This window comes from Neovison vison, chromosome 4, assembly GCF_020171115.1.
Source record: "Neovison vison isolate M4711 chromosome 4, ASM_NN_V1, whole genome shotgun sequence".
NCBI classification, from domain to species: Eukaryota; Metazoa; Chordata; class Mammalia; order Carnivora; family Mustelidae; genus Neogale; species Neogale vison.
This window is the reverse complement of record NC_058094.1, coordinates 204,663,934-204,808,112: the sequence shown is the minus strand read 5'-3', so window position 1 is coordinate 204,808,112 and position 144,179 is coordinate 204,663,934. Positions and strand designations below refer to the sequence as shown.

General features: G+C 36.3%; 1 long non-coding RNA gene across 1 annotated transcript; it reads right to left on the bottom strand.

Annotated features, from left to right (window-relative positions):
• Positions 1-32,570: 32,570 nt before the first annotated feature.
• On the bottom strand, positions 32,571-128,229 carry LOC122904115. Its single transcript, XR_006384156.1, has 4 exons — positions 127,676-128,229; positions 126,809-126,882; positions 40,847-40,993; positions 32,571-32,859 (listed from the first exon to the last, which is right to left on the bottom strand). It is a non-coding gene; the product is annotated as an uncharacterized LOC122904115 (long non-coding RNA).
• Between the last annotated feature and the right edge of the window lie 15,950 nt (positions 128,230-144,179).

Here is a 144,179-nt window from a genome sequence, read left to right as displayed (position 1 = left end):
CTAATAAACACATGAAAAGCTGCTCAACATCACTCATCATGAGGGAAATGCAAATCAGAACTGCAGTGAGATATGTTAGAATGGCTAAAATCAACAACACAAGAAAAAACAGGTAAAGGGAACCTTCCTGCACTGTTGGTGAGAATATGAACTCATGCAGCCACTGTAGAAAGCAGTATGGAGATGCCCCAAGAAGTTAAAAATAGAGCTACCCTACAACGCAGCAATTGCTACTAGGTATTTACCCAAAGAATACAAAGTACTAATTGGAAGGGATACATTCACCCTGGTGTTTATCAGGGTGATAAACACTGCGGCATTATCTACAATAGCCAAATTGTGGGAACAGTTCATAAAGAAGATGTGATATATATATCGCATCTTCTTTAACTTTTTAATATATATAAATATATAAAATATATATATATATATATTTACTCAGCCATAAAAAAGAGTGAAATCTTGCTATTTACAATGATTTGAAGGGAGCTAAAGAGTATTATGCTAAGCAAAATGTCAGTCAGAGAAAGACAAACCACATCATCTCACTCATATGTTTAATTTAAGAAACAAAACAAATGAATTTAGGGGACAACAACAACAACAAAAAAGAGGCAAAGCAAGAAACAGACTCTTAACTAGAGAGGACAAACTGATGGTTACTGGAGGGGTGGTGGATGGGGGAATGGGTTAAATAGATGGTGGGTATTAAGGAGAACACTTGTGATGAGCACTGGATGTTATGTGTAAGTGATGAATCACTAAATTCTACACCTGAAACTAATATTACACTGTATGTTAACTAACTGGAATTTAAATAAAAGGTTGGAGAAATAAAGAAATAAATGAGGTGACATCACTATAGATCCCATGACATTAAAAGAATAATAAAAAATACTATGAGCAAGTCTATAACCATAAGTTTGATAATTTAGGTGAAATGAACACATTCCTTGAAAGACACAATCTGGCAAAACTCACACAAAAAGAAACAGATAATCTGAATAGGCCTATATCTAGGAAAGAAATTGAATCAGTAATTAATAACTTTTTAAAACAGAAAATACCATACCCAAATAGATTCACTTGTGAATTCTAACAGACACTGTAGAAGGAAATTACACCAATTTTCTATAATCTATTTTAGAAGATAGAAACTGAGGGAATGAATACTTCCTAACTCAGATTGGCAGTTTCTTACAAAACTAAGCATAGTTTTACCATGTGATCCAGCAGTCATGCTCCTTGGTATTTACCCAAATAAACGGAAAACTCATGTCCACACAAAAACTTGCACACACGATAGCAGTTTTATTCATATTTGCCAAAACTTAAATGCAGCCAAGATGTCCTTTAGTACGTGAATGGATAAGTAAGCTTGGTACCTCCAGACTTTGGAATATTATTTAGTGCCAAAAAGAAATGAGCTATTAAACTATGAAAAGACATGGAGGAAACAAATACATATTACTAAGTGACAGAAGCCTCTCTGAAAAGCCTACATACTGTTTGATTCTAATACATGACATCCTAGGAAAGGCAAAACTGGGAGAAGTAAAATGATCAGTGGTTACTAAAGGTTAGTAGGAAGGAGGGATGAATAGGTGGAGCATATAGGCTTATTAAGGCACTGAAACTTGTCTGTATGATACCATCACAGTGGATAGATGGGATAATTTTTTAAAAGATTTTATTTATTTATTTGAAAGAGAGAGTGAGTGAGAGACAGAGAGCATGAGCAAGGGGAGCAGGGGCTCCATCCCAGAACCCTGTGATCATGACATGAGCCCAAGGCATTCGCTTAACCAACTGAGCCACCCAGGAGCCCTGTACATGGGGTAATTTAATAAGATTGTGCATACACCATAGAGTGTACAACATCAACAATGACCCCTGGTATAACTTATGGAATAGAAAACCTGTGGGCTTCCTAAGTGACCTTGGACAATTTATTAACTCTCTGTGCCTTAATTTCCTCATCTATTAAATAAATGTATCTGTTTTTTGAGGGGGAATGATAATGATGTGTCAGTGTAGGTTTATTAATTCTAACAAATGTACACTCTGATGAGGCATGTTGATAATGGCTATGCATGTGTGGGGGAAGGGGAGGTATGGGAAATCTCTGTACCTTTCAGTTTTGCTATGATCCTAAAACTGTGCTAAAATATAAAGTCTATTTCATTTTATTTTTTTTAAAAAATATTTTATTTATTTATTTGACAGACAGAGATTACAAGTAGGCAGAGAGGCAGTCAGAGAGAGGAGGAAGCAGGCTCCCTGCTGAGCAGAGAGCCCGATGCAGGGCTCGATCCCAGGACCCTGAGATCATGACCCGAGCCGAAGGCAGAGGCTTTAACCCACTGAGCCACCCAGGCGCCCCTATAAAGTCTATTTTAAAGGATTTAAATTTTCTAGTTATAGATTTGCATTTTCTAATTATAAATGACATTAATATAGAAGTTGTTTTAGAACATGTTTTATATGGGCATGTATATTTTATACTACTCTCAAATTAATTTATGAGGTGAGTTCAAAATTCTTCATAAGAGGAAGATACTGAAATAGTTCCAATTTGTGATATTTAATATGGGCACCTGATATTTTTTAGCTTTCTGAACCTAAGTGCACATAAAAATATAAAAATATTTTATAATCTTCCCAACTAAAACCACTCATGTGAAATACTTTAAATGCAAATTGTCATTTTTAAAATTATTTTAGTACTTATTGGTTGCTTAATATTATATTGAATTTTGACCTATTCCAAAAAAGCAAAGCATGGATAGGCAAAATATGGAGTTCAGAGAGGAAGAAATGCACAGGTCTTAATGGTTTGAGAGCTTAGAGATCTAATTTGCTAGAGAAGAATTCAGAGTATTTTCCTTCATTGTTGCTCATTTCTCTTTATATCGAATGACACATAATGGCTTTATAACAGAAGTATTCACCTTGAAATGAAAAAGATAAGGTAGTTGCTTACCAGTTTTTGGTGTTACTTATTTTTTCAAAACTGTCTTACTTTTTAAACACAGCCTTTATGAGTTTACAAAGAAGCAGAGTTTTGTAATCAAAAGACTTGTTCAACCATACAATTATACATTCAATTCCTCATACATACATATATGTGTTCATTGATTCAACATATACTTATTGAACACCTCCTCCGTGTCTGACACAATACGAGGCGTCAAGAACTTAAAAATGAATTACTCATAGCTACTGTTCATAAGGATCTAATAGAATAATAGATAAGAACGTCTTATAAACAGGGAATCATTGAACATTGTAGCAAGTGCAATGAGAGTGATATACATTTTCGCACCAAGAAAGCTGTACCTAATTTGGGTGGGAAAGATTCCTCAATTAAACATCAAAACTCTATATCCTATTCTCAGATTTTCCACCGAGGAAACCTGTGGGTTTCCTAAGTGACTTGGATAATATATTAACTCACTCTTAAACTTAGTTCCCTCCTCTGCTAAATATCTATACACAAAGTCAAAGAATCACTTTCTAAAGACATTCTTTTACATTTTCCTTTAATTCTAGCATAATTAACATACAGTGTTATATTATTTTCATGTGTCCAATCAGAGTCACTTAAAAAAAAATATATATATATATATATATTTATTTATTTATTTTAGAGAGAGAGTGAGAGAGCACGAGTGGGGGGGGCAGAGGGAGAGGAGAAAGAATCTCAAGCAGACTTAGGTCTGAGCATGTAGCCCAACTTGGGGCTCCATCTCACGACCCCAAGATCACAACCTTTACTGAAACCAAGAGTTGGAAGCTTAACTGACTGAGCTATCTGGGCGGCCTCAAAGTCACTTTTGAGAATAAAATGAAAAAGTCGATGTCCTTGTGCTTCAGTGTTCCTCAGAACACTAGTTTTAATTAAAAAAAACAAAAAACAAATAACTTACCTCCTTGATCAAATAAAATGTGGGTTTTCCTCCTCTTATAGGGCCACAAGGTGCCTTTACATAATCTGATTAATTCTACAGAATTGATTATTTCTTTAACCTAATTTAATCCAGAGTTTCCCTAATTTGTTTAGTCTCTGACTTTGCTTATAAATATATTGGTAAACATATCTTGGGTATTCTACTCTCTGTGGTAACATTATTAAAATTTAAAGTACTTTATGGACTGCAAGCATTTAAATATATAATATCTTTTACATTATTATTTCTCCTACATTTTAATATATGTAATAATGTGAAATTATTTATGCATATGTCTTTACTCTTTTAAATTATAAACTCCCTCAGTTGGCACATTGTTTTCTATTTATATTCTTTAGAGTGTGATTTTAATATTTACTGAATAAATGTGTGAATAAGACTATTGAAGGATTTATATTTTTCACTTACTTAAATTATAAGTAAAACTGAGTGGTGTAGGTGAATGTATGATTTTTGGCAGTTTTCTTAATATTTTTTCTTAATGTCTAATGCTCTTTTAACAAACATTTATTAAGCACCTCCTATGTGCCAGGTATTATTCTGGAGACTATAGATATACCAGAAAATAAAACATCCCAAACACCAGTCCACATGGAGCTTCCACATTTGTGGGCAGAGAAAGACAATTTAAAAATAAGCAAGTAAATTGAATAATGTGTTAGGAATTAGTTATGAAGAATATAAGTGAGGAAATGGAACGAAGAGGGTCAGGAATTGAGGTTTTCAATTTAAAATAGTTGAGCCAGGGAAAGGCGCACTTGGAAGGAAACATTTGAACAAAGACTATAAGAGAGTGAGAGAGTGAGCATTCTAGACTTAGGGAAAAAGAAGTACAAAGGCCCTGAGGTAGGCGTGTGCCTGGAATCTTCCCAGAACAAGGGAGAAGCTGTAGAAGGAGTGAGTCAGTGATTTTGAGTAACAGATGAAGTCAGAGAGATAATAAGGATTTGGATCATGTAAGCCTTTGTAGGAATTTTGACTTTTACTGTGAGATGGGAAGCATCGGAGGGTTTGAACAAAGAAATGACATAATCTGAGCTACATCTTACACAGGATCACTTTGCTAATAATATTAGTAAAGATTGTGATGGGGCAAGGTGGGAGCAGAGATAGAGTTAAGCAGGAGATGATAGTGACCTCAATTAGGTAGCAGTCTTGGTCATGAGAGGTGGTCAGTATATGGATCTACTTTGAGTTAAAGCCAGTATTTGGTTTACTTATAGAAAGTGGGCCAAAAAAAGGAATCAAGGGTAATAAAGTTTTTTAAATTGAGCACATGAAAGGATTGAGTTGTCACTGAGAAGGAAAGGCTGATATGTAGAGTAGGACCTTCTTACCTATTGAATTTTAATCCATGTCAGCAATATTTCAGAGTTTGGTCATTGGTCAGATGATGTCCAGGTGAGGGGATAGGAATAAATCAGCATAAACACAGCACTACAATAGCGAAATAGGTCAAAGGTGGGACCCATTGTTGCTTTGGTAGTAACTCTTTGCCATATACAGAGATAAACATTTTTTATCCTTCTAAAATGTTTTCTAAAACAAAACTCAGTAGAGTAGTGCCGAAAAGCCTTATTTCTTGGAGATGGAGTAAGACCAAGAGTGATTGGATATTATTTTATTAGTTAATTTTTTAAACAAATTTAATGGGCCCCTTTTGTACACTACTTAAGGGGTATCAGTATGCAAAACTTTTTTTAAAAAAATCCTCCATGGGGCGCCTGGGTGGCTCAGTGGGTTAAGCTGCTGCCTTCGGCTCGGGTCATGATCTCAGGGTCCTGGGATCGAGTCCCGCATTGGGCTCTCTGCTCAGCAGGGAGCCTGCTTCCCTTCCTCTCTCTCTGCCTGCCTCTCTGCCTACTTGTGATCTCTCTCTGTCAAGTAAACAAATAAAATCTTTAAAAATAAATAAATAAATAAATAAATAATCCTCCACTTTTGTGGAGGTTATATGATCTAGTAAAGACAGATAGACAATGAGTAATAAGGATAACTGGCAAGTAAATGATACAGTATTTTGCAAGGAAATTAGTGCTATGGGAAAAAAAATACTTCGGGGTAAGGGGAATTGAAAATGGGGGGAATTATATTAGTTATAAGTCTTCTCTTTGATGTTACCGGTTTTAATAAGGACATGATTATGCTCAAAGTGGAGAATGACTCCAAACAGCAAAGTTTTCTTATGTCTTATGTTTAATGTTTCCTGCTTGTAGTCTGAAGACAGTAGTACTGAATTCTGATGGCACAGCAGTTATATGGGAATCGGATGAACTTAACTGTCACCCTTTGAAATCCCTGTTTCTGACAGGTCAGATATTTCAAAATCTCTTGTTAAGAACATTTTGAGCATGTTCCTTTCTTGGGGACATTTTCATCTTTAATAACAACCAGCTTAATGAAAGTAGGACAGAGCAACCAGGATATTTCGAAAACAACAAAGAAATAGATGCTTCATTGATAATTGCTTGGCACTCTGTAAGTCTAAGTTTTTTAAAAAGCATCAGTTGTATTTCTAAAATTTGAGTAAGGTCACAGGCTAACAATACCATTCTATAAAACTCTGATCATAAAACCAATGAAACTGGAAACTGGTGATATTTTATAGGGCAGTAAAAGGCAGAAAGAAGATCAGATAATTATTTTCTTATTTCCCTATACTCCATACTTGTCAGTGAGAACTCCAGGGGAAAGAGTATCTTCGAATATTTCTGCATGCCTAGAGTGAAGCACAGGACCTAACATAGAATGCATTTGTTATCAGATACTAAAGTTCTAAAAAGTTACCCAGCATACTTAATAAAAAATATGTAATATTAAGTTCCATAGTATGGAATATACTTATACTAACAAAATATGTCATTTATGAAATTCAGATTAAGTCTGGCAAACCTTAGACATGATTAAAATTAAAAATGAGTGTCCTATATGTCCAAGGACAGATTTTGCAGCTATCCGATAAGCATGTAAGTAGAGAGGGTCTGTGAATTAAGTTTTCTATAGTTCTAAACAGACTAAATTCCCTTCTTGGCCCAGATGTAGTTTTGTTTATTACCTTCTGTTTTCAAGGTAGAAATTAACACTGGTTTCTCAGTTTGGAGATAACTGTGATTAGTCATACAGTGGGACTAGGTAGGTGAGTGTGACTACATAAACAAAACCTGTTACCATTATTAAGAAACCTCATAAATTAGATATCCTGATGACCTTATTGCAGCTTCATTTTTCATAAAGGAAGATTGTGTTATGAGGAAGGAATGGACAATTTAATTATTTCAGCTTGGGTGTGATGATGTTTCAACAGAAGATGCCAATTATTAACCTATTTGAGTGGAGATCAAGGGTCCAACCACTCTGGTCCTAAACAATTCTCATATTGAAATGATCATAAAGGGGGCACTTGGGTAGCTCAGCTGGTTAAGAATCAGACTCTTAATTCAGCTCAGGTCATGATCTCTATGTTATGAGATCGAGCACCATGTCGGGCTCTGTACTGGGTATGGAGTCTGGTTAAGATTCTCTCTCTGCCTCTGCCCTGCCCTCCCTCTTTTAAGAAAAATGAAATGATCATAAAGTGTTCTGCAGACTGGCTGATTATTTTTATTCCTCAGATATGCTTATCTTTGTTTCATTTTTCTCACAATCCAATTGATTTTCATTGGTTGCTGCTCCACCATCAGGAATTCCAAACAAAGCAGTCTTAGAAAGTTGTCCTTATTGTGTTAGGGAAAGGAAATGGCTAGTTTAAGATCCCCATAGAATTAGAGAGATTGTATTAGTTTTCTACTGCTGTGTAACAAATCGGTGCAAATATATCAGCTTAAAACCATATCTCTTGGGGTGCCCTGAGTGGCTCAGTGGGTTAAAGCCTCTGACTTTGGCTCAGGTCATGATCCCGGGGTCCTGAGATGGAGCCCTGCGTCAAGCTCTCTGATCATCAGGGAGCCTGCTTCCCCCCTCTCTCTGCCTGCCTCTCTGCCTACTTGTTCTCTCTCTCTCTGTCAAATAAATAAATAAATAATCTTAAAAAAAACATATCTCTTTATTATCTCATACTCTCTGTGGTCAGGACTACAGACAGATGCAGCAGCCTTAAGAAATCTTGTGCTTGGGGGCTCACAGGCCTCAGTGAAGGTGTTCACAGAGCCTGGGACCTAGCGTGAGGCTCAGTGTCCTCTTCTAAACTCACATACTTGTTGACAGAATTTATTTATTTGAATCTGTAAAATTCAAGGTGGTTTGCTTCTCTAGGTCCAGAAAACAGTCTCTGATCTAGACCCTCTTTTATAGGGCTTACTTGATTAAGTGAGGCTCACCCAGGATAATTTCCTTTTTTATTAACTTTAAGTTCATTAATTGAGGACATTAATTACTTCTGCAAAACCACTTTATCTTTGCCATAAAATGTACCATTATCCCAGGAGTGACATCCCATCACCACATCCTAATGGTTGGAAGCAAGTGTCTCCATTACACAAACTAGAGGAGATTATACAAGGGCTTGGATCATTGAGAATTCTTAGAAATCTGCCTACAATTTTGCTTATAAAATCAGATCTCAGCAGTTTGGGAAAGAAGTGATATAAAAAGAGAATTATTTATTTGGGTCCTTTCTCTTTTCTTTTGGATAAGTCTGGCCAGGGTTTTATCAATTTTATTAATTCTTTCAAAGAACCAGCTCCTAGTTTGGTTGATTTGTACTATTGCTTTTTGGTTTCTATTTCATTGATTTCTGCTCTGATCTTTATGATTTCTCTTCTCCTGCTGGGCTTAGGGTTTCTTTCTTGTTCTTTCTCCAGCTCCTTTAGGTGTAGGGTTAGGTAGAAGATGTGGTATATATACACAATGGAATACTATGCAGCCATCAAAAGAAATGAAATCTTGCCATTTGTGACAACATGGATGGAACTAGAGCGTATCATTCTTAGTGAAATAAGTCAAGCGGAGAAAGACAACTATCATATGATCTCCCTGATATGAGGAAGTGGTGATGCAACATGGGGGCTTAAGTGGGTAGGAGAAGAATCCATGAAACAAAACGGGATAGGGAGGGAGACAAACCATAAGTGACTCTTAATCTCACGAAACAAACTGTGGGTTGCTGGGGAGAGGGGAGTTGGGAGAAGGGGGGTAGGGTTATGGACATTGGGGAGGGTATGTGCTTTTGGGTAAATTGGAAGGGGAGGCGAACCATGAGAGACTATGGACTCTGAAAAACAATCTGAGGGGTTTGAAGTGGCGGGGGGGTGGGAGGTTGGGGTACCAGGTGGTGGGTATTATAGAGGGCACGGCTTGCATGGAGCACTGGGTATGGTAAAAAAATAATGAATACTGTTTTTCTGAAAATAAATAAGTTGGAAAAAAAATCAAAAAAAAAAAAAGAAAAAGAGAATTAAACTTCCCTCTATGAGATATAAATACATAATTGGAGTACTAGTTAGCAAAAGAGAAGAGGAGGTCAAGAGAGAAAGAAAAAGGAGTTGCAACATTATGGTTTCAATAAAAAAGGTTATCAGTGAAAATTCAGAGCTCAGGGTGTTTAACAAATTTTACGATAAGTACCTCTAAAATTCAGTGTAAAATTATTTGCTCATTTATGTGGAATGATCTGTTCATTTATATGTAGAATCTAAGAATCAAACAAAGCAAGCTCATTGATACAGAGAACAGACTGGTGGTTGCCAGAGGCAGGAGCTTGGGGGTAGACAAAATGGATGAAGGGGTTCAAAAAGCACAAACTTCCAGCTATAAAATAAATAAATCATGAACATAAATTGTATAGTATGGTGCCTGTAGTTAACAATATTGCATTGCATACTTGAAACTTGCTAACGGAGCAGATTTTAAAAGTTTTCATCAGAAGGAAAAAAAATTTGTGTAACTGTGTGGTGACAGATGTTAACTACACTCACTATGGCAGTCACCTGGCAATAGAGACAAATATCAAATCATTATGTTGTATTCATGAAACTAATGTTATATGTCAACTATACTCCAATAAGAAAAAAATTCTTGCCATAATGTTTTATAATATAAACCCCCACAGTGTCCCAGAATCTCAGAAAAGTTCACTGCACTAGGTTACAGATAGAGGCTGAAAATTAGTGTAAACATAAACTTGAAGCTATAAAAAATTATGACTCCCTGGGCATATCATGAATGCTCTGGGTTTTCTGCCATTTGTGTGGTTAGAATTTGAATTCATTTTTCTTCAGTATTAGAGAGCAAGTTGATTCCAGCAAAGTGGAAGTCTTGGGAACTTTTAAAAAGTTTATGGGTTACATAAATTGTTATGAGAGGAGAACAGTATTTCGAAATTATCTTAAGATGCATAGCCAAACTTATGTTGAGATAGACTAGGAGAATATGGTTCATTTTGAAAAGAGGGCAAGCAACTAAACTTCAGGTTTATAAAACAAATGCTTAAACCTTTGGAAAGAACTTAGGGATGTTTTCACTGTATTTGCAAAGTGGCCTTTACAACCTGGTAGCACAATTCTAGATATTACTTCCATCAGGAAAATGCTGTTGGTCACACAGGTGTTAATTTAGATTTCTTAAAATTGTACTTTTTGAGACAAAATCACCTCAGGGATCAAATACAAAAGAAATGATACTTGTATGTATGAGTTTGACTCATAGATTAGAGGATGTAAAATATTAATGCTGCTTACAACAGTCAACACCAACTGAATATGAATTTACATGAAGTCTGAGTAAGATTCTTTCTCTCAGTGAGAGGATTGGAATCATACAATAAGAGTTCAATCTATTAAAATTAGGAAAATTTTTGGTGTTTAACTTGGATTTCAGGTTGGTTGACTACCAGGGATATGAGAAGCAGTATGTGGAAAGAACCAAAGGTTCTGGATTTGGAGCCAAAAGTTCTTCCTTCTAATCCTGTTGGTGTGACTTATGTATCATTGGAAGAATTATTTAATATTTTAGACCTTTTGTTTTCTCTTCAGTAAAATGGGGACAGCCTCACAGGGTGAATACTGAATGTTTAAGGGGGTTTCAAGTTATCAATTACCATAATAATATTATTTTCCAGTGGTGCCAACATACCATCCAAGTATTTACTTCACAGGGAAGAGGCAGGTTGAAATGGCTCCAACATTCAAATCACAGTATAGGATGTGGTAATAGATTGCAGCAAAAAAAAAAAAAAAAGTATTTATCAAATGCAGTCTGGGGTCTCTGAATCTCCATGAGATTCTGAATTTGTATCTATTCTCACTTTAGCCAAACTCATTCACAGGAGGTATCTGTCTGTGGGGAATCACTTAATCAGCTTAAAATCTTTGTTCTACATGAAAAAAGTATAAAATGAGCAGGCTAAAGTCTGGGTAATGATCTTTATTTACTACTTTTGTATACCAATGTTTTACATTGAATAGTACTTTAAAGGTTGACAAGGTAGATGTTACCCCAATTATACTGAAGGAGCTGAGCTGTCTTACAGAAGCTTTGCTGGCAAGATATTTTTCTAATGCACAAGATGAAAGGCCAGGAAGAGAGGCAGAGCTTGTTACTAGAATTTAGGCTTCATTGCATCACTTCATAATCCTCTCATTTTTTTTCTTCTTTCATACCATTCCCCCTCTTTCCTCTCTCATCTTTAATTTATATATAGAAAAGTTAAGTAAAAGAAAGTGTTTTGGCTAGATAAAATGATACTAAGAAACATTGCATACTGGGGCACCTGGTGGCTCAGTGGGTTAAAGCCTCTACCTTCAGCTCAGGTCATGATCTCAGGGTCCTGGAATCGAGCCCCGCTACGGGCTCTCTGCTCAGCAGGGAGCCTGCTTTCCTTCCTCTCTCTGCCTACCTCTCTGCCTGCTTGTGATCTCTGTCTGTCAAATGAATAAATAAAATCTTTTAAAAAGATAAAGAAACATTGCATATAAAACAGAAAGAGGACTAAAAATATGCTTTTTTGGGTTTCTCTCAGGATCTTTAAGAAAATTAGAGTCACTGTAAAAACAAAGAACTCCTTTTGGGAGAAACCTGTTTACTTAGTGGCATCAAAACACACATTAATGGGGGCACCTAGGTGGCTCAGTGGGTTAAGCCTCTGTCTTTGGCTCAGGTCATGATCTCAGGGTCCTGGGATCAAGTCCCACATCAGGCTCTCTGCTCAGCAGGGAGCCTGTTTCCCCCTTAAAAAACAAAAACAAAAACAAACAAACAAAAAAAAACACATTAATGACAAGACAGTGAGGTAAGCATTGTGCTTTGGTCAGTTGTAGTCTCTATTAATAGATTTTAGAGGGTGATTTTATCAGTCATTTTCATGATTTATTTATCCAAATCCATAAATGATCTATAAATAGCATTATAGAAAAATTTCATTATAGAAAAATTTATTGGGATCCCTGCAAACATTTCTTTTCCTGAGGTCCTTCACTTTTCATTCTGCTTTCTCCACTGGTGCTGGAACTCTTGTTTCTTAAATTTAATCATGTGATTTACTTTTGTTTAAGTATCTCTGTGAACTCCAGATAGCTTTTAGTGTGACCCCAAAACCTCTGGTTTGGCATTCAATGCCCCTTCTAATGTGGCTAGAAATTACCTCTTTGACCTTATTTTTACACATGCACCTCAACTCCAGACACCCACACATATGAGTCTATTCTGGTCCATTCATGTCCCACCCTTGAATAATATTCCATACCATTTCACAAGACTAAGTTGTTGCAAATGCTGTCTTTGGCTAGAATATGATACCTCCTTTTATGCCTCTAAACTCTTCTTGGGATTCAAAATCAAGTGCAGCTTTATTTATGTGTAAACTCTCTTGAATCCTATGGGTAGGCAGTTCTTGTTTCCTCTGAGTTTCAGGAGATAATCTTATCTTTTATTGAACAGGTGATACATTGCATCGCAATTTATCTGTTTCCATTTCTGACTCCTCTGTGGACTATAAGTTCATCTGGTACCAGGACTGTCTAACTTATTGCTAATGGCATGAGACATGATATAGTGCCTGTGACCAGCAGATAATCAATATTAGTTTGCCAAAGTAAATCAAGGCTCTAGGAGCTCTATACTTTGCATTGCAAAAATTACTTGGACTGATTCCTTTTTTAAAAAAAAAATTCTTTACTTATTTTTACCAATATTTTAAGAGTCTTGATTTAATGTTCTAAGCAGGATGTAGTAGGTCATAACAGGCTAGTATTCCGTGGGAGCAATGTGGAAAAAATGGATAAATTACAAAAATCATACCGTTTAAGTTTTGAGAAATCTGTGGAATCAATAAGGACTAGGTGGGGTAAAATTACAGAGAGGGAAACTGTACAAATGAGCTTTTGAATCACCAGTTATTTTTTCTTGCAGAGTAATTTCTAATTCTGGTTTGACCTGAGGGTCAGGCTGGGTCCATGTGTAGCACCTCTGCTGGGGAGAGGAAAATCCTTTTGCCATTGCATAGGTCTGGAGCAACAAATTGGAATCTTGAGAAACTTGAAACATAAGCAGTGAGCAATAACAATTTAAGTTCTCATAGAATATTTACTAAAATCAACCTTCTGATGAGCCATGAAGAATCTCCAGAAATTTCAAAAGGCTGGGATAGCTTAGACTTTATTCTCTGATTACAATGCAATTAACTAAAAAGTCAGTAATAAGATAACAAGAAAAACCCCACTGTCTGGAAATTTAGTAACACATCTCTAAGTCATACATGAATAATTAAGAAATCAAAATGAGGAATGCCTGGCTGGCTCAGTTGGTAGAGCATGACTTCATGAGAGGATCTTGAGTTCAAGCCCCACTTTGGACATAGAGTTTACTTAAAAAAAAAATTTAAAATTAAATTAATAAACAAATAAATCAAAATAAAGAAATCAAAATGAGAATTAGTTCAAACTGATTCATAATGAAGATACAACAGATTTAACCTTGTGTCATGCAAATAAAGTATAGTGAAATCAGTGTTTTCGGGGACATGTATACTGTAAATATATATATTAGAAAAAGGGGTTACAAATTAATAATTTAAAATTCCATCTCCAGAAACTAGAGCAGGAAAAGCATAACAATTTTATGAAAAAGAAAAGAAAAAGAAGGTAATAAGAGTAGAAACTGATGTAATAGAATGAGAAAAGCACTAAGATAAAGCCTTTTTAGAAAAAAATTACTGAAATTAATAAAGCTTTGGCAGAATGTCAAAGGAAAATAAGGGAAAAAATAAATTACTATTGCCAGAAATTTGAAATCCATTTTTAAAAACCTTCCCACAAAGAAAGCGCTTTACCAGGGAAGTGTTCCAGATATTTAAGGATGAAATTAATATCAGTTTATGCAGTCTCTCCCAGATAATAAAAACAGAGGAAACATTCACCAGCTTTCTTATTTTAATGATGGCCACATACCCAAAACCTGACAAGGAAATTATGGAAAAAGAAATTAGAGATCAATATCTCTCATAAACATGGGTATAAAAATTATTAGCATAACACTGTAATTAAATCAAGTGATACTCAAAAAGAAAAATGCTCCACAACAAAGCAGAAGTAATTCCAAGAAAGATTGATTTCGTATTTCAAAATCAATGTAATTCATCTTATCATCTCAGAAAAGGAGATAAAACATGATTTTTTCAATAGGTGGAGTATAAGCTTTTGATTCAACATCCATTCTTGATAAAATTGTTAGAACTAGTTATAAAGAGGAACATCTTTAATCTGGTAAGGAGTATTTATGAAACCACCATAGCAAGCATTATACTCACCGGTAAAATGTTAAAAACTTTCCCCTTAAGATCAGGGGATAAAAATGTATGCCTACCCTCACCATTTTTATTCATTGGTGTATTGGGGGTTCTATACAATGCAGTAAGATTAGAAAAATAAGTAAAATATGTCTGACAAAAACCCATATCCAGAACATGTAAAGGTATTTTAAAATATTAATAAGAAAAAGATCATACACTGAAAAATAACTGAACAAAAGATCATATGCTAAAAAGCAAATGAGCAAAAAGTTGAACAGATCTTTAACAATAAGAAAAAATCCAAATAAACATATAAAGATGGGCTCAAGTTTATTATTCATTAGGGAAATGCATATTGAAACCATAGTGCTTTAATTGTACATATACACCGGAAAGGCTGAAATCTGAATGAGAGAAAATGTTTAGTGTTGGTGATGGTGTGGATCAACTGGAATCCTCATATGATATGGTTGGGAGAGTAAACTGGTACACTCACTTTGGAAATGTGTTTGGCAGTACTTTCTAAAGCTGATCATATGTGTACCCTTTGACCCAGCAATTATGCTTATGTTCATTTAAAGACATGTACTAAAGTGTTCACAGATACACTATTCATGTTAACCAAGATTGGAAAACTGAAATCCTTATCAGTAGTGGAGTGGATTAATGTTAGTATGAACCATATGCAAATTGTTGGTTTTACATGTCAAATAGTTCAAATATTGACAACATTATATTTTTTTCAATTGATATATTGTATATATAAACACTGACTATATACAGCCATGTAGATAAAGATTCATAACCACACACAACACCATAGATGAAACTTATAAACCTGAGGTTTAGTTAAAAAAAAAAAGAAAAAGCCAGACATGAAAGAGTAAATACTGAATGTTCCCATTTAAATAAAAAAAAAACTTTTGAGTTAATACTAAACTACACCGTTAGAAGTTAAGATAGTAACTCTGTTATCCATGCTGAGAGACAGTAATGGAAAGAGATATGAATGAGGCTTTTGGGATTATAGGGTTCTGGTAATGTGTTGATTCTTCATCTGAATGCTGATTGCACAGATGTCAATTTGTAAAGATTTATTGAATGATACAATTATGATTTATACTTTTCTATATATGTATTTTACTTCAATAAAAAGTTTTAAAATTAAATCAAGAGGCAGATGCAAAAAATGTACAAAAATTATTAATGTATTGTTCTGTATATAACATTAGAAAGTGATGTCATGAATGTATTATGTCCTGTGACCTCACAATAACTATGTGAGGTATGTATGATTATTTCCTGTCCACCTTTTATAGATGTGGAAACTGAAGGTCAGAGAGGGCCCATGTCAGGCATTAGTCCTTGAAAATGGTCACATGATCTCTTCTCTCACTAGGCCTATTGGCTCATTAGACGTGCCAGGACTACTCTGAACCTAGAGCAAGCTCTGCTTAGGCTCAGGTTGGGGCCCTCATCCCCATGGGTTTACAGAAAGTGCCAATTAGTGGGAAAGGGGACAGGAATCAGTCAACACATTTCCAAGGTTGGGGGTAGAGTGGAGAGGGGAACAATGGGCTTTGTTTCTGTAGATCCTCAACAAGTGAAAGATGAGGGTTGAACAGAGCAGAAAGTCACATCAGACAGAAAGAAAAGGAAGAGGAAGTTTGGAGATTGGGATGTAGAGCCTGTTTCCTGGGGAGTAGAGTGGGTAGGGGGTGTTCTGGCTAGAGAGCTGGGGAGTACAGAATTAGAGTGAACCTTGAGTGCCACTATGAGAGTGAGCTTGAGGGGGAGAAGAGTGCGTGGAAGACAGCCCACCCCCCACAAAGCCCTGCTCAGGTTGCCCAGAAAGTGTGGCCATTGGATCCCAAACACTATGGAAATTGCTGGTATGGGGCTTGCCTATTTGAACTCTCAGGGAGCAGGTGCTGAATGTATAGGAATCATGAGTGAACCTATCAGAAACACCAGGCTGAGCCACTGGGAGGCTTTTGTCTTCATTCTCTGCATATTGTAGCAGGCTAGAGCAGTGTGTCAGTCCATCGGTGGTAAGTGACAGAAAATCCAGCTCAAACCCACATAAGGGAGGTTTATGAACTCGGGGAAGTGACTGTGCAGACATAGAATTAACTTCAGGTCTGTCTCAAATAATGTGGGGTCTTGTCTTTCTCAGTCTCCCCAGGTAAAAAAAAATCATGTCAGTCACTGAAAGGCATTGATTCTAAGATGAACACGCAATGCGCTTGAGACCTTTTCAGAACTTTTTCAAAAGATTTTCAATGTTTCCATTTCCATTAAGTCAGACTTATCTTCCAAGGTCTATCTTCCAAGGTCTATCTTTGAAATCAGTGAAATGTTGTGCTCAAGAGAAACAAAATGGACTCTAGGATCTGATTAAATGTTCAACTGCTGAGTGAACTTGTCTGAATGACAGATGAGAAGTGAACATTCCAAGTCTGGTTTTGTAAGTTCAGAGTCTCTCTAAACCACTGACCCAGAATGTGATATTCTCTCCTGCTCCAAGACACTCTTCACTGTTTATCTATAGGAACCTGGAGAGTGATACTATTAGAGAGCTCCCAAGGAATGCTACTGACTCCAGAAACTTTGGTACAGTCAGTTCTGCTCTAACACTTGCTTTGAAACAGATTTATTCCAGTGCTGTTGATATACTGGGGGCAGATTTGAGCATAATGCAAATTTCAGATTTTATATTGGCTTTTGTGGAATTTCATCTGGGATGCACACTAGGTAAGAACAGAAAACTAAATGCAGCTGAAGTAAGTTGTGTACAAATCCAGAAAACTCACATATGCACACACATCATTTCTCCGTTCTCTCTGTGCTATGGCGCACAGGCCCCCACATCTGGTACTGGATTTTCTTTCCAATTTCAGATAATGCCTATACAACTTTATAAAAACTCACAACCTGGGACCCCTCCAGTTTCCACAGCAAGCTTCAGATAACTTTCAAAGTTAAGTGTCATATTTATTATGCCAATTCATGAATTTCCTATCATTTAATTTATATAAAGCTGTTAGACTCCTATTTTTTCATATATGCGTCATAGATGAAGTTTGTGATTATTGTACTCTAAACTACCTCCTTAGAAGTCCTGTTATTTTTACTGTGAGATTTTCCCCATAATATAAGAATTTTCAGGAATATGTATACTGTATTATAGCAAAACTGTACATAAAATTCACTAAAAGTCAGTCAGGGCTTTGTGTGTAAAATTTATTTCAAGCCATTTGAGACGATGGCTGCACTTCATTTAGAAATAAAATAAGAATCTAGAAGTTACTAGATATGTGGCTTTGAACTTATATTCACATGTATTTAGGGATTCTTTTACTCTCAGAATATGCTTTTGCCATGTGTAGCACTGCTCTTTGCATAAAACATATTACAGAGCTTAAAGCAATTATTGGCTTTCTGTGCATCTTTCTGGCAAACAGAAAATTGTGTTAAGTGTATTGAACTTAAATTAGTCAAGTCATGTCACTTCTAACAAGAACTCCCCCTTCTTTTTGGTGATGACACAACGTGGCAGCCTGTACTGAAGTGTGGTGACATGGATGTTAGTAAGAGGGATTTAGAACTGCCTATAATACAGTAATACAGATAAAGAATATACTACTCTCCTAGGAGCAAAATGGTAGTTTTAAGGCAGTGGTGCAAAACTTGACTGCTTTGGGATGGGTAGATAAATGTTTTTAATTAGGTATTTGAGAAATATTCTTTTATGAAGAATGAGTTCTCTATGCTACAAGCTCTTTTATGTCATCTGATGGGAACATGGTGATTAAGAACAGCATTTTTTTAGAACAGCCTTTATATAACAGTGATTGCCACAAAGGCTTGTCTTGTTAAAAAAACATAATGTCTGCACCCCACCTCTGTTAGCACAACACTAACATCAGTAATGACTGGACACAGAATTGAAAGGAGCTTGGGGAGCCCTAGTGTCTTTTGCATCTAATTACTGAGATGTCACCAGAAATCTGATTGTGTTGGAAGGAGGGAAGTGGGGAGTACTAATGAGATGGCAGTGCCTAAAACAAAGGATAACATTGTCTCTTTGTATCTGGATCACTGTTCAGGGAATCTGCGATGCACATTAACCCTTTGCCATGTTGGTACAAGAGGCAAAGTGGGACACTATATTAGGCCTCATGATTTGATGCTTGAGATGAATAAGACAAATGATTTTTGTCTTCTTTGGGTTCAGGTTTTAGTGTTCATGAAAATGTATTTTATTTTATTTATTTATTTATTTTTATTTTTTTAAAGATTTTATTTATTTATTTGACAGAAATCACAAGTAGATGGAGAGGCAGGCAGAGAGAGAGAGAGGGAAGCAGGCTCCCTGCTGAGCAGAGAGCCCGATGCGGGACTCGATCCCAGGACCCTGAGATCATGACCTGAGCCGAAGACAGCGGCTTAACCCACTGAGCCACCCAGGTGCCTCATGAAAATGTATTTTAAATGTCAAACCATTTGATTCAACATGATGAAATTTCTACCGGCTCTTTCTGTGTACAAATGGGAATGGTAGGACTAAGTTTTGTTTTCTGACTCATCTCTTGACCAATACAAGCATGGAGCTGTACATCTGTGGGGAACACAGCCAGCCTCCCTTCATGCAATGTGGCAGGTTCTAGGACTCCAGAGGATCCCACTGAGGTTCTCAGACTCAGCTTTGTGAGCCTTAGGTAGGCTGTCTTTTGGTTCCAAGGAAAAAGAATCAATTAAATGAGTTCTGGAAAAAAAAAAAATCAGCTTATATTCAAGAGACCCAGACATGCTAAAGATTGCTTTGGTCAACTTCTGTGGACACAAAAGAAGAGGGTTCTGCAGTGTCTCCTCCTGCTGCACTGTTCACTTTTGAATTGGCTGCTCAGGGTGCTAGAAGAAGGACAGGTCTGATTTTCCTCTGTGCCTCTGATGAACCAGTGTACTTGAAAAGGTCAGAAGTGAGATTAATACGGATAGACATAAAAAGAGTTTCCAAATTACCTCTTTACTCATATATCATTCATACATTATTTATCAATGCTTCTGTGTGCTGAGAGCTGGTATAAGCATGGGGAAACAAAAGCAAGAGTGATGTGGATCCTGTTCTAGTGGAGGATGACAGGCAGGAAAAGAAGGAAGGGCCATCAAGTGTTATGGGGACTCTGAAGAAGTCAGTGATGGAGAAAGAGTAGTCATGTCTGTATAGAACATGGGTCATTAAATTTTTTTGCCCTATGGACACATTTGGCCATGAGCAAGATTTAATTCCTCATGCTTCCAATTTCAAGCAAATGCTCAACACAATAGCTATTGAATCTGACAGTATTTAGACCACAAGCTAAATTACAGAGCTACCGTTACTGGTAGTCTGTGAGTATATGAAAAGGAAATTAATGGACAGTCCAAGTTCTAAGTTACTCTGAAAATATAAAGGAGCAAGGGAAAAGTCCCAGAACACCAGTTATTGCCTTGGCTATGCAGCTAACTAATTGTATAATCTGCCAAATCACTTATTTTTGGCCTCAGTTTCCTTACACATAAAATGCGAAAGTCCCCCATTCTAGATCGTAATGATTACAGAAAAACTCAAAGACAAAACTAAAAAGAGAAAACCAAGAGTGCAAATTCTTAATAGTATTTTTCTGTGTATAAACAGACTTTAAAGAGCAACTGAATGATTTTGGACCTCTCTTGAAATTCAAAACAAATTGGAAGCCAGACGGTGGTTACCCATAATCCCCACATGAGATGAAAATCAGGAAGCCCATCTGCTTGAATTACCCATTTCCACATGGAAGTTAGGATCTCCAGCTATTCATAATCTGGTGAGTCATTTCATCTTTTTTCTTTTCTTATGTGTGCCAAAGAAAATTTCTGCTGAGGAATATAGGGTTCTAAATTCTGCCTGGTGTCCCTGGAGTATATAGTAAATGTCCTTTTTGTGAATATCTACAGAAAACCCAGGAGAGTACAGGGTAACATTGTGCATTTTATAGATTAAATTCTATTCTCTACTACAGCTAGGACTTCTAACCCTGATTGTTAAAATCAAGTTCCCATTTCTAGTTTTCTCCCCTGTCTGATCCATTTGTAATGCACTACCAGATTAATCTTTCAAAGCAGCTCTGTCCAGTAGAATGAACTGTGATGATGGAAATGTTCTATATCTTTTCTATCCAATATGGAAGTTACTAGGTATTGGGCACTGTTGAGCATTTGAAATATGGCTAATGCAATTGAGAGCTGAATTTTTCATTTTCTTTAATTTTGATTAATTTAAATTTAAACTTAGGTAATTACATATGTTGCTGGTATCAGCATTGAATATTACAGTTCTCAAGCACAACCTTGACGGTGTCCCTCCTCTGCTCAAAACTTTAAATAGGTTTGCTCTGCCTAAAATTTACCATTAAAATACCTTAACTGGTATTCAAGAAATTCTATAAACTGTTCTCAAACTTTGCCTTTCATGCAAAATAAATATTTCATCCAAAGTGAAATATTTGCTGTTCTCAAATTTATCTCCTATTTTCCAGCAACCTCATTTTTTCTTAAGATTTTTTTAAATGAGAATGACATTTCATTCATTTACTTAGTTATGTCTGATATCAAAATATCTCAAATACTCCCCCCTCTATAAAGTCTTAACTGCATTCATAGAAATTGATGCCCCTTGTGCTCATGAAATCTCATAATCCTTTTTATGACATTTGGTACATTTTACTGTACATCTTCATTATTTATGTACATTAAGTCCACTACCTGATTGTAATCTTTCTGAGACTGCTGTTCATGTCTGATTTAACTTTTTTTTTTTAAGATTTTGTTTATTTATTTGACAGACAGAGGTCACAAGTAGGCAGAGAGGCAGGCAGAGAGAGAAAGAGAGAGAGAGAGAGAGGCGGAAACAGGCCCCCTGCAGAGCAAAGAGCCCAATGTGGGGCTCGATCCCAGAACCCTGGGATCATGACCCGAGCTGAAGGCAGAGACTTTAACTCACTGAGCCACCCAGATGCCCCTGACTGGGCACCACCCAGGTGCCCCTATACTTCCTGGCTCTTCTCACAATGAAGAAATATAAATTATTAGGCAGACAATCAACAGCATTGGGTTTAAATCCTAGCCACTTGAATTACTACCTAGGTAATTGATTAGCACAATGCCAGGTACATAGCAAGTGCCCAGCAAATGCTAGCTATTTGTAAGCGCTAATGAGAGAAGGTCAGGGTTTTCTTAGGCAGATTTTCATAATCGTTTTTGATACACAAGCAAAAGACCATACTGTTTTATTGAAAGAATAAGATCAACAAATATTCTCCAAGACTGTCATAGAAAGAAGCTTGTTCTTTCTCAGGGCAGGAATTCTTTATCTATATTCACCTCTCTCTCCATCAATGAAAAATGGAGTTTGGGGCAGAATGTCAAAAAAAGGACTTGAAACTTAGTCGCAGGCAGGACCAACAGCAGGTCATCCTGAAAGCTCTTCCTTGGTAAAGATAACCCCACATCCTCAAAGCATGTGGTTTCCTGCCCTCCTGTCATCTACTGTGTTCCCATGCCAGAACCCACTGTTTGCAGCACTAGGCTTGAATGGCTGATATTTCTTTGGTCCTGGGCTTGAAGGGAATTATAAAGATATGTCGGTCAAAATGGAAGAGCACAGATTTAAAGAGAAGCTGCCCTTTTCAGCCTTTGAGAGAATTCTTTGTTCTCTGCTTTTGGACACTAATCTTCAAGTTGATTATTTAGGGTGATTTTTTTCACAGTGTTTGAAATCAAATGCTTTTGAAACGATACAGTAGAGAATTTTAAAGATTTTGCTCAAAGACATAAAATTCTGCTAAAATACTGGTAATTATGTTTAAATTACCAATTTCCTGAGTTGTAAGAAAATAACATTTTTATTTGCAAAAGCCACATGAACTAACTTCTAACCTACTTTTAGCTGGTAATAGTAGCTGATCTTTAATGAACCAATAATATATAAATATAAATCATCTCAGTTTGAATCCTAGTTTGCTATTTATATAAATCATCATCTTACTGGTTATAGTTAGCTCCTTCTAGGTTTGAATCCAGGCTGGTCCACTTAAAAACTTTACAGTTTCCCACAAGTTACTTAACTTCTCTAGCCTAAGTTTCCTTACTTAGGAAATCAGCTATGAATTGATGGTAATTCTCACTTCATAAGAATGTGGTTAAATTTGAATCGAATAGCATAATACAGCATTTTATACAATACGTGGCACATAAAAGACAGTATATTTAACTATCTTCACTATGTGGTTTGTACTAAAATAAATGCTTTAAATTATTAAAGAACAGTTCCTTCACTTACTAGGCTATTTGTAACCCCTCCATATAACTTTGAGTATTATTAGTTAATCTTTTATTTGGAAAGGAAATAAAAATCTCTAGCTTACCAAGAAGTTGCAATGTTAGTACAAAGGATTTCCACATGCCATTTACCCAGAATCACCAACTTTTAAAAAATACTTTGCTTCATTTGCTTTATTACATGTGCTCTCTCCCTATAATATATGCCTATATGTGTGTCATGTGTAGGTATGATATGCATGTAGTATGATATTGAACCATTAGAGTAAAAGTTATATACATTATGCCTCTTCATCCTTGGATATTTCAGTGTATACTTCCAAAGAACAAGGACATTTTCTAAGATAAGTAACTACAGAACAGTTACTAATGTCAGAAAATTTGATACTGTTACAGTTTACCTAATCTACAATCCATAATCCAGATTTGTCAACTGACCTAATTTTATCTTTATAGTACTTCTTTCCATTTAGTGCAGGATTTAATCCAACCTCACATACTGCATTTAGTCATCAAATTTCATTAGTCTCCTCTACTCTGAATACCTTCTTCAGTCTTCTGCCATTTTTTTGTAACATAATGTAGGTGAAAAATCTTTTATGATGGAGGTATAATATTCCATTGTATATCTTCTTTATCCATCCTTCTGTTGAAGGGCATCTTGGCTCTTTCCACAGTTTGGCGATTGTGGCCATTGCTGCTATGAACACTGGGGTACATATGGCCCTGGTACATATGGTATCTTTGAGATAACTACCCAGTAGTGCAATTGCAGGATCATAGGATAACCCTGTTTTTTAAATTTCTTTGTATCAACATGGATGGGACTGGAGGAGATTATGCTGAGTGAAATAAGTCAAGCAGAGAAATTATATGGTTTCACTTACTTGTGGAGCATAAGGAATAACATGGAGGACATTAGGAGAGGGAAAGTAAAAGTGAATTGGGGGAAATCGGAATGGGGATGAACCATGAAGAGATTGTGGACTCTGAGAAACAAACTGAGGGTTTTGGAGGAGAGGGAAGGTGGGGGGCTAGGTGAGCCTGGTGGTGGGTATTAAGGAGGGCATGTATTGCATGGAGCACTGAGTGTGGTGCATAAACAATAAATCTTGGAACACTGAAAAAATTAAATTTAAAAAAATGTAGGTTAAAAATCTTAACGATCATTTGAACCTAGACTCAAACTCTGTGGGAGGTAGGTTCTGAGATGGTTCTCAATGATCCCTAGTATTTGTGACCTGTTGTGGCATGTATGTGGATTTTGTGACTTGCTTTTGACAAACAGAATATGACTACAGTAATGAGCTGTCACTCTTAAGATTAGGTTACAAAAAGATTAAGTTACTCACCTCACACCTTTGCAAACATGCAGCTGGCCAAATCAATATTCCAGTTCTCCGTATAAAGAAACTAGAGATTTACTTTTGTCCTCCAAAAATACCTAAGGTACAAATATCAGTAGAACATTTTCTGAAAATTTCCAAAAGCTTTACATCAACTTATTTGATCTTATTTTTAGAATCATGCTAGGTCTTTTCTGCTTTACCATTGTATGTGGCCTGTTTTCATCTCAGGTCCTGACTATTAAGTAGTGTATTTTTAATAAATCTGGTATTTTGTAATGAAACTTTCAGAGTTTATACACACACACATATATATATATATACACACACACATACATATCTATCTATCTATATATATACATATACATACCATGTAAACTTATATGTATGTCTTATATATATAAAGCCTATAGTATCTATATAAATTTTATAAAGCCTATAAATTTATGTAAAGCCTATAATTTATATTATATATAAATATATATGTATAAAGCTGATGTCAATCCAATCTATCTTATTAGTCCAAGTAGCTCACTAAATTATCTACTCCTACCCTTTTGAATGAATATCCCATTTTCAATTAGAATTTCTGCCAAATTGAAACTCACGATTATAAGACAGTCCTTCCTTACAAGCTATTTGTAAGTAGTATTAAAGGTTTTTCCAAGATTTCATCTTTTTGCCCATATCTAGCCAATTCTCAATTCCTGCTAACATGCTATCAAAAATCTTTTTTTGTTTTTTTTTCAGAATTCTTTTAAAAATGTCTCTATAGTGATCCTTTTTTCTTTTTGCTGGGCTCCCAGTCTGGGTGTTTATAACCACATGTCCAGCTGTCTGTAACAGCAGAGTTTTTTCTGTTTTTGTTATTTATTATCAGTCAAGACATATGGGTTTCTTTTATTATACTGAACTTAAAAACTTTTGTAGAAACTCCATATTTCCAGATATTCCATAATCTGTTTATCCAATGCCCCACCTCCATTTTAAACTCCTCAGACCACCTGGAGTGAAGTTTACCCCTCTAGAAAGTGATGGGAAGCTTTAGAGCAGCAATTTTTTTAAAAAGATTTACTTATTTATTTGAGAGAGTAAGAGAAAGAGAGAGCATGCCCACAAGCCCATGGGGTGGGTAGAGGGAGAGAGAATCTCAAGCAGACTGTGGTAAGTACAGAGCCCAGTATGGGTCTCAATCTCATGACCCTGAGATCATGATCTGAGCCAAAACCAAGAGTTGGGTGCTTAACTAACTGTGCCACCCAGGTGCCCCTAGAGTAGCAACTCTTAAGCTTTTTAGTTTTAGGGTCCCATTACCCTCTTACAAATTACTATCTCAAAGAGCTTATGTTTAGGTTTGTTGTAGCTATCAATATTTACTATACTATACTATTTACTATACTAGAAATTAAACTGAGAAAATTAATTAATTTATTTTAATTAAACTAATAATATTAAACCCATTATTCTATAATATATCTATAATATATATTAATTATATTATATATTATATAATATTATATATTAATATAATTAATGTACTTTTAGTGAAAAATAACTTTTCCAAGAATAAAGTTATTGGTAGGGAGAATTGTGTTGTTTTACTTTTTAATTTTATTAATGTTTGGCTTATTAGATGACAGCTAGATTCTTATATCTGGTCTGCAGCCAATCCATTACAATATGCTGTTTTGTTCAAAGTACAAAAAAGAATTCCAGGACATGAAATTGGGAAGAGAAGTATATGAACTGCCTTTTCAGATAATCCCTCTTTAAAACTATACTAAAACCCGGTGATAGTTTCTTAAAGATTAATTGCAATGTGGATGTGAAGCCATATTTTTTTTAATTTTTTCAATTTATTTATTTTCAGAAAAACGGCATTCATTATTTTTTCACCACACCCAGTGCTCCATGCAATCTGTGCCCTCTATAATACCCACCACCTGGTACCCCAACCTCCCACACCCCCACCACTTCAAACCCCTCAGATTGTTTTTCAGAGTCCATAGTCTCTTATGATTCATCTCCCCTTCCAATTTACCCCAACTTCCTTCTCCTCTCTAACACCCCTTGTCCTCCATGATATTTGTTATGCTCCACAAATAAGTGAAACCATATGATAATTGACTCTCTCTGCTTGACTTATTTCACTCAGCATAATCTCTTCCAGTCCCGTCCATGTTGCTACAAAAGTTGGGTATTCATCCTTTCTGATGGAGGCATGATACTCCATAGTGTATATGGACCACATCTTCCTTATCCATTCATCCACTGAAGGGCATCTTGGTTCTTTCCATAGTTTGGTGACCGGGGCCATTGCTGCTATAAACATTGGAGTACAGATGGCCCTTCTTTTCACGACATCTGTATCTTTGGGGTAAATACCCAGGAGTGTAATTGCAGGGTCATAGGGAAGTTCTATTTTTAATTTCTTGAGGAATCTCCACATTGTTCTCCAAAGCGGCTGTACCAACTTGCATTCCCACCAACAGTGTAAGAGGGTTCCCCTTTCTCCACATCCTCTCCAACACATGTTGTTTCCTGTTTTGTTAATTTTGGCCATTCTAACTGGTGTAAGGTGATATCTCAATGTGGTTTTCATTTGAATCTCCCTGAGGGCTAATGATGATGAACATTTTTTCATGTGTCTGATAGCCATTTGTATGTCTTGATTGGAGAAGTGTCTGTTCATATCTTCTTCCCATTTTTTGATATGTTTGCCTGTTTCGTGTGTGTTGAGTTTGAGGAGTTCATTATAGATCCTGGATATCAACCTTTTGTCTGTACTGTCATTTGCAAATATCTTCTCCTATTCCGTGGGTTGCCTCTTTGTTTTCTTGACTGTTTCCTTTGCTGTGCAGAAGCTTTTGATTTTGATGAAGTCCCAAAAGTTTATTTTCACTTTCGTTTCCTTTGCCTTTGGAGACATATCTTGAAAGAAGTTGCTGTGGCTGATATTGAAGAGATTACTGCCTATGTTCTCCTCCAGGATTCTGATGGATTCCTGTCTCATGTTGAGGTCTTTTATCCATTTTGAGTTTATCTTTGTGTATGGTGTAAGAGAATGGTCGAGTTTCATTCTTCTACATATAGCTGTCCAGTTTTCCCAGCACCATTTATTGAAGAGACTGTCTTTTTTTCCACTGTATATTTTTTCCTGTTTTGTCGAAGATTAATTGACCGTAGAGTTGAGGGTCCATATCTGGCTCTCTACTCTGTTCCACTGGTCTATGTGTCTGCTTTTATGCCAATACCATGCTGTCTTGGTGATCACAGCTTTGTAATAAAGCTTGAAATCAGGTAACGTGATGCCCCAGATTTATTTTTGTTTTTCAACATTTCCTTAGTGATTCGGGGTCTCTTCTGATTCCATACAAATTTTAGGATTATTTGCTCCAGTTCTTTGAAGAATACCGGTGGAATATTCAGCAACGTGGCAGGATACAAAGTCAATGTGCAGAAATCAGTGGCTTTCTTATACACTAACAATGAAAATACAGAAAGGGAAATTAGAGAATCGATTCCATTTACTATATCACCAAGAACCATAAGATACCTGGGAATAAACCTAACCAAAGAGGTAAAGGATCTGTACTCGAGGAACTACAGAACACTAATGAAAGAAATTGAAGAAGACACAAAAAGATGGAAGACCATTCCATGCTCTTGGATCGGAAGAATAAACATTGTTAAAATGTCCATACTGCCTAGAGCAATATATACTTTTAATGCCATTCCGATCAAAATTCCACCAGTATTCTTCAAAGAGGTGAAGCCATATCTTTTAATCAGCTTTTTATACTCTGTCAGTAAACTTTTCTTACTCTATAACTTTTAAGTCCAATGAATTCTTTTGCACTTTAAATGAAACTTTTATCCATGCATGCATGACTTTGTAACCTCATTCATTGGCCATTTGAAAAATATTGGCTCATTGTGCAGACCTTCTAAGTATTAACACATTTAAAAAATATTGAAAACCTCATTTGCTAATATCCCCCTTAATCTAACACCAGGAAACTGTTCAGCACTTGGTGGCAATAAAAGTTTAATTTAAAATTTTCTTGAAAGTTTTAATTATATCACTGGCAACAAATACAGTCAGTTGTTTTCCTTAAAGTGACAGAGTCACTTCATTCGTTTTTGAAAAGTGCCAAATACTTTTTTTCCAAGCAGTTTTATTGAGATATAATTCACCTATGATAAAAGTTACTACTTAAATTTTAAAATTCAGTGGTTTGCAATACATTCACAGTGAGCAACCACTACAGTAAATTTTCGAACACTTCATCACCCCAGAGAGAAACCTCACATCCATTAGCAGTCCTCCACATTTCAGCACAATACCCAAATCCTATATAACCACTGATCTACTTTCTGTCTCTATGAATTTGTCTATTCTGAATATGTCATATAAATGGAGTCATATAATACATTGTCTTTTGTGGCTGGCTTCTTTATGTAGTACAGTGTTTAAAAGATTCATCCATGTTGTAGCACGTATCTAGTACATCATTTTTTTACGACTGAATAATATTTCATCTTATGAGTATTCCACATTTTGTTTATATGTCAGCTGATGGACATTTGGTTGTTTCCACTTTGGGCTATTATGCATAATGCTGCTTTGAACATTTGTCTATATTTTTTTGTGTGTGGGCAGACATTTTCAATTTTCTTGGGCACACAGAAGTGGAATGGAATGGAATGGATTGGAATGGAATGCTGGATCTTACAGGAATTCTATATTTAAAATTTTGAGAAACTTCCTAGATGTTTTCCACCATGTCTGTGCCATTTTATATTCCATTCCCAGAAGCAACACGAGAGGGTTCAATTTCTCTATCTCTTTGCCAACAGTTGTTATTGCCTATCTTTTATTGTAGCTATTCTAGTATGTATGAAGTGACCATTGTGGTTTGGGTCTGCATTTCCCTAATGGACATTATTGGCATTTACATATCTTCCTTTGAGATATGTCTAATCAGAAGCTTTACCCCTTTTTAAACTGGGATATTTGTCTTTTTGTTGTTTAGTTTAGAGTTCTTTATATATTCTGGATACTATACCCTTATTAGATATATGATTTTCAAATATTTACTCCCCTTCTATGAGTTGTCTTTTCACTTTTTATATGATATCGTCTAAAGCACGAAGTTTTTTTATTGTAATGAAGCCTGATGTATCTGGTTTTTTCTTATGTCAATTGTGGTTTTGGTGTCATAGCTAAGAAACCTTTCCTAACCTGTGTTCACAAAGATTTACTGCTATATTTTATTCCAGGTATATCAGTTCTAGCTTTTACATTCAAGTGTGTGAGCTATTTCAAGCAAATTTTTGTGTGTGATAGGAGACACAGTTTCAGATTCATTCTTGTATCTGGATACCCAGTTCTCCTAACCCCATTTGTGGAAAAGATTCTTCTTCCTCCTTGGCACCCTTATCAAAATCAAATGACTGTACTTGGGTGGATTATCTCTGGCTTCTCAGTTGTTTCATTGAAACTATTGCCTATACTTATACCAGCACCACACTGCCATGACAACTATAAATTTGCTGTAAGTTTTGAAATCAAGGAGGTGAATCCTCCAACTTTGTTCCTTTTCAAAACTGTTTTGGTTCTTCAAATATCTACCTGTGAGTAACTATGGTTTGTTTGTTGGTTGTTTTGGGGGAAAAATTATGTTCTATGTTAAAAGTGTCTTGTTCTGCTCTCAGCTCAATCACACAAGTACCTTTCTCAAGACAACCATTGTACTTTATAGCATATAGCAGAAATGCTTTATGCATGCTTCTCAGTTTATCATGCAAAATATTAAAGGATGTGTACTCAAGGGTCAAGATTTATTTTTTTAAAAAAATTTTATTTATTCATTTGAGAGAGAGAGAGCAAAAGCGGGGTAAAGGCAGAGAGACGGGGGGAGAAGCAGACTCCCTGCTGAGCTGGAGCCAGACAAGAGGCTTGATTCCAGGACCTAGGAATCATGACCTGACCTGAAGGCAGATCTTAACCATTTGAGCCACCTAGGTGCCTCAAGGGTCATGATTTAATAAATTTAGTAAATTTTGCTGCTTTATTAGGACATTCTTTAGAGATACTGGCTTTTTAGTTGTTGTTGTTAAGTGTAGGAGTCAGTGAAGAACACAACTACTGCTGGTACATTTCAGGAGCACTGCCTTGATTCCAAAGACACCAGTAGTTTTGTCCATCACTGATTTTACATAATTGCTGCCAATGTAAAAATACTAAAAAACTAAAAATTTTTTGCATATATTTGGTAATATTAATCTGCTTAAAAGAAAATCTGTGATGAGTAAACTTTCAAAATGCCAATTTACTGGCCTCATATCTTCAGAAAAAAAATCAGCAAAGTTTTAATTCATCTTCTATCACATATATTTTTAAACCATGTACATAAAAAATAATTGTCCAAGTAATCTTATCATTGTTATGAATATTTACTTCTGATAGAGAATGTAGTTGTTTTTACTAGTGCTATTATCACTTGGATAAGGATATTTTTATGTCTTTTAAAATAATTCCTTGACCCAGAATAGTCTGATTGTATAATAAAATATTTCCTATAAACAATGTAGTTTGTGGCCTTTGCGTTTGAGATAGCACAAAATATTTTGGACAAAATGTTCTTTCAGTGAACTTTATAATTTTTCTACTACTAATTACCAAATGTCAGAATTAATTTTTCTCAGATGATTATTCCTCTAACATAGTTGACAATCCCAGGCATTTAACTCATTCATTAAAATGCAATATGATTTCTCCAAAGGTTTTCATGACTAGTAATGACATGCATTATCATGCATCACTAATTTCCATGAAGAACAATGAGATACTATTTTATTATCTACATTTATAGGACTTTACTAACTGCATACTTGTGAAGAAAAGGACAAAAGAACCCAGGGCAAATCAACCTCAGTTTTTTGTGTTTACTTTTTTTTCTTATGATTAAACAACGTGCTATATTAGTATTTGATGTTAGAGTTGCTACTGGGTATTTTTATTATTGTGTAATTTTCATTAATAGATGGAATAAACATATGGCTAAGAAGAACAATAATTAAATTATCAAAAATAAATATATGATAATTATAAGTAAATTTTGAACTAAAACATTTCAAATATTTCAAACTCCAATTTTAAAGAAAATATTTGGATGAAATGTTCCAAAACCTTTCCTTTGAAGTTTTGCATTTACATTTGTTTTCATTACTTTCTCCAGTTGTGAGCATTTATTAATTTGAAAACAAGTCAGTTAACTTACTGAACTATCTATAGTCATATTTCCTTCTAATGAATTTTCACTTTGTTGCACTTCATAGATTTTTTTTTTTACAAATTGACAGCTTGAAGCAACCCTGTGTCAAGCAAGTCTATCAGCACCGTTTTTCCAACATTTGCTCACTTTGTGTCTTTGTGTCATATTTTGGTAATTCTTGCAATATTTCAGACTTTTTCATTATCATTGTGTTTCTTCTGGTGGTCTGTGATCAATGATCTTTGATGTTACTGTTGTTAATTGTTTGGGAGCTCCACAAACCATGCCCGCATGAGAGTGTGAATTTAATTGATAAATGTTATGTGTGCTCCGACTGCTCTGTTGACCAGCCATTCCCTCTTTACCTCTTTTTGGACCTCCCTATTCCCTGAGACACAACAATATTGAAATTAGGTAATTAATTACCCTATAATGGCCTCTAAGTGCTCAAATGAAAGGAAGAGTCACATGTCTCAAAATCTAGAAGTGAGTAAGCTTAGTGTAGAAGATGGGTCCAAAGCTGAGTCAAACTGAAAGGTATACCTCTTGAGCTAGATGATTAGCCAAGGTGTGAATGCAAAGGAAAAAATTTTGAAGGAAATTAAAAGTGCTACTCCAGTGAATACACACATCATAAGAAAGCACAACAGCTTTGTTGCTGATATGGAGAAAATTTTAGTGGTCTGGATAAAAGACCAAATGAGCCACAACATTCCCTTAAGCTAAAGCCTAATCCTGAGCAAGAGCCTGACTCTTTTTTTTCTTTTTTAAGATTTTATTTATTTATTTATTTGAGAGAGACGGAGACAGAGGGAACACATACAGAGGGAAGGGCAGAGGGAGAGCAAGAAGCAGGCTTCCGCTGAGCAGGGAGCCCCATGTGGGACCGGATCTCAGGACCCTGGGATCATGACAGGAGCCCAAGGCAGCCGCCCAACCGACTGAGCCACCCACATGCCCCAAGAGCCTGACTCTTCAATTCTGTTAAGACTGAGAGAGGTGAGGAAGCTGCAGAAGAAAAGTTTGAAGCTGGCAGAGGTGGGTTCCTGAGGTGTAAGGAAAGGCGTTGTCTCCGTAACAATCCAAGTGCTGGTGTGGAAGCTGCAGTGTTAATCCAGAAGATCTAGCTGAGATAGTCATGGATGACTTGGAGGGGTTCAGAGCTTTGCTGGAGGACGTAACTGCAAATATGTGGAAAGAGCAAGAGAACTAGAATCAGAAGTGAAGCCTGACGATGCGACTGAACAACTATCCCCTAGATAACAACAGCTGCCTTCTCACGGTGACACTCTGAAAGGTGAGGAGGTGCTTCTCACGGAGGAGCAAATGTGTCTTGGGATGGAATCTACTGCTCCTGGTGAATATGCTGTGAAGACTTTTGAAATGATAATAAAGGACTTATAATATACAGACTTGGTTGACAAAGCAGTGGCAGAGTCTCAGAGGATTGACTCCACTTGAAAGTTGTTCTGCTGCAGGTAAAATGCTATCAAACATGGACGGGACTGGAAGAGATTATGCTGAGTGAAATAAGTCAAGCAGAGAGAGTCAATTATCATATGGTTTCACTTATTTGTGGAGCATAACAAATAGCATGGAGGACAAGGGGCGTTAGAGAGGAGTAGGGAATTTGGGTAAATTGGAAGGGGAGGTGAACCATGAGAGACTATGGACTCTGAAAAACAGTCTGAGGGGTTTGAAGTGGCGGGGGGGGGTGGGAGGTTGGGGTACCAGGTGGTGGGTATTATAGAGGGCACGGCTTGCATGGAGCACTGGGTGTGGTGAAAAAATAATGAATACTGTTTTTCTGAAAATAAATAAATTGGAAAAAACAACAACAACAAAAAAACAACATTTGAATGCTACAGAGAAATCATTAGTGAAAGGAAGAGGCAGCTGATGTGGCAAGATTCTTTGTTGTCTTATTTTAAGAAATTGCCACAGTCACCCCAACTCAGCAACCACCATCCTGATCAGTCAGCAGCCCTCAGTATAGGACTCCCTGAAAGCTCAGATGATGGTTAACATTTCTTAGCAACAAATTATCTTTAAATTAAGGTATATATATTCTTTTAGACATAATGTTACTATACACTTAGTAGGCTATAGTATAGTGTAAACATAGCTTTTATATGCTCTGGGAAACCAACATTTGACTTGCTTTGTTGAGGTGATTTGGAACCAAACCTGCGGTGTCTCCAAGGTATGCCTGAGCTATAGATGCTTTATTGTAGTAAAGATTAAATGTTTTATGGTGCTACTATTTCAGTGCTTACCTTAGCATTCACTAAAATAGCAATTACTTTTTGATAAAGATTAATTGCTGATTTGAGTCACTAAAACAAAAGAATTCAAGCTTTCCTCAGGTTTGCCTAGAAAAAATCATCTTCAAGGGCACCAGAGTGGCTCAGTTAAGTGTCTGACTGTTGTTTTACCTCAGGTCATGATCCTTGGGTCATGGGATTGAGCTCCAACCTCCGTGCACTGTCTGCTTGGCATTCTCTCTCTTACCCTGTCCTTCCTGCTCTGCCCCTCTCCCCAGCCCTGTGCACTCTCTCACTAAAGTAAATAAATAAAATCTTTTTAAAAAGCCATCTTCAGTTTTATAAAATAAAAATGTAGAATACAGTAATCAGACTTCACATCTAATGAACAATATATTAAAATGTCCCCATATACTCATTGACTAAAACACTTTCAGTTGGAAAATTATTCATTGATATGTACATATTTTATCAATTAAGGTGGGTTTTACTCAAAATGATATGACTTCTCTTTACAATGACAGCTTCTCATTGTAAGACACATTGTTTTCACTGTTTGTATGAAGCAACAGTGACACGCAGGGACTGATTAGCTTAAATCACAGATGGGTTTGCCTTAGGGAAGTACCAGTAGCCTAGTTTTTCCCATAAAGCTGATAGCCAGAATTCACATAATTTCCAGTCCAAAGCCACAACTGTCCCAATTCCAGTATTTCATTAATTAAATTGGAACATAGTAAAGAGGAAAGGAAGATTGAGCCTGCAAATATTTAATGTCTATATGCTTTTATCTAAGGCTAAAAATATGATTCTGTATATTACTAGGGATTTGTTCTCACTAGGCTAACATCAGTTAAGCAACTCATTTGTATAGCACTTGAAAAATTCATTTGCATCAGTCATCAACACATGGATGCATAATGAGAGTGGGTATTTTTCAGGAAGAGAACACACATTTGATTTGACATTTTCTTGTTGAACTTGCGGCAGCCAGCTTCCCTGGCTTTCTTCCATCTTTTCATCCCACCAAACTTTTCCTCCTACTCATCAAATAATCACAGCATTCTTCACCATAAAACATAGGCAGATGGGTTCCTGTGTCATTATTTGTAATCCGATTGAAAAGATCTGTTTTTGCTTCTCCTGGCCCTCATTCCATAGTTCTCTAAAATCAACATTCAGCTTCTTAAATTCACAATCTTTCTTTTTCTTAGCAAAGAAATGAAACTTACCAATAGCATTTTTTTGCAACTTTTTCATGTACTTTCTAGTCATGCATAATCTGAGAGTTATTCATATAAAATGTTGGAAACTTTTTTCTGAATACAGTAACAATAGCACACTTTTAAAATGCAATGTAGCAAATAAGTATTATCTAATAACAATTTTGTTGAAGTCATCCACCTTTTCCTATAAATGTAAATGTTTCATTATTTAAGCATTCATTTAAAGATTATCATGGGTCCTATTTATTCATTATCATTTATTCTGCATTACCTCATAATTAGATTATTTCTCATTTTCTTTTAATAATTCCTTGAAGCACCATCTAAAAAACACTATGTGTTGAGAGGTCATTCCTCTAGAGTAGCTGTTGGAATTTCTTGGAATGGTTGTCCTGCGGTTCCAGGTTACATTTTTCTTTCCCTATTAGAATGCCCCAAATTGGGGTGCCTGGGTGTCTCAGTAGGTTAAAGCCTCTGCCTTCAGCTCAGGTCATGATCTCAGGGTCCTGGAATTGAGCCCTCGACAGGCTCTGTGCTCAGCAGGGAGCCTGCTTCCCTTCCTCTTTCTCTGCCTGCCTCTCTGCCTACTTGTGATCTCTGTCTGTCAAATGAATAAATAAAAAATCTTAAAAAAAAAAGAATGCCCCAAATTCTCTGTAAAACAAGGGAGGGATATATGATATTATTTTTTATACTGTCCAATCAATACTTTATACCCATATCCTTGAATTTTTTTAACCTATAAAGAACTATATAAATCTAATGTGTGAAAAAACAAAAAGAGCAAACCCCACCAATGACATATGAAATATGGAAAAGTATAGTGAGAATAAGTGTCAGTTTACATACTGAGGTCTGAAACAAAATTTTGCAAAAAGGCATTTTTCCGTTCTACAAATTCATATCCCGGAGAAAGTGAGGATGTTCTCAAAATTCATGGCAGTTGATTAGACACAGTTAAATCTTTGCATAAGGAGTATGAGCCTCTGAATTTTTAGCTTTATTAAAGTGAAGTTTCATATTCTGTATTTAGTAAACACTCCAACCTGATATAATCACAAATTACAGAAATATCTCAGCAGGGGAAGGGGAAGGAAGGGTGGCAGTTACATGAGAGAACCGGTTTCCCAGCCCTTTCACTTGTCCTCTTCATCCTCAATCCATCATCATCTTGTTCCTATCTTGCCAACCCATTCATAAACATACTTTGAAAAGAGTACCCTACAGGAGATTTCAAATTTTCTAGAGACAGGCAACAAAAAGACTGAAATTTATCGGTATATGATTTTTCAACAAAGGACAAATACCCATTTCCTCTCTTTCAGCACATAAACAAAATGCTTATTATTATATTTGAAGCTGCCTACTACATACAGAGCACATTGTTCATTATCAGGAAATATCAATTCTAGAAAGGTAGAAAAATCTCTGCTTCAGAGAGTTTATGTTCTAAAAATAACTTGACACAAGCTATTTCTGATAAGTGATTTAAAAAAATGAGGCGCGAGTGTTGTAAAGATTTCTACTTAACTGATAGATTCTTCTTTAAAAGGATTATTATCTAGCATCGTGTAGTAAAAAATTCATCCATAGTGGGGATTAGGAAATTGTACTGATTTGGGTTCTAGCTTGATTGGGTGTGACCTTGTTTATGTTATTGAACATCTCTGGGCCTCAAATTTACTGTCTGAAGAAAACAAAATTGATTGAACAATCTCTAATTCACATTATTCTGTGTTAGTTCATAGGAAGAAAATGCCATTTTTTTTTCTTTAAGAAAAATTTCCTTTTTGGTGACCAGTGTTTTCAGTTTACCCTGTTAATGAATTTACTGTCTCATTTTCTATCATATCTTTTGAATGTCTGTATGGTGCTTAAGATCTTCTTATATATGTCTGTGTATCTCCCAATACATATATACATATGTTTCTTTGTTTACAAAATAAACAACATTGATATTTTTTAACATGAAAAAGCATTTTTCATGGATATCTAATTCCCATAGCACTCTCTGAGGTATTATATAATTATGTTCACTTTCCAGGTAAAGACTTGGAGACACAGTGAGATTCAGTAGCTAACCCATAGTCAGTAGACAGTAGACAGGAATTGGGGAACTGAGATCCAAGCCCAGACTGTCCAACTCTAGGGCCACTCTACCATATCACCTTCCTATGTTACTGGCTTCATACTACAACCCTACAGTTTTTAAAGTGCTTCTTTTTCTAGGCAGATTGATTTCTTTGTTTTCAAACAGAATTTTATGTGCTTGTTGTTGGCTGTGTCATTCCATCTTGTCTGCCATCTTGATTGACATAGTTTCAGGCAGCCATTGTATCAATGGAGCAGAGTTGCTATCTGAGATTAATCCTATGCATCATCATATGTATATAACAATGGCTCCCAAATTTAAAGCCTTAACTGTTCTTTTGAGCACCTGTACTGCACCATAGATTCCTCAGTTAACATCTTATTTCCCCCAAATTTGTAATGCCCTTGTATTATCTTACAGGTAAATATACCACCAAGTGTCTCCAAGGAGGAGGAATTCTAGATTACTTCCTCTCCCTCATCACCTGTACCCAGTCTTTACAACCTGATATTTTTGCTTTCTTCATGTCTCTCAAATCCCATTCTTCTCCATTTTCATCATTATCACTTCTTGTCTGGATTATCACAATAGCTTTCTTATATTCTCCCTACATCTCCTGCCATGCTCTGTTCCAGTTTATCCAGCATAGATCTGGCACAGTAATCTTAAAAAAAAATTATTCCTTTGGTTTTTCCCAAATCCTTCAAATTTTCAGTAAAAACTCAAAACTCTGTATCATAACTTCTAAGGTTTTTCTTGACTTCCTTCTCTACCTCTCTCATCTCTTCTCCTGATATCCTTCACCTCAGATGAGTTTCAGCCACTCTTCCCATATCTCCCAGCTCTGCTATGTGTTCCTCCACTAAAACTACCAAGTGGGATCATATTCCCTCATGCTTAGAGCTTTGAAGTTATACAGACCTGGTTTGAATTGCTCACCTACCACTTACCAGCGTATTTAGGCCAAGTTGGATAAGTAATGTGACCTCCCTGAGTCTTAGTTTCTTCATCTGTGAAATGGGCATATTAAAGGGCTTATCCCACAGAACTGTTAGAATTAAATGAAATAATTAATGTAAAGCCCTTATTATGATGCTTGGAATATAGTAATTGCTTAATGAATGTTGATACTACAACTAATGTAATGCATAAAATCAAATGAATAAAAATTAATGAATAAATGAACACAGTAATGGAATTAAATCTATGGAGGAGAGATAAATGCGCCGGTTCAGTGATGGAGAGGTTCAGGATGAGGTCAAGTAAATAAACATTTCATATTTGTCAATTTCCTGCCTTGAAATTTGTTTCATAGTTGATATTATTTTAATAAAAGAAAAAAACAATCAAAAGATTGTTGGTCAAGGCTTTCATTTTATATGTCTACTGCCATGTTCTTCTTGTCACTTGAGAGGTACTTTTTTACTACTTCCAAAATTGTAGTCTTTGTACATCTTTAATGAATCAGAATCAGCACAATGCACTTTCTATTGAGAGAGCCATCTGAGGTTCCTGGCCTGAGGGGCACGGATGAAGGAAAGCTGGTGTCAGCACATTTAGCGCACATCAGAGAACAATTGAGCAGTGTGCAGAGTCTGTGCAATCACTCGCTCTCATTAGATACTTCTTAAATGTTTGCATGCTTGCCAGTGGCGAAGATGGCAAACTTCAAGTAACTGGGAACAAAATTTTTATTGTCCCCCACAGTTCTATAAAAACTGTATTTAAGATTTTTGGGGTGTTTTTGTTTTTGTTTTCGCTTTTTTCCTGAATGACTTTCCACTTTAAACCCTTGGTCAAGAGTCAATGTCTGTAGTTAGTACCTGGAGTCCTTAGCAGATGGAGTGACAGGGATTAACAGGCATTTCTGTAGGTGGGAAAGTGTACACAGCAAGGTAATAGTAGCTAACATATTCAAAATCTTTATAATTTAACTTGTGATTCCCATACGTGATCTCTCTTGGGCTGTTTTCTCATATATGATCTCATATGGGCAGGGGAAGCATTTTTATTAACTTTCCTTTATACTTGAGGAAGAATTTAGGGTAATAGAGTATCTGTCAGTTGCTCAAATTCACTTGTTAGTAAGTGGTATAGTTAGGGTCGTTTACAGTGAGTCATATACCCTTCCCCACTCATATCCAAATCATTTCAGAGGCTGATTTTATAATGGATCTCTAAATTGAAGAGGCAAGAAATATTTACTACCATTGGGAGAACAGATATATGGCAGATGTGCTTCACTGTAGGCAGTTAAGACATTTAGGGAAGTATGTCCCGTGGGGTGATGGCATCCATCAAAATCGTTACTACTTGGCGAAGGTAGGAGGCAAGCAAATTAGGTGGAGAAAAAGTAACTACTTTCTCTTGCTTTATCCACCATTTCAACCAGTCACAACCAGTGTTAACTGACTTAGTGAGATTTTTGAACTTGACTGTGATCCGTTTTACATGCTCTAGTTCCCCTCTAGAAAAGAAAAGTCTCCCAGAGCAAACAATCTTCACTTCAAAATCATGTATGTAACTACTAATGCCTTAAAATACTTACCATTATTCCTAACTTTTTAACCTATGTCTTCTACCATTATTTTAAAATCTTTATTGGGACAATTTCAGAGTCTCTCCTATATTTGAGTGTCATTATTTTCTGAAGTCTGGGCATGAGTGGTTGTGGTTCTCTGAATTCTCCATGTCTTCTTTTTCACTTCAATGATGTATTCAGGGTGCCTGGGTGGCTCAGTGGGTTAAGCCACTGCCTTCGGCTCAGGTCATGATCCCAGGGTCCTGGGATCGAGTCCCGCATTGGGCTCTCTGCTCAGCAGGGATCCTGCTTCCCTCTCTCTCTCTGCCTGCTGCCTCTCTGTCTACTTGTGATCTCTGTCTGTCAAATAAATAAATAAAATCTTTTAAAAAAATGATGTATTCAATAAATACTTTTGAGCATTTACAAAGCATGAGAGGCACAAAGATAAATGCATTATATTCCCTGACCTCACCTTTGGTTGAGAGAAGTTATCAGTATCATTTCTAAAATAGGGAGGTAAGTATGTTAATAGTTGTGTCAATCCAGATCATTGCTGACTCTAAGGAAACTTGAATGTCTTTATCTGCTAGAAGCAGGGATTTCCTCTGGCAAGCAAGATCACAGCTGATGTTGGAAAAGCCTTGGTACTCCCTATGCCTATATTCCACCTACCAAAAGGCTGCAGCAATCAATTCACTTGGAAACCCTATGGTAAATATAATCCATTAGGGTTCACGCTATTGTTATCTCTGGTCATCACCTCATATACAAGCCCCTCCAATCATCTGCTGTTTTCTGCATTCTCACCTTTAGAATATTTTAGGCTTCCTGCCTACGATCTATCCTTAAGGTATTCCTCTCTGCATGGTTTCCCAGACCTGATCTCTATATTCTACTCTGAAACTCTCTGAACGTAGTTAAAAAGTTTTCCTATCTTCTTCCAACTAATGGCCTTAACTGAAACTGAGACTTCACTTATGAAAACCCTTCTCCTATTTAAGTGGGGAAATCTATGATCAGGAGGGAGGTGTTCACAAGAGTTTGTGTGGATTTATGGCTTACCTACAAGAATTCTCAATAATAGTTGTTTGTTATAGTGTTGCTTTTGGAAGCCATGACGTGATAGTTCCCCAGAGCTGTTCCCACAGTCCTGAAGTCTGTCAGTAGGAAGGACCTGACATTTGGTTCGATCTTCAAATATCAGAGTACCTGAGAAAATAAGAACATAAGAATAAACCACTTAGTCATGTCCAGACTGTTTTATGCAATCAAGTTTTATTTCTCTGACCAAGGATGTGTCCATTCTGCCTTACAAGCAATCACCTCAATTAAAAAAAAATGTATTTCAAATAGACTTGTCTCATACCATAATGTATTTTTTTTGTCTATGAACTTTTCTGTAATTTTTAAGCTTATTTAAGCTTTTTATTTTTTCCCTTTTAATCTGCTTTTCACTTCTATCTCTTAAAGTAGAGTTTGGTTATATTTGCTTGCTGTTGGGTAAAGTACTACAAGCAATTCTGTGTTATTTTGTATAAATGAGTAATGGTTACAGAAGAAATCAAGCACACACACATTCAAGAAATAAGGACATGATTTAGCTAGCAATAATACTGTTCTAAGCCTAATCCATACTTTTTAGGGATGACTCAGAAGGCAATTCAAGACCATGCAAAAGCCTGAGGAATAACACAGCTTGTTATGATAAATATGTGGAAGTGTTAACAGAGTTTTCAGATTCTCTGAGAAATTTGCTTTTATTTTAAATGTAAAAAAAATGTTAATGTAAAGTACTTTATAAATAGAATTATATGTGCTATTCCTGAGAGACAATAGGAGTGTTAGTGTCAAGGTCACTTTCTTGAACTCCAGAAACTTCTTGCAAAGAGTAAATCACTAATCTGTTTTCTAGATTTCATTATCTTCTTTCAAAATCATACTAATATTTTTGCCTATGCCAGTAATATTTCCTAATTCCACTTCCTCCGTGCCAGTAAGACACAACGCTGAACTACAAAAGACATGGGCACTGAAGTCACAATCCTGTGAATGTTAACTCCTCTTACTAACTCTGTGACCAGGGACCTCTTAAAAACAATTTGTAAAATATTTCTTTGTTTTAGTTTCCTACTCTGTAAAATGGAGATAATTTTTAGCATATTAAGTTCTTGTAAGAAGTAAATGAGACAATTTGGGTAAAGCATTTAGAACTGTTCCCGACATATACTCTGTCCTCAGCAAATGCTTTCTATTAACAACCACCACTTTTTTTTTCTTTAAAATTAGCAGTTCATAGGTGAGGTCCTATTATTTTAAGCTTTAGTGAACACATCTTTGTTAACTTGAAATGGAACATATCATCTTCTAATAGTTGTTTTTTCAGATGGAAGAGGCCTAATCCCCTGAATCTGTGCTTATCACAGATGTCATTGTGCCCACGGCATCTGGCAGCTGAGAAACGATGAAATATTGTGGAGGCCGAGGGAGAATTCAGTTTTGTTCTAACCCCTCAATCTGCAAGTTTGCTCTCATAGTGAAGTGAAGTCAGCTTTTCTAGATCTTCCTTTGAATTTTCCTACTCCTGCTCTTGGATTGCATGGAATGTATAATCATTCTTGTCATTGGACAAATCTTCTGGTTTAAAATAGCCATTGTATTTCAGATACAACTTGTCTTTTCCATTTCAACATGCCCAGTTCCTACAAGGTTTCCTGATGACTGTTTTCTTAACATGTATCATCCTGGTCACTATCCTTTGTTCATAGTGTCTTAAAGTGTTTTTGGAGTAGAATGCACTATTCTAGATACCAAAAAGAATTATGGGATTTGCCTTTTGTGGGCACTGTGTTTCCATTAATGCAGCATAAGATTGTATTCATTTTGGAAAAGCCTTGCTATCCTGTTGGCTACTGGACTTGAGCTCCATGACAATAGCTGAGGTTTTTTGTTTTTGTTTTTTTTTTTTAATTGGAACAACTTGTTCTTACAACAAGTTATAGGTTTCCTCATTGTGTCATTGTGCTGATGTAGTTTGAATCTAATTCTAAGACTTCATAGTTTTATCTGTCAAATTCTGTGTTGTTAGTTTCATGTCATTGCTCCAGTATATTGGAAACTGTAAATCATTATTATAATATATATTAGTATTTGATCTTGACATTATGGCATCTGAAAACTTGACAAGTACACCTTAATATATACTATATAATGATGACAACCCTATTGATAAAGAAGTAGATTGAGACAAAGCCTAATACACAAGTGGTTGACATGCTGGACACATCTATTCAGGTTGTAAATTACTGATAATCAGTACACTTTAATCACTAGCATTATTTTATCTCTCTCATCATTGATATTTACTCTAACTGGGTGATTTATTGAATGAATCTGCTGGTTTCTTCATCATTCTGTGAGGGACAGTAGTTCCCCCTTATCTGTGGTTTCACTTTCCAGTGTTTCAGTTACCTGCAGTCAACTGTGGTCAGGAAACAGATGATCTGTCTTCTAACATATGGTCAGAAGTTCAGCAGTAGTCTAACACTTCATCACAGTGTCCACACCATTCACCTCAGTTCATCTTATCACATGGGCATTTTTTCATCTCACAACATTACAAAAATAAGGGTGAGTATAGCTCAATAAGGTATTTCAAAAGAGAGAGAGACCATATTCACATAATTTTTATTGTCTATTTTTATAGTTGTTCTATATTATTATTAGTTGCTGTTATTAATCTCTTACATGCCTGGTTTATAAATTAAACTTTATCATAGGTATGTATGTATAGGCAAAAAATAGGGTTTGGTACTGTCTGTGGTTTCAAGCATCCCTGGCGGATTGTGGAATGTATCCCCCACAGATAAGGAAGGACTACTACTATAAATCATTGGGACTGGAATGCCAGACTCACTCAAAGCCTATATATATTCTCTAGCTATTTCCACATCTCTCCTCAGAGTCAAATTTTTGTTTTGTATGTGTGTGTGCATGCATACACACACACTTCTTCCTTACTTATAGAAGTTTGAAATAATGTGATATAAAATAATTTATCATACCCTAGCTTTTTTTTAGCATTTCCAAAGTTATGAAATAATGTAGGAGAATATGAACTTTAATGGCTGCATGATTTGCCATAAAATAGATTCAGCATAATGTATGAAACAAATTCTTAGATTAAGTATATATCCAAATTTTGGCTATAATGACTAATCTTAGGACAAAAATAATTACAGCCAAATAATTCTCAACATTTTTGGATAAATGCCTAGGAGAGATTAATTAAACAGTCATAAATTTACATATACATATGGCTGCATCCATATTTATAGTTCTTTTAAGAAAAGATATATTTTTATTTTAGAATATATATGAAATACCAGGAAAGATTGAGAAGTTAAAAAAATTATTGTCCATGACTCAGAGAAAGGTTATCAATATGTATACATATATTTCACATATTTTGATATATCTATTTAAAATATAAAAAGGGAGTTATACTGCATATTTTATCTTTTAGAATTTTTTAGAATTAAAAATAGGTCATAATCATTATAACCTATCATTTATTAGCTTTCTACACTATAATTTTATTATCTATACAGTGTTCCTTTGCATGGATTTAATCTTAAAAAAGAAATTTCTTGATATGGGTTAGTTATGTTACTTCTGTGCTCTTTGGTGTGTAGACTGTGATGAATATCCTTGATAATAATCTTTGTATACATTCACAATGATCTTCTTAGGAATAAATCTTAAAGGTAGAATTGTTTGTCAAAGAGTATGTATACACAATATTAAGCTTTTTGTGGAGATTTTTCATTTGTTCCTTGGAAAATGTACTCATATTTTCCCTCCTAGTGGTATAAAATCACATTTTGGGGGCACTTGGTGGCCCAGTTGATTAAGCATCTGCTTTAGGCTCAGGTCATGATTCCAGATCCCAGGATCCAAGCCCCGGGGCTCCCTGATCATCAGGGAGTCTGCTTCTCCCTCTCTCTCTACTCTTCCCCCAGAACGTGTTCACCCTCTCGCTCACTCTCTCTCTCTCAAATAAATAAATTAAAAATCTTTAATAAAATAAAATCACATTTTCCCAGATTCTTACCAAGAGCACTTAGACATTTTGGCCTTGTTTTAAGTGAAAGTTATGTTGTGTCATGGTTTATAACTGGCATTTCTTCTTTGACTGCCAGTGAAGTTTTATGTTTCACTACGTGTGTGTGTGAAAAAGAGAAAGAGAGAATGAGAATTTGTGTGCATTTCCTCTTCAGTCTTTATTGTTTTCCATAGATTGTCTGTTTTGTATTGATTTAAAAAATATATTTGCTATTAGTGAAATTAAGCATTTATCTCCGAATAACTAACAAACATATTTTCAACTTGTTTTTTGAAATGTTTCCTTTTTTAAAAAAAAATCTGTTTAAATTCAATTTAGGGGACACCTGAGTGGCTCAGTCAGCTTAGCATCTGTGTTCAGCTCAGGTCATGATCCCAGTTTCCTGGGATCTAGTCAGCCACTGGCTTCTTGCTCAGCATGGAGCCCATTTCTCCCCTGCCTGCCGCTCCCCTTGCTTGTGCTCTCATGCGTGCTCTCTCTCTCTCTCTGGCAAATAAAAAAAAACTTTATAAAAACAAATAAATCCAACTTAGTTAACATATAGTGTATTATTAGTTTCAGGGGTAGAATTTAGTGTTTCATCAATTGTATATAACACCCAGTGCTCATCACAAGTGCCCTTCTTAATGCCCTTCACCCAATTATGCCATCCCCCCACCAACCTCCCCTCCAGCAACCCTCAATTTGTTTCCTATGGTTAAGAGTTTCTTATGGTTTGCCTCCCTCTGTCTTTTTATCTTATTTTGTTTTTCCTTCCCTTCCCCTACGTTCATCTGTTTTGTTTCTTAATTTCTACACATGAGTGAAATGATATGGTATTTGTCTTTCTCTTACTGATTTATTTTGGTTAACGTAATACCCTCTAGTTCTATCCACATTGTTGCAAATGGCAAGATTCCGTTTTTTGATGGCTGCATTATATTCCTGTGTGTATGTGTGTGTGTACCACATCTTCTTGATCCATTCGTCTGTTGATGAACATCTGGGCTCTTTCCATAGTTTGGCTCCTTTGGACATTGCTGCTATAAATGTTGGAGTGCATGTGCCCTTTCAAATCACTCTTTTTATATCCTTCGGATAAATACCTAGAAGTGCAGTTGCTGGGTCTTGGGGTAGTTCTATTTTTATCTTTTTAAAGAACATCCATACTCTTCTCCAGAGTGGCTGCACCAGTTTGCATTCCCATCAACAGTGTAGGAGGGTTCCGCTTTCTCTGCATCCTCACCAACATCTGTCATTTCCTGAGTTGTTAACTTTAGCCAACCTGACGGGTGTGAGGCGGTATCTCATTATGGTTTGATTTATATTTACCTGATGCCAAATGATGTTGAGCATTTTCTCCTGTGTCTGTTAGCCATCTATATGTCTTCTTTGAAGAAAATGTCTGTTCATGTCTTCTGCCCTTTTCTTGACTGGATATTTTTGGTTTGGGGGTGTAGTGTTTGATAAATTCTTTATAGATTTTGGATACTAGCCCTTTATCAGATATGTCATTTGCAAATATCTTCTCCCATTCCATAGGTTGCCTCTTAGTTTTGCTGATTGTTTCCTTTGCTGTGCAAAAGCTTTTATCCTGATGAAGTGCCGATAGTTCAGTTTTGCTTTTGTTTCCCTTGCCTCTGGTGATGTGCCTATCAAGAAGTTGTTGCAGCTGAGGTCAAAGAGGTTGCTGCTTGTGTTCTCCTCTAAGATTTTGATGGATTCTTGTCTCACGCTTGGGTTTTTCATCCATTTTGAGTTTGTTTCCTATTCTCCAATATTGTAAAATATCCAATACATTATTGTTAGTACTGTAATATTTTCTTAGCATTTCAGTATTTTCTCCTGGAATCTATTTCTGTTTAAGCTGTGAATAAGAATCTGGCTTACTTTTTTCTTTCAAGATTATTAATCACTTCTCTCAGCACTACTTATAAAACAGTTATAATCCCCTACTGATGTGAAGTAATAAAGCATAAATAGCTCAGATAGATATACATAAGATCTGTTTTTATTCTATCTGCCAATTTACCATTTTTAATTGAAAAATTTGTTTCTATTTACATAAGCACATGTGTGGATATGATTTACAGTGAGTCTTTGTATGAATTGGCCTTTGGGTGCTTTGAGATTAAATTGTGTTTTTATCACATACGTTTTAAATAAAATCTTTGAATTCAGTTTTGAGATTACTTTCATAATTTTTTTGCACTAATTCCTATACCAGATTGAAAGCGTGCTGCAGTTTTGGTATCTTTTGAAATACAGTTTTAATGTTTTTCTTTCCAAAAGGAACATGTAAGCAGTATTATTTTCTGGAATCTTTTATGTCAGTAAATGACTATCTGTTTCATTCATTAAAGACAACCCAGACTGTTTTAAATTTCTTAAGTGTTTTTTTTTATTTCCCCTGAATTTATGGGATGATGTTTGGTTTCCCTGTTCCTGCAGAAATTTTTCTTAAGCCTCCATTATTTTTTTCTCTTTTTTCAACCCTGTGAGGTTTTTTTTTCCCATATTCCCTCAGCTCTGCATTCTTTCTTATTGAGGTGAATGCTTGAATCCCTTCCTCAGATCCAGGATTAGAGCCTGGGAAGTGATATAGCAGTCCAATTCCCCATGTCTGATAAACACTTATCTATAATTTTAAACTTTCTTCTACCCTGTAACCTGGTTCTCTGAAATTCTGAACTAATGGATTACATTAAAACTTTATAATTCTTAACATCCATTTCCTCAAAGTTCTCAATTTTTTCCCTGTCTTGAATGTTTTGCTTATAATTTCATTTAAAACCCCTAATTTCAGCTTTAAGTTCTTCTTCAATAAATAAGTCTTTGGGAAAAATATTTAAATTTCTATATGCCTTGTTTTTAAAAAATCTAACTTCTGTTTATGTTTAGATGTACAGCTTTAGTTTTATTTTGATAATAAAAAAATTACCTACACATTTTTTCTCTCATTTTATTATCACAAAGTGCCTTTTATTTCCACTCCAAGGTTTATGTGGTTTTATGAGGTCCAGTTTAATTTCTCTATATTTGTGGCTCTCATACATCCTACACTTGCTTTAAAAGTTAGCTGAATATCCTTTGGGTCTTTATTGAAGAGCTGAGTCAGGTAACAGATGAATGCCTCTCCCTTTGACTCTTCATTCATGACTACTGTATGATGTGGTTTACCAAGGGAAATGACACACATTATTTTATTCATTCTTTAATACTTCTGGTTTTGTCTGTTTTGCAGAATGAGTGTGTGAAGTGTGAATTAATTACTATACTAGACAGTGGCTATGTAGCTGAGATATGGCTGGACCTTGCAGTCTAGTGGCAAACACAGACATGAAAGACTTTCAGGTAAGGTTAGAAGGTTCTTGGAAGAAATGGATAACCAGAAAAAGCAAGATCTCTGACAGTGACATTTTACTAATCCCTAATGAAATACCCTGATGACTCTAACTTGTTGCCCACTACACAAAAGTTTTAAATCTGATTTTGGTGCCTTTTTGTTGTATGCATGTGGCCTTCTACATTCTCCAGTGTATGCTGTATGTGTTGTATTATATTGTATTCTCAAAGTCCTTATTCCCCAAATTATCTCATTTTGCAGCTTTTCTTACCAGACTTTTCAGCGTTTCTTATTGTCTTCCCTAACTGATATCCTTTGTCTTAGGTGACAATAGCTGGTTTATTTTCCTTTCATTATTTTTGAGGAATTCCCTGGCATAGTGGACTCTCGGCCCTCAGAGTTTTAAGTTAAGTAAAAAAAAAAAGCAAGCCCTTTGTGCAAATCTTTCATGAAGCTTCCACGGTGGTCAAATAAGAAAAAAACAATTCATTGAGAACCAGATCCTCTCTGCCTTCCAACACCAGAACTGATACAAGAATGTGAGTTGCCAACCTATGGAAGCAAGTGGGATAAATCAAAATACCACAGAAGTCTACTGTATTTCACTCATTGTTTTCCTGGCTGAGCATTCAACTGTTGCTGTTTGCTTTGACAATACTCTGGAGTTTTATTTCCAATAAGGTTGACTCTGACCGTTTTTTTCAGATTTCTCAGTGTTTTTAGGGGAGGATGGGCCCCTGGAGTTCTCTACTCTGCCATTTTCACTGATGTTACTTTCAACTTGTATTTCTTACATGAAAATGCATGTCTGGGTGTTCTTCTGAATCAAGGCATAAAAGGTTCTTCATTCTTTTATATCACTACAGTGTTCCATGTATAGATCTACTGTAGTTACTTAATGAATCTCCTGTTGCTATACATCTATCTTGTTGCTAACATTTTGCTATTACCAGTTAAATGTAGTGAATAGCCTTATACATGCTATTTCACATCTTTGCATGTATATTTCTATATCAGATTCCAAGTGCCTTGGTGTGGCAATGGTTATGAACATCTGTAGTTTTGAAAACATTGCCAGATTGTTATATATGCTGTTATCAGTTTACAAATTTACTAACCATTCATGATTTAAGATAGGTTTTCCACTACAATGCTTCATTAAAATTTTTCGTTGTTTCCAATTTGACACAGTATAGTTTTTATTTACATGTCTCTAGTTATTAATGAGTTTGAGTATCTTTAAATAAATTTAAAGGCCCACCTAATTTATGAATCTTTTGTTTACTCACTTTTCACCTTTATGGTCATTTTCTTACTGATTTGTGGGAACATTTTATATTAGGGCAACATCCATAATATTTCTCTAAATATTATTACTATTTATCATTTTTTCTGTTTTAAATTCAGCAATACAGAGTTAGCCTGTGAAACCCTAGGCCCCCACCCTGGACCCCAGTAAAAGCTGAACCCCAGGCCTACACTCTCTCCCACACCCCTGTGACGTGTATGGACCCAGGTGTGGTGTAGTTTCCAGGTTCTGTAAGTCATTAACCTTGTCTCCTTTGAAGTCTTCTGATGGTTATTGCTGAGGATGTCTTACAGTCATAATAAGAACCACAAGGGACAGTCCAGCCATAACGTTGGTTATTGATAGCCTCATATAATAGGAGGTTTCTATCTAGATACGATTTTTCCAAATTAGGTTTCACTGGAATCTACGAGGCCCAACATCCCTTATTGAAAAGCCCATTCCTTTCTCCTCTTACCCCACATAACAGTTTGAAGCACCAAATTTATAAAATGGCTCATTTCTGTAAATATTTGGATATATATCTAGATTTTCTGTTAAGAGATTTTTTCCTATCAATTCTAAAAATTGAGATTCCCTCATATACATTAGCAGAGTGTTTTGTGGGCCAGCTTCTCTCCTGCCCAAGTTTTATTTTCTCTTTAATAATCTTTGATAATCTAAAAAATAATAATAATCTTTGATGATCTTCTTTTATGGCAGCCCCTATAGAATGTAGGTAACTAGTTTAGAAATGTTGAAGACTCACATATAATTACCTCTAGTTTTGTATGTTTATATTGGCCAATATGGTAAAGACAGTTGTGGAGTATGTCACATCATGGGACATGTTGGCCAGGTATATCAATGCATACATTCTCTTGGATGGAAAATACTCCACTGTATATATCTGCTCTAACTTGCATTTTAAGCTATAAAGATAAGTTGCCCAATGTGTGATGTTGCTCTGGGTAGGTGGTGGTTAATGTCATATATCTATGAGAAACCTAAATTTTGGAATATTTGTAGGTCCCTATTCAGGATTTAACCTTTCTAATTTAGTTGTCTCACAAAAATTTTTGTGTAAAGAAAGATGACTACCTTCTCCATAAAAACAGTGGATTTCTGGGGCGCCTGGGTGGCAGTGGGTTAAGCCGCTGCCTTCGGCTCAGGTCATGATCTCAGAGTCCTGGGATCGAGTCCCACATCGGGCTCTCTGCTCAGCAGGGAGCCTGCTTCCCTCTCTCTCTCTCTCTGCCTGCCTCTCCATCTACTTGTGATTTCTCTCTATCAAATAAATAAATAAAATCTTTAAAAAAAAAACAACAGTGGATTTCTGATGAACTTTAAGGCTTGTATACCCAACAAATATATTCTAATGATTTTGATTATATTATCTGAAAATCTAGTTAAAAGTAATGTTTACAGGTTAACTAAGTTTAATGAACATTGCTTTCCTTAACATGTGCTTTTTCTTGGGGATATACATTTACATTTTATTATCATTTGACCAATAAAGGCATAAAATTAAAATTTGACTTCTAGATCAATAATATTCTTATATATATATTTTTTCCATGACTCAAATTATTCAATATTCAATATTATTCAATATTATTATGGTAGATTTTCTAAAATACTAGTTATATTGCTTTTATTTAGCATATGGTTCTATTGTATTTAATGAATTATAGTTGAAAATGTGGGGTTATGAAAACTAATGGAGAATAAGAATTTGTGTTTGTCATTTTTTTAAAAAGATTTTATTTATTATTTGAGAAAGAGAGATTTAGAGAATGAGTGGGAAGAGAGGCAGAGGGAGAAACAGACTTCCCATGGAGCAGGGAGCCCATCATGGGACTTGATCCCAGACCCCCAGGATCACAATCCGAGCTGACGGCAGACGCTCAACCAACTGAGCCACCCAGGAACCCTGTTTGTAGTGTGGAAACATGAAACATATATTAGGAGTATTTTTTGTTTTAAGTTCTCACATGTTTATTACTGAACCATTCTACTAGTAGAAGAGCATAGTAACAGAGAAAAAAAAGTATTTCCCCTATAAAACATGTCTAGGGGTGCCTTAGTGGCTCAGATGGTTAAGTGTCTGCCTTCAGCTCAGGTCATGATCTCCAGGACCTCGGATTGAGCCCCATGTCTGACTCCCAGCTCAGCGGGGAGTCTGCTTCTCCTTCTCCCTCTGTCTCTCCCCCTGCTTGTACTCTCTCTGCCTCTGTCTTTGTCTGTCTCTCTCTCAAATGAATAAATAAATCTTTTAAAAAACGTCTATTTTTCAGATAGTATAGTGATGTTTATAGAGTGATTGGGTACAAGCTAACGAGTGATTGGACGTGACTTTCATGCAGCATAAATACCATGCCTTCTCATGCGTGATCCCTTATAGACCCAGTTTGGTTCTTCTTCAGTGCCTCCTCTTGGAGTTGTATCTGATTTTATTACTAGTTTTCATCTGAATCAACTGGAATGGGATGTTTGTGCAATTGTTTCTTGGCCAGGAATCTCTTGATCCTGAAAGTGTTGTGAGAAGAGTTGGCGAGGAGTAGTTAACTACACACACCATGATGGCAGAGAAAAGGAGGTATTAAGAGTATTTTTTTAAACCAATAAAAAGAGATAAAAGGCAAGAAAGTATGATTATTAATAGATAAGTAAGCTTGAAGAGCTGTGATCTAAGATTATGGGTAATTTTATTAATTGTGATCTGACCTCCAGAGAAAAACATTTTTTCTCTTGTATCAGTGACTCTGGACATGCGTAAACTATTGCCTTGTGATTTATAAATTAAAATGATAAAATTCTAGTACTTCCATATTAGAGATGAAAGAAGCAGTTACAAGGAAATGAATATTAATAAGACTTCCCAATAACTAGAGAAATGTAATTGCCTATCAAAGTGAATGAGATTAACATTTATATGTAGGACATGAATGCAAATTGTAAGAAACATTTTTGTGTTTTTTACTTGCTAAAGACATATTCTAACTTTAATGCTGAACATATCATTCATACTTATCTTTGAAAGTTAAATACCCAAAAATATTTTAAAAATAAACTCTAAGTACTATAAGATCAAGTATTCAAGTTATGTAAATTGTGGGTCAGTGCACACTCAACATGCTTCAACTACAGCATTTAATTTTGAGATATTATTTTTTAAATTCACAAGATTTCTATGGCTTGCTTCTGGGTATTTATTATTTACCTAGAATTTTTGGACACGAAGTTAATTTCACATTATAAATGAGAAAGTCTTTTTTAGATACAAAAGTCTTTCAGTTAATGCCAAAACCCACATAATTGTTTTGACATCCGATTAACTCTACAGTTTTTTGATAATTATTTGTTGATATCGCTCAGCTTTAGTTTACCCTGCTCTCTTCGAGTATAATCCAACTTATTTTTTAACCCCATTTGAAAAGATTTCCTTAGGCCAATAGAAACATTTTTAGATCAAGATGGAGAAAGATCATAAAGGAAGTATGTGTTTGTTCTGCCAAATCATTAATTGCAGAATATTTGAGTTACAACCAGCACCTTAAGCAAACAAGGCTGGCATGCAGGACCACAGTTTCCGAAGATGGAAAAGACCCCAAGAAACTGACTTGAATTTCCTGTTTAATTCAGTTGCCAGAGATTGGGTTTGATGAAAGCTAACCACTCTAAATTTTGGATGTCACACCTCTGCATAAATTCAGTGGCTTAAGGAAAAAAAGCATTTATTAGGTCACAAATCCATTGGTTGGCTGGGAGGATTTTCTGGTCTTGACTAGTGCCTAGGCTCTCCCAATGTTTGGGGTGGACTGGATTTGAGGTGATCTTGAATGATCCTGACTGGGATACTTCATCTCTTTTTTTTTTTTTTAAGATTTATTTTATTTATTTATTTGACAGACAGAAATCAGAAGTTGGCAAGAGGCAGGCAGAGAGAGAGGAGGAAGCAGGCTTCCCACAGAGCAGAGAGCCTGATGCGGGGCTTGGTCCCAGGACCCTGGGATCATGACCTGAGCGGAAGGCAGCGGCTTAATCCACTGAGCCACCCAGGCACCCCAAGGATACTTCATCTCTTTTACATCTGTCTTATCTTCCAGCAAACTAGCCTTAGCATGTCCTTCTCATGGATGTCAGGGAACAAGAGAACAAACCCAATTTGGCAACTGATATCCAAGCCTGTTTATCTGAGCAAAACCCTTGCCTGAACCCAGAGTCAAAGCAGGAGGACCTTGCAAGGCTATTTGGCAAAGGGCATGGACTTAGGAAAGGGCTTGGATTCAGGAAGAATTTGAGCCATTTTGCAGTTTGCAACTGTGATTGTTTTAGGGTCATATTCACAATCACAGAATATGTGTATATACCTGCTCTACTGCTTCCAGAAAGTAGAACTACTTCAAAGGTGTTAAAACCTCACAGGGGAGTACAGAGTTAAAGCTGTCCTACCTTATGGCACCATGTCCCATAAACATTGCACTCAAATGCTCAAAGCTCATATTGTTGACTAATAATAGGAAAGATGCCATTTGGGAACATTATTCTGATACTAAGGTCTGCTGAAACTTTAACAACAATGCAATTCATATTTTTCTAGATTTATCTCTTAGGAGAAATAAAGAAAACACAATTAAATGTTGAATTATTGCTCTCGAGCAACCCATTTGTGAAGGATAATGATCTCACCTAGAAGGTAAAAGTTTTCATGTGATTAGGTTCTTCAGTCTATGAAGCATTATCAAACACCTGAGAGTAATATATAAAAGACCTTCTTTCACTTGCTTGGGCTAATTAAGAGGAATGGTGTCTCTAAGGAGTCTTCGCTTACAGATCTTCCGCAAGTGCCTCAATGCTGGTGTTCTCAGTTACAAGTAGTGACTCACAGCTGCTGGGTTTTGTTCCAAATCATGCAGTTTATTTTCAAGATGTAGTATGAATTTTTTTTTTTTTGTTAGGCTCCATTTGCAAGCAAACACCCTCATTATTCAGCTCATAAATTCTGTAACACAACTGCAAACACTTTTTAATATTTCCATTTTCTTCTATCCCTTAAAAAGTCTAATTGTTAAAAGTTCTACTTAATGATTTGCCATCATGTGGATACAAACAGGCTTCTCCCAATTTTATAGTCTTATGGTAAGTACTCTGTTTCATGAAATTCTAAATTTTCTTCAGTTCAATTTAGTAACTTCAACATAAGTAAAAACACTGTGAGATATCTAATTAAGAGTAATAATAGTGAAGATTTATTTGGTAATTATCATGACTTGGGTGTATATCTATATACATCTGTCTACTTCTACATACAGTGTAATTTTTGCAGCAATTCTAGACCAGGATATTATATTTGTCAGGAAATTGAAGCTCAAAGCTGCCAGATTTCCTAGAGGTCACTTCTCATAGGTGAAGCAGAAGATGGTGCTTATTTTGTGATTGTGCTTATTCTGGGAACGCCTTCCTGCACTGTAGTCAGGAAGTTGCCTCGAGGTGGAAAACCAGGATTGTAGGACTCCTTCATTACTCTTTTTACCTGGTATTACAGTCTGGTACTACTACCTCTTGTCCAATGTCTGAAAACTACTGTTTTATATAATCTTTTCAGTTTTCTATTTGTTTATCACAAGAACATTAAGTCTAGCTCCAGTTACTTGGGCATGATAGAATTCCTCTGGAATGTTGTTTATAGCTGCCCAACTTTTCAAGAAGAAGGAAGATGTAAAGGAAATTGAAAGGGTCTACCCACAGTATTCCCCATGGCTTTCCACTCTGATCTTGAAAACCATCTGTTGGGTCACCATTGTCTAAATATCCCACAGCCTTTGGGAAAGTCTCACTAGCATTCCAGGCTTACAGAATCCTAGTCCGGGTCTTATACGTAGGATGATTTGGGGGCAGTTACTCTTTATCTGCCTGTTATATACCTCCATAATACTGTACTTTAGAATTTTGCTTTCTTCTCCATCTTTAGTTGTGAATCTCAGGTCATCAAATTATACCAGCTCTTAATCATCATTGTAAACCATCTTTTCTGAGATACAGGTGGGTTTTGTTAAACTGTTAATGTAGGCATCCCTTTATCTCAAGGATTTTTTTGACATTATATATTCAAATTCTTTTTCTGATCAATTGGTTGGATTCTCTCTTATGAGCCCTGTTATCTTCATGCTAGTTCATTTTTGCCTTGCCTTGATATCTGATTTTCTTTCAGATTTCTTTGATTGCTTAGGCCTTTTTCCTGCAATCACTTAATTAACTCGAGTCATTCTTCTATGTTATTATCTCAGTTTTAAAGTATACCTATTCTGTACTTTCTTTTTTTTTTTTTACTTCTGTAATAGTATTATTTTGACCCTCATATCATTTCATTGACTCTGTCATTTCCAGTTTTGATCTCATTCTCTTGTTTTATTATCTTGTATTTAAGTGTTTTTTTAAAAGATTTATTTCACAGAAAGAAAGCACAAGTAGGCAGAGCAGCAGGTTGAGGGAGAGGGAGAGGCAGACCCCTGCTGAGCAGAAAACCCCATGTGGGGCTTGATCCCAGGACCCTGGGATCAAGACCGGAGCTGAAGGCAGATGCCCAACTGACTAAATCATTCACGAGCCCCTGCTTGAGTGTTTTTATTTATTAAATTCTCATTTTTACTTATTTCTCCTATGCTGTAAAACACTAGTAGGAACATTTTCTCTGTTTTAGAGCTAACATCTTTTTCAAAATTGTTCTGTCTTGTATATGTTATATCTTTTTTTGGGAAAGGTGGTTTAGTGTTTTTGGATGCCTATGAGACCATTTCTTTGAATCTCACTGGATCTAAACAGTTCATTTCTCCTAAAATATTATGAATGATTTCTTCACTCTCCTTTCCATCTCTGACTCTGACAGATCTGTGTTTCTAGCCAAGCTGCATTTGGGGGCTTTGGGTATTTTGTTCTGTTTACTTTTCCGTTGGTTGTTTAGGAGGCACCAGCCAGAGAGCTTCATGTAGTCTTTGTTGAGGGGAAAGGGCTCTTTGGAGAATTTTGTGACTCCTATACAAATGTTTCCTTTAGCTGGTAGAGACTAGGAGTCCTACTTTCACAGACGTGTTGATCAGAGTTTGGGGGCTGGGGGGGAGGTATACACACCTTGGAATTTTAGATCATTTTTCAGTTTATGAAGGTTACCTGGAGTCTATTGTTTCCCAAGAGCTATTTTCACTTTACTCTTTTTTCCTTTGCTCTGTCTTACTTTATTGTACTACTTTCCATCATTCAAGTTAAAAAATAAAATAAAATAAAATAAAATAAAATTGCATTAATTTAAAATAGGTAGTATTTGTGAGTTTAAATTCTCTGGTAATAACGTGTCTATTTTTCCTTATGCTCTGAAATACTTCCCATTATTTTTTCATTAGATTTATGCCACATTTATTGCCAAGGAGTTTAATGCAGTAGGTCTCCTCAGCCCAATTTTTTTGTATAAACATCTCCTTCCAATCTGTATAGCATGATTTCATGACTCTTACTACTTTATTTCAGTGTCAGTTGTTCTGTGTATGCACTTTTGCTTTTGACTGTAAGCCAACTCATTCTATTTGGAATTAGGTGAAATATGTAATTTAAAAACAAAATCACTTCTTTGGAAACAAGATGATATATTCTAAATCCTTGTTATAATGGCAGCTTTTATGCCAACTGTCAAAATATTTTCCCCCACCGTTAAAAAGCAGTTCAAAATATTTTCATTCTCTGGCTTTTTAAAGCTAAATGTGATTAAAGTAAAAATTAAATTAAAATATAACACATGTTAGTTTTATTCAGCCAAGTGGTCACTGTTTTATAGAATTTTTCAAATAGAAATTAAGCTGACAAATGAGGACCCGTTAATGTGTATTTTAACGTTCTTTGATTTTGCCATTATGCCCTTGGTCTGCATGGAGAGATAGTATAATGAATAGCTCTGTCAAAATAAGTTGAAGGGATGTCATTGGAGATGAAATCCACTTTATCAACCTGACTTATCTTTATGAAAATCCAAAGAAGAAAGTCTGCCCAAGTCATAGCATCCAGAAAAAGTGAGCTACCCCTGAGAATAACATTATTATTTCAATTCTAAGAGTTGGTACTTATAGGTATTGGGAATTACAATATTTTTCCCTTTCTGATTTGGCTATTCAGAAACTCCACAAACAACATTGTGACTTATTTCTACTAACTATATGAGATCTTAGGCCATGTATTTCAGGCGTATATCTTTCTCAGGTTCTATTTCCTCTCTCAATTCTCGTTTTTCCTGCTTTAATTTTCTTACTTTTTCAGTTGAAGTCTCTAGTACTCATAAAATTTTTGGAGTTGTGTTAGGCATAATAAATCTAATTAAATATTTAACTGTTTATTCCATTACTGGTGAACTGTATTTAGATATACAATAATTTAGTGAATATAATTACAAAGTCACTTTACTCAAAGTAAAACTTCAGTATATGAATATTAATCTTAGCCCCATTTAGGATTCCAAAAAAGGAAACATCTTAATATACAACAATAAAGGAGTTGTTAAACATTGTTTATGTATATGATTTCTTCCAAATAATATTAAATAAGGGGAAATATTCATTGCAGAGCATATTAAAATAATGGGATGCGAAACAATAGTACATATTATCATATGATCTTAATTTAGTTGATATAACATGAATAGAAAATGTCTTCAAGTACATATATCAAATGTTAGATATTACTCATGAGTGTTATTTATAGGTGATTTGTATTTTGTTGTCTATAGTTTTCATGCATTCTACAATAGGTATCTGTTACTTTTATTAACAGAAATATATACTAATTTAAGTTAACTTTTAATTTTCAGTTTACTGCCATAATAATAACATGTATTTTGTGTAAAGATATAACAGTATTATTTTGTTAATTCAAGACATTGACTTAAATCCTACTTCCACCCACATCTTGCTAAGCTGACTAAATGATACAAAGAACTTACATTCTGAAGAAATTGTGTTTTTCTTCTAAAATTATCCAGAGATGGTTCTCCCTTTGGTCAGAATTATTGATTTTTTTATCATAAAGTTTGACATCTGAAGTGTCAAAGTCCGGGGCACTTGGGTGGCTCGGTTGATTAAGCATATGCCTTTGGCTCAGATCACAATCCCAGGGTCCTAGGATAGAGCCCCACATCAGGCTTCCTGCTTAGCGGGAGACTGCTTCTCCCTCTGTCACTCCCCCTGCTGTGCTCTCCTGCTCTCTCTCTCTCTGTCAAATAAACAAATAAAATCTTTTTTAAAAATTAAAAAATAATAATAAAGCATGAAAGTCACATGTATAGGTATTCAAAATGACCACTTGTTTCTGGAAATTTTCTGTAACTTGTAAAATAAGTTGACAGAAATGTCAGTGATAGAGACTTGCTCTTCATAAACCAGGCTTATTCTGCAGCATGCCAATTCTAAAGGAATTGAACTTCCCTACACTGCTGAATTTTGCATTTGTACTCCACTTCACTGGCTTTTATGTGCTGAAAAAGTAGTGTGGAAAATCTGGTAGTGCAAGATACACCATGATTAGAATGCTACCATCTTCTTCCATGCATAATTATGCTGTTTCCATTTTCCTATTCTCTGTTGATGGAGTATCATTCTCCACATGTTGAGAACATATAGACTATATTTTATTTCAGAGAAGATAAACACAAGAGAGAATTGTCATTGCTAATGTTGAGCTATGAGTGACTTTTTCTCCTCAGCAAAATTCAGGCTATTTTTAGTGCAGCCTGGGTAATTTCTTTTTCTTTCTTTCTTTCCTTCTTTCTTTCTTTCTTTCTTTCTTTCTTTCTTTTTTTGTCTTAATCTTTTTTTCATAATAAAAAATTCCCTCTTCTGTGTTGGGATAAATGTACTTTCTTCCCTTTCTTGTCCAGTCTACATTCATAGCCAGAATTATTACTTCAGGGAGACTTTGGTGTGGGGGTGGGGATGGGTGTGCGCGCATGTGCGTGCACACGTGCACGTCTGAAAAAGAGGATGAAAAAAATATAACCGAAGCATATGTTGTTATATCAAATTATTTTAACACTCTCAACAGTATAAGTAAACATTTTAAAAAGACTTCTTCTTTAATCTATACTATTAAGTTGTCTGACATTCCCTGATAGTGTCAGTGTCTTTGAACTTCCAGTAACACACAGAAGAATTCTTTTTAGCTAATGTTTTTTGGCACTAGGCCTTAGTAACAGCTTTAGATGGTATTACCATCAGTTATCAGTTTTCTTTCCTTTGCTTGTTATCAAAAGTTTTGTTTCATTTCCATAATAATACCATGAGATTGTTCAGATTTTTTCCCCAGAGTTGATTTTATTTCATTAAAATATATAGCAAAAATAGATTGTCCTCTTAAGTTTTGTGCAAACTTTAGACAAAATGCAAGCCAAATCTCAGTTAAACAAATGTTTTCATTTTCAAAAGTATCATAAAAATACACATAAACGAGGGAATTTTAATATCCTTGGACTTTCTCATGCACTTAAAACATTGCTTCTAAAGTTTCAGTCTTTTTGTCTCTTAAGATTCATTTAAGGATTTGCATTTTGTTTCTAAAATGTGGTAAACATAGAAAGAAGAAGCTTAGTGTGTTTGAAAGAAAGTCATTTTGTGTTTGTGGACAATTAACTACTGCTCTTGCAATTACACCAACAATTACCCCGAATATTAATGCTCCCCAGCCCAAATATAGGCTTTCAAAGATAATATTGTGTTTCTCTTTGGCACATATATTCTTAAATAAATTGCCTTTTCTTTAAATGAATTCTCAAATGCCCACAAATAGAGGAAAATCCATCTTATTTCACCCATTTAAAACAAACAAACATAGTAGTTTTTTCTTTTCTTTTTTGTTTCTCATTTCTCTTTTGTTTTCTTTGCATCAAGTCTCCTTGAGAAGTTTTTCTACTCACAGTCTCTGATTTCTCTCCTTTTATTCTTTCTCAAACATTCCCACAAGCTTTTATCTCTAATGCTCCACTAAAGGTGCTTTTGTGAAGGGCACCAGTGATCTCTGTGTCGTTAAGTCCAATGCCATCTCTCAGTCTGCAGCATGGTTGACATGTCTGCAGCTTTGACACAATTGATCCTTCCCTTCTTAAGTAACTCTTTTTGGCTTACAGGAGTTTCTCTCCTCAGTTCGTTTTGCTAGCTCCTCCGCATTTCTCCAGCCACTCAACAGTGGCATGATCAACACTCCATCTTTGAACTTCTCTCTCTCATTCTGTTTTCCTTTTACGCTACAGCTAATCTCATTGCCTGAATTCCCTCCAGTAAACCAGCAATGCCTCAGTATATACAACTTGTCTGAAACTCCTTTGAATGCCAGACTTAATACTACCCATTGCCTAATCTAAATCTCAAACTTAATGTCTAAACTTGCCCCTCCTATAGTCTTTTTTCTTCATCTCAGTTAATGGACACTCCATCCTTCCAGCTGATGACACCAAGAAATCTTGAAATCAAACTTTAGCTCTCATATTTCACATTCACTTCAACAGTACATACTGTAGAAACTACCTTTTTAAGACACATTCAGTGCTCTTGATCTGACCAAGCTGCCATCATCCTTCAGCTAGATCACTGTACGAAAACCTTCCACAGTCTTTCTTTTTTCCTTGCTCTCTTATTTTGCACAATGCCTCTGGTGAACTTGTAAAAATGTAAAACCATTTCACCCCTCCATTCAGAACTCTCTAACAGCCTCTTATTTTGACCTCAAAGTCTCTAGGATATGACTACCCTGGATGCTCTCCTATAATATCTTTTTTTAAAAAGATTATTTATTTATTTGAGAGAGAGAGAGAGACCATGAGAGAGGAGAAGGTCAGAGGGAGAAGCAGACTCCCCATGGAGCTGGGAGCCCAATGTGGGACTCGATCCTGCGACTCCAGGATCATGACCTGAGCCAAAGGCAGTTACTTAACCAACTGAGCCACCCAGGCGCCCTCCTATAATATCTTTAACTCTCCTCCAGCCACACTGGCCTCCTGGATTTTCCTTGAAGTCTCCAGGTGTATTCCCACCCCCGCCCCCCAGAGCCTCACACTTGTTTCTCCCTTTGTCTGAAATGTTTTCTTCCCAGATACCCATAAAGCTCATTTTCTTACCTCCTTCAGGTCTTTACTTAAATACCACATTTTTGGTGACACCTTCTCTGGATCTCTTTTAAATTTGCACCTCCACATGTCCTCTGGCTCATCTCCCTGCTTCATGTCCCTATTTCAGTCATCACTATCTTTCACACTACATATTTCTTTAATTTAATTTGTTTGTTGTCAGTCTCTCCCCAAAACAAGAATGTAAGGTTGATTTTTAACTCTTTTGTTCAGAACTGTATCAACAAAACTTAAAACAAGGTCTGAAATATGTTGGGTACACAGTAAATATTTGTAGGATACATTAACGAATATAACAAAACAGTGACTAGTGTAGCATGTTTTTAACTTTGGAGTGAATTATATTATTTTGGATAATAGATTTAATCTTCAAAAATATTTTGCATATGCTGATAGAAAATTTAGGTTTATTATATTGTACTTCCATTACCCTACCTACACAAAATAGACCCTTTATAAATTGGATGAGTAAAAATTTTGCATGCATATGAATACAAATGAAGAGATAGGCTAGGAGACATGAACAAAGTAAGAATAATCAGGCTAGGATTTAAAAATGTATTATGTAACTAATGCTGATTTCACTGAGTCAAATTAATAGGTGGGATAATGAATATAAAATGTGTAGGATCTTGTTCCTTAGGAAATAAAATTGAAGTGTTGTAGAGCTTTGTTTAGAGACCTCTTGAGAAAATGAAATAGTACCAAAATGACATACTGAGAATGATTTTCTTTGTAGTGTCATGCTGCCTTTATTGAGGCCGTTTTCTAGGCAGGCTTACCTCTGAGTTTTGATATACATTTTAGTTTATCTATTTTTAGAAGAAACACATTTCTTTTTCATGAGAGAAGTATGAACTAACGCCAAAAATATGTCCCTGTTAACGTTCCCTCAGCCAGGATTCTGCCGTCTCTAGCCAGTCTGGTTGTCATTCTGAATTCATGGTAAGAAGACCTGGCAAGGAGTCTGCAGACAGGAGTTGTAGTTTAAGTTCTGCTTATCCCGCCCTTTCATCACCTACTACCCATATCCAATGTTCAATCATAACAGACTTTAATAACACATTTAAATGTTGTGGAATAAAATCCTTGTGTATACAAAAAAGGTCGTTAGTGTCTCAGTAGGAAGTATATTATGATTATTTGCCAGGGGTATCCTTGAAAAGATTCTTAATTTGTATGAGAGGTTGGGTAAATATCCTCCAAGTTCTATTTTAAGTTTCTAGATTTGATCATCTTTAAAAGGTATCTATTTACATACTGCATTGTAGCATTTATGCAAGGAAATGGAATTTCATTCCCTGCCCTTATTTATAGTGTCTGTTTATTGGAAAACTGTAATTGAAAAAAAAAAACAACACATTTTTTACTCCGTGAATTTTGCATGAATCAATTATAAAGGCTGGAAGCAATTGACAAATACTTTCTATAACAAAATGATAGCTCTCGAATATTTTTTATCATAAATGATATGCTGCAGAAATGTACTTAAGAAAGAAAACTGGCTCCAGTTGAAGAGCAATATAATATATCAGTTGGCCAAGTCTGCTTCTTTCTAAGAGAAAAGGTGGCAGAATATGAATTGTTCTCTGGAAATGTAGATTAAAAACTAAGAAGTATTTTGATGTGCACATATATCAGCAGCCTCACTAATAAAAATGGGCATCTAGCATTTGTGCTCCTTAAAAGAAAAATTAGCATACATGTAGTATTTTGGCCAGAGTATAATACACATAAAATAAAAGTTTATATAACTCAGTCTATGAACATCAAATAAATTTTGAATCAGTGTATGTTTAAATCTTGTGTAGATCCTGTATGAAATTAATAATAATTAACTTTGGGCATCAAGGCAACACTAGATCAAGAATTACTATGTTTGATTAAAAAGCATATTTGGGAACTTCCATTTTAGATCCAACATGTTCAGAGTTTAGGAGTCACCACTCCATCTTAACAAGTAAAAAGCTAAACAACAACAATAGCAGCAAAAACTGAGAAAAATCAATAATTCTTCTTAGATCCATCAAAAAATGAGGTCATAGGGAAAACTGCTATCCTCCAAACTGGAGAGACCATCAGGTACAGAATCGGACTTGCTGGAGTAGAAAACCTCAAACAGGCACCTTTGTAGGAATTACTACTGGGGTAGAAAATTGTAACTGATGAATTGCTAAAGGCACTGTGTAGTGTGGACAAGACTGAAAGTTAAAAACTCCAGCAGAACTTCGTCACTGTGGAGCCTCCGCACTTCTATGCATTTCACCTGTAGGACCTTCCTAGTAAGTACTGGAGAAAAATTCCCTCAGAATTCTGTCAGAGGAGAGGAGAAGGAACCATTTTGATGTTTGCCTGGGCAATCTTGTCTTGGAGAAGCTATTTTACCGAAGACTAATATAATATGACTTACCAGAGCCTAACCTATCTGGGGCAAGGAAAATATACCACTCCAGCACTCTGTAGCCCACTTGTCCCACATAACGAAAGAAAAAAGTTGTGAGAAGTACCCAATGAAATTTGCAGTTCAGCAGCACAGGCTTCCAAAAAGATGGACCTAATCACAGATAGAACACATCCTCTACCAGCAAACCTTAAATTATAACAGGCCTATTCGCTACAAATTATTTTACCCAGTATAGAAAGCCCACCTTTTCACACACACAAAAATTATAAGATACACCAAAAGGCAAAAATTATAGTTTGAAGAGATAGAACAAACATCAGAACCCGAGTCTAATATGGCAGGAATGTGGAATTGTTAGACCAGGGATTTTTCAAAAATATAATTAATATGCTAAGGGTATTAATGGAAAAAAGTAGACAACATGCAAGAACAGATGGATAATGTCAATAGGCAAATGGAAATCTCAATAAATAATTTTTTTAATTATGAGATTAAAAACACTGTAACAGAAATGAAGAATACCTTTGATGGACTTATTAGTAGACAAGACAGGGCAGAGGACTAAACCTCTAAGCTTGAGGATCTCTTAATAAAAATCTATAAAACTGAGAAAAATGTGGAAAAAAGACTGAAAACTCAAAACAAAATATCCAAGAATTATGAAATGACTACAAAAGGTGTATACCACATTATATTCTTTCAAGCCAGATTATCTGATATAAAATTCAAGCAAGCACAGCCAAGGGACAGGGAGGAGTCTTTATAACTGATTCATTAAAGAAAAATGCACAGACGTAATAACCATGAGGAATGGCTGCCTGGGAAGAAGAGCCCCACCTCCAGTGAATGAAACACAGAACACGTTTGTGACCCCAATCTTGTTCTGTCTTCATGCAAGTAATCCACAAATGCTGGTCTTTTCTTTCTTCTTTCACTTTAGTTTTCTGAGGATTAGCTATTAGATACGATGTAATGCCCCACCAATATATTTAATTGTCTGCCTTGTACACCAAAGTTCTCTCATGTTGCTCAGGCCTCTTCTAGTCCTTTGTGTTCCTTTGGAACACTTAATTACCCCCACATAGATCCCTTCAACGGCAACAAGAAAGTCACAAAGCAGCTCTCAAGGAAGCTGATTGTTTTCATTTTGCTCCATTGCCTTTGGGGGAAGCTGTCTCCACAAGATTCTCATTGATGTCAGAACAGTAGAGCTTAGCCTTGTCCTATATTGTATGCCTGGGCTTATATCTGGCCAAGAATAGATGCCACCACTTTTCAAACAGCTTCAGCTTATAAATCTTTAAACACATTTTACTGAGTTTCCTACCCAACCCCCAGCCCAATCCTTAGGAAAATGTATCTACATGTTTGTGTTTCATGCACAGATAACAAAGTATCTAATGAGCAGTATTAAAAGCTGTTTAATCCATTGAGCTTATTAGGAGTTTTAAAATACTTTGTTCTTGTTTTTTGAATTTTGACTTATATTTGCTTTAACTCAGTAAGTCATTTCAACATGCTTATTAGTGCATTCTTGATATGACTAGAAATTGACTTTAGTAGTATAGCTAATCACAGCTAATCACTACTGAAAATATAAGTAAAATTTACTGCAGGGTACAGTCAGTTCAGCACATATCCTATTTGACATGATGGAAATGTGTGGAAAATGATTGAGGAAAAGAAAAAATGATTACTGTAGGACCCTTTAGTAAGTCTTTTCAGAAGACATTATGGAAGTCAAAATCATCCCATTTAACCCACAAAAGCAGAGAGTCTATGTTGTAGGTAGAATTCTAAGATGGATTCCAAGTTTCCCCAGCCTATGATGTATAGAATATATGTTTTCCTCTCTCCTTGTACGTGGGCAGACCTATGAATATGATACAATAATCACTCACTTGATTAGACTACATGATAAATGTGAAAGACTTTTGAAGATATAATTAAGGTCCCAAATCAGTTGACTTTGAGATAATCAAAACAGAATGAAGGTAGAAGATAACAATGGTAAGGGCAGAAATAAATGAAATAGAAATTTATTTTTTTAAGATTTTATTTCTTTATTTGATAGAAAGAGACAGCCCGTGAGCATAAGCAGGGGATGAGGGGCAGAGGGAGAGGGAGAAGCAGTGTGTGGGACTCAATCCCAGGACCCTGGGATCATGACCCAAGCCAAAAGCAGAAACCTAACAGACTGAGCCACCCAGGTGCCCCAATGAAATAGAAGTTTAAAAGACAGTAGAAAAGATGGATGAAAGTAAGAGTGGTTTTTCTTTAAAGATAAACAAAATTGACAAATCTTTAGATTAAACTCACAAGAAAAGAGATGACTCATACATAAAATCACAAATGAAAGGGGGAAACATTACAACTTATAACACAGAAATATTAAAGGTCATAAGAAACTATTATTAACAATCATATGCTGACAAATTAGGTAACCTAGAGAAAAAATAGATAAATTCCTAGAAATATGCAACCTACCAAGATTGAATTAAAAAGAAATAGAAAATATGAATATACCAATCACTAGTAAGGAGTTTGAATCAGTAATCAAAAGTCTCCCAAGAAAGAAAAATGCAGGACCAGATGGCTTCACTGGTGAATTCTGCCAGACATATAAAGAAGAATTAATGCCAAACCTTCTCAAATATTCCTCAAAAATTTGAGGATGAGGGAGCACTTCCAAACTCATTTTATAAGGCCAGCATTACCCTGGTACCAAAACCAGACAAAGACACTACAAAGAAAGAAAATTACAGGCCAGTATACCTGCTGAACACAAATGAGAAAATCTTCATCAAAATATTAGTAACCACATTGAGATACCACCTTACACCAGTTAGAATGGCAAAGATTAACAAGACAGGAAACAACAAGTGTTGGAGAGGATGTGGAGAAAGGGGAAACCTCTTACACTATTGGTGGGAATGCAAGTTGGTACAGCCACTTTGGAAAACAGTGTGGAGATTCCTCAGAAAATTAAAAAATAGAGCTACCCTATGATGCATCAATTGCACTACAGGGTATTTACCCCAAAGACACAGATGTAGCGAAAAGAGGGGCCATATGCACCCCAATGTTCAGAGCAGCAACATCCACAATAGTCAAACTGTGGAAAGAGCCAAGATGCCCTTCAACAGATGAATAGATAAAGAAGATGTGGTTCAATAGATAAAGACAATGGAATGTTACTCAGCCATCAGAAAGGATGAATACCCAACTTTTGTATCAACATGGACAGAACTGGAGGAGATTATGCTGAGTGAAATAAGACAAGCAGAGAAAATCAATTATCACATGGTTTCACTTACGTGTGGAGCATAAGGAATAACATGGACGACATTAGGAAAAGTGAATTGGGGGAAATTGGAGGAGGAGATGAACCATGAGAGACTGTGGACTCTGAGAAACAAACTAAGGGTTTAGAAGGGAGGAGGGTGCAGGGATGGGTGAGCCTGGTGGTGGGTATTAAGGAGGACCCATTGCACGGAGAACTGGGTATTGGTATATAAATAATGAATCTTGGAATACTGAAAGAATAAAATAAAATTTAAAAAATATATTAGCAAACCAAATTCTATATTACATCAAAAGGATCATACACTGTGTGACCAAATGGGATTTATTGCAGGGGCAAGAATGGTTCAACATCTACAAATTAATCACTGTGATGCACCCCATTAACAAAATTAAAGATAAAAGTCATACAATCATTTCAATTTGTGCAGAAAAAGATATTTGACAAAATTAAAAATTATTTCATGATAAAAACTCAGCAAACTGATAAAAAGAATGTACCTCAGCATAATAAAGGCCATGTACAGCAGCTAATAATACTCAATGTTGAAAAGCCAGAAGGTTTTCCTCTAAGATCAGAAACAACACCAGGATGCCCACTGTCACCACTTCTAGTCAACACAGTACTAGGAATCTTAGCTAGAGTACTTATGCAAGAAGAAGAAATAAAAGGCACCCAAATCAAAAAGGAAAGAGCTAAATTATCCATTTGCACATGACATGATTTTATATATAGAAAATCCTAATGACTCTATCAAAACACTGTTAGAATAAATGAACTCAGTAATGTTGCAGGATACAAAATCAACAAACAAAAATCTGTGGCATTTCTATACCCTAACAATGAACTATTGGAAAGGAAAATTAATAACACCATTTACAATAACATCTAAAACAAGATAATACTTAGGAATACATTTAACCAAGAAGTAAAAGCTGTCTACACTGAAAAATGTCAGATGTTGATGAAAGAAATTGAAGAAGACACTAATAGATATTCTATGTTCATAGATTGCACAAATCAGTATTGTTAAAATGTACTACCTAAAGTGATCTACTGAGCTGAGGTAATCCCCTTCAAAATTCTAATGGCATTTTTCATAGACAATCCTAATATTCATGTGGAATCACAAAAGCTCCCATATGGCCAAATCAATCTTGAGAAAGAATACAGCTGGAGATATCACGTACGAGAGTACAACGTAAGCATTCACACCAAAAACAAACCAAAAAAGGTAAATACATAAAGTGATGGCTATGTTAATTAAGTTCATGGTGGGGGATCCTCTCACAACATGTAGGCATATCAAATCACATTATAATACTTCAAATATATAACAATATAACAAGGTGCCAATTACACCTCAATAAAAAGATAATCTTGAGTGGGCCTGATCTAATCAGATGTACCTTTAAAAGGAATTAAGTTCTTTCTAATGAAAGTAACTGAAAACATCAAAGAAATTCTTTTGTTGTTTTTGAGGAGTAGCTTCTGTGGCATGAGGGGGTCAAGGTGACAAGAACCTGAGGCAGGCCTTGGCAGCTGGCAGTGGTTCCAGCCAAAAGCCAGCAAGTAAACGTTGCAGTCATACATGCAAGAAATGAATTCTGCCAACAATCCTAAGGAATATGGAAGTGGATGTTTCCCTAGTTGAGCTTTAGATAAAGATGGATCTAATGGATTCATTGATTTCAGCATGGCACAGAGGATTTAACCAAAATATGCTGGACCAAGTCTTGACCCATGATACTGAGAGATATTTGTATTGTTTTAAGTTGTTGAGTTTTTGGTAATTTGTTGCACAGTAAAGAACACACAGTCTGTGAAGTAGAAGTATTTCATCCTTGAAGGACTCTCTTTCCTTCACTCTGTCTCCAGAATCTAGTCAATGGTCCTTGGTGAGATTCTTCACCAGGAAGTCACAAATGGCTTTTGCAGCCTCCTTGTTTTCAGCTTGTCCCCCAACACAAACCTTTCCCTTCAAGCACATTAAATGTCTGTGCCCAGAGTAGAGTAAGACACACTCTCATTATTGAACCATATCACATACTTTGTTTTGCTTTCTTCATGGAATGTTCTCCCCACCTATTCTTCAAAATCTAGATCAAATGTCACTGCCCTTATGAAGATGTCCCGTGTCTCCCTTGCTATTTGTCATTCCATTATGCTGTCATAATAAATAAAAATTTTTGTGTAAGTCTTCTGTAGCAGAGAAGTATTGGATATATCTTTACATAAGCAAACACAATGACTGGCACATATTGGATTTTAAGCAACTGGTAACTATTTGCTGAATAAATAATATTGGGTGAATTATTTGTTGAATAAATGAGTGAATAAATAGATATGAATCAGGACCCAAATTAATCACAGTGTAAAAATCAGAGTTGCCATATGAAACTATTGAAATAGGTATGGTGCTGGTTTTCTTTTTTTTTATGTTTTGGTCTCATAACATAGAGAACTTCATTCTGTCTGTAAAGCAGTCATCACTTGTGGCTTGTATGGCTTGCAGCATCACTAGTAAGTTAAGGTTGAATGAATTTTAAATCCAAAACTGTTAACAATTTTAAACTCAGCTTCCATTCCTTTCACCCCTAAGAGTCCTGATAGTTGTAATAGTATTACTACTAATAATCATGATAAAAACAAACACATACAGCATATTTTGTTTAAACACTTTCTATGTATTAGCTGATTTAGTGCTTATAGTAACTTATAATAACACTGTAATGTAGATTTCATGTATTACCAATGAGGAAATGTAGGCACAGAGAGACTGAATCATTCTAATAGTGTTAGAGCTAGAATTTGAATCCAGGCAGTCCAACTTTTTGTGTTCATGGTTACCTGATTTCTACCTTGTAGTACAGTAACTGTGTTACCTCTTTAATGTTCAAGTGATGATGATCGTGAAAGTGCATTGGTTTCTTGCATATATTGATTTGGTGGAGGGGAAACGAGTGCAGACGACTCCATGGACTTTTCTCCACTCAAACCTACTTGACTTGGCTATCAGCCTGCTTTCCTAGGGCTCTGTCAGAGCCCATCTGACCTTAGAATTCAGAATATTCCTATATTCTCATGAAGCCTTACGAGTACCCTGTCAAAGCTTCCTGTGCTTTTTCATTTTCTGCCGTAGAAAACAAGTTTGTAAGAGCTGCTGTTTGTTGAAAACTTACTCATTTAGACATGACAATTTTAAAATTACTTGTAAAGCCCCTGATTATGTCTCTCAGCACTTCCTAGCTGAGGGGAAGGGAGTACAGATTTGTTTGTGGTATTTTTAGAGCCAGAAATATCTAAATCTTTTCATGGAGTGAACAGTTGATAGAGAAACAAGGCCATGAGCTCTCAGAGCCGCTTCTGGAGGCCCTGGATCAGCAGCAGGTGGAGTGGTTTCCAAACACAAATTACCATTTTTTCTTACCCTTCTGATGCCCTTGGCAGTTCTCTTGTGAGACAAGAATACATGGTACAGGCACATATTTGATCTCTTTTATATGGGTGATTTCCATAAAATTTGGAAGTGTGATGGGGGTCAGGGGCCAGAGATCACAAAATGGGAAAAAAGCTTTTCACGGGCAAAGGACAATCTTAATTAGCAAAATCATTTCATTTTATCTCTTGACAGTTTCGAAAGCATACTCTTTGGAGGCACACCTGAAATAAAGTTTTCTATTGTTTTCTCATCCTTGATAAAGCTCAGAAGTCGTTTTTGTTTTTCTTTTTTGGTGCTTCTCCCACCCTGGTCTGCAGTCTGTAGGAAAATCAATGAGCTGCTTTTGCATTTAGTACACATTCAGTGATATATTCTTTATTGCACAGAACTGGCACGATTTTTAGTATTTTGAAACAAAGCAATCATTACAAGCTTTGCAAAAGATAGTATTATCCTATGGGTGATAATTGTCAGCAGTATAGCCAACACAATTTTTTCTAAACTCAGTGCAAAAGGAATTTGTTTACACAGATTCTATATTCATGTCAAAGGGCAAAACTTCAAGAATAACAAAGACAATACTCAAATAGAACAGGAAGGGGGACTTGATCAACAGACAGACTCACTCTAAATCAGTAGTCAATGTGAGAGTGTGGTACTGGTGCAGAGAGAGGCAAATCGAGCAGTCAAATGGAACTAAGAGCCCCAAGACTGACTCAAGCATGTATGGAACCTGGATATATGATTGAGGAGGCATGGCAAATTGTTGGGGGAAACTGGGTTATTATTTTTTTTTTAAGTGAGACTGATAGAATTGTTTCAGTTAATTTTGTTTTGTCTTGTTTTTTAAGGTTGATTTATTTATTTTTAGAGAGGAAAAGAGAGAATGCTGGAGGTGGGAGGAGGAGCAAAGGGAGATGGAGAGAGAGTATCTCAAGCCGACACCCTGCTGACCACAGAGCCCAAAGCAGGGGTTTGATCTCAGGACCCTGAGACCACAACCTGAGCCAAAATTAAGAGTCAGGTGCTTAACTGACTGAGCCACCCAGGTGCCCTATAGAATTGTCATTATATGAAAAAATAAAATTATATCCTTAAGTCCACCATTCACGCACCAGACATATCCCCAAATAGATTAAGATCTTAAACATAAAGGTTCTGTGTAAGATATTTCTATGTTGTTAGATGAGAGAAGCATTTTATGATAAGAAAGTACACCTGTTTATATTTTATGACTTTTTAAAAGTTTTATTGAGGTATAATAGATCCATAATAAACTACACATAATAAAGTGTGTAGTAAATTGAAACACCATAGTCAAGACAATAAACATATTATCTGCCCCAAAAGTTTATTAATGCCCCTTCATAACCCTGCATTCTGCCACACCACACATGGAACCCATATGACCATTCATTTGCTTTCTCTCACAATATATAGTGTCACTAAACAAGCTAATTTGTGCCACATAAACAAGCATATAGACACATACATACATTAGGGATCTCTGCATTACAAATCATAAAATAATGCATACAAATGGGACCAGATTTTCCTGGGTAGCACTCATCTGACAAGCTCCAGGCAAATCCAAAAACAACTTATTCAATTGTTTATGCATAATTACACCCTTAATTTGAATTGAGAAAAAAAAATCGAGTGGGTACCTAGGAAGCACTTTCACAGGTAAGCCCAGTAGATTGTTAAGACTTTTAAGTGAGTATTTCATACCTCAAACTTTGTGCTTGGAAACAACATACCCCCTCAGCCTCCCAGGTTGGCAAAAACAAAACAAAACAAAACAAAAAACCCCAAATAGCTCTAATTCATCAGCTAATGGCTCATTTCTCCACTCTCTTAGGCATAATCAGACATAGTGCTGTATGTCTATGGGCTAATGCTCTTTTTAAAATTGATTTTGTAATTTTGGTGTCAGAACTTATAGGATATTCATTTGCTATTCAAGAAGCCACTAGGTTCTTTACCAAGTCTGATTTATTTGCAAATCTCTGACTCTAGTCGATTTAGCTAACATTCTACTTGTCTGTATACTATTTGAGAAGGGAGATCGGATCTTACTCATCTTTGAATGTCTACAACACTGGGTCAGTTCTTTGCACCTAATAGGTATTTAGTCACTATTTATTAAATTGAATTAAATAAAGTTGAATAGATCATTTTAATAAGTTACGGAAACACTGCTTTTAGTTCAATTCTATTGCCTTAATAAGCCCAAAATGAGCACAAGAAGCAGATTCTGGCTTCTGCCAATGCAAGAGAAACCAAATTATTTAAGTTTGTTTAAAGAAGATTTTTTTTTTTTAAAGTAAACTCTACCCCCAATGTGGGGCTTTGAACTTACGACCCAAGAGTCACATGTCTACAGACTAAGCCAGTGAGGCACCTCTAAAAGAAAACTTTTTAACTATTAGAAACTGTTAGAAAAATTTCTTACATTTTCCTTCCTATTTCCTTTGGATTACTGGTTCTTGAAGTGGGATGCACATAGGATTATTTGGGGGAATTTTGAAAGATTTTTATGCCCAGGCCACAACTAGATCAATTAAATGAAAATTTTGAGGATGAGACTCAATCATCAGTAATATTTAAAACTCTTTATGTGATTCAGTCAATGTCAAGAACACCACCTTAGATGGAGGTGAAGAGTAACTTGACAATCATTCTTCCTCCATCTTTCTTCATCGTATCCTGAAACCACCACCAACCCTCTCATAGCTGGAGAAGGTTGGGAAAGTTATCTGTTTTTATATGACACAACATAAATCACTAAGTTTCCAAAGTTAAAATGTGGGCCAGGCCACTGATGGCAGTTGTCCAAAACTGGAGAATGCTTGGTACTATAACTTTTAGCAAAACTTCAAAAAATTCCAGCAGATTGTACTGCAAATTAATTAAATCTTTATTAGAATATGGATGTTATAATTTAGAGATTCCTTTTCTTTCCATCTCCTTTTCCTTACTCATTCTGTTCACACATATTCTTGAAGGAGATATATCAGTTTACAGTGGCTCTTCAAAAATTATCTTGCAGTTACCATTATTTGGGGCTTTGATTATGGCATTAAAATGTTTATTTGGTTTTAATAATGTAATACAAAATAGTTCTTTCAAACAGGATAGAGGAACTTGACAGAAATAGCATTATCTCCTCTATGTCAAATGAGTTCCCTTGATACCCCTACATGTACATGTTTAAAACAAGAAATCAGTATGCATTATAGATACAAATGATTCATCCTGTGGTTCTTATTCTGTTTTTATCTTTCATCTAAATCAGCATATTTATGAGATCCTTCTTCATTGGAAACTCTGACATTAGTCAAAATGTTTCAAATCATTTTTTTTTTAAAGAAGCCAAAGTGTTTCTAACTCATGACAAAGCAATTTTCTTTTTTAAATCCACAAACTAACTTGCAGCACATTTTATGCTATCTTTCTCCCCCTAATTTATCTTGGATATTATTTTTGTATCTCTCCCAAATGAGAACTGACTATAGACAATTGTGCTTTGCTATGATCTGGTTGAGGAAGTGGCTTCTGTATAATCTAGCATATAGTTACCGGAAAATATCTCTAAAAATAGTTTTTTTTTTTTTAATTTCAGGAGAAATATACATAAGGAAATTCTTTTAACAGGGGTGTTGCTTACAATTTGTAAGAGAGCATTAAGTGTCTAAGACCAGTGGTGCTAGATATAGCTGAATATTAATACCTAGATATTTATTCACTTGCTTATTTCATAAGCATTTGTTGAGCATCTAGATTATTTCAGACACTTCCTCTTGAAGATACAAGTATGAATATGAGAGTCTCTTTCCTAAATTTGCAAAATAGTACTATTAACTGTGTCCTGGTGAAGACTCACCAAACTCTTGCAGGGAAGAGGGTGCTTCTGTAAATAAACATTTTTTATTTTTTTTAAGCATATAAAAATTGCTTGAAAATGGAATATAAGTTTCATATATCATTGTGTTTTATATGTATAGGAAACTTATCTGGTTGTTTTATTATGATAATGATAGTGCCTTTTTAAAAATCACCAAAAAACCCCAAAAACCTATGCTTTTACATGGATCTGGATGGTAAAATCTGCATATAATTTCTCTCTGGAGCTTCATCAGTGGAAAAATGTTCTTCCAATACAATAACAATTTGCTTTTTCTATATAACACATCAGTAGGCATAGGGTAAAACAAACAACAAACAAGAAAAGACTTGGAATATCACTTTCTAAGGTGATCTGAGAACATAAATATTTTAAGGCAGTGATTCAAAAGAAACTTCAAAGCAGCTAATAATATAAACATACTTTGTGAGGATAACAAAGACTTAACTGTAACCTTAACCATGATGTAGGTGCTACATGGAGAAAGTTATGCTTGTTTGCTTGTTACGGTAGAGAAGAGTGAGGGGCTGAAGGGGTTTTTACTGAAAATAAGTTTTACTTGATTATATGTAGCTCAGGGAAGCTCATCTCCCAAGGCAGAATCCAAATTAGGATATCACTCACTTGAAAGAGTTAAATCATTTGGTCGTGTCTGCTCCCCCACAGGAACAATGAGACTTGTCATTTTCTTATGATCGAAGGACCCCCTGCAGGCTTTACTGACACCTTGTACATCATACAATGTTGGCCCACTACGTCCAGATGCAAAATCAACAAGGGGTCTTCAGATGAGCCAAGACCATGCATGTGCGGTTGGTTGCCAGAAAATCCGTGTCTCAGGGAGTCAGATTTTCTGGGTTAGAACCTGGTAGGGCATCATTCTGTGAATGACATGAATATAGATGATGACCATAAGCAGCTTTGCACTTTGATCAACACCTAACCAGTTAGCAAGATGATGGAATGGGGAAACAAAAACAGTACTAGCTAATACTTACACAGTGAATAATATATTCCAAGCATGCTCTAAGGGCTTCTGTGTCTTAATTGATTTAATCCTAAACCCAATCCTGTGGTGTTGGTACTGTTATTACACTCACTTTATAGATGAGGAGACTGAGGCAAAGAAAGGTGTTGCTTATGCAAGACTTATGCTGTCCAGCTAATAAATGGGGAAACAGGGAATCAGACTTGGGGAGTCTGACTCCAGAGTGTGGACAAGTTAACCACTATGCAATGCTGACTGTCATAGGAAATTCAGCTAACATCAATCTGCTTCAAAACTAAAAATAAACTGTCTACATTGTGCTTTGGGGGGCATTAGGTACAAGAATAATAGTCAAACAAAAGTAGTTAGGAAGAGGTAAAAAAAAAGAGTGAATGAATTAATAAATACATTATTATGCCCCAGGGGAAATATAAACTGTAGAATAAGTTACTTAAACCTAGAACCCCAGCCAACAGGTGACACATACCTTTAAAACAAATGTCATCTCTGCAGAACTTTAAGAAGATATAGAGTGTCGTACAAATCAGAGAAAGGGCATTGTAGCTCCAAAAGTTTAGGAGTTATTTCCTTTCAGGAAATTTATATTTGTTTTTTTAATCCCAATATTTCTTTAAAAGTTAGTACATCTCAAAATGGATGAGGAAACAGGTTTGGGGCAAAGAAATAGATTTTGACGATAATGGAGACTTCACTCAGGGTTTGTCTTCCAATTTGTAGAAATTCCCTGCTCTCTTCATGCTGCATGAACTTTATAATCCAGTGGAAGGAAGTCAGATCCTGAAATTGTCTTCAGTTCATCAGGTGACATTTTGTTGTGGCTGGATAAAGTATTTCATTTCCTTGTGATTCAGATTCCCCACATGTTAAATGGGGTCAAAGGATCACTGTGTACTTTCTTGCAAAATGTTCTGAAACTAATATATTTTGAGATTTCTAAAAGAAAGAGGATAGAAAACCCAAGAGAGTAACACGATTTCTGGGAGATTTTAGAATGACTTAGACTTGGGTGTCATTTAAATAATTTTAAGCTTTGAGTCTTTATTTGATTATGCTGTATTTTGACATTATTCAGTTTATGACATAATAGAAACTGACATTACAAAATATGATGTTTTCTAGCCCTTCTGCATGAATTAACCTTTGGGGCTGTTATTCCTGGTTATCTCTTTGGGGTCTTTCTCTGCTTCTCCAGGGCATTTGTACCCTGTTTATGCAGCAGAGCCTTTCAACAAAAATATAAGTCATTTCCTGCAAAGTGTACCATCTACTTTTAGTCTCTTGCTTATTCCCATGAGTTGCTGAGGATTTTAAGAAAGCCATAATGCAACTTTCCATCCTTCCTCCTATTCTCGAGAGTAGAACTCCTGCTGCATATTATATGCAGGCCTCAGTGAAAGAAAAACAGCTACACCACACAGCTCCCACCCTTTCAGGTGATAAATACAAAACGCAAAGCTGGCGAGGAAGACAATCTTTCTTGCTGGACTGGACAGTGGCCATGAGTTTCAAGCAGATCCTGTCAGTACAATCAGGACACATCTTCTTCTTCTTCTTCTTTTTTTTTTTTTTTAAAGATGCTCTTTATTTTAGTATTACTTACTTTCATATTTTTCATATTATTTATTTTTAATTTAAATTCAGTTAATTAACATATATTATTTGTTTCAGGGGTACAGGTCTGTGATTCATCAGTCTTATATAACTCTCAGTGCTCATCACAATACATATTCTCCCCAGTGTCCATCACCCAATTACTCCATCCCCCACACCCTTTCTCTCAAGCAACTCCGTTTGTTTCCTATGATTACGAATCTCTTAGGTGTGTCTCCCTCTCTCGTTTTGCCTTGATTCATTTTTTTCCTCCCTTCCCCTATGATCCTCTGCCCTATTTCTTCAGTTCCACGTATCAGTAAGATCATATGACAGTTCTTTCTCTGATTGACTTATTTCACTTAGCATATAATACCCTCCTGTTCCATCTACCTGGAGGACACACCTTTTTGAGCAAAGGGAGAGGAAAGCCAGCTAGATTGTCCTAAAATGGAAACTATTGACTGACTGAAGGACTATTGGGAAGTATGGGGGAAATGGATTTATTCAGAATATTTAGACTTTGATAAAGTTAGAAAATAGCAAAAGGCCAGGCTTCTAGTAATTTTATTTATTCTGTATTCTGTATTCTTCTGAAATCTTACTGTTTACCCCCAGTATATTTCACTGAACATACCAGATGTTCAGTGGTATGTTATACTGCAAAGCACCACGCATGTTAAGGGCCAAGGGCAGGCCATCCCAAGATGAGCCATGTTGGCATAAAGATTATTTTGAGTGAAAAAAGCAGTCAAAGCACAACAGGTTCCGGAAAAGCTCTTTACCTGCCCCCCCCCCCAACAATTGCCTGAAAACAATTTAGATAAAGGACCTGATCCTAGAAGAGAGTTATCACCATATAAAACTACACCCTGCTGTGAACTGGCTTGGTAGGGAGGGAGGAATCTAGTGAGGCCTCTTAGATCAAAGTCCCCTATGCCCCATTGTTTTGCTGGTCCCATTGTTTACCAAACATTTACTCTCTTTCATCTTCCTGTGAAATGCATCCTTCTCTTTGAAGTCCCAGACCCCTACCCATTTCTTGGTTCAGGATGACATACATACCTCATTTTGTCTGACTCTCTTTGGAATTTCCATGTCTATGTGGATTCTCTGTACATACAAAATTGAATTTGATTTTCTCACTGTTAATCTGCCTCATGTCAATTTGATTCTTAGTCCAGTTCTAGAAAGACTTTGAAGGGGACTTCTTGCTCCCCATACAGGTTTATTTATTTTTTAATCAGCTATGATTCTGAGTTTAATTTTTTTCCTGAAGCTTTCTATTACGATTATCTTCATCTCATACTATTTTGTTATTTACATGTAGTCATTTAACCAATTCATTTCTTTCTAAGTAGACCTCTTCCTTCCCCCTCCCCTTCTCCTCCTGCTCCTTTTTTTTCTCCCTGTCTTTCCTTCCTTCCTCCCTTCCTTCCTTCCTTCCTTCCTTCCTTCCTTCCCTCCTACCCACTATCCTTGTATCTTTCCTTTTCTTTCCTTTCCTTTCCTTTCCTTTCCTTCCTTCCTTCCTTCCCCCCTCCCTCCTTCCTTCTCTCCTCTCTTCCTCCTCCTCCATCACTTCTTTTTCTCCTCCCTCCTCATCCTCCTTCCTCCTTTTGAATGAGTGGGTTAAACAAAACATCCTTATCTATCCGAATGCTTTTCTGAAATTTTCTGTCATATCCGTCACACAATTTAAAGCAGAAAAAAATATTTTGAGTGTTTCTGGGAGGGTTTTTTTTTTTTTTTAAACTCTATACTCTTCTGTAAGATACATAGACAGTGGAAATCATTATAATTTCATAGCTTTATTTTTTAATTTTATTTATTTATTTGTCACAGAGAGTGCACAAGAAGGGGGAGCAATAGTCACAGAGAAGAAGGCTCCCTGCTAAGCAACACAGAACCCTGGGTTCATGAACTGAGCTGAAGGCAGAAGCTTAATCAACTGAGCCACCCAGGCATCCCTCATAGCTTTATTTAAGTAACATTTTGAAAAGGAAATCTTTGATTAATTTTAGTTTTGTATACTCTTTAAAAATGCTGATTGATGGAGTTGGAGAAAACACAAGTCTAGGCTGAGACAGTTTAGTGTAGTAGTTGAAAGCAGGGGTTTTGAAGTCCAGAAGCCTGTGTGACCTTTGATGGGTTACTTCACATCTCAATCCCCTGGTTCCTCAGTTGTGAAGTGAGAATAATAATGTGCCTACTTGCTAAGATCATTAGGATGGTTAAATAAAGGGGTAAGGTTTTTTGCAGAGTGTCTGGCATGTAGCAGTGAGTCAATAAATTGTACTTGTTGTTTGTAGTTGCACTGTATTACCTATCAATTCTTCTTCTCTTTTTCCTTTATCTTTTTTGTTTTTCTTTGCTTTAGTTACCAACAACAAAGAAATTAAGACAGTTCCTTGTGTCCCATATGTTAGAATAGAGATGCTAGGAATTAATGAACTGTAGGGCCATTAATTAATTAATTAATTAATATGTAAAAAACATATGATTGTGTAAAAGTGTGCACACATGGGTATGTATGGAAAAGAGGGAACAGGGATAAAGGAATGAAGTAACGGTTATTAGCAATACTCTATGGACTTTTTTTTAGTATTATTATTTAATGCTTGGCCCAGTTAACCTTAGACACTGGTGTGATTTTTCTCATGTGATTTCTGTCTTCAGAAGCTTATAGTACCTTCACATTATTAATTTAAAATACTCTGAGTCTTGCAGTCTTCTTCCTGATTCTCTTCACTGTAGAGACTAACTTGCTGTTACAGACTAGTCACTTTAGCTCTTCTGCCATCCTTGCCATTCTGTGCATCTCTCATACATGACAGAAGATCTCTGCCTCTGTTAAAGGTAGCATTTTAACTCGTATCCAGGTTGACTTCTGCCTTTCCTGGAATATCTTTTTTTTGGGGAATATCCTTTTTTAAAAAAAATCAGATATTTAGGTTTTACTTATTAGAATCTATTATTTTTGCTTTCTATTTTTTTATGCTTACTACTTTTTTTTTTTTAAGATTTCATTTATTTTTAGAGAGAGTGCAAGTAGGGGAAGATTAGAGCAGGGCAGTGGTTGGGGCAGGTGGGAATCAATCTCAAACAGACTCCATGCTAAGTGCAAAGCCCAACCTGGGGCTCAGTCTCATGACCCTGAGACAAAACCAAGAGTCAGTTGCTCAACCAACTGAGCCACCCAGGTGCCCCTAATTGGATTTTAAGCTTTTTAAGATAAAGTGTCTTATTTTCTGCTTCAGTTCTATCTTCCACAATAATAAAAAAGAAGTATCTCAATAATTGTTGATTGACCAGCATTCCCCAGTTTTCAGTGTCTTCATATTTGTTAATATTTTTTAGTCATTTACACATGATGCATCTATTCATCTGTTTACCAACACAAAAATACAATTAATACTACTGATATTTGCAATATATTATTTGAAATTTTTCAGAAACTCTTTTCTGGGGCACCTGAGTGGCTCAGTGGGTTAAGCCTCTGCCTTCGGCTCAGGTCATGATCTCAGGGCCCTGGGATGGAGCTCCACATCTGGCTCTCTGCTCAGCGGGGAGCCTGCTTCCCCCTCTCTCTGCCTGTCTCTCTGCCTACTTGTAATCTCTGTCAAATAAATAAATAATCTTTAAAAAATCTTTTCTTCTAGAAGAATTTTTGGATTCAGTATTCTTACTTATGTGTCTTCCATGAATGCAAAAGATAATGTTTCTTTTTCAATCACAAAAACATCCTTTTGCTCAGCTAATCAGGTCCTCTTGATTATCCTCTGAGACCTATTATCCATGTTAGAAGTTAAAGAATACTTTATTCTCTCTTACTCTACCAGGTTCTATTTCATTAGTTTAATTTTGGATGCATTCTTGCAATGAAACTCTTTGATCTTTAGTCATGGCTTATTAAATCTCTCTTCTGAAATGTACAATCCTTTCATCTTATATCATGGTACCATTCCAAATTGGTTTTTCTTTCAAGATCTATTTCAAATTCACAATTCATTTCTCTCTCTTTTGGACTTCTCCAGTGTCTGATTTTACCATTGAACATCACATTTTGCTTTCCATTCATTCAGATTCATTAAGCACCTTTCACTTGCTGGGCGCTGTATTATGCCATACAGACACAAAGATGAATGATTCAGGATCTCTGCCCTTAATGATGTTGCAACTAGTGGGGAAGACAAAACGTTATATGGTGGGCCCGTTGTACAGCTTGGGGGTTATCACACCAACTTTCCTATTCTGTTTAATATTTGTGAATTGCTTGATAATACAATGAGTATCATATCTATGTCTGAATAAGTCTGAAAATGATTATTATATTGGACCAAAAAAACCCAAGATTATGTTTAAGAAGAATATGGAGGCCTGTAGTCATGGTTTAAAATTATCATACTCAGATAATGTGCTTGGGGAAGGTCTACTATGATAGCAGTTATTGTTTAAAAAAAAAAAAGACCATGTTTATTCCTAAGCTCAGTGTGAACAAAAAAATTGTGATTGGATGCTTAAAACAAGGGAATGCACATTCATTTATTATGAAGTTGCAAGAGTAAGGAGTAGTCTTTGGGTCTATGAAGACAATAGACCCATTTTCCTATTGTTCACTGCCATTGTCAGACCACTTATGGACTATTCACAAGGAGATGGTCCATCTTACATTTTAAAAGATAGTAAAGAACTGTTGGTGGGAATGCAAGCTGATAACAGCCACTCTGGAAAACAGTATGGAGTTTCCTCAAAAAGTTGAAAATAGAGCTACCCTACAACCCAGGAATTTCACTACTAGGTATTTACCATAAAGATATAAATGTAATGATCTGAAGATCACCTGCACTCCAGTGTGTATAGGATTGGAGGCCACAATAGCCAAACTATGGAAAGAGCCCAGATGTTCCTTGACAGATGACTGGGTAAAGAAGATGTGATACATATATACACACACACACAATAGAATACTACTCATCCATCAAAAAAAAAAAAAAATGAAATCTTGCCATTTGCAATGATATGGATGGAAAAAGAGGGTATTATGCTAAGTGAAATATGTCAGTCAGAGAAAGACAATTATCATATGATCTCACGCATATGTGGAATTAAAGAAACAAAACAGAGGATCATAGAGGAAGAGAGGGAAAAATAAAATCAAGAAGACAAACCATAAGAGATTCATAATTACAGGAAACAAAGGTATTTGAGAGTTGCTAGGAAGTAGGGGAATAGGGTACTTGGATAATGGACATTAAGGAGGGCACATGAGGTAATGAACCCTGGGTATAATATGAATGAATCACTGAACTCTACCTCTGAAACTAATAATACATTATATGTTAATTAATTGAATTTAAATTAAAAAATAAAAGATGGTAAAGAACTTAGAAACTATGAAATACAAAAAATAAAGAAGTTTTGAATGCTAAACCTGGGAAAAAAAATTAACAGAAACGTGGGTAGGAATTATGGTATCATTTGTTACTTAGAGACTAATGAAATCAAAAGACAGATGTTACAAAGACACATTTCATCTTCATGGGCAGGTTTACCCAAAATTAGAGTATGGGATGGATTTTATTCTCAATCACTGAAAGGTTTTTAATAATCTAGGTGAATTTCTAGTAGGGATTGGTTTGTGATAAAGTTGGACCAGATGACCAGTAACATTGCTTTCAGTGTTCAGGTTTGGGAAATATGACTTCAGTAAAGCAAATAAGATGTGTTTGCTTAAGAAGATATTCCAATGTAGATTTTTTTGAGGCTGTGCTCTTAGATTTGTCTTCACAGTGAAAGGTGATAGATTTGTTACAAAAATATTAATTATATTGAACTTGTTATATTTTATTTTTACTGTGACTTATTATTTATTATGTACCCAAAGAAATGTGATATATACTTTCTAAGTATTACAATTAATCCAAACAACATCTCTACAAGGTACTAATTATTGGTTTCATTTAGGATCAAGGAAAAATGGCTTGACGAAGTCTAGATAACTTTCCTAAAATCACACAGCTAGTAAATAACATAGAAATGTTATTCCATGCAAATAAATAAAGGAATAAACTTGGAATTCGTGGAGCATTATGATTTCAAACAAGGGTGCCTGGGACTCAATCAGTGCTTTGAAGACCCTAAAGACTTCCTCTTTTAGAATGTGGGGGGTGGCCAGATCAGATTCACATTTCACTGAGGCAGAATCCAGAAAGCCCAATTATGGATAAACAGATAAACGTTCTGGTAATATTCACAACAATACTCCCTACTCTTGGGCACTTTGGAAAAAAAATAAGTGGTTGCTATTTTTATTTATCAAGAGAAATTATAGGCAGGAGGTGGGGAAATACAGGAGAATCAATACATTCTCTCTTGCTAGGTTGTTCTTTCTATATGTTGAATGAGTTAATAAAGAGCTGGAGGTAGATCAACATGGAAATCATGGACATGCTTGGAGACCATGAAATTTGAGGAAGAAGAGTTACATAACTCAAGCTTTTAATGGTATCACTCTAAGATAGCTGTCCTTTTGTTCCAGTTGACAAATTGTCTCATATCTATGTTAACAAACATAGTTCAATAACCAAAAAGTATTGTGGCCAAGTCTTCAATCCTTTTTTTGTCATTGACAACCCATGTTGAAACCCAGTGTTAATATTACATTGTAAATCTCAGAGGACAAACGTATAACCCTAATTTTCCAGTTAGTACAGCTTCTAAGTACTGATCACAGTTAAAGTTTGTCTGGCTCCAAAGCCCAGGGAAAGCCATGTGAGTCAAGGATAATGCCATTATAAAGTATTTGGGCTGAATTAAAGAATATTTACTTTGGGTAAAACCATAAATTCTTAAACTGATGGTTTCAAGGGGGAAATAGAAATCTCTAAGTCACTAATGTGACAGTAAGAATGGAACTGGATGATCAGACCAGGAAATTTAAAAAAAAAAAAAAAAAAAAAAAAGCAGGTCTTTTAGAAGCACCATAAATTATGTTGTTAAATTGTGGTTGGTTTCTAATGCAAATCTAGGTTACCCAGCATAAAAGAGAGCAGCAATTGGCAAATACCATGTTATTTATTTTCTGGAGAAGCCATCTATCAAACTCTTCTTTCCTCAGTGAAATGCACTCACATACCATGGAGAAAAGGAAACTGGTAGTGATGGAGTATAACCCTGGGAACTTCTTTTCTGAACTTGAGTAGAATCGAGTGAATATCAAAGTTCTCTGTAAATTAACAGTTGCTTGCTTGTCTAAACCAAACAAGAGGGAGATATTCATTTGGTTAATAAGCAGAGAGAGTTGTTACTGAAATGTTTCATGACCTGTCTGATGAGCCTGTCAAGGTGCCTTCTCTGAATCTGCTGCCATAATCCACACCAATTTAAGTCTCAAAGTCACAGAAATGGCAACTCATCATGAAAATTGCCCATTCTTTCAGATCTCAAAAGAAGAAAAAAATGCATGGAGATAACTGTATTTTATAGGTAGTTGAGCCTACTAATCAACAGAAGGGGGGCACCTGGGTGATGGAGTCGCTTAAGCATGTGACTCTTGGTTTCAGCTCAGGTCATGATCTCAGAGTAATGGGATGGAGCCAACCTGGAGCCCCTCCTCCAGCTCTGTGCTCAGCATGAATTCTCACTCCCTCTTCTTCTGCCCCTCCCCCTTGTGCCTCTCTCGCTCAAATAAATAAATAAATAAATAAATAAATAAATAATTTCTTTTTTTAAAAATAGGATTTTTCTGAAGTCTGGAGCAGAGGATTTGGAAATAGCATTTCAAGTCAGAGAACTTCTGTTTTATATATTATTCCCAAAAAAGAGTAGAGTGTTTCTTTATCATGATTTTATTTAATAATTAACTAAAGATTTAGGAGGGATAGTGAGTATAAATCTTAATCCACAATCTTGAAGGCATAAGAACTGTATTACTATTTTCTTTAAATCAATGTAATCTCATTGGAACCTCTATTCAGACATTTGAAGGGAATGTAAGTAAATTTAGGGGTTATTTCCTTCTCTTTACCCCCATTATAATATAGGGATCCAGAATTACCTGGTACCAGGAGAAGAGACAAGTGCCCTTCACAGGAGTCTATTATGATTGCTACTGGTTTAATAATTACCCACCACAGAGTCACCAGGAGGTTGTTGCTGTTCTATGTCCTTGTTACATTGCCAAGTCTGGAATTCAGAATCTTGGTTGGAGCTGAGAATTCCAGTGCCCCACAAACACTCCTGATAAAAAGGAGCATAATCACTCTTCATAAAGGATACAGATACTAAAGTAAAACACCATCTGAATTATCGAAAAACAGCAAAAACCAAACACGATGAAATGTATCAGTACATTATTCCTACAGCAGAAGTCTTGTCTAAAGTTTTTGCTTGAGGTCCAGAATTTTTTTAACCTTTATTTAAAATAATTCTAAATTTACAGAAAAGCTGCAAAATAGTAGCTTCCATATGCCCTTCTCTAAGCACGCCCCCAATGTTATATAACCACAGCAAAATAACCAGAACTAGGAAAATAATATAGCTACAATTATATATTAATATAATTAATATAGTTAATTAAATACAGACCTTACTCAAACTTCACCAGACTTTCCACTAATTACTTTTCTCTTCTCCAACTCTGGTCCAAGATTCTACACTGCATTTAGTTGTCCTCTCTCCTTTGTCCAATCTGTGACTATCCTTCAGTCTTCATCTTTCAGGACCTTGATACTTTTGAAGAGTATCAGTCACTTAATTTATAGAATATCCCTCATTTTTTTTGTTACTTACATGAGTTTATACATGTTAAGATAGAGAAGTGATTTTTTTTTTTTTTTTTTGCCCTTCTCACTGTGTATCAGAGGGTATATAATGTCAGTAACTCTTGTTCTTAGTGATACTACAGGTGATCACAAGGCTAAGGTTCTGTCTGTGGGTCCTGAGTTTCTCTGCTGTAAGTTACTCTTTGCCCATTTGTAGTTAATAAATATGTTGGAGAAAATATTTGAGAGTATGCAAATATTCAATTTCCCCTCAAAGTTTTGCTCACTAATTTTAGCATCCATTGGTGGATCATGCCTACATCAATTATTACTGTTATTACGGTGTTTGTCCAATGCTAATTTTGTTTTTCCTTTCTTCTTCCTATATTTATTAATTGGAATTTTTCAATAAGAAAAAGCTGTTTCTCCTCATTGATTTGTTTATTCAATTTATATCAGTATGGACTCGTAGACACTTATTTTATTTATGGGTTATAATCCAGTAACTTCAGAGGTTCTGATTTTAAACTGTGATAATACTCTATTTCTTTTTTTAAAAATATTTTATTATTTATTTGAGAAAAAGAGAGATAGGGAGAGAGAAAGTATGAGTGGGTAGGAGCAGGGGCAGAGTGAAGAAGAGAAGCAGTCTCTCCATGCAGGACTCATCCTAGGATGCCAGGATCATGACCTTAGCTGAAGGCAAACCAACTAAGCCACTTTTTTTGAGATCCACAGGTTCCCTCCCTCTTTTTACCATGATAGTGTTTGCCTCTTGTTCATTACAACATGTCTGTTTATTCCATCCTTCTTTTACTGTTTCCTTCGATTTTACTTCTCAGTCTTATTATGACTCCTCCTTTTAAAAATTTTCTCTCTAGAAAGGGGAACCCTCCTACACTGTTGGTGGGTATGCAGCCACTCTGGGAAACAGCATGGAGGTTCTTCAAAAGGTTGAAAATAGAGCTACCTTACGACCCAGCAATTGCACTACTGGGTATTTACCCTAAGATACAAATGTAGTGATCCGAAGGGGCACATGCACCCAAATGTTTATAGCAGCAATGTCCACAATAGCCCAACTATGGAAAGATCCTAGATGTCCATCAACAGATGAATGGATAAAGAAGATGTGGTATATATATACACAATTATATATATAATGGAATACTATGCAGCCATCGAAAGAAATGAAATCTTGCCATTTGCGACGACCTAGATGGAACTAGAGGGTATGACGCTTAGTGAAATAAGTCAGTTGGAGAAAGACAACTATCATATGATCTCCCTGATATGAGGAAGTGGAGATGCAACGTAGGGGGCTTGGGGATAGGAAAAGAATAAATGAAACAAGATGGGATTGGGAGGGAGACAAACCATAAGACTCTTAATGTCACAAAACAGAGGGTGGCCGGGGGGAGGGGGATAGGGAGAAGGTGGTGGGGTTATGGACACTGGGGAGGGTATGTGCTATGGTGAGTGCTGTGAAGTATGTAAACCTGGCGATTCACAGACCTGTACCCCTGGGGCTAATAATACATTATATGTTTATAAAAAAATTTTAAAAAATTTTCTCTCTAATATTGTCATCCTTTATCAAAAACTTATTTTTTCCTACCCCCCCACCTGTGTTGTCATTTTTCCCTATTAATCCCACCCCCCACACTCTTTATTTCTACTTACTTTATGTATAGGAGCTGATAGGCAAGCATATTGTCCAGTCTGAACAAAGATAAATTGCCTATTCCCATCTTTTGAAAATAGTCCATTCGTTCTTTTGACTTTCAAGATGAATGTGAGCAAATTAAAGGAGTCATTCTCTATTTTGGCCATCAATTTTCAGTCAGCACTGAGTAAGGTGACTGCTAATGACACTGGTAATGGGTTATATTTCTTTTTGTTGTATTACTGTGGTTGTCTTTAGAGAAGGATTGACAGTACTTTTTGAACAACTGCTGATTCCATCAATCTTTGAACTAAAAATCACTTAAAACAACACATTTTTCTTTAAGAAAATTAAAGCAAATTTTGTCCTTTGTATCTCTGTATGACAGTTGCTTAAATCACCTACATATTCTTATAGTTAGATGCATATCAAATATATAAATTTCCCCTATTCTAACCAGAGGTTTTAAATCTGACTTTTTCAGGTACATCAAAATCTATTCCTGTGACACATATTTTATTGTAGCTGTAGAAGAGAAATCTTGAAATTAAGATTAATAAATTAATAAACTATTTTTATTAATAAACTCTTTCTATATTCCTTGGAAGTTCTAATGAAAGCTTATTCAGAACATTTCTTTTCTTATTGTGAATTGCTAAAAATATCTTTATAAGGATGGACAAAGGCAATTATACTTCAGTGAGACAGCAATCAGCCAAACATATACCATTGTGTCTATATACTTAATTTAGAGAATAAACTTAGATCTTTGAAATTCTGAATTGTTCATTACGACCAACAATAATGAGTAGAAAGCAGAGATCTTTCTAACTACAGATACTGAAAATTTAGCAGTGGATAATTTTAAAAGTTTGAATGTCATTTAAAAGTGCCTACATTATTAAATAAAGATAAAACTTAAAAACGTTTCAAAAGTATAATTAATATTTACTTTTTAAACATTAATTAAAATTCCCTGAATGTAAAAATCCTGAGGCCATCCATTTAAATACTAACAACGTAGACAATATGTGTTCTGAGAGTCTTTCCTTTTAAGAAAAGGAATGAGTAATTATAATTTAAAACAACTTTCATTCCCAAGAGTAGAAACAGGACTATCAAATAATAACCTAAAAAGAAAATGTGAAGGACTTCTGGGAAGGAGGCAAAATTTAGCTTGTGACTATTAATGGCTCTTTAATATATAAATAAATTGTGTGGATATCACAAACCTGAATAGGAAAACAGTATGGCAAAGTCCTGATAGGTACAAGTTAATCTACATATCTAAATACATTTGAATCCAAATCTTAAAAGATAATGCTTGAACTTGACAAAATGATCACAAAATTCATGTAGGAGGGAAAAGAGTACACAGAATTAATCTGAGTAAAGAAACATAAAATACAAGGGGTAGAGACATGCCTGATAATTTTTAAGCTGCATTGTAAAGTCATAATACATCCAGTCCTTGTTCTCTTACATGTGTCTCTGTAAGAACTGGGTATTTTGACCCATGTTGGGATGTTCAGAATTCAGATGTATTATAGACTGGGGTGTGTGCAGGAAAGACAAGTATTAACTTGCTTCTTATTCCCCCACCAGGATCGAAGAATGCATCACCAGGAGAGGAGAAAAGGCTGCAAGCAAAGCAAAGTGGCCATCCATCCGTAAGAAAATCACAAAACAACACTTACTTAAATGTAAGCAATTTTTTCTACTCTTTGCCAATCTCATCCCCAAGACATGTTATTTAGTTTGAAAAAAAGTAACTTTCAAACAGCCAAGGCAATACAGGTGAATGATACTGGTTCTTTAACTCTAACTGGAAGATTTTTCAGATCACCCAACTTTTTCAGTGTATATTGGTTAAAACTCAGAGGCAAAGCTTTAACTTAATTTATTTCAAATTTGGCACACCTTATTCAATAAAATATTTCAAACTATTTTGTAAAAAGGAAATATTTATAGCAATTACTGGTGATCCTAATTTTACTTCACGTTATATAATGTTGAATATTTTCTATCTCCTACTAAGAAAAAAATAAAATAAAATAAAACTATATGCCAGTTGCCAGACTAATTAGATTCTGGCAATACGTGCTTTTCTCACTTTTCTCTTTTTCCTTTTTTTTCCTTGCCCTATAGGAAATGTTTAATCATGGTAACTAATGAACTCAATTGAATGATGGCTGATATTTGAATTTGATTCACATTTAATTATTTCCGAAAGCTGAAGTCCACAAAGTTTATTGTGCACACAGTGGTAGACTGAATTATGGGTTCCATTCTCCATTCCTCCCTCCATTCATGTTCCTAGCCATGCAGCTGTGCTGAATGCTCTCTAGGACCCAGCATGATTTCCCATTCCTCAGGTTTGGCTTTGTGACCTGCTGTGGCCAATAGAATGAGTAACCTATAGGCCAGTTTCTATCCTAAGCCACAAGAGGCTTAAGTGCTTGAAACCACTTTTTTTTTCTTGCTTCTGCCATCACTTGTGAAGGACATGCCCAGGCTAACCGGCTCATCTTAGAAAAATAGCCTAGATCAGCCTACTCCCAAACAAATTAAGGAGCCCCCCCCACCAAGAACAGAAGAGCTACCCAGTCCAGGCTAGCCTAGATCAGCTGATGCAAGAAATAAATGGGGGAAATAAATGTTTATTGTTATTGTTATAGGACACTAAAGTTATGTGGTTGGTTGTTTTGCAACCATACTATATTAATAACTAATTGATAAATCCTCATATATATACTAAGGATCTCTAAATCCTATTCTCTCTATATATATTATATATCATGTAATATGTATTATATTATATCCTATATATAATAATTATTCTATATATAATAATTGGTAAATCCTCATATATATATGTATACACACACATATATATATATATATGTCTCCAAATCTTATCCTATTCCTCCTGCTTTATAAAGAACTTACAGTTTTAGCTAAACTTTTCACTAAATTATTACAAATTAACAGGCAATGGCTTACTGATATATTATATTATTTTCATAGCACATTACTCATGATTGACATCATTTTAATCCTCATGACTGCTTATGGCAGTCTCTGTATCTAACTTATTTCCTCAGAACTTTTTAATAATAACACTTGAAAAGTGAATTGATACATTTTCTTAACTTGAAACATGAAGGGAAAATTTTTCTGACAGAATGTAAGTCTGATTAGGTAGGGATACTATGCTGATTCGTTTATAGGACATTCTCCATAAATTTAAATAGTTAATTTTACAATGCTAAAGTGTTGATAAAAATATTTTTAAAGCATATAATAAGATAAAAAGAATTTAAAACAAAAATATTGTATTAGAGAGAGTAAAACATTTTGGTTTTTCCTTATCCCTTTTGTGTGTGTTGGATTAAATAATTCCTCTAAATAAAAGAGTAAGAGGTATAACTAAGAGTCAGTTAGCATGTGTTTGTAAAGTTTTTTGGTTATGTTGTGGATTTTGAGAAAGTAAGGCCTAAGTGATGGGCAACAAATCACATTTCAAATAAAATCCAAGTCAGGTTGTTTCTAATTCTTTGCTTTTACCAATTTGAAGTGAGACTTGATTAAAAATGGCTAAAGATAATTTTTGTTAACATATCATTGTGATTTTGTCCTTCAAAGATGTGTCAATGTATAATCAAAAATAATTTTTGATAATAGATCGCTGTGACTTTTGGCATTTAAGGAATTAAATGACACGTCTCTGAAAAAGAAATAAAACTTTCTTCCATTCTTCTCTGCTAATTTATGTGAAAATAATTTCTTCTGTTCACATCTAAAAAACAAACCAAATCAGAATATAATTTATGCAGAACTCTATTGACTCTAACAATTTCTTATGCATTCACAGAGACAAAAGCTAATTGAAAAAAAATCACTAATCTCAATAAGAGACATTAAAAATTTTACTACTAATGTTCAATAATTATGCAGCAGTTTAATACCATATTTATGATGCACAAGTGATAATACTAATGACTTCAGCCTGAAAAAAATTTTTGAATGTTTATAACCCTTCAAAGAAATTTTGCACATAAAAATACATACATACTTTCACTTTACAAAGAATAGCAGTAGGATTATCAATAAAAGTCTTTCAAGAATTAAAAAATAGGTTATATTAGAATGAAATTTTATGCTTAAAATATAATTAAAATGTGAATTCAAGGGAGAATAAATCAAAAGGTACAAAATTCATGAATGTTCAGGAAGAAATTGTTGGTGTATTGTTTAAAGAATCATTTTGATTACTTAAATTTTACTGGATATTTAAAAGAGTACTATAACCTTATTTTTATCAAATGACAGCAATTATATCCATTTAAACTCATAATGAGAAATCTTTGATGTCAAGTTAAAAGTATGTAAGAGGACACATAGACTTCCAAAAACTATTTTAGTAAGTACTGCATGACCATTGATTCAGGCTTCGAGAGCCTCTGGGAGGCTCTCGCTACTCTGTAAATAAGCATCCAAATCTTTCTCTCTTGCATTATTGCCAGTATTCTGTTTGAAGTGTTTATGCTTTAGGTAGGAAAAGACGCTTGGGTTGCAAGTGAGAGACTAAAGTATGGATAATGAATAGAAAATAAATAGGTCGGTACTGAAAGATAAAACCCTGCTACACTGTATTTATGGATAGTGACTAAATTTTCCTGAGCATTTGTCATGTTGCAAGTTCTATCTGCATTTAATAACTCATTTAATCGTCACACCTGCACATGAGGTAGATACAGTTGTTAGCCCCATTTTACTGATTAAAATGGGGACTCAGAGAGGCAACTAATAACAGCCACCATTCTGTAGTCACTTACAGTGAGATAGGCTCAGAAACACAGGCCATTTCAATTAATACCCTGGGGAAACTGCCCTTGACTCTTCCCTTTGTCCCTCCTCAGGACTCCTTTACTAATGCCTTCCCACCACCCAGAAAGAAAAAACAGGAAGAATGTATACCAAAGATTAATACTGGTGATCTCTGGATGATAGTTTAACCAGTAATTTTTATTTTTCTCATTCTTAATTACTGATATTTTCTAAATTATGAGGGTGGGGAAGATGTGTTGGATTAGCTTTTTGTTCAGAAAATAGTCATTCTGATTCCCCCATCTCCATGAAGAAGCAAACATTGCTGTGGAATTGGACCTGGGTTTGGCCAGAGGAATGTGGAAAGATATGATTGTGGTTTTGATGCTAGCCATTCTGAGTGGTGTGAGGTGATATCACATTGTGGTTTTGATTTGTATTTCCCTGATGATTACTGATGTTGAGCATCTTTTCATGTGTCTGTTGGCCATTAGCATGTCTTCAGAAAAATGTCCATTCAAGACCTCTGTGCATTTTTTAAATCAGATTTTTTGTTTCTTTGGTGTTGAGTTGTATGAGTTCTTTATATATTTTGGTATTAACCCCTTTTCAGATACATTATTTGCAGATATCTTCAGCCATTCAATGGGTTGCCTTTTCATTTTGTTGATGGTTTCCTTCACTGTGCAAAAGCATTTCAGTTGGGTGTAGTCCTAATAGTTTGTTTTTGTTTTTGTTTACCTTTCTTGAGAAGACACTCCCCCATGCACTGTTGGAGAGAATGTAAATTGGTGTGACTGCTGTGGAAAACAGTATGGAGTCCACAGAAAAATAAAAATGGAAATACTGTATGATCCAGTAATTCTACTACTGGGTATCTACTCAAAGAAAATGAAAAAACTAATTTCAAAAGATATATGCACCCTTATGTTTATGGCAGCATTATTTACCATAGCCAAGCTATGGAAGCAACCTAAATGTCTTGATAGATGAATGGATATAAAAGATGTGGTATATATACAATAGAGTATTACTCAGCCAAAGGAAAAGAGATCTTGAAACAGCATGAATGGACGTAGAGGGTATTATACTAAGTGAAATAAGTCAGACAGAGAAAGACAAATACCATATGATTTCACTTATATGTGGACTCTAAAAATAAACAGATAAACAAACATCAACAAACAAAAAACAAAGACTTGTGACTACAGAGAATAAACTGGTGGTTGCCAGAGGGGAGGGGAGGTTACAGGCAACAAAGCATTAAGAGGGGGATTCAGGGGATTAAGGAGTACAGACTTAGTTATAAAATAAGGAAATCAGAGAGATGAATAGTACAGCACAGGAAATATAGTCAATAATATAATGTATGGTGACAGTGACAACATTTATCATGTTAAGAACTGAGTAATGTATAGAATTGTTGAATCACTATGTTGTATACCTGAACTAATATAACACTATATGCCAACTATGTTTCAATAATAACAAAATGTTTAATTAAACAAAAAAAGTGATTACATACCAGTCCCAAGCCAAGGCTTCAAGTGGCATCTCTCATTTGTAACTACTCATCTAGGTACTTCCATCTTCTGCCAAGAGAAGATGCTTCAGATGAGACAATGCCCACCCCCAAACTCTAGACAGAAGCAGAGATAAGCCAGTCTACCTGAAGATATGTAGGAAAGACATGTTAGTTGTATTTTGGGGTTGAATTTGGAGAAACACGATACATGCCTGCTGCATTTAAATTTTCTCTTTGATTATCATGCATCTTATAAATATATTCCCCTCCAAAAATAATAAACTTAGTAACTGTCCCTCACAATACTTCAGAATTGTTCATCATTGACATTGCTCATTAATCTCCAGTGTTTTTGTTTTGTAAGCATCTAATTCACTGGTAGGTGTTTGATTCTACATGTAAATTAGATGTTGATTCCACAAAGGAGAGCTAGAGCTAGAGCTCATTTCCTGAAGCACTTACATTCTGCACTCTACCTCTGCATAGCCCTTTGCTCTCCCCATGTGGGGAGGCTGGCTGTGCAACTCCATTCTGTCTGCATTTAAAACAGCCGCGAGTTGCCAGGAGAAGTCCTACTGGCGGCAAATGGTGAGGTGAGATTTCAACTTTCTGGCAGTTCGATGCACTGGGTTACTAACACTGCACACCATGGTTCTGGTTTTTGGTATGCCTCCAATGGGAATAAAAATCCAGACTTTAAAAAGAAAATCTTGATCTGTTATTTGTAAAACTTTTGAGATTTGTCACTTCCCCAACTAGTGTCAGGTAGTCATTTTCCTAAGTGGGGTCCCATCCAAGAGCTGCCTGTCTTTTCTAAGAATAAGGCCATGACTGTGTGTTTGGGGATTGGAATGAAACTATAACAGAAGATTGTTTGTTTGTTTTCTCCTTTACTCATTATCCTGACCTATTTATACAAGTAGTTTCAAAAAAAGAACAGTTAGCCATGATGAATCTGAATGAACCAAAGAAGCCACCTCCAACTTCAGACAGCAGGAGTTAGTCTGACTGATACAGAGGGTGGGGAGGACAAAAGGTTGCTAACGGATGCCTCCCTAACAGAGAACTGGCGGATTGGGCTATGTTCAAATTTAAGTTTTTGTTCTCTTACTCTCATTATGTCTCAGTTTGCTTGACAAAACACCATTGGAAATCGTCTGCTTGACAAAACACCATTAGAAAACCTCACTAAGGCTTCTGTGAGGTTTGCCATGGAAGACATTTATTTAATCTATCTATCTTTCTATCTATCTATCTATATCTATATCAATAAATCAACAATAACAAAACCTCACCTGCAGTTGTTCCAAGTTGGGAGATTATATATATTCCTTTTAACTGTAGAGACTGCTTACCAAGGTATATGGAGGAGAAAATGATCATTTTTGAGTTCTATAATTCATATTTTTGACAGAAACAACTTCTTTGAAAGGAAATAACATTTACTAAAACCTTTTAGATTCAACCTTTTGATGGCAATAAAATAGAATTATATAAATTCTATTAATGTAATGGATGCTTCCCAGCTGAATCTCTGATATTGTGGAAAACTGCCCATTTTCACAATCACTCTCTGTAAAGGAATTGTTGAAAATGGTTTAACTCAGTGAAGTCAGCTGAGATTATCAGTTATTAAGCTACAAAAATAATACAAAAAACAAGTAGAAAAAATGATACCAGTCCTGTATTTTATGATAGAAAAGAACTCCTAGTCAAGATATGTGATGTTCAAAGGCAAAGGCAAAGGTATAGGCATTTTTGAGAATCATGTCCAAGAAGAGTGCCTGACAAAGAGTAGGTACCCAACAATGTTTTCTTAATCTAAATTGACTAGGAGTGCCTAGGTGGCTCAGTGGGTTAAGCCTCTGCCTTCTACTCAGGTCATGATCTCAGGGTCCTGGGATTGAGCCCTGCACTGAGCTCTCTGCTCATCAGGGAGCCTGCTTCCTCCTCTCTCTCTCTGCCTGCCTCTCTGCCTACTTGTGATCTCTGTCAAATAAATAAATAAAAATTTTAAATTGACTAGATCTCTTAATTTTCTAATTGTCTGTTAGAGAAGTTATTAATTTGACATCTGATTGCCTCCTGATCTTGACCTTATAATTTTTTCTTGAAATTTTAATTTAGTGGAAGAAAGAGCATTTTTAAATGCTCTTTTTAAAAAGGGGAACGTCTTTTTTTAAAACTTTTTTTTTTTTAAGGGAATGTCTAATATTTAGTGAGGACAGTTACTATCTGATTGAATTTAAGCTTGACCTGGGGATGAGGTGATTTGTATGGAAGGGGGCTGGAATGTAGGATCACAACCAGAGGTGACTTCCCAATAGAAATTCCTACTAGCTGTAAAAAGTCATAGAGGTCAAAGGCTCAATCTCCAGACCAACTCTGCTCTTACTTAGGTCTGAGATGCCGGACATATCACTAAACTTTAAGTTTCAGTTTCTCTGAGCTCCTTAACTCAGAGAGTTTTTGTAAAAATAAAGTGATGTTTGTGAAGTGCTTAATGCAGTGCCTAAGATAAAGTAATAATGTTATCCTCTATTGTTTGTGAGAAGGATTCAAAAGTTAACTTTAGATACCAATCTACTGAGCATCCCGCCTGCATAATTTAACCTAAGGCCATAGGAAGTGTTATTTTTTGGCACTACCGTTTATGGGCTCAGGGGAGTGGATGTATCACTGGGCAGACCCAGCAGAGGGCATATGATGAGTCTTGACTAGACAAGGACTATGAGGGCCTGGGCCACAGTGAGCATTGCCAGGTCTAAGAGACTTTTTCAGAGGTGCTACAAATGGGCAAAATACTTTTTCTACCTTTGATTTTATACATATACCTAACATGATGCATTTGTATATGCCTCTTGGGTAAAGAATCTGCCAGTTGACTGCACAAACTTCTACCAGTCTTATGCCAGAGTTTTAAATAGCTTCCCCTTATTTTAACCAGGTTAGCTTTAATAATATTAAAAGCTCTGCCTTCCAAGGCAAGGAAGTGGGGTGGAGGCACATGTTATAGAACATGTAATGGGTTTTTTGTTTTTTTTTGTTTTTTCAGATCCAGGGACCAAGATTTCATACTTTATGGTATTGTGCATATATTTGGTTTCTGAAAACACAGTGGATTGAAGTAGTTAAATGCATAATTTTACAGAGGTAAAGTGGAGCTTAGAGATTTTAATCACCTCGTTTTAGTCACTCTTTAAGTTGTCTGTAAGTCAACATTTAGTAAGAACTTTCATGTGCGAGACCTTATACTTCAATGGAAAGATGCTATAGATCAAAGAACGTAGAACTCAGAGTCTGTTTCCAGGAGACATCACATGTAAATATGATAACTATAGAAAGAAAACTACCAAACTACCTGGGTTTGTTTTGATCAGTTATTAGTATTATTCTATTAAAGTATAGTTGGCACATAATGTAACATTAGTTTCACATAAAATTACCTGGTTTTTATGTTTTCCTAGTTCAGTAGTGATGATGTTTATTTTCCATTAATTCTTCTTCTTCTATATTGTTGTAGTAGTCTAGTTAGTATAACTGCATTATCAATCACTTATTTCTCATCCTGTGAGCAATTTTTGATTGTAAAGCAATAGGAAAATTCTGAAAAGCTATTAAGTGTCTTGAAGAGGATTTTATTACCAAGAGAGGAGAAACAAGTAGTAACACAAGTAACACACAGAGGTAGTGTAGCTTACGGAGGAAGGCCCAGCTGGTTCTCATCTATTCCCCCAACTCTGATATGGGACAAAGTGTTTTCTTTACAACTCCATTTCCACATAAGTTGCCCACATTTTCCTACCCTTTGTTCTGGGATGTCAGATGTAGCAGTTGGTTGGCATTATTGTTCACAGGCGTTGGTTCAGTAGAACTCCATGCTCTGGGACAGTTTAAGTCCATAACACTTTCTCCCTGGTTCTTGCAAGAGAAGATTCTGATTCATGAGACCCCTTCCAAGAACATGGTTGTTTCTCTACTTCCCCCTCAGTTTGAGTCACACACAGCAACACCCCCTCCCTCTGTATATACATTTTATGGATCACCTTTCTTAGCCTCATCTAATCTTTGGAGAATGAAAAACTCACTCTCTGTATATATTTGAAATATTCTTTGAGTGTTCTTTTTTTTTTTCAATTGCTTGTGAGAAGAGTGACGAGAAATAGTGAACAAGCTGAAGAAGGACAAAATATACTAACTTGCAGAATAATGCTTTGATCTATTTTTGCAACATAAAGTTAATCCATGAGATGTCTCACACCATGTTGCACTGGAGACGGACTGGAAAGTTGACTCCTTTCTTTGTATTTTTATATACTACCTATCAATCCTTAAATACACACACACACACACACACACACACACACACACACACCATTCTCTCTCCTCCCTATACGATGGTGACTGTCATGATTCCTCTCTGACAGTAATTGGCAAAGCAAGATGATACAATCTGTTGTGTACTAGGATATCTCATCTAACCTGTGTTAAAGCCTCTTTATTTGACTCTCTGTCTTTCCCCAGGTTCGCTTTAGTTCAACATTCTCCATACTGTAGACTGGGTGTTTCTCAAAATCTATCAGGTCATTCTCTGTTTAAAATCTTGCACTGTTCCCAGACAAGCTGGAGGAATAGGGAACAAATTTACCCTCCTTCCTGAAATAATAATATAAAAAATAGGAAAAAAATGAAACAATACTTTTTGAGACCCTGGGCTCTAGGGAAAAGGAGGCATGAAGCCTAAGAGATGGGAAACAAATGAGGTGAACCCTACAATTGAATTATAAGTTTACTGCCTTGAAAGTGTTTCTAGGTCTCAGCTAGGAAGGAAGAACCTAAGTGTAGCTCAGGAGACTTCTCGTACTAATGAGACAAAGTTGAGGGAGATCACAGTGGTTAGAGTACACAGAAAGTAGAGACCACAAAGGGACAGCTCCAGAGATATATAGAATATCCCTTCCAGGTTTTCATCTGAGTAGTTACCAACACATGCAGGTAGAGAAACTACCTGAAGCCTGGTAAAGAACTACTCAGTAGAATCAGGGAATAGAAGTTGGTGCTCAGATGGGGCCATGAATTGTGACTTTTTCTACCAGCCACACTGGAAAAACTCATAATTCATGAAGCATAGTGTAGAATAATCACAAGGTTCTTCCTCAGTAGCGATGTGAATAATTAGACCTAGACCAAACACTATTCTGAATTGGCCTAAAAAATGATAAAAGGAAGATCAAAACTACAATTTAACCACATTCCAGGACAAAGTGCAAGAATATTTATTGGGATATAAAAATATCTAGCATCCAACAAGATCAAATTCACAACTTCCGGCATACAATAAAGAGTTACCAAGCATGCAAAGAAGCAGGAAAATGTGATCCATAATGAGAAAAATCAATCAACTGAAATGGAACCTGAACTGACACCAACATTAAAATTAACAAAGGACATTAGAAAGGTAATTATAATTACATTCTGTATATTGAAGAAGCTAGAGGGAAGGTTGAATATGTTAAGTAGAGACATGAAATTTATTTTTTTAAAGACCCACATAGTACTTCTTTCTAGAGTTGAAAAGTACAATGTTAGAGATGAAAAATACATCTCCAGCCATACCACCCAAAATGCGCCAGATCTCGTCTGATCTTGGAAGTTAAGCAGGGTCAGGCCTGGTTAGTACTTGGATGGGAGGGATGAAAAATACACTGGATGGGATTAATGGCAAAACACATGTTGCAGAAGAAAAGTAATTAACCTGAAGACACAGCAATAGAAGCTATTGAAAATGAAACGGAGAAAAAGGACAACCAAAAAGACCTAACAGAATACCACAGAGCTTCAGGACGACTTCAAGTGACCAAGTACACATCAACTGAACTCTGAATAAGAGGAGAGAGAGAAGAATGGGACAAACATATTTGAAAAAACAGTACCAAAAATTTTTCCAAACTTGATCAAAACTATAAACCTACAGATCCAAAACTTTTATAAATGCCAGTATATGGCACATTAAGAAAACTACACCAAGATACATCATAACTTAATTTCTTATAAAATCTTAAAAGCACACAAAATAATTAAGGAGATGCAAATTGAAACCATATAAGATACAGAAGAGCTAAAATTAGAAAGACTGGTCATATGAAATGTGGGTATGGATATGAAAGAGCTGGAACTCTTGTACACTGCGTGTGGGGTGACATAATAATTTAATCTCCGAAAACCATTTTGGTCCTCCCTTCTTGAGTTTCTCCTATTGTAGCACATATTTAAATTTACTATACTTGCTTCTTTTCTAATAAACCCCAATAGTGTCCCCATACAGCCTGTATCACATCTGTCTCATTTACCATCATATCCCCAGCAATTAATACTATGCCCAGCATAGTGGAGACTTGAAAAATATTTGATGAATGAATGAATGAAGGGACTTATGAATGAGGGAATGATGTCTTCGTAATGGGGCCAAGTGTCCCTGGGCACTGGTGATGGTGCAGGTCAGGATCCAAAACTGAGTCTCTGAAGTCTCCACACAGGAGCTTTGTTGGTGACTGTTCTTGGGAACCACACTTGTGAGGAAACAGAGAAGCTGGAATGGGCAGAGAGAGGTTGAACTGTGACACATTTGCAGCTATAGCTGCACTGGTCCCATGGGGCACTTTGGATGCGGGATGGACATTCCAGGTGCCCAAAGAGAGGCAAGGGAGCTGGGCTTCCATCTCTTCATGCCTACTATTCCATGGATGAGGTGAAACCGTACATGAGGCAGCTCACTTGTGTAGAATTTCCAGAGAAGACTCAGGTGTAAGCCCTCAACCTCTAACATGCCCAGAAGCTGGGGGATGAGTTTAAATCTGGAAAGGGAGCTAGGCCATAGATGTGATGGCCACATCCATAAAGTGATGAGGCAATGCATTTCAACATGAAGCAGAAGCTTCATATTTGCTTATGAAGGCAAACCTTGTGATGGCCTAGGAATCCAAGGGAATAAAATGTCATGAAACCTTTTCCTTAAACAAAGCTGCTGCTCTAAAAACTATTTGTAATATGCATGGAGAAAGCATTAAATTAACCTTTTCAGCTAACGAAGATAAACTAAAAGTGTCAAATGACTTGTGATCTAGAGTCTTCTGGTAGAAATAAATATTGGCTCCATAGAGAAGAGAATGTGAGAGACAGCTGTCTGGCTAAGAGTAATGGCATTCAACTGTTACAGAATTTTGTAACTATGCCAGTAAATTTTAAGAAGTAAAATCTCTGGGGCTGAGACTTACATGGGAGTGTATTTTTCTCCTATCCCAGAGTCCATTGGGAGCCCCAGATTTCTTCAGTGACATCAAGTTTACTTCATAGAATAGAGATGATTTGTTCTACCAGTTTTCACATCCTTCTGTTAAAAAAAAAAAGCAAAAAAAACTTTTTCACAGTTTAGAGCAAAATTTGCTCCATAAATTATTTTCAAATTTTTTTCTGTAATTGAAACTGAATTTCTCACAGATGGTGATAAAATAACCCTTTCAAAATCTCCTCTTCTAAAAGGGGATACAAGAACACTGTTACCAGTGGAATGGTTTCTATTTATTTTATTCTGGTTTCATCTCCTTCTGCTACTCAGTTCTCAATCTGGCCTTTGCATGGAGAACAGAGGAAAAATATAATGCCAGAAGGACAAAGGGTGTTAATCAAATTTTCCTTCTGATTAAAACAGCAAATTCTACACCAAACATCTAAGTTTTTAAAAATGAAAGAAAATTTTCAGTAAGACTTGAACAATAGCTTTATTTGTTTAAAATTCTCATACTGATTTAAAATCTAAAAGGATATCCCAGAGGTTGAGAATAAGTATCTAAAAGCCCTTGTTTAAATCCTGGCTTTCCTGATTATTAATTTTGTGACTTTGGGCAAATACTCCCCTGACTCAAGTTCATTTGTAAAGGAGACAATAATAGTACCTATTTTATTAGGTTGCTTTAGGATTAATTCGGTAATATACAAATTAATTTATTAATTTTATTAATTAATTAGTAAATTAATTTATTAACTATTTAACTATCACTAGATTGAGAAAACCTGTATAGGTATGACCATAAGCAATCAAACCTCCTTTTTCCCCTTTCATCACTCTAGAATTAGAGTTGAGATATTTGTCAAAACCCAGAATGCCAAGCAGCCACATGACTGAGAAAAAGTTGATTACTCTTACATTTATGTCATGAGTTCTCTTTTTTTTTTTTTTTTAAAGATTTTTATTTAGTTATTTGACAGATCACAAGTAGGGAGAGAGGCAGGCAGAGAGAGGAGGAAGCAGGCTCCCCACTGAGCAGAGAGCCCAACGCGGGGCTCGATCCCAGGATTCTGGGATCATGACCTGAACTGAAGGCAGAGGCTTTAACCCACTGAGCCACCCAGGCACCCCATGAGTTCTCTTTTAATAGCATTAAAAGGGGATTCTTCCTTTTAAGAACCTCTCTCTCTCTCTCTCTCTCTCTTTCTTTTTTTCTCATTTGGTTAGTATAATCTGGAGCATTTTCCTCACTTGGGCGGAGGGATCTGCCAGTGTCCTCTCAGTGGACCTTAAAGACGCAATACCTAAAGTGGCGGCCAGTGGCACTACCTGGGTGCTTCCTGGAACTGCAGATAAATCTCAGACACACTCAAGACATATGAAATCAGAGTCTGAATTTTGACAAGAACCTCAGTGATTTGTGTGCACATTAAAGTTTGAGAAGCACTGTGATATAATACCAAGGAGAACTCAGCAGAAGATCATGGAATACATGTTATTTAGAGAGAAACTCTGTTCTTTCTACTCTTTTCATTGAGTTTCTCTTTCAAGGTTTGTGAGCTAGACTGATTGATTAATTGATGTGGCATCGAAACTACATATAGAAAAAAGGGAGTTGAAGTTAGGTGAGGGCAGAGAAGGTAAAGAACCTCTTTGAAAGATGTTACTCATTCCTGGACTCTGGACAGGAGTTCAGAGTAGGACACTTGATAAATGCACAGAGTAGGCCATTGGCCTCGTCCTCTGTACAGACATCTCTAGGATCCCTAGTGAGGTGTCTGCTGGCCGATGATGTAGTGACTCACAGTTCCAGCCATGAGAAGTAGAACCATTCTTTTTTCTCATTAAGGTATATCAAGAATATATCAACAATAAACCATTTTTGCTGTATTTAATGACAAAAAATTATTGCTCTTATTATTAATGAAATAGACATCAGTGTTCCATTGTTCTTCTGGTATCAGTGGGTGGGAAGAGATGAGAGTTTGTCACAAAATCATATTTAATTGTTCCTGAACTCTCTCTTTTAACTATTTTTAATCCTTAATTCCTTTGCCATTTAAGAAAATGAAACAATCCAACATCTCAGTCTTCCAACATCACTATTCAAGTGGTTTGTAAAAACTTTACCATGCGTAAATTCTGAGCTAATTTAATATCAAAGTCTAAAGAGAGAGAATCAGATCAGTCCAACTCGGATCAGGTGTGTGGTTCTGATCTAGTCAGTTATGGTCTGAAGGTAGGGGATATACAGCACTAATAAAGATGAGAGGGGTCCACTTCTGTGGGAAGGGTGTCAAGTTCCAAAGAGGTAGGACTGGAAAGACATTCAGTGGGTCCCATATACCAACCATCTATCAATATAGATCATCCCAAATGGATTTGTCATCAACAACCATACCAAACAAATGGAGAATAAAGATGAATTCATGTTGTGAGCCCTCTAACAACGTGATGGAACATGTCAAAGGTAGATTTGTATTTAGATCCTTAATGTGTTTTCTGTGAAGGCATTTTTGCTTTGAGAGTATGTGTAACTGGGCAATTGTAGAAGCTCTTTTTCCCCCACCTAAGTTATCTTATACCTTTTGGCCACCTCATATCCTTCTGCAGCTCACTAGCTTCTATGTGAATGTTTCTGCTATTCAAGAATCTTAGCTGCTAAGATTTTCAAAAGTATCCTGATCTGATGGCTCAGGGCTGCTTCAGATCTTTTAAATGTTTGTATCTGTTTCCTTTCCAACTGACTATATTGGAAAAATACCACATTTGTCCCATATTGGTATATTTTAACAGACTAGACTTCCTTTGAAAAGTCTTTTGCCAGATTGCTGACATTCTTACATAAAAATGATTTTTTTAAGTATCTTAGAAATTAATGCATGCCCGTTTTTTTAGGTACCCATAACCCTGTTCTCCTAGAGTTGGAAAAAAATGTTCCCACATATCTCACCCTCACTTTCTGATTAATGACAAAGACTGGCCAAAGCTGGCTGGATTTAGAGGTTGAGGACATCAGTTATGGAACCAGTGAAATGACTGACATCAGCAGGAATTAGAGATGCAACTCCCTTGGCCAGTAATAACCAGTGGTTGTGACAAGGACATCTTCAAACTTTGCAGATAGCTTAGTCAATGCTGTGGAAATCTCATCTGAAGACAGTTTCCAAGCTTGAAATAGCCCACAGGGACACTCAAATTTGCCTCTTCTCAGGATCTCTGCTCCTATTTAGAATGTAATGTCATTGTTCATCCAGTCCCTCATTTATTTACCATATTGGGGAAAATATATAGAAAGATATCAGTGGTCATAAGAGATGAGTAAGGAGAGAGAAAGTGAGAATAACCCCCATTGTATATTCTCCCCATATTGCCCATCTGCCCCATGAGTTTAGAAGCCAGTGCTCTAGAAGACACCATGGTTACATATGCTGACTTACAAGGATTGATCAAATAATCTGATAAATCATGAAAGCAATCAGAGGAAGATATCTTAAGGAAACTACAGTATCCCTATTTGTCATGTGAATGACCAGTTTGGTGCTATATATGACAAATTTAAGACTGCTGCTGATAGCTGAGATCTTTGTTGAAATATAGATTCCCAGGTCAGGAGCTTCTGAATCTGAAGCATCAGGAATAAGGCCCAAGAAACTATTTATTGCAAAGCTCCCAAGGTGATTCTTGTGCAGCCAGACCTACAAATGTCCTTTGACTAAAGTTCAGGAATGAGACTATCTGAAATTAATATAGTTAACTTAGGCTGGCAGAGGGGAAATCAATCAAACCAGTTGTTTAATTGAAATTTGTATATAAAGAGATACATTGATTAAACAAATTGCCTTTATTAAAATCGCCAGTTTTGTTTGCACAATATAAACAAAAAGGAGCGCTTTTTCCCCCTCCCTATATGAAAGCAAGAGAAAAGGCAAATTTGGTCAGTTGAATTACAAATGTCAACAACATTTGTGGAATACTAAGAATTGTGTTTTAAAATGATTTTTTAAAAAGACTCTTGCTGTTCCTTCTTTCTACCCATTATATCTAAATAGAAATAAGATTTATTTTATGTCTGGCTTGCTGGAACATAATGATAACTTTCCTGAATAAGCAGAAGACTATAGATTAGTGGCCAGTGACATTAATCTTTCCAGCAAGCTGCCTACCCCACCAAATTGGCAGGATGTTGAAGGAGAATTGTCACAGCTTTGTGTACTCTGGAAGAGGTGGCACAGGTTGTCAGGAGTTAAGCAGGTAACTGAGGCAGCCAGCTGTCTGTGTATGAGTTAGGAGCAACCCTGTATCTCAACCTTGTCTTTCAAATTCAAAATGTCCGGGTTTTTTCCAGAGAGATATTTCACTCAACTGTATTACCTAGGAATTCGAGGAAGCATGCAGGTAAAAGTCAAAGAGGCAAAGGATGAGAACAGATCTCTTCCTCTCTGTCCCTCTCCGGCCTCTACTGCATGGGAGTCCTCCCCACTTGTGAGAGATCATCCCTTAGGACTAGATGGAAAGAGTCCTTAGAGAAAGTCACAATGACAATTATGAATTTACTCTTGGAGACATATATCTGTTTGGGGTCAGTGAGTTGTCAGTAGAGAAAGGTGGTTTCAGAAGGGCTTCTCAAGGGGATCTTGCTATATTTTAATCTAGAACAGGGACTAAAATATTACCTACAAGAAACTAAATTATAAAAATTTTATCAAATAAGGATTTTCACTGGTTCACTAGGCATATTGCCATGACTGATTCCACCTGAGTAAGGCTACCACTTACTCAGTGACAACTATCTACTAAACAAGGGGCCGGGGCCAAGAATTTCCCCCAAATACTATGAGCCTATAAAAAGTAGGAAATTGAGTCTTATGGTAAAGGTAAACTCATCAGTGACTCTTCATATAGCTAGTGGAGGAGCCTGGATTTGAACCCAGATGCACCTTGATTCCAGAGGGTGAACTCTTACTTGCCATGCATTACTATTTTCCAAATATAATGATATAGTAAACATTATCATTTACTGAATACTCACCAAGGGCCAAGCACCTTGCATATATCATTCTTATCCTTATCACAACTCTATTAAATAGGTATCATTTCTATTTTTCCAGAGGAATAAATTAACTCAGAAATTAAGTAACTCATCCAAGGTCATAGTTTGTAATTTGCAGAGACAGAATTTTAATACAGGTCGATCTGACTTGTCTTTTCTTCTGCACAGTCTAGAAGCAGTGGTGGGTGTTTCGATTGCTTGCTTTGGAAAGCATGTTTCATGAAAAACAGTTTCATAGATAACATAAAATTCATTAAAAAGAAAAACACTGATCTTTCCGTCCTGTTCTTTTGCATATGTTTGTGGTCATTTCAAAACATGAGTTTACCCCTTTGTTCTCTAGGATTAGCTTTTCCATTTATGTGAGGAGAAGGCACAGTAGTGATAGAAGAGAAAAAATAGATTTTTTTGTTTAAAAATAAAATAGAATGGCCAATTTTGTCTTAAAGATATTTAAACCACAGAACCGCTCCCTTCATGTGCTGAAAATACTAATTTGAATTCATGTAGAGGAAAGTTTAATGGTTATGTCTAGGGGGATGATGTAGGGTTTCTATTGGAATATGTCATTCTCCCATTAATTTCATGGAAACTCAAAGTAAGGGAAATACCTGGGAGAGAAACACCTGCGAGATAAACTATGTTGTAGTCCATTGTGAACCCATGAAAACCTGAAGCATAATTGGATACAGGTATAGCACAAAATCCTAAGAAAGAGAGTAAAATCATTATTGTCAAGCAGTATGCATTTTGCCTTTTCCGTGATAGCATTAATTCCATACTTCGTGTCTCCATTAACAAACCAACGCAACATGTGTCCACCAAAGTGCTGTGTAAGTTATCTGTTCCTTCTGCATTCATTGAGTAAAGAAGAAATCTGTAGGGAGTCTTTGAAAAGTTGTTCAAAAAGTTAAGTTGTTGGGTAATTCCAACAGTTTAGAGATATCTGCCATCAGATAAGCAAGAAGACCATCTGCAGCTCGGTAAATGTGTGGTGAGTGAATTCCGGAGTGATTCTGGGTGAGATTTGCAGGCTGTTCAGTACATACCACCAGTCACAGCTGTAATAGTATTTTTTTTCTGTTACAGCAATTCCTTTTTTTATATATTCATAGGGTTTATGTCAAGAAAGGAAATGTTCTTCCAATAGCTTCTGATTGACCTATCTTGTCAGCACATCTGCTTTTCTGAGATATAAAAAAAAAAAGTCTTGTAAATTTAAAAAAATTAATATTTTTTGTTTTCCATCCCTACTGAAAGAGAAGGAATGAAATTTTTGGCTCTGCCGGTTTTGTTGCCCTGATTATCAATCCACACTTCCCATTCCTGTTAACAAAATGACAAACTTGGTATGGAGATTGCCTAGCAGCTTCTATTTTGTCCTGGAGATTCCTAAGGGGAAAAATAGCAAAAATACTGCAGCTCCAAATTCAGTTAGGGCTGGCTTAGCTTTAAATTGGATAAATAATTGCATTTCTACTTTAGTATTTTCTCTCTCCCTTCATTCTCCTCTCCCTCTATGTTATGTATGGATGTCTGTGTATGTTTATTTGTGTGCATATCAATTGGGTATGGAGGAGGAAGCTATTAACTTAAAAAAAATCAAAACATACCCTTCCTGCCACCTACAATGAGATTTTCAGAAGCAATAGTTCATCACTTGGGAAAATATGTCAGTTCCAAGAGGGTACAGTATATAATATAAAGCACTATATTAAAATATACTGGAGTTTCCTGTTTTAAAATATGGAGCACAGGGACGCCTGGGTGGCTCAGTCGGTTAAGTGTCTGACCTTGACTTTCTTCATGATCCCAAAGTCCTGGGATAGAGTCCCATGTGGAGCATGTCAGACTCCTTGCTCAGTGGGGAGCCTGCTTCTCTCTCGTTCTTTCCCCTTCCCCCACTCATGCTCTCTCTTGAATGGATAAATAAAATGCTTTAAAAAATGTTTAATATGGAGCACATTGCTATTATTCTAGTTTTGAAATTAACCTGTAGCATTCCCTGAAACATGTCACAAAAACACACACACACATACAAGAGCAAGTGCGGCCAGTGCCTCCAGCATTCCTCCCTGGGAAATAAGGAGGTTAGATTACTGTTAACAACTTGAGTAAAATCACTTATTGTTCAACAGTAATGACTCTCCCATCTACTTATTTGGGAGGAACATGTTTCTTCTCCTCTTTGTGACTTGCTTCAGCCAATGGAAGGGAGGAGAAGTTAACCATCTGTGAGATCCAACAGCAAGAGTTCTGATCCTAAGCTTTAAGAAACACTGCATGTTTTAATTCATGTATCTGGGATCTTCCAAACTTTGTCATTTGAAGAACATTCCAGGATATCTGAGGACCTAGAGGAGACATAAGGCAGACTTGGATTGATCCATAGTCCACATAGACCAAAGATTAGCAGTCCCACAGCCCATTACTGTTTAGTCATTGGAAACTTGGCCTTAGCTGAGGCAAAGCCATGCCAGGTGACCTATTAACATGAGAATTAGTGTTTGTCATTTTATGCTATTGTATGCTATTTTGTTACACAGTAGTTAGAATGACAGTAGGAGAGAAGTATATCAGCATAGTTTGTATCATTAATATTCTTTGATGCTATGATTTATTCTGGATTATGCTTATCAACCACTTATTAATCTTAAAAGAGGTATAAGGTATGCACCTGAATAACAGTATGATTTCTTGGTAGCTCTCAGCTTTTTTGTTTTTCATGTATTTTTCTGTGTATGCTACCATAGTATAGGCTTAATTGAATATTTAATATTAATAAAACTTCTCTGACAAGCACATATTAGGGAGTCAGATGAGAAGTTATTTTCAGATGAGTGATCTCAACTCTAAAACTTCTATATGATGTTCTGACAGAATTACTTGACTTCTTTAAAGGAATTGTTCAAAGCTTATTTAAATATCTATTTTTTCCCCTCTGACCTAGCATAGGAATGAAGGTCTTGGAAATTTTGACAAATGTACCAGTAGCCTTTGAAAAATCTTAGTAGTGATTAGAATGGACATATCAGCATCATCCTTTGCAAGTCTATTTTGTGGACTGAGAGGGCTGATGCAGCAGATGATTTTAGTGTGAGTAGCTCTCTAGATGATCATCTCGGGAGTTTTGACCCTAAGTATCTTTCGATGCTTATGTGGAGAGAAATGAACATACCAGGTAATAAATTCAACATTGTCATCAGTAAGGCTAATTGAGTGGTAATCCCCTAGCAATGCTGAGAAACTCTCAAATTCTTGCCTTTCAATGTTAACTCCTTCTATTCCCAGGTCACTTCTTGCATTGCACCAAAAAGTGGCTCTTGGAACCATGTCTTTCCACTTCCCTCAAGGAATTAACTTCACTGCTCTCTTTATTAGCATACTTGGTACCCTTCATTACCTCAGAGACCTTGCTGAAAATGTGACCCTGTGTAACTGTTGTTGCCTTCTTTGTGAACTGAAAGCTAACCAAGCTTAGAGCTAGATTAAGTGGCATGGAAATTTAAGAAGACAGCTGGTACTCTACTCCCAAATGGAAATACTACACTCAGATCTAATATTTCATTCTTATGCGGTAGAGATATATTAGGGCCCAAGAGAAACAACACAACAAGATTCTTTCAAGCATCAATAATCTCCTTCTCTTACTGTTCAGTCATTGGAAACTTGGCCTTACATCACCATTGACCATTATGATAGGAAGAACAAGAAGAATAATGCTCTCTTTTTCTCCCCGCTCTGTCTCTCTCTCCCTCCCCACATCCATCCTTGTATTTACATATCTGCCTATGGAGAGAGGCATAGCTTGCTTATTTTCTGACATTAGGAAATCCTCCTTTAAAAATCAGACCAGGCTGCTATGAATTGAAAATCAAATTTTTCTCTTATTAGCGCTGATAGTAGCAAAAGGCTTTATAGTCACTTTGATTATTTCTTTCCAACCTGATTATGCTATGCAGGAAAATAAATTCTTTAAGATTCATCCTCCATAAGCCAAAACCACAGATGACTTTTAAAATATCAGAAATTAGCACAAATGGGAGTGTGCTTTCTTACTAGCTATTTTAAATATTCATGAAGAAGGCTGCTAATTTACTTGTGTGTACTCTCCCCATTTTCTGACATGGATATTTTCTGTCTGAACGCATATTTTACTCCTCAAGAAAGAGGATGGGCAGTGGAAGGGAAATAACATTATTGACTACTTACACCAAGCGCTTTGCTATGAAGGCAATGTAAAATTTTCTCATTTAATTTTTTTCAAGTTTAACATTGCTGTCTATCAGGATACTAATTATATGTTAACATTATTGTACAATCTGCAAGTGCTCAAAAAATTTGGATACTTTTAAATCCAGCCATATTTTGTCCCTGTATAACAGATTGGAATGATGGTACTATTTCCTTATTATTTCAACAAGGAAGAAACAGACTTTTAGGTATCCTGTCCAAAGCCACAGAATATTTAGTGATCAAAGAAGACTTAAATATGGTGTCTAGATGCCCTAAAATGTGTTCTGTTACTTATTGATACCTTTAGTTGATTATTTATATATCTAATCAATGTTTGTCTTCTCTACGGGAAACCCAATGAGGTCGGCTATTATCTATCTTAGATCATAATAAATCCAGTACATAGCAGAATTTTCTATATATAAAATATATTTAAGATAAGTAAACCCCATGTTCTGCTAGTCTTGGGCTTCTTGTCATTTGTGTATTTGCTTAATAACTAGCTAATCGGGTAGCAAGTTTCATACTACCTATAAATATAAACCAACCTGAAATAATGAAAGCCCATAGATTTGATGTAATTTTCCTGGGAATTCTAGCAGAGCTAGTGCTTTTCTCTGTTTATGGTGCATTAACATCTGTTATTTGAGGACCATTAAGTCTCTAGCCCATCTGTATGGGGGGGTAGGGTATGTATCATATAGCCATTGCTACATTTTCCTTCTTGCCTTTACAAACTTAAACTTACTTTTCTTTGGAAGAGCTAAGTCATCATTGCATTCTCTGCTGCATCTCTGAAAGTAAATGCAAAGGATGAGAACAGCTTTCCTCCTGTCCTCCAGACTACTTAAGGCCAAACAAATATTTCTGACTATTAAGTTTTACCCACAGTACCTCTGGAGACCTTCATTTACTTTTGTCAAATGATCTCTTTTCCCAATCAAATAGAAATTTTCCTGGTGGGAGCATTGATACTGAGACAAGTTAACTAACTTCCCCATCATGAGATATCTAGGAAGTTGGTGAGCTACAATCAAATTTTGGTTTATCTTGTTCATAGACTTAACAGTGGTTCATTATTCATACAATGAAGGTAATAATAACACTTGGTTCTGAGTATGGCCACGAGGATTATGCTCATCCAGGTCAAGCTCTGAGTACAATGTCTTGCAAAGTATTAAACTAAATAAAAGAGATTCCAGCTATATATAACTCTGAAGGTCAGTGTAGTGACTGACCCTGAAATAGGACAGCAACCTAGAGGAAAAGAAGGTACATTTCACAAACCAGGGATGGTTACCTCCATTTTGTAGGCAAAGAGTTCCTCCAGAAAATACAATACCAATTATTGGTCACCAAATATTTTATTATTTTATTCCTTTTTCCTTCCCTCTGATTTCAACTGGCACTAATGTTGGTGTCGTCTCTTAAGAATGCCTCAAGTAACTGAGATCTCCACAATAAATTCACTTAAAAACAAAAGCGGTATCACTATTCTTTTGTGTTCTTCTGGCCAAAAGTAAATTGTATTTGGAGTTGCTAACATATGGCATAGACCATAATGTGGTTTAATAAGTGGCTTTTTCATCAGAAGTAGCCTGAGAAGGGTGAAGAACAGTATCCTATTCTCTAGAACTGACAAGAGTCTGGTTAGGAAACCAGATAAAAGGGAAGCATGAGGCCAAAGATGTTTTTATATAATGTTTAGATGTAGGAGATGGAAGAAGAAAGAAGTAGAGAGAAAGAAAGAAAGCAAGCAAGCAGCTGACCAAATGACCAAATGAGAATGAGAAGCACTATGAGAGACATCACAGAGGAGGAAGCTGAGGAATAGACTAGTTAAGAGGAGAAAGATCCAGGAAGGAAACACAAGCCATGGTATCAACTGATCTCGGACAGCACTCTAAAGGTTTAGAGCCAAACTCAAGTCATTAGGGAAAAAATACGGGCAGCAATAGAGAGGATCAAGTCAGCCAACCTGGCAGTTCACAGAGGTGGGAAAAGGACTTTCAGCAAGACCATTTTCACGGGCTTCATTGGGACTTAAAATTCAGAGATGTAACAAGTGGTCAGAGGAGTGGATTTATATCAGATTAAAGTCACTTAACTACTCTGGACCACAGTGTCAAGACCAAACATCTCTAAGGTAAATGTAAAAAAATACTGGATTTTTTCCCCCCAGTGAACTAAGAGTAACATCATTAGTTCTGAATTCCATCATAGGGCTGGTTTTGACAAGTGAGTCAGAATGGAGGTAGAGGGGAAGGTAATGAGAAAGAAAAGGGAGAGGAAAGAGAACATGGGAGAAAGGAAGGGAAAGAAGGAAAATAATAAAAAGATAAAGAAGAAAGAAGCACACCAAGACCACCACCAACTGCCTTAGTTTACCAGCCTGCACTTAAGGACATAATGTTACACAATATTCTTCAGGAAGAATATTTTCTTTCCCTATCACGAACAAGATAGAAAAAAAAAAATCAAGGGAGAATGTGGCGGTGGCAATGAGAGAATTTGGAATACAGCCGTAAATGATGGGATAAATTGTTCTGTATCATGAAACCAGAAGAGCGGGTGGCAAAGGTGGCTATCATTTTTCCCCTTTGGCACATGATTATCCTCTCTGACTACAATAAATAATAGTAGAAGTAGTTTTGCTATTATTCAGAGAAGGCTTCAGTCTTTATTTTCAGAGAATACTGTATTTGTATATGACCTCCAAACAATCAAAGCAATCTAACCTCTGTTCCCATACTTCATCTTCACTAAATAACTGGGAAATAATTAAGGAGGTCTTATTATTTGTCCTTCGTTTAAAAAAAAAAAAAGTGAGACAAAAGATTGTTAAGTGCTAATTGACCCATGAATTATTTAAAAGTGTGTTGTTTAGTTTCCAGAATTATGGGCAGTTTTTCCTAGCTATCTTACTTATATTAATTCCTAATCTGATTGTTATGATCAGAGAATACGATTCACATGATTTTGATAATTTTAAATTTATTAAAATGTGTTATAATCTAATGATGCACCATGTGAACCTGAAGAGAATAGGTATTCTTCAGTGGCTGGGTCTAGTGTTCTGAAGTAATTACATTCAAGAAATGTACTGATTTATAAGTAGGTGTGCTATCAATTGCCAAAGGACAACTATTACAATATCTTACTATAACTTTGGAGTTACAAGATTCTTCTTTTGATTCTATAAATTTTTAATTTAGGTATTTTGAAACTCTGTAAATAGACATATATACACTTAAAATTGTCAAGTCTTGCTAATATGCTTTTTCTTTTATCATTACGAAATGCCCCTCTTTACCTCTAATATTATCATTTGTCTTGCAAGCCACTTTATCACATATTAAAATAGCCACTCTGCCATCTTCTCATGCCTCCTGTTTGCATGCTGTATCTTTTCCCATCTATTTGCTTTCACCTATCCACCTGCCTCTTTATATTTAAAGTATATCTTTACTTATGTCTTTGTATTTAAACTATATCTTCCTAGACAGCATATACTTTTTTTAATCCACTTATCAATCTCTGCCTTTTAACTAGAGTGTTTAGACCATGACTTTGCAGTTTTGTCAAAATTTATAAATTCTCTTTGAAAGACATCATTAAGAAAATCAAGAGACAAGCCACAAGAGACAAGAGAGAAAATATTTGCTATATACAGTTGAACCTTGAACAACATGAGTTTGAACTGTGTGGTCCACTTACATGTGGATTTTTTTTCAATAAACATAGTACAGAACTGTAAATATATTTTCCTTACGATTTTCTTAAAAACTTTTTTCTCTAGCATACTATATTATAATAATACAGTATATAATATGTATGACATACAAAGTATGTCTTAATTAACTGTTAGCGATAAGTCTTTCTGTCAACAGTAGGCTATTAGCAGTTACATTTTTTGGATAATCAAAATTTATACATGGAGTTTTGAATGCCTGGAGGTCAACACCCTTACCCCTATGTTGTTCAAGGATCAATTCTACATATATTTCACTAATGAATTGTTTTGAGGATATGTAAATAACTCTTAGAACCCAGTAATAAATGATTCAATCAGTAAAGAGGCAAACAGTTTTTAACAGACAAGATTTTAACAGAGAACATATATGACAAAACCAGTAAGGGAGAGAAACCATAAGAGACTCTTAACCATAGGAAACAAACTGAGGGTTGCTGGAGGGGAGGGTGAGGGGGGGTACAGGGTAACGAGGTGATAGACATTAAAGTGGGCAGGTGATGTAATGAGCACTGGGTGGCATTATATAAGACTGATGAGTCACAGACCTCTACCTCTGAAACTTCTTTTTTAATTTAAAAAAGAACGTATATGATGAGTGACAGGGAACTACACATAAAGTTGCTCATTCGTCATTAGGCAAATTAAAACCATAGTGAGACACCATTATACACCTACTAGAATGTCTAAAATTAGAAAGATTGACAATACCCAGTGTTGGTAAAGATGTGAGCAATTGGAACTCTCATATTGCTGATGGAAATGTAAAATATGACAACCACTTTGGAAAATAGTTTTGCAGTTATTTATATAGTTAAATATATATTTGCCTACCATATGACCCAGCTATTCCATTTTTAGGTTTTTATGTAAGAAAAAAGAAATCTTGTGCCAACACAAATACTTGAACATGAATATTCATAGCACCAGTATTTATAATAACTGAAAACTGGAAATACCTCAAATTTCCAACAGAGTCCTAGGAAAAACAAATTATGACAATATGAGTGAGTCTCAAAACTGTTATGCTGAGGAGAAACCTGATTAAAAAGTATATGAACACTAAAATGTCATTCTTATGATATTCTAGAGAAGCCAGAGCTAATCATTATAAACAAAAGACACTTCAGAAGTTCCTAGGGCTAAAGGTGAGTGTGAGGTCTTGGTTAGCAAAAAAGATTGACTGTAGGAGGGCAGGATAGAAGTTTCTGAGTAATGAACAGCCTTCATTGTGGCAGGAGTTACACAGGTGTATACATTATTCTAAATGCATTTAACTGTACATTTGAAGTGGATACATTTTATTTTATGTAAATTACATCACAGTAAAGTTGATTTTTAAAAAAAAAGAAAGGCTGCCACAGGAAAAAGAAGGAAAACCTTGACCCATCCAGTCAATCTATTCTTTATATGAACCTGAGATTCACATTTTAAATACAAGAGTTCATAAAATCTGTCAATAACTCCTCATAGCCCTTGGGATAAGGGCAACCATTTCCACGTAGAATACAAGGCCCATGGATACCTGTCCCTCCTCTTTAGTGCTCAAGTGTCATTTTTGGAAAATCTTCTGATCTCACCCTGATTCTCCAGATGGAATTTCAGTTCTCTATACAACTGTTTTGTATTCAGACCACTGTTGTGGATGCTGGTGCATCCACCCAGAGCTCCTTCCCCTCTTAGGCCAATGCTGAATATTATTCTCTTCCCTGTTTGAGCACTGAATTATGAGGCACTTAAGGACCCACAGTAGGTTCTCAACAATGTTGAATAAATGAAAACTATCTAGATAGAGGTTTTGGTTTTTTTCCTCAGAAAATTCATTAGAAACATATAATTCTGGGGTCTGAATTTTAGCATTTCAACCTTTGAGCTCAACCAGCAATATAGTATTCTGAAGAATAAAACCATTAATACTATAATCTCTCTTTTTATCCAAGATTTAGGAGCATTTTACAAGTGTAATCCTATTTCGTGGGAACAAGAGTCAGAGCCCTGGCTCTTATGAATATCCCTAACTTAGTGAGTAGTATCCGTAGAACAGACTTAGAATGTTCTTCTATCTGGGGTGGAGGGGAGAAGAACAAAGAGGTTTGCATCAGAATCTGAGTAAGTTTCAGATCATTATAGGGTTTGTGGAGAGCTTCCATGGGGTTATCTTTTTTTAAACTTTTCTTTCTTTCTTTATTGTTTATTTTTTTAATTTATTTATTAGAGAGAAAGAGAGAGAGAGCATGAGCACCAACCAGGGGTGGAGATGGGGAAGCAGACTCCTCACTGAGCAGGGATCCCAATGTTGGGCTACATCCCAGGACCCTAGAATCATGACCTGAGCCAGAGGAAGACACCCAACTGACTGAGCCACCCATGCACCCTCATGGAGTTATCTTAATCAATAGTTACAAATAGCATTGTGATGTAGCTAAAATATTTTTGTGTAAAAGCACTCAAAGACCCAAGGAGGTTAAGTGATTTTTCTGTGTGTAAGACCTAAAACTGGAATTCCAGTCTCCTGACTTTCTGTAGTTCCATTTTGCTAACAGTCACAGAGAAGGAATTGCCTTAGTAATGTAGGGGGAGACTCATGTAGTTCATCTGCCTTGAACTTTGAACCACTTATCAGATAGTTTCTTGGGGAGGAACTGCCCAACCCCATGCTAGAGAAACTGACAAAACATGATGATAGGAGTGATGTTTTCCTCACTACTTACTGGCTGGGTTGCCTTGGACAAGTCACCAACATTCCCTAAGTATAAGCTTCCTCCTAAGTAAATTGGGAAACTAATAGCAGAGATGCCATAGAGTCATTGTGGGAATTCACATAGATAATGTACGTAAATCAACTATTAAAACACATATTGTATAGTAACTGCTCAATTAAAGTTAGTTGTTTTAATTATAATTCCCCATGAGGGAGATGGGAATCATTACAAGCCAGGAAATGTGTAGAATGATGGCCAGGAAACATAGCTGTAGAAAAGAGGATCATTTTCCTTATGTGAGAGCATTAAGCACTCACACATTGATGCTGTGGGTACTAACTGTGATCAGTTGTTCCACAGGTGATAAAATCTCAGATTGGGACCCATAATGGAAGAAAACTCCTGGCAGGACAATCTACTGTGAATGCTGAAATAGAGCACACAGAGTTCTTCCAAAGGAAATAAGTAGAGCTTTTGCAATTGGCCTTTGCAATATCTGTGCGTATGGCTTCTGTTCACACTACCTAAATGCCACCAAAATTGTTGACATTTCCTTGTTGTTTTCTTTGTTACACAAGTGATGCTTGGTCATTGTACAAAAGAAAAAAAATACAGAAAACAGTCCCTTTATCTCTCTCCCTGTATATAAAATTAATATTTTGAGATATAAGCTTTCTCTCTCTCATTTCAAAAAGAGAGATACACCAGTGACTTCTTAGTCACTAAATTCAAGGACATCTCCGTGTTTCTCCTGTCTCCCTGAAACATCCTATGTTAACCCTTAGGTTAACAATAACCTTGATGCTTATTCTTCCTTGGATTTAACACCTCATAGTAAACTTGCCTGCTTCCCCAAACCTAAAATTCAATATGTATTAAAATGAAATATTCAGCTTCTGCCCCCAAAGCTTTTGTCCCTGTCCTGTGTCCTTTGCTTCTATTAACAGAATCACCTTATTATTTTTTCTTTCCTGTAGCCTCTATCCTGTCACCAAGTTCTCCACATCACCCTCACCCACCACCCTCCTCCACTTCAGGCTCATCACCTCGGTTGAAGCCCTGTGGCCAAATCCCTTGACCTTTGTAAGGAGATTCTCTCTTTAGTATTTGCAAGATACCCTCATTGCAATCCAGTCTGAGCCCCTCGGCCAGATTCACCCTGTAAAACACAATTCTGATCACTTAATCTCTACTTAAAACCTACAATGACCAAGAAAAGCCCTTGCTCTTTGGCAATGGGTATATCAGGGCCTTACCATCTGGTCTCAGAGGACATGACCTCCTTGCTTTCCATCAGTTCCTTTCACTTACTTTATTCCCCAAAGAGGCCAGACCCCTAGATGTTCCCACACGGACCCACTCCAGATTTTCTTCCCACTATTTTTTTTTCACTCAAATATTTATTTACCCTATATCCACATTGAAATACTACCTATCTGTTGTGGTTCAGACTATAGGACATCTCTATGAAGGATTTCACGAGGCTCTTATCTCATCTCACCTGTCCCTTTCTATGTTGCATCACAAATAATGAAGTGTATAACTTATTTACCTGGACACACAAAAGAAAGGGAAGTCTGTTTACACTTGAATCCTCTATATTCTACTGTAACTCGTTCTTGGTTGGGATTATTTAAGCACTCTGAGTGAGTGAATGATCCCTGACTTGAATCAATGTACAGTCAGTAGCTGGACTATATCTTTGATCTTCGTAACTTCATTCCTAGAATGTCTTGATCTCAATATACTTTGTAATCAAGGAAAAAAAAAGAAAGTATGCATCTCATTGATGACCTAATCTGCTCTGTTATAGCAGGTCTGGTAAAGAAATGCACAAAAGAGGTGGGGGGGGGGTGGGAGGTTGGGGTACCAGGTGGTGGGTATTATAGAGGGCACGGCTTGCATGGAGCACTGGGTGTGGTGAAAAAATAATGAATACTGTTTTTCTGAAAATAAATAAACTGGAGAAAAAAAAATGCACAAAAGATAAGAGGAAAGACTATTAATACCTAGAGTCATCGTAGAAGAGTTCTCTGCTCTATTTCACTGACAATGTTGGTGAGAAATTGTGCAAAGGATGTATTGGTGAGAATGAATCTTCACAGGGTTATCCCTGAAGCAGTTTTACATCTTAGTCTTATAGAGATTGTATAAAGACTGTACCAGTGTACAAGAAATGAGTTTCTTTGTTAAAGTGGTGGTTCTTCACAAAGCATAACCTAACATATATTAGGAGGACATTCGACTAAAACTTCATTTGGCAGGACTTTTGTGGCCAATATGGTTTTAAATGTGAAGTCTGTAGTATTAATATGTTCTACCCTATTTGCTAGGTGAGGTTTTTAAGTAAAGGAACTTCCTAACATATAACCTGAAGTTTGGAGTGTAAAAACATGTAATATAGGGATTATATGAGCAATAATTAATAACCTTGTTTAATACTGAAAAATATAGAAATCTGAAATCTTACAGTTTTCCAAATTCCCCAAGAAGTAAGCTAAGAATACAGGGAAGCAAAATATTGTTCTAAAAACTGACAATTCCCCTACCATTCCGTTGTTTCTTGCAACAATAGATTGATAAAATAACACATGCTCTGACTCTTCTCTCTTCGTACCAGGCTTTCTACATTGATAAAATTGCTACAGAATCAGTAGGAGTTCTGTGCATCAAGGATATATCTGAGATAGAAGAGGGAGAATTGTCTCAATATATATCACACTGAATAAAAAATGTTTTTATTGGAAAATTTTTCAGAAACTCAATAGAAGAAATCATCAAAAGATAATTTTGAGAGGAAGTGTCTTCTCTTTTGGCACTTTAGTTTTTTTTCCCCCCCATATGAACTACCCTAGGATTATATGCTTTGATTTTTTTCAAAATAAACCTCTTAAAAAAGAGCCCCTTTGGCTATACTGGCTGACATTTTCTAAATCCTCATGAACTGGGAATTTATTCTAATAAAGATATAATAGACATTTAAATTTTTTTAAGGTCACAGGATAGAATTTAGGCATTTGGATTGAAATTACGCTGTTAAAATGTTACATATCATTAAAAATTTTTAAAGTAAAAGCAATGTCATAAAGCAATCCCATGTCTAATAATTCCGAGTCAATTTATCTTGACTCCTAACAGCTTTGGAGATTTGATTTTAATCAAGATGATGTTTATGAATGTTAGGAAAATAAGTACAATGACAACACTCTGGTATAATCATGATCATTCATATCTCCCAATAGCCCATCTGGCCAGAAAGAAAATAATGGCAGAATCTCTAAGGCAGGGTGTAGGGCTGCTCCATCCTAAGCTTAGCACTGGTTGAATCTATCATAGGTCATAAGCCAAATAAATACAAAAGCTGATTGAAGCTTCTTTTGTCTAAAGCTGGTTAGGATTAATTTTGTTAATATGCCAGTTTTGAATGAATAGTCCATAGCAGTTTAAAAGACCCACATACTCACTTGTAACCAAGGAAATGTAAGGTGAAATGTAAAGCTTTACTCAGCAGTGCAATAAAAAAAGAATGGCAAAGAAGGAAGTTATCTTATTTTTGGTGTAGAGTGTAGAAAATGATAGCCTGGGCACCTTTGGTGGTAGACTAAATTGATACAACCTTTCTAGAATTTTTAAAACACATAAACATTTAAAATGTATTCCCCAAAGCAAGAAATTCCATACCTGTAATTTTATCCCATTGAAATATGCACTAAAACAGTAGAATTAATAATAGCTAATATTGTCAAAAAATAAAATAATAGTTACTTATCCTGTTGAGTGCTCAGTATGTCCAGCATTGTTCTAAGTGCTTGACAAACATTAACTCATTTTATTTATTATCATCATCACTGTAACTCTAGGAGGTTATTACTGTTCCTATCAAGAAACTGAGGCCTTGAGCAATTAACTGAGCTACTCAAGGGCACACAGTAGTGAAGCCAGGATTGCAACACGACCCGGCATTCTTGCCCCCTTCATCTCCTTGCTTCTCTCAGCAGTGCTACATATACTACATGTGGGCCCAGAAGGCCACTCATTGCAGCACTATTTGTAATAGAAGAAAATTGGAACCAGACGAATCACCACCACCAGGAAATTATTAAATGAGTTATAGTACTTCCAGCACTTCAACTAAGCTTGTGGCAAACTTCCATCTGCAGCAGGCCTATAGAAATACTTGAAATACTCCAAACACATCAACAAACAAACAAACAAAAAACTTCTTTTTTTACTTTAGGTGTGAAGGGTCAGGTTAATTTTGATCTGTCAGTACTTGATACATTATCGTTGGTCTTCATAAAGCACAGTTCTGCTTTTTTTCGTGTGTTTTCTTTTTTCTCATTCCTGTTTCCTCTACTCTTCCCCAGTGTGTTTGGTCTATACAACATGCTATGTTCTTACAGAAGATGAGTTGTTGTTCATAGGCCTATTTTAATATGCATATAAGAACTATGATACATATCTTGTTGTGATTTCTGCTTTTTTCACCTTGCAGTATATTTTTAAGTTCTCTGCAAGTTGCTATGGGTATAATTAGTCTGTGGCTTGTCCAGACCATGCCCTGCAGACTGGACATCAACACAGCTTACCAGTGACTACTCTTGCAGTAGATGGCTACATTGGTGGCAATTTCCTGCCAACAACAAGAGCAAAAACAAAAACAAAGAACCCCAATGTGTTGAGCTTTCATGCGTGCCTTCTCGTGGATCCACTGAGCATTGCCTTGGAATGTATACACAGGAGAAGAATTGCTAGGTCTCAAAGAGTGAGTGGAAGCCTATTGTAGCTACTGCCACATTGTTCTATGTAAGGCCTGCACCAGTATTCGCCGTCAGCAGAAGCCTGTGAATGCACCCCTGGCCTCGTATCCCTGTCCACACCCGGCATTATCCACTGTCCTCATTTTTATGGGTTTGATAGAAGTAACACGAGACTTTATTATTTCAGTTTTATTCTGAAAATCAAATCACATGCATCCAAACTTAAAAAATACAAACAGTAAATATGGTGGGACAGAAGCCAAAATGGGAACCCAGAGTAAAGGTTGGCACTCCATTGGTCCCTCATAAATTGGATGCTTATATAGGCCCATTCCTATGTTGAGATATGACCTTGAGCATTATGAGCTGGAATGGAGATTCCTGCAAACAGCTGAGACCCTGTGTCTTAGTTTGAGTTCTTCCAGAGGAGGCTGTGAAGCAAAAATTTATATCCCAGTAGTATAAGAAATACCAGTAGGAGAAAGGAAAAGTGATACAGAAGTGCAAGACAGGACTGCAGGATAAATTCTTTAGCCAGCTCTTACGATAGTCAACTGGAGATTAAATCTGCAGGGAAACACCTACATTAGAATGATCCCACCCAAAGGGCAGGGGAACTTGGAGATGTACACACAGACATCAGAGAGGCATTGATTGGGAGCTGCTCCTAAGAGCGTTAATGCCTTTGCACTCCAGGGCCTGCTGTGTGATAGGCACAGAGCTCCAGATGCAGGCGTGGAAGTCAGCTAGAGTGCGGGAACGGACATGCACAGAGCCCTGATCCACCTGATCCTTGCACCATCCTGATCCGCCTGATCCAACGTTAAATGTGCCATGTCCCGTCATTGCTTTTTCAGTGTGCTGTCCTTGAAAATTTGTAATTTCCCAAAATATATTTACGACAGAGTTAGTGGGGGGAAGTTACAGTTGGTCCTGAGGCCATCAATGACATACATTATTTGCCTTTTCTTCCATTTATTCAAGATTCCTCTAACCCTTAGCCAGTACTTGCCAGCCTAATGGAGAAAGTCAGACCTTTATGCTTGAGGGGTTGTGGACCCAGTTCTTGACAGGACCTAGTTGCTACAATTGCCCATATATGATTATTACCAAAAAGAGAAGCACCAGAAGCCTTCTGAGCTCCAACAGCCTTCCTGTTCCCATTGTGAGCAGCGACCCTACCTCTTCATGATCGTCTAGGCTGCATGCCTCGGCCTGGAGGACAGCACCTTCCTTTTCTATTTTGTCTGGTGTGATGAAGAGCCCAAAGTGACAGGCACTACAACTTTAGGTTTAGTGAAGCCTTTACTACTTACTCCGCCTCTGAGACCCCTAGTAGAGTCTGAACTTATTGGGAGGGAGTAGGAAGCAGAAGTCTCCCAGGAGACCAGGATCACTTCTATGCCCATCCTTGGTTCCTAGATCCATATAATGGTACAGAGAATACCATCTAATACCATTGGTTAAAGGTATAAACCATATCTTAATAAATCAAAGCTATTTCTAATCTATAATCGGTTCTTCTGTGACTAGGTATTACAGACCATGGTATACATTTACAAGGAGATACAAGATACTGCAGCATGGCTTATATTAGTGAAAGACTGGAAATAACAAAAAGGAAAAGTGATATGGAAGTAGCACCAGAGTCCTTCTTACTAATCATGATCGTCAGTTTCTTCTATTATTACTAATTCCTGCCATAAAAGGTGCATGTAAGAATTCAATGTATTGAACATAAAATGTAAAATGCCTGGTGCCTGAAGCACAGTAGGCACTCAATAAAGAGTGGTTTCTTTAGGTTTTCATTATTACTTAGAATGACAGTATTTTCTGTGAGAGAAAACAAATAAACAGAAAAACAGAGAAGTGAATATAAAAGAATAAAAGAAATCAGAAGTCCTTTGTTCCTCATGAGAATCTCTGGCTCCCTCCAAGAACTGTTTTGTTGTTGTTGTTTCATTTCTCATAAATTCGACTCTAAGCATTAGATTCAGGAAATGATTAGATGTCCCCAATTTAGGTAATTATGTGACTAAGTGATTAGATGTCCTCTATTTATTAGGGCTCAGTGTGATTCTAAATTGTATAGCCTGTGAAATTTGCAGAATTGAAGCTTGTGTGATTGTGTTTGAACTTGGCTGATTAAGGGGGTGGTCAGGGATGCTGTCTTTTTGCTCTCAGCAAAGCAGAGAGACAGGCTCCCAGATCCCCTGTGCCCATGGAGGCTTGAGTCTCTTGTCAAGAAGAGCAGTTACAAAACAAATGAGATTTCCAGCTGCTGCCTGAAAACCCCTCATGCAGATTCTCAGCAGGAGGCTTTGCTGATGACTGAGTTGGGTGTGCTTGGCACAGAGGAACCAGGCTCTGGAAACAGAAATTTGGGAAGCCTTATTATAGCAGCCTGAGTCTATTACTTGGTCAACAAATCTGAAAGCTTCTGATCCTGGACACTTGATTGTTTGACCTTCCTGGGGTGACTGAAACTGCTCTTTAAAGGTCACCAATTTCTAATAAATCCCCCAACCATTCCTTTTCCATCCTTATTGACCACCCTGGTATTCTTGTTTTTAGTGCCCCACTCCTTTAAGTCACGTTTCCAATGACCACATCCCCATTTCTATTTTGCAATTTTACAACAGACTATGTTCAGGATTGTTCCTAAGCAGCCCCTGGTTTTAGTTAGTTAATGGAATCTGAAGTGTATCTGTGGCTAAAAATAGCTGTCTCCTCCAAATGCTGGCTGCAGAGAAATGTGAGTCTTTCTTCAACATGATGAGTCTTAGAGAGACATTTATTTTTATTATCTCAAAATTGGTCTGTCCTCTTCCAGTCTCTCATGTCAATTCTTTAACCACCAACACTGCAAGATACAGAGGAAGACGTTTCTCAGGACGACAGACCTAATGCATGCTTGCTCTATTAAACCAATAGGCTGGGATTCTGTGTGATGAGCAAATATTTTTATTTAGCTTGCTTATTTATATTTCATTGGTTGTTCTCAAAAAAACATTTATAAGTATGATAAAGAGAAAAATAGCATTTTGCAAATATTTAAAAGATAAACTGCTCATTTCATTTATAGTTCAGTTTATCATAAGATAAATAATAGCCTCATATTTGTAAACTTCTCTATTATTTTCAGCTCCTCATTGATTATGTTTCAAAACAACAAAAGATGGAATTTATTTCTTCAGATATTATTCCCAACTAGTTCAACTGTCCTGACATCTGGTGGTTTTAATATGATGCCGATAAGCACCAACCACATATTAATATTCGAGCATTGTCTACAAGACAACAAAAACCTGATGGACACAAAAATTTCATCATGAAAAAAATAAAATCATCTGCGAGCAATCATTAAAAAAAAAAACTCCCCAGTGAGTGAATTTTTCACTGTCTAGTAATTATTTTTTGATACTGTAGATATAGAATCATTCATATGGTTTGGGGGAAGAAATGGCATATGGTAATCTAAATACTAAAAAATGAATTATAATTATTTTAATTTTTGAAAGTACAAATTAATATGGCAGTTTTCACCAAGAGAGCTTGATAAAGTCTTCTATACACAATAAAATTTATTTATGGTATTTTTCTCCTCAAAGGACATTTCTATATCTTGCTGTGACAATTATCCGAAGCTGTATTCAAGTACCTGACAATTAGAAGAAAAACTATTACGATCATAATTGATACTTTCTTTTTCTTTACCTCTTATTTATTTCCAAATAACACTATCATTTTGAAAGAAAAAAATAAGGATATTTATAATGTGTCAAAGCCCCAGAGGAGGGGAGGCTTCAAGTGAGACCGGAGAATTCATAGCGAATATGCTGTGAATTGTATGAGAAGGTTCATCCAATAGTACAGTGAAGTTCATGAATGCTCAAACAGAGAACTTGGTTCTCCTTGAGGACATAGCTCCTTGTCTTGAAAGAATTAAGATCTTAGCAGATTTCACCAGCTGCAGTATAGAACCTAGTCATCCACTTTATACTGGGAGCCTTTTAAAAATTTACTCAATCTGTAAAGCATTCACCATGGTGCCATTTGTATAGACATGCCTTTAAAAAAATACATTTTGATGGTGACAGTTACATTATTTTTGGCTTTGCATAACAGCTGCAGACTATAATTAAGACAACTAAAATTTGTAGGTGACATTTATCTTCGATAACATAATATTTTTTGTTAGTCACACAAACTGTTGTTCAGTATCTAGAGCCTACACCCAGGACTCTTCATTTATTAGTGGGATTTGGGTTAATACTATTTCCAGGAATTATTCCTAGTGGCATATGAGGGCTGCAATACCCTAGAATCAAAATCTAATGCTGTAGAGGCCCCAGTGCAAAGCCTTTCTCCCTGGATACTTGCTTTACTTTATTTCCAAGATGATTAATTTCACACCATTCCAGGAGCTGCTGCTGCTGTAATCTTCTCAGATCTATTTTTGATCATCACTTCATTGACTTTTTAACTGGAATGTTCTGGATCCCCGTAATACTTACATACCATACCATCTTTTTCTTAATCCTGCCAATTTCTCATAAAAATTTAAAAAAAAATATATATATATATATATATGTCTTTGATGGATAAGTCAGAATCATTGGAAATAGAAAATAGAATAGAATTAACTCAAAAAGGAAAGTGTAGTCTTTAATGAGACACTATGAACTATTAGAATTCTGTTAACTAGAAATTCCAAAATTATAAACAATAATAATAACCAGACAATGGACAGGAGGGGGAACGAAGAAGAAAGAGAAAAGAGGGATAAGGAACAGAGTGGAAAGCACTACAGGTGACTTTGGAAAATGCTTAAAAGAGCAAAATGAAAGCTATCTGGAAGCAGAATGAAAGGTTCTGGTCCTGGGTGCGTCTCCTCCAATCTCACCTGGTCAGATTTCCAGGGGCATCAGTTCACTTCTCCCAGGTTCTCAGCTTCCCTTCATCTGATGCAAAAAGAGTCTGTTGAAGGAAAAAAAAAAATGTAAGTCCTGTTCCAATTCTAACATTATTGTGTAGAAGGTATGGTGAGACATCAAAATAGGTCATATCTTTTTTTTTTTTTTTTTCCAATTTATTTATTTTCAGAAAAACAGTATTCATTATTTTTTCACCACACCCAGTGCTCCATGCAAGCTGTGCCCTCTATAATACCCACCACCTGGTACCCCAACCTCCCACCCCGCCGCCACTTCAAACCCCTCAGACTGTAGGTCATATCTTTTTAAGAATTGCCTGTAATGAAGTAATAAGTAACATCACAATGGATCACAAAGATCCATTTTTGCCTTCTATACAATCATGTCATTTAAAACATTATTATATCAAAGGCAAATCCATCTAACACACTAGGGACATTTTCTGTTCTCTTTTTTATTGATATCCTATGCCACTGGAATTAGGACTTTTTTCTTTTAATCTATTTTTCTTTGAACTCTGATACTAGACTTGCTGTTTCTGATGTTCGCAGGAATAAGGAACCATTGGGAAGTTCATGTTGAGTAACAGAAAGAATGCTGATTTTTTTTCCTAAAAGACCAAGACCTCAAATTCTATTAGCCACTGACTGCTCTTTTCTAGAACTAGACTTTGCTAAAACATGACACCTTAATTACAGTTTTTAACCATTACTGTCACAAGCCATTGATTCTACAAAACCCTTTTCTTGCAAATAATTCTCTACCATTTTTGTGAAGCTTTTCTTCACCACTTAAATGAGTATTCTCAATGAAAAAACAGATTTCTTTCTTCCTACCTTGTTCTTCCAATTTTCTGCTAAATCCTTCACTTCATCTGATTGCTTGTGGATCTTCAACAGGCTTGCCCCTATGAAGTGGTACAACTTTTGAAAAAAAAAAAAAGAATATATAAATTATCTTTCCCATTCAGCTCCCACGAATATCCTGATTTCTAGCTGCAAGGCAGACTTCTCAGATGGCAATGTTTAAGAAGGAGGCAAATATAATCTTCATGGATGCTTCCAGACCGTTACTGAAGCCCTTCTCTTGGATGATGTGGCTAGCTTTAAGTATTTTCAGGGTGGATTCCCTGGGTTTCTTGTGCTAGGGCTTGTCTAGGCGTTCCTGATGTGCCCTGTCACCGAGCACTTTGAGGCAGGAGTACAAGCAATGCCTCTGCTCCCAGCCAGATCTGCTCCTTGCAAGTCTCCTGTGTCTGTGAGCTCTGCCTGGGTTTGGTTTTCAATGCTGAATCCTCTGTGTGCTTCTCTTGGTTTGGAGTCTCTCCTGTATCATCTCACTCTGCTCTTCAGCCCACATCCTGAAATACTTCTGCTGTTGGACTGCCTCAATTCCTGGTGGAAAAATAAGAGATTTAGAAGTGAGTGAAACAGAGAGAATACATAATTATAGAACATTAGAACTAAATGGGATCCTAGTGAGTATTGAGTTCAAATAATTCCATTTTAGAATAGTGAAAATAGCATCAGAGAGATTGAGTGATTGTCTTTATGGTAAGATACAACTGGTAAAGGGCAAAGATAAGGCTTATCTGATTCCAAATCCAGTACCTTTCATGGCTGTAGTAAATTAGGTGGGCATTTCATCTACCTTGACATAGTGAAGGATGCTCACTTATATGCACATTCCCCTCTTGAACCTGATACTCCCAGTTGTGGTATGTGAACGTGGTTTACAAACTCTAAAATATGTATAAATTCAAGATAAAGTTTTCTCATTTCACCTTCCTTCATATGAGACTGGGCCCAGGAGGAGAAGACAGCTTATCATGCTCCAACTTTGATAAGCAATGACTTGGGCTCTCCTCTTTTGAAAGGTGTTTTTGAGACGCATCATAGAAGCATCAGAAAAATCCCCTGGGGGAGGAAAAACTTAAACAGGAACTAATTCTTTATGGGCTTGGGTATACAGGCATAGAGTTAATAGAATTTAGAAATGGCAAAATCAATGCAGCTTTGAGGATAAATAACTAATAATAACAGAGCTTCTTGCCTTTGAGCTCCTATTTGGTCTGATCTGTCTACACCTCTAATCCTGAGCATGTCATTTACAAATGAGTATTTTGAGTCCAGAGGTCAGGCTGACTCAGAAAAGAAGAAAAAGATTGGAAATGTCTTTTTTTTTTTCATGCCTCAAAAACATTGTAGTTCATATTAGCAATGAGTTAATTATCTCATTCTGATATACATAGGATTCTGTTTGTTCTTTTATCCTGTTAAGATGCTGATGTTATAAATGATTCCTCCTTTATTCTGACAGCTTGAAAGCTACTGTACCCATTTAAAGAATTATGAGTCTATCTAAGCTGAATTCCAGAGTGATTATGATTGCTGCTGCTGCCATTGTCTGATATAAATCATGTGGTCATAAATGAAAGCGAATCATGGCAGCCTCTGAACAGCATAGCCTTTCTCTTTGGGAACTGTTACTACTTAATACAGTTTACAGGAAGGTTTATGCAATGTACTAGTTATGCTTTTCAAAAGGGAAGATGGAGATGTTGTGAAATGCAACTGTGTCCTTTGGCACCTGTTACTGTGCCCCTTGAGTACCAGGCAGTAAAAGAAGTAAAGAAGTAAAGAAATCAGCAGCATCTATCTTTATTTAAGGTTAGATAAAGAATAATATAAAAATCTTCTGCAACTTCCTTTTACTTAGGCCTAGAGGAGATGGTGATCTCCAAGCACATCTGAAGTCAGAAGAGAAAAGGTTTCCCAGAAATCTCTCACCCATATTCTAAAGCCATCCTTGCTTCCTTGCCTTGATCCTCTCCACTGTTAGTCCTTGATCTCATGGAACTTCCTCAGTGCTTTCTCCCCCATTTTCCACAATTTCTTTCATAATTTTAGAAATAAAAGGTGAATGTGCTAGGAGAGGATGGGAGACATTGGAAAAGAACTCAAATACTGAGTTCATGCTTCACGCTAGGGCCTGCCACATCATTTTATTTAATATCCAGAACAATTTGAGATGGTTATCAGTCTAATTTCAAAGTATAGGAAACTGAGACTCACAGAACTGAAATAACTAATCAATGGAGTTTTATTGGTAAGTTACAGATTTTGATCCCAAAGAGCCATACTTTTCTCCTTATGATACTGTTGTGTCAGGGGATCCCTAAAGGTTTCTACTGCTGAAGTAAAGGATTGGGTGATTTTTAAAATATCACATGATACAGATTAAAGAATAAGCATTAGAGGGGAAAGGAATCATTTTAAGGCAAGAGTCAACAAAACAGAAATACAGGGATTCTTCCAGGCAATCTCCCTCTCTATAAAGAGATCATAATCTGTAGTACTTAGCATGGATTTTATTCCAGGAGAAGAACATGCAACTGTCTCTTGTCTACATATAAGAAAATGATTTCATTAATGATGGGATCCATAGGCTCTTTGGCCCCAGGCAGTCTGGATTTTGAGTGTCAGATACTTACAGACATGTTCTGGGATTACCAGTGGCCCAAGATCTTAGACAGCTGGGAACTTTGGTGCTCATGCTTGATTTGCAGGACGCTGCTTGGGAGGACATCTTCAATTCCATTGGGTGCTACACTTCCATCTAGGAAAAAAGGGAGTCACTCAGTAACCAGCTACTGTGTGATCTGGCCACCCAGAGTGAGCTCCTAGTGTTGTTTTCAGATGATCCTGCTTCAGACATGTCATCTAAAATATGGGCAATTTGTAGGTATCCTCCCCTCTCCAGTGATCAGACTGCAACTTTTTAAGGCTACTCTTTGGTCATTTATTAGCATGGTGCTAATGACAGACAGCCATCAAAGAGTTAATGGGTATCTATAAAATTTCTGTTTTCTTCTAAGTGATTAAAGTGATTTAAAAATGTTGGCTTTTGCTCCTCTTTTCCCCCTTAACAGCCAAGTAAGGAAATGAGGCTGAGAAGCAAATGCATTTTGCCCTGGGGCTTCTGCTGCCAAAAGGTAATGCCAAGATGAGCACTAGACTAGACTTCTCTAATTTTCCATCCCGGTGCTTATCCTCCTGCCAGGAATGTGACTAGAGTATTAAATTTAGAAGCACTAACTTAGTGAGGAATTTAAACAGAAGTTCAAACATATCTGTGGCAGTTCTAATTTACAGTTTGTTGTTGGCAGTATATGGATTAAGGGAACTAAGGGATTTGGCATGATACTCACTTTGCCTGCTTATGCCTCTTCTCACCATAATTTGACTCAATGCAACAAATACTTCTTAAGCACCTACAACAGGGCACTATGCTGAGTACATTGAAAAATAAATGAGTAAGACAATTCTTACGGTCCAGGAACTTTACCTGGATGTATCCATCTTATTTTATACTTTGGGCAGAATTGACTGCAAGAATGGCCACTGAAGTATATGCAATTCTCTTTGGAAGATCCTCACAAGAGGGTCCTGAGCCACTGGTAACAAATGTCTGCTTTTCCATGGTGGTGATGACTGTAACAATGAAGACAAATTAAACGGGAAAGCAAATTGGCAGGTCGGCTTTAGAGTGTGAGCACTCTCAGTGTTTTCCTGGTAGTTCACTGGAATGTGAAGGTTGACAACTGGAGCTTGTTGCTGCTTCAGTATCCTCAGCAGGAAATCCAGAAAGACACTTCCCTGGAGAAACATGTCTTTCCCTTTTCAGAGATTTTTCTGTTGGCAAATCTACCATGACTTTCTGAATGAAGTAAAAAAAAAAAAAAAAAAAATCCTGCCTCCTCTTGAAAATACTATAAAAAGAGGCAATTACTTCATCCTCATAATTATTATACCAGAGCTACCCCTAAATCCCTAAATCTCAAATGTATATCATAGAGGCACTCTTTTAATCACATCTTCAGTAGGACTCTGATTACCAATCATTCATAAAACGGCAAACGTCAGAGCTATTGGGGGTCTTCAGCTATTGGGGGTCTTCTATGCTTCTTGCTATACAATATGGTAAAACTGTGGCAATTTCTAAACTTGAAAATTGGTTTCTAAAATGTTTCCATTATGCCTTTTATTGAGGCAGTTATTTTCTTCTTTTTACTTATATTTTTCTAACAATTTACCTTTTTAAAAAAGTGTTTCTTTTTCATTCTGTCTCTAAAGAGAAAGGGAGATCCTACATTTTGCCATTTGGCATAATCTCAATGAAAACTGGAGGTTTATTATCAAATGGTATGCAGATTAGTTGCATTTTGAGTCAAGAAATTTTAAAAACCCCTAGCTTTTCAACAGAATTATTCAACAAATTGATGGAAGTCAGAATGAGCAGTGGTCACCATGGTTGGAAGTGGAAATAATGGCAGCCTATTACAAAATAGAAGGTCCTGGCTGCTGTGTGTCTTCTCTTTGTAAGAAGTTCTTAATGATCTTTGATATTATTCTGTTATAAAATGTATAATTGAAAGAAGAGAGCAATAGAGAATGAGGAAGGAAAAGAGGTAAAGTTACCAACTCTTTCCAGTTATTCCAGTTATCTTTCTAGTTATGACCTTGAATTCACAAACCCGTAAGATTTCCTAGATATAGAATAATAGTCACAGAGTAGAGTGATTGATTTCTGAGATAAAGCAGAAAAGAGGGAAGTAAATGAGCAATTCCCCAACTTCTACTTGAAGAAAGGAGGGAGGAGAGTTAGAGGAGGAGGGAAAAAAAAGAAAAGAAAAAGTGAAAAAAATTAAGGCTGGAAAAAGGATGAAAGGGAGAGAGACAAAAGAAAAACAGTATATTATGCATGGAAAAGAGGGAGAAAAAATAAATGAAAGGCAGAAAGTCCATTTTTAAGTATCATTTTCTCCAAAGCTCAACATGTTCCAAGTAGGAATGTTTGTCACTGTGTTCTCTTTCCCAGTTTTATTGAGGTATAATTGACAAATAAAATTGTAAGACATTTAAAACCTATGACATGATGATTTGGTGTACGTATACATTGTGAAAGGATCTGCCTGTCAAATTAAGTAATACTTTCATCACCTCACATATTCATCTTTCTGCTGTTGTTGTTGTTGAGAACATTTAAGTTCTACTCTCTTAGCAAATTTCAGTTATCCAATACAGTGTTATCAATTACCGTGTTCAACATTAGACCCTCAGACTTCATTCATCTGAAAGCTTGTACCCCTTTACCAGCCTCTCTCTGTTTCCCCTACCTCTCAGCCCCTGGTAACCACTTTTCTACTCTCAGTGTCTGAGTTGAACTTTCTGTTTGTTTTAGATTCCCCATGTACGTGACACCATGTGGTATTTATCTTTCTCTGTCTTGCTTATATCTCTTAGCATAATGACCTTCAGGTTCCAAATGTTGTCACATGATGGGATTTCTTTCATTTTTAAGGCCAAATAATATCTCATTGTAAACGTATACTACACTTTTTTTTTAAGATTTTATTTATTTGACAGACAGAGATCACAAGTAGGCAGAGAGGCAGGCAGAGAGAGAGGGGGGAAGCAGGCTCCCTGCTGAGCAGGGAGCCCGATGTGGGGCTCAATGTGGGGCTCGATGCGGGGCTAGATCCCAGGACCCTGAGATCATGACCTGAGCCGAAGGCAGAGGCTTTAACCCACTGAGCCACCCAGGTGCCCCTCTTTATCCATTCATCCATCAATAGACAGGTTGTTTCCATACATTAGCTAATGTGAATAATGTTGCAATGAACATGGAAGTACAGAATTTCCTTTGAAATCCGGATTTCATTTCCTTTGGATATATACCCAGAGGTGAGACTGCTGGATCATATGGCAGTTCTATTTTTAATTCCTTAAGGAAACTCCATACTGTTTTATATAATGGCTGTGCCTGTTTATCTTCCTACCAAAGAGAAACAGTGCACAAGTGTTCCCTCTTCTCCACATCCTTGCCTGCATTTGTTACCTGTTGTCTTTTTAGTAATGGATAAGCTAACGGGGGCGAGGTGAGTCTCATTGTGGTTTTGATCTGTATTTCCCTGATGATTAGCAATATAGAGTACCTTTTCATATACCTTTTGGTCAATTATACACCTTCTTAGGGAAAATGTCTACTTAGCTCCTTTGCCTGTTTTTTAAAAACTGGGTTATTTGCCTTTTTGCTAGTGACTCCTATGAGCTCCTTGTATATTTTGGATATAAATTATTTATAGGATATTTGTTTTGCAAATATTTTCTCCCATTTCATAGGTTGCCTTTCATTTTGTTGATGGTTTCCTTTGCAGTGCAGAAGCCTTTTAGTGTGTTTATTTTTGCTTTGTTGTCTTTGTTTTTGATGTCAGACCCACAAAACCATTGTCAAGATCAACATAAAGGAGCTTACCTGCTACGTCTTCTTCTAAGAGTTTCTTTCTGGTTCTGAGCAAATCTTTAATTTATTTCAAGTTGATTTTTGTGTATAATGTGAGATAAGGGGTCCAATTTCACTTTTTTGCATGTGACTATCCATCCCCAACAGTTTATTCTCCTATTATTAGTATCTTACATTATTATGTTACATTTGTCACAATTAATGAAAAATTACTGATTCATTATTATTAACCAAAGTCTATACTTTTCACGAATTGCATCAGTTGTGATTTTTTTTTTAAATTCCTTAGCTCTGTGTGTGTGTTTAATTCTCTTAGTTTTTATGGTTCAGGATACCACATTACATTTAGCCATTATGTTTCCTTACATTTCTGTAGGCTGTGATAGTTTCTCAGATTTTCCTAGCTTCTGATGACTTTGGCTTTTTGAGGAGTAATGGTCAGGCAACTGAAAGAGCTCCCAATGACTGAAGCTGAAACAATTTGAGCAACAAAATAATCTTGGTTTATAATCTCAAGTATAAAATAGATATCCATGAGTCCATATTGATATTATTGAATGATTGGTTGAATGAATGAATGAATGAATGAATATATGCATCAATAAAATGGGGGGAGAATAGACAGATCTCCTGTGCAGAATAATTTTAATTAATTTGTGTAGATAATCCACACCCCAAAGAGATGGAACATGACTCCCCACTTTTTAAATGTGGGTTGTGCATAGTGACTTCCTTCCAAAAAGTACTGTATGGAAAGGGGTGGGGAGAGTAATGGCACTGACAAACACCCGAGCCAGGTGGTTAAAGTTAACATCGATGGAATAAATTCTGTTGATAGTGTGTGCATATGATATGATATGATGACCACAGCACTTTACCTCTGTGGTCTTCTTTCCAAAACCTATGGCCCAGTATCATCAAGAGAAAAACATCAGACAAATCCTAACTGAGGGACATCCCACTATCGACCCTTTCTCAGTTGAGAATAAAAGGAGAAAAACATAGTGCTGGGATATCCATCAGGATGAAAGGACTAGCTGTAAAGATAGCTTGTATCTTCCACAGCTCTGTATTTTCCCATGAGTAACTAAAAACTCAGAAAAGGCAGTATCTCTATAAAGTCAATGCAGGCAATCCTTTTCTCCCTTTTTACCTGGCTTTGATAACTAAAGGATGAAGTGTGAGTGCCATGTCATCTGACACAATGCTGCATTTCCCCCACTGCCATGAACAGTTCTGGTGGCACAGATCCCCCTGCTCTAACCATGCTGTCCAGTTTGGGGTTAAATGACAGGAGAACTGACCAGCAGAAGGCAAATGAGATCCATGCTCCCAAAGGACATTTACCATTATAGAAATGGTTGTTTTCTGAGTCGACAGCCCTATAGCTGAGCACGTGATGCAAAATTACCTGAGTGAAATGGCTATATCTGACTGTGGGAAGAGTCTAGAAAAACCTTGGAAGTCATCTTTTTTCTCAATATTTGATCAATATGAATTTGATTATATAGTATATCTGCAAAGCCTGAATGTTTTCTAATTCTGTTTTAATTCTGCTTATTGTTGGGAGTAAATCCTTTATTCTTCCTCCTGGATTTTTGTCATGCTTGCAGGAACCTACTTTATATGATAAATTTGAAATATTGCTTATGAAAAAAGGGTAAGGCCTGTCATTATTCTTCTTATAGAGCCCATTTTTCAACATTGCTCCACCCACACATTTCAAGCACTGCTGCTGCTAAAAAGATATTGTGAATTCATAAGTCATGTATAATGCTGGTAGAATTTTATTATGCAAATAGAGTTAACCACAAACTAAATTAAAAATAGTAAACTGAGGCGAACCTGGGTGGCTCAGTGGTTTAAAGCCTCTGCCTTCAGCTCAGGTCATGATCCCAGGGTCCTGGGATTGAGCCCTGCATCAGGCTCTCTGCTCAGTGGGGAGCCTGCTTTGCTTCCCTTCCTCTCTCTCTGCCTGCCTCTCTACCTACTTGTGATCTCTGTCAAATAAAAAAAATAAAATCTTTAAAAAAAATAGTAAAATGAAATTATTTTTCATAATCGCATTCACATTTTCTAATGTGCCTATATATACAAATTTGTTAATATATTTTGTTCTGTGCATTGCGTATCTTTAAATAGCCACTACTACTTCTTCTTCTCTAAATGAATTTATCATTAATCATGTAGTGATAAAAACTAATGACACAAATTTTAGGTATTTCCATGTAATTCTTTGGATATTTTATGTTCCTGAAGTATTTGGATGCTTGATAGAATTAATTTATTGTGAGATTATTGGGAATTTTACACTGTCATCTTGTGCACACTCAAATAGATTAGAGGTTTGGAGATGCTGGGCAAACTGACTAGCTTATCCAAAAATCTTGCCTACACATTGCCAGCCCTTTCTAAGAGTTTAGAGAAACTCTTTTTTTAGTAACTCTTAATTTTAATCTCAATTTCTTCATCCTTTATAATTCATACTCCAAACTGTGGGTGAACTAGCTTACCACTGGAAAAGATGAAACTTCTATTTGACACATAGCATTCTTGTGATTGGTGTCCTTGTAGCAGTGGTTGACAGGTATTGACTGCTCATTCTATACCATTTTCCAGGCAATGTTGTAAGTGCTTTTCATGTACTAACTCATGTAATCCTGACACCAGCCTTAGGAGGCAGTTACTATGTTGTCTTTGTTTAGGCCAGAATGACATAGTAAATGACAAAGTTGTGATTTAAACCTAGTCAGACTGGTTCCAGAGTCCAAGTCTTCTCTTACCTAGTCTCCACTCCCCCAACACACACACACACACACACACACACACACTCTCTCTCTCTCTCTCTCTCTCTCTCTCCACTTTGTCCCCCACAGGCATGCTCTCATGTAGTACTAGCCCCTGACTGCCTGGTGTCACCTCACTGTAGAATCCCACCTTGGTTTTTGCTTGTACATGGGGTTACCTTGCTGCCTCTGAAACCTATAGCCTTGCAGACTTGAATACATTGCCCTATTATAGGTTTCTTATTAAGGTCAGGGGAGGGACACCTGGGTAGTTCAGTGGATTGAGCATCAGACTCTTGATCTCAGCTCAGGTCTAGATCGCAGGGTCATAAGTTCAAGCCCAATGTACTTCAAAAAAAAATTTGTTTTTCAGGGGATTATTTCTTATACAAAATAAGAATAAGATAGAGTTGATTCCAGCTGGACAGTATAGGATTTTTGTTTACAGGAAAATAATCATTTGAGTTAGCTGAATTATAAATTTTGCAACAAAATGTGGCAGTAAAATAGTATATTCAGTAGAAACTCTAGGCAACTCAAACAGTCAGTCAGCATTGGCTTCTCCACTAGGAAATTGCATACAGTTGAAGGAGTATGTGAGGAATGTGAGGTGTCTGTGTTGTGGGGCCGGAGAAGGAGAGGAAGGAGAATGATAGTAATGCACCCATAGGACTTGTGGTGGTGGGATTGTGTATGTTTATGGGAGATGGAAGAGAGCCCTTTGCCAAACACAATAGAACACTGTCCTTGATCCAGAGAACTAAGAAATGATCAAGTGCTAAGAAGAATAATCAAGTGCTAAGAAGAAAAGATTCTCTTATATTTCAGAGCATAGAAAACTCTCTAAGAATTAGAGTAATAAAAGGCGTAGGATTTGAGCTAGGGCCGAAAAATTATTATTTACTGTATGATTTGTTTCTAAAGCCCATCTCAGCCCCACTCTCACTCCCTCCCCTTCAAACATCTGAATAGCACTTGACGCAATAAAATGGAAGATATCCACAGGTCCCCAATATAGGAGAATGATATAGTTTACTTGAAAGGGTCAACCTTTTGATGGCTGAAATATTGGTTATTGGGCATCTATTAATTATGCAAGTGGTACATTTTGGAATGCCTATGAAGAACACTGTAGGAATGGGTTTTTTGTGGGGACAGCAGTCTTGCTTTAGCAAAGGCCTTGCCCTCTGCAGGAGAAATAGTCTGTTGAATCATTTCTTCAGATCATTCTATACCTATCTTCAGTCACACATCCCCCAAGCAGGACTCTTCTTTTTTTCTCTAATATCACTAATATTTTGGAGTGGGATATATAAATATGAGCCTGCCTAGGACTCAGATTCAGTATTGTTGAAATCCCTCAATTTGCTTAGCACTTGGCTGTGCTAATCCAATGCATTTTAATTCATCCAGACTATGTCAGGATGCATCAGCCATCATCTAAGTACTGGGGATATAAAGATGAAGAGGAGATACTCAATTAATGTCTGCTTAATTAATGGTTTCTTAAACTTGGGCTTTCAGACAATATCTTTTTGATCATTCCTTGAGGCCTAGAACTCCCAGTCTATTGGGTAGCTGGTGGACTTCTATGATATACCAGAAATGCCCCAGAAACCAAATTCATGTGTTCACAGCTCCTAGAATGCTTTTTTGCTTCTCTACCAGTAGGGAAGTGTTGTTTTGGTGTTCCTTGGAAGCATCTCTAGCCCCTGCCTACAGCTTGCAAGATCATTCTAGAAGCCCTGTTTGGTCCTTTTGAAGCTTTCGGTGGAGCCGAAAGAGCCACACCTCTGGCCAGAAATAGTTCATATCCAGAGTCTCCTGAGGGTTAACCATGGAAATAAGTGACATGCATTTACATTGAAAAACAAGACATGGATCCCAAGTTCTAAGAATACTCCTATAATACATAAGCTATTGAGGTAGAAAATGAATTTACTAATATCTCTGGACCACAAATAAACATCTCATATGATGAGACTCATATATGAAAGCAATCTATCCCCCAGTAGTGACAGCTTACCTTTTCCTCACTCCCTAAAGAGGCTTCCTTAAACCCAACTAGGTGGAAGTCTGAGGGGAAAAAAATCTGGAAGAGTCACCCCTGGGATAAAATGGAAGTTAGAAGATCTCAACAAAGCTGATATACAGAAGAAACACTAAGAGAGAGATCAGGAAAGGTTGCTGAGAAAGACGAGGTCTATCTTTAGCCTCAGCCCTTTAAAGTCCAGAAATAGTGATTAGAGAAATGTTTTTAAGGTTTCTAGTGAACTCATAACTTGCCATTATTTGTTTGCTTCTATTTCTGGCAATCAGGAAAAGGACAATATTTTAGAAAATCTGTCTATTTACCTGTTTCAAGATAAGAGTGGGCTGCAAGAAGTGGTAAAACTGGCTCCCACTCTCAGTATCACAAGAGAGAGCTTCCAAGTGAAAAATTGTTAACCAAAAGAAGAAGAATTGGGGGCAGTTTGTAATCTCTACACAAGATGGTGATTTGGATAGATCTCTTGGCTCAGAAGTGATTTTAGAAAACTTGTAGGCCATCAAGATTCTCGGGTGATTGTATTCATCACGTCTTTCCATTCTGTATTTTTGATGCTTTGACCTCTGGGGGTTTTGTTGAACCTAGAGGCACTGCCTCTCCCAGGACTCGCCATTTTCTAGGACCAGTAAAGGTCTTGCCTACAAGTGTGCTTTTCATATGCAAGCAACCAATCCAGAGCCCATACCTTGAACTAAATCCTTTATCAATCTCTTGCACTTAGACCACTATTCCACTTCCCTGCTTTCTCTAGGGCCTGATAGCAGAAAACCAGGGACAGTCTGACGAAATTATTAAAACTACCCAATTCTAAATCAAATTACCCTGCCTTTCCCATCCCTTCTTACAAAAACCACAGTTTTTGCCCATATTTTCCCCTCACTGCCTCTGCTTCCTGACCAAACCTGATGCTTTCCTGTGTCCTCCCCGCCTCCCCCCATAGCATGCTTCTTGGGATCTGTGACTATAACAAACTATCTTTTCAATGACAATTGTATCTTCATCTGTTGGCTTCACCATACCTAAATAATAACAAAATCTACCTTTTAAAAGACTTATTTTAAGCAAATTGTCCCTGCATCCTACATAATTATGGAGGATAAGACTTCTGTACATTTTTGTGGATGAGGCCTTCCTTATTTTCTTTTTTCATTTGGAAACAGGAAGAATTACAGGGTTTATTTTAAAGCACTGTTTTATGATCATTTTTGTTTGAAAATATTTAAGTTTGATTCACTCAAGCAAGATTTTATTGCATATTCACACAGTAATATTTTAAGTATAATGTCATGTTTACTCATCACAAGTTTCTGATCAACCTGATTTCAAAAATAACCCCTGACATTTCACTCATATGTGGAATTTAAGAAATAACATAAATGAACATTGAGGGAAGAAAAGAGAGGCAAATCAAGAAACAGAGTTTTAACTATAAAGAACAAAGTGCTGGTTACAGAGGGAAGGTGGGTAGGGGGATGGGTGAACTAGAAGATGGGGATTAAGGAGGGCACTTATTATCAGCACCATGTGTTGTATGTAAATGTTGAATCACTAAATTCTACACCTGAAACTAATATTACACTATATATTAATGAACTAGAATTGTTGGAGGCCACGGCAAGGTTGGATTCGAGGATCAAACCAGGCCCTGACTTGTGTCTCCTTCAAAGTCTGGACACCTTGACAAGGTTAAGGACGGGAAAGTTGAGTAACACTGAGAAAAGGGTCTGTGCTATGTGTCGTGCGCTCGCCTACATGACCTCCCACACACTCTCCCTACAGAAGGGAACAATGTGGTCAGGGTCATGAGTTCTTAGTTGGTCCTTGTTGTTCCTGTACCTCCCATAACCCACTCCCTGGTTGATTGTCTTGCTAATGGCTTTAGCCGCAACTACCTGGCATCACGAGGTTTGCTTGTAGTTAATGTAAACTTGTTATAGGAACTTGTGGTCATCTGACTAGGTACTGATGTATTACTCCTTTTATTGTGATCTGCCTTATAAATGCTTGTAAGATGTGGAATAAAATTGGCACTGTTGGACATCCTCCTCAGTGTCCCTCCTGCCCCTATCTCTTTGTCTCTTAATTTCTTTTCACCATCCTCTTAACCCTCACATTTCCTGGTCGATTTGTCACCCTGGCCGCGACATAGAATTTAAATAAAACTTGAAAAAAATAACACTTGACATAATATGACATAGGTCAAGATTTCCTCTATTTCCTGATACTTTCCCTTTCTTCATCCATTCAAATCCTGTGAGCACATGAGGCCTATTCTCAGATCTGGAGGTGAACATACTCTCATGAAGAGGTACTTCAATTTCTTTAATCCAACAGCTGAAGTATGCAGAAGGAAATTGCCTTTACCCTAGACATTCCCCAGTCATTCACCCAACTCTGGCAAGCTGCTTTTGTCCTGAGTCCTTCCTCAGTTCTGGAAAGTAGTCCACTCTCTTGGTCTCAGCATCTAATTCCTGTTCCGGTAATCTTCCCTCTTCCTCCAGGACTGAAAGTCCCTCTGAATTCTATCAGTGTGTTCTGCTACATCTGCTAGAGTCTGGAGTCTTGTCTGTGTATCTCAGACCTGAGTGTGGGATCTCAGAACCAGTAGATAGAGTTCTCTATGGATGACCATTCTCAAAGACACCCAAGTATGGCATGATCCTAAATCCTGTCATCTCGGCGCTTTGCCTGCCTCTCTTCCTCCTGTAAATAAATTTGGAAAGTCCTTCATGATCATAGCTGTGTCCCTCTCTCAGTAATCTGATGCTGGATCTCTCCTCTCCACCAGCATGGGTCAGCTGTGGCACCTCCCACTATGTTATATCTCTGCAGGATTCTATTCTTGATCATGTTACTATGTAAAGTATAATGTAAAAACTAGTATTTTATATTTAGTGTCTTGTATTTTCAAAAGATCTAATATTGACAGAAATTGAAGCCATTTCTCTGCCCTTATTTGTAGATTTTGTATAGAATTCAATACTGTGGATACATTGATACTGTTTATAAAATATCAGACTTTTGGCTTTGAAATCAGACAGATATGGGTTTATCTCTGCTTGATACTAGGTCAGGTTCATGAACCTCTCAATCCTCAGTTTTCTTTTCTATAAATTAAAGAAAATAATATTCAGTGCATATAAAATACCTGTTTATTGATAGCAATTATTTTTACTCCTAGCTATTTATAATGATTACTATTCTAGAAAGCATAAATACACACACACACACACTCATAAATATATATATATATATATATATATACACACACACACACACACACACACACACACATATATATTTCGGTAGAATGTTGATATGTCAGAAAGAATCATTTTACCAGTTGAAGGATTCATATTTATTTACCATTTTCACTATATCTTATTTCAAAAAGAATATTTTACTAAGTCACAGTACATGAGTCCTCCCACAATCAGATATTTTGTCTTTATTTTCCAGAGAGTGTAAGAGTGGATCTTTTTAATATTATCTAAACAAAGAGATTAACATTTGTTTTCGTCAGTGAATTCACAATGCTCTTTCTATATTAACACTTTTGGATAGGTTTAATGGCTTCAAATACCCCTGTTAATAAAATATCTTTTTTTTTTTTTTTTGAGAACCAGAGAGAGAGAGAGAGAGAGAGCACACACGCGCACAAATGAGGGAGAGGCAAAGAGAGAAGGGGAGAGAGAGGATCTTAAGCAGGCTGTATGCCCAGCACAGAGCCCAAAATGAGGCTCATAGGGCTTGATCTAATGACCCCGAAATCATGATGTAGGCCAAAATCAAGAGTCAGACAGATGCTTAACCAGCTGGGCCACCGGGTGCCCCAATAAAGTATCTTTTAAGCACAGGATTTAGAGGCAGAAAGGCTAATTATGACCCCTAAGTTTGAGTCCTGATTCTGAAAGCTGTGCTCTGAACACATGGGACTTTAGAGAAGTCCATGTCATTCTTTAAGCCTCAATTTTATTATCTGCAAGCTAGAAATAATAACTTCTACTTTAGGACGTTTCTAGGAAAGGGTCAAATCATTCAACATAGGTAAAAATATTTTTTAAAGGTAAATGAAGTCAATGTGCTAGTATTAAACTTTCTTTTTTACTATCAAATATGGATTTAAAAGAAAATTATGCAAGACAGCAAAACAATAAAAGAAAATTGAGTCAATGTAGATAATGCAAAAGGACAAATTTGTAATTCTTGTTGTTGGAAAAAATTGATACTTTGAATGAAGAGACTTCAGATTATTAATACAATAAGGAAGGCAATATTTGCTACGAACTTCAGATCTTTGTTCTAGAGGTAGCTTCTGATGCTGGGGGAAACTCTAGTATATTTATAATGTTAAATTGAGATGTTCTCAGACATCCAAAGAAACATAATGACCTTATTCCCAACCCTACTGCTAAAAATTAATGGAAATGCAGAGTAATCCTTTTCATTTTTTCACACTGAATGATGCAGCTGAAATGCGCTACACCCTTTCTCCACCCTGGGACTATTTATTACAAAGAATGCATTTGGGACACCTGGGTGGCTCAGTCAGTTAAGCATCTACCTTCAGCTCAGGTCATGATCCTGAGGTCCTGGGATCCAGTGCTGCATCAGGCACCTTGCTAAACAGGGAGGCTGTTTCTTCCTCTGCCTGCCCTACCCCCTGCTTGTGTGCTCGCTTGCTCTCTCTCTCTGACAAATAAATGAAAGAAAAGAATATAAGAGAATAAGAAAAAGAATGCATTTAATTCTTCTTACCACGTTACAATAATAAACAACAACCTTCTGTCTTTAATTTTTCTGTTCTTTCTAACTTTAAATCTTAACATTTATAGTTCTGATGTGTGAAAGATAAGCTTCTGCCTGCCTTCCTGCTGCCAGCAACACAGGAGGGATCTCACAGGTCTGACCATGGTGGTCACTTTGTGTGACTGGGACAGTAATGGATCAACAAAACCAATTCCCTATTTTTTCTGAGTGCATCACATGGCTATATTTGAAAAAGCCTAGTATAACAAGGTAGTGCCTTGTGATGGGGTTCAGCCCATTTGGTGTAGGAAGAAGTACCTAACCCATAACAACCTCAATCAAAGTCTCTCCCCTATCTGCTGAATGTCTGCATTCAGCTGTGGACCTCAGAGCCCTAGGCAATGAGAAGCTGGCAGAAAGAAGGGAGCCCAAGTCCCGGAATTGCCACAA